Source organism: Pituophis catenifer, unplaced genomic scaffold, assembly GCF_029215685.1.
Source record: "Pituophis catenifer annectens isolate HBS135680 unplaced genomic scaffold, rPitCat1.0.hap2 SCAF_2, whole genome shotgun sequence".
In the NCBI taxonomy this organism is placed as follows: domain Eukaryota; kingdom Metazoa; phylum Chordata; class Lepidosauria; order Squamata; family Colubridae; genus Pituophis; species Pituophis catenifer.
Genome location: NW_027256882.1, coordinates 159,732,901 through 159,871,442, shown reverse-complemented (window position 1 = coordinate 159,871,442; position 138,542 = coordinate 159,732,901). Strand labels below are relative to the sequence as shown.

Genomic DNA, 138,542 nt, shown 5'->3' with positions numbered 1-138,542 from the left:
TCAGAACCTTTTAAGCTAGGAGTGGCCAAAAGTTGATAACCAAGGAATTGCCACCTTTTCATTATGATGAGTTCTGCAGGAGCTTTGGAAGTAGTAAGCCTCATTTAAACTGCTGCATACTCAACATTTTCAGGTTGCTACAGGCAGTCCTTGACTTACATCCATTCGTTTAGCGACCATTCAAAGATACAAAGGCACTGAAAAAAAGTGACACGACCAGTTTTCCCACATACGACCGTTGTTGCAGCATCCCCATGGCCACGTGATCAAAATTTCGGGCTCCTGACAATTGGCAGTTGTTCTGTCCTGGGGTCATGTGATCACCTTTTGCTTCCGACAAGCAAAGTCAACGGGGGGGGGGGGGGGAAGCCAGATTAATGACCACATGATTCACTTAACAACAAGCAGTGATTCACTTAACTGCGGCAAAAAAGATAGCAAAATAGGGAAAAACTCACTTCACAACTGCCTTGCTTAGCACAACTGCCTTGCTTAGCAATGGAAATGTTGGCCTCAATTGTGGTCATAAGTCAACCTGTACAGGTAGTCCTCGACTTAGAACAGTTTGTTTAGTGACCGTTCAAAGTTACAACGGCACTGGGAAAAAAAAGTGACTTAGGACCATTATTCACACTTATGACCCATGCAGCGTCCCCATGATCATATGATCAAAATTCAGAGGCTTGGCCAATGGTTCATATTTATGACAATTGCTGTCTACCAAGATCATGTGATCTCCTTCTGCGAACTTCTGACAAGCAAAGCCAATGGGGGGACACCAGATTCACTTAACAACCGTGTTAGTAACTTAACAACTGCAATGATTTACTTAACTGTGGAAAGATAGATCGTAAAATGAGGCAAAATTCACTTAACAAATGTCTAGCTTAACAACAGAAATGTTGAGCTCAATTATAGTCATAAGTTGAGGACTACCTGTATACATTTTTATCTGGTATATTCATGCATTAATGAAAAACTCAGACCAGAGGCTGCTTTCTGTAGATGCCTTCTTGGCATCCAACAATCAAACACAGTTCCTCTCTCCCCAGTGAGCATAATGCACTAAAAGTGACTTTTGGGGGAGTGGAGTGGGAGTTCAAGTCAGCGTTGATTCCTGGCAACTGCCTGGACAAGTTCCTGCAGCTTTCCTGGCAAGATTTTCAGAAAGGGTTTGCCAATGCTTTCTTCCTAGAGCTGCTCAGTCTTCTGGTTTCTAGCCTGATGCCTTAATCACAAAAGTGGCCCAGCAAATATATACACAAAGTCTTCAGGTCTTTCTCATACCAAGACATGTCCACCTTCTTATCCACTTAACAACAAACTTTGGTATGTTTCCTGACTGAAAATGAAGTAAAAACATTTTATATGCAGAGTACAAAAACTGACTATAGTGAGTTCATTTTGCAACAATTATAGGTTTGTAGACTTTATACAACACTGGTGGGTACAGTGGGGATTCTAAAGCCAACCCTGTCATGCAGCTGGGTTCAAAAATTCAACTTTCAAAATTCCTAAAATTCAGCTGTCTTCCTGCCACGGCTTCTCGAGAGCTGACCTTCTTCAAACCAGTACAAAGGTTTATAGACCTCCACCCAAGGGAGGGAAAAAGTGCTTAAAATTATGGTGATGCCTTCTATCAAATTACCATGAAAGTTCATATTTTTTTAAAAATGGAAATGTGAGTTACCCTGCAACATCCATAAAGGTATCTTCACTTAACAACCACAATTGGGGCCAGTATCTCTATTTCTAAATGCTGTGGTTGCTAAGTGGGAAATTATATGACCACAATGATTGTCTTACAACCTGATTTCATCTTTGGCCATTAAATGAAATATCATGTGACTGCAAATTGTGATTTTTTTTTTTCAGTTGTGAAATTTGCCCAAATAGCAATTATAACCATGGGATGCTGCAATGGTTATAATGAGAGGATTTGTTGCAAAACTTGTTGATAAGCAAGGACTATCTGTATCTACTTTCCCATAACTACAGAAAAGATTTGCTATTATCTGCTAGGACCAACCTGTCTTTTTTTTTTTCCTTCTAAAAAAAGAAAGCAGATTGGTTTGTCAGGGGAAAAAACTGCAAGTGTTGAATTTTGAAATTCTGTTTTTCTGCCCCTTGCTTTATTTACTAACAGCTAAAGACTAGGCTCTTTGAACCTTAGAAAGGGACCTGATGCCAAGAGGGTGGACTCCTTGCTATTTCTGTTATACTTTTTTAGACATAAATGCCCACTTGTTGCTTATGAAATGCTAGGCATTCTACAATTAAAATTGAAGGCTCTGAAGGTACCCGTCGTTTTCAAATTCCTGACCATGTTTACAAGTCAGACATGTGTGCCGTGCCTTCCATGTAGTTAAATCTATATTTATTTTTATGGAATGAATATACGTCATTGGAAGGTGCATAAACATTTCTGGTAAAAAGCAACAAGATAATCTGAATTGGCTTTAATACAGTAGCAGCCAGTAGGGAAATGCAACCATTTTACCATACGATGCACCAAGGGATATACTTGTTTATGCCAATTATACTGGGGAAAGTTACCCAGCTATTATTCAATAATATAAATATCGACACGGATATCTTTTAAATGTAGTCACTGATTTTTTTTTATATAAAGGTACGATTGTGGCTCAGACTGTGCTGTCTGGCTAAGTCATGGCCAACAAAAGATGTTTCAAAGATAGGTGTATCAGAAACCCAACGTTAGTCAGGAGCCTGATAATCCTATCCTGTGGTAGTCAAATCCTTATCTCCAACAGTGAGAGATGAAGTTAAGCCTTAGGAGACAGGGTTTAATTTAGATGCAGCAGACCTGATGACCTACTTCAGCAAGACTTAGCCTGCATGAGGGCAATGGAAACCGAGGTTCCATGGTAATATATTTTTTACATACTTTAAAAACAGTTAATGGCAACAAGATATGCTGGGAAACTTACCAACCTCAGTGCAGAATGAAAGTCATAATAGAAAAGTGGGCAAACACGGTCCCAATGAAAAAATTCCCAACTGTTATTCAAATGAGGAATAGGGGAATTTCAAGTTAACCCAGGGGATTAGAAGAAAAAGGAGAAATTGTAGTAGGTTCAGAAACAATATTGCACTTCTGCCTTCATCAGATGAACGTGTAGTACAATGTATGGTATGGAAAAACCATAATCCACTAATTGTCCCCAAACAATTGGCCTGAGTGTGAAATTATGAGTAACAAAAGAATACTATGAGTTTAAGCTTCAAAACCCAAACAAGACAGAACATATTTTTTAAAATATATATCTTATTGCTACTGTATTACATTCATCTTATTTAGAATGATACCTACCACAATTTGAGACACCCTTTGGATAAAGGGTAGTTTACGTATTTTAAATATAAATATGCCTATGTATTATAACATATAATACTATGCAATGTTATATATTGTCTATGTTGCACTTGGCCCTATCATGCAAGAATCTATATATATTTTCCCCCTATTGTAGTTTTTTTTTGACAGAGTTGTAAGCTGCAATAGGCATGAAGCAAGCTTATACCTACTCTGCTAGGACCCCTGCTATTATATCTCATGTTTAACAAATGCTGCGTTAAACCCAAGGAGGCCTACCTTCTCCACATAATGGACTTCAGATGTTTAGGGGAAGCCTCTAAAAGGATATCTGCCAAATTCCAGTCCCCTGCTCTTTCTGAAGAGGTGTATGAGTGTGTGTATCTCTGATAAGAGGCCTGCTTTACCACCAAAAACTGTCCTCCTGCTAGCATTTTTGTCCCGACATTAACTTATGATATAAAACCACGCACAAAACAAACATTTCAGTTGGAAGAAGGGCAGGCTGCATGTGCTTGGAATACAGGCTGTAACTCCAAAATCAGTAGCCCACACTATTAAAAAAAAAAAAAAAAAACACCACAGAGCACTACCATCATTTCTCTGCAATATGGCCTTTTTCACAATAACAAGCGGGACCCTGATAGAAAAAGAATTTGGGGGAGGAATGCAACACTCAAGAAGCAACCAACAGCTAAAGAGAAGAAATCCCTCCAGGTGGAGCACAGGAAGCCCTTCCAAGGAGGAAGTACTTGGGTTCACTGGATGCCAACTGTTCCTTCTTTGAAACACCTCATTCTCTTGAGAGGGTAACAGCTACTAGTAGGGACTGCTCCAATTTGTTCTCCTGCAGGTCAGCTCCTAACTCAGGGGTGTCAAACTCAAGGCAGCCTGTGGGGCCGTCCTAGTCTACTCAATGCAAAGAGGAAACATGCCAGCAGTTGGCCACACCCACCCAGTTGGCCACACCCATCCCTGAGGTCAATCACAGCCCTGATGCGGCCCTCAATGAAATTGAGTTTGACACCTCTGTCCTAACTTATCCATTGGCAGAAAGACTTGGCTGAAGGCCAGAAGAGAAATGCTCACAAATGGTAAAACCCTGTTTGCCAGAAATTAAGGAAAATAATGTACGGCTAAACTTACCAAACAGCCCTATAATATTATGCTATTTGTGTCTATGAGTGTGTGCATTCAAGTCAGCCTTGACTCCTGGCAACTACCTGACAAGTACCTGCGATTTTCCTGTCAAGATTTCAGAAGTGGTTTCCCTTGCCACTTTCCTAGGGCTAAGAGAAATTGACTGGTCCCAGGTCACCCAACTAGCTTCATGCCTAAAGAGGGACTAGAACTCACAGTCTCCCAGTTTCTAGCCTGATGCATTAACCACATGCCTGACTGGCTCCATGGTATTATGCACCGCTTCATTCTAAAGAAAACTAGTTTAATGGTAGAGGAGACAAAGGATTGTCTCCTCCTATTTCAAAGGCAGCTAGAACACCACACGTTGCCACAACTAGAAATATGAGAGAAAAGCACCTAAGATTTAGAGTATTTTGCCTTTAGCTTCTCCAATATATCTGCATCCAAAAAGAACAGGAATGCTCTCAAGTATCACCTATATTTCATAGGTTTGCTATTATAGAAATGGCTAGTATATATTATTATATAAAAGTAAAAAGTTTAATGCTATTACCTTATTCTATCGCACCAAAAGGAGTCGGAAGTCAACACTTTTTCTTTCTTTTCCCCCTCTACCCTACAACTTTCCCTCCCTTATTTTGCTGTTATTATTTTTTTTGTATTTTATGTTTATACTTTGATAAACCAATAAAAAATTTGAAATTATAAAGCTTGGCTGGTGTCAAAAAGATTAGGTTTGGATTGTTAGGTGCTTGGAAAGGTGAATGAATAAATATATGTAACATTATAAAAAAAATTAAAAAGGGAATAGAAAAAAAGTATCGCCTATATTTCTTATACTCACTCAGACTAAAATATCTGGTCTACATCATCTTGAAAATAATGATATAAGTCATAATAATAATATATGTACCTACCATATCAAGTACGGATGATATCTAAACACTTCTATAGTTGGTCAGCACTGACAAAAAAAACCACCTAATATATTTACGACATTTCCAAAAATAGAAGGGATATGAAAGAAAGGGAGAGGAGGGAACCCTGAATCATGCTGAGAGTTTCTTTTCCTATCTCCACTTTTCTGCCGCAAGACATTCATTACAGAACAATGGCCTTTCCTTTATTCAGCTGGGAGACAGATTAGTCTGGTGACAGGCCTTGATTTTTTTTGAAAAAAAAAAAATGTGCCTGATGACTGGGAACAAGAGAGAAATAATGCCATTTCCAAGAGAGAAATAACTTTTTAAAAGCTGCCCTTTTTTCCATGCACATAATGCTGCGGGTGAACAAGAAAAAGGAAACAGCTCTTGAAAGAATCACGGGTCACCCTCAAATGACACGCTAGAGGAGGAATATGTGAAGGGAAACGAGAAAGGTTCAGAAAATAGAGCATTGCAATGTATCAAAGAGAGCTTCTCAGCCCTGAGAACTGAAATCTGGTGGGAAAACAGCCTTGAAGTTAACACAACAGCCTAGTAATCCACTGTAGAAACACAAACCTCATCCATAAAAATCACTGCTTTGAAAGTTTAAGAGAAATGCCACTCTGCAACTCTATATTAATACAGTAAATAATAATAAAACTCCAGCCTTTCATAAAATAAAATACTCTGCAGACGAAGAATTTGCTCAGCAGATCTCATGAATCTACTTTCCCACAAACTGCCTGCATGTTGGTGCAACTCCATCACCACCCACCCAGACTAGCCCTGCCCACTTCTTCCTTCCACTTGTCTGTTCCCTTCCACATCCTAGCAACTGTCTCCATAGCAACAAAGCTGAACAAATGGGCTTGTGAAAGAAACATGCCAGCCAGATGTGGCATGCAGCAGCAAGATGATCCTGACTGCCAGTCTCAGGCTTCTTTGGAAGAAAGGAGCTAGCAGATTGTGTCAGACTGACAGACAGATGAGAGAGAGAGAGAGAGAGAGGGAGGGAGGGAGGGAGGGAGGAAAGATGGATGGATGGATGGAAGGAAGGAAGGAAGGAAAAATACATTAATTCTCCACTGCTGAATCTTCAGCTCTGTTCAAAAGCAAGGTTTTATGTTCCCTTCAATTGAGAAACATTTCTAAGAAGCAGGAGGGGTCCTGGCAACTGAGGCAAATCAGGAAGCCAAGCATAATAGTGTCAACTTGGCAAGTCATTAATTACTCATCACTGATTTCTCCACCTTTAGGTAGGTCAGCACTTTTGCATCAGTTTTTTTTTTATAGTTTCTCCTAATGCTGTTAGTCGTGAACTTGAGTTGCATGGCCGGATAGGATGGCCAAATTCAGAAGATGCTGGGACCTTTGCTGTAAATCAATAAGGAAGCGAAAAGGTTCCTGACTCACCAATTCCCCTGGAACTAATCTTGCCACCATAAAATCTAGTCCTGGTTGAAATACATTCACTCTCTTTGAACAGGCAACACTAATGAAAAGAGAACAGCCTCATGTTTTTGCAGCTGTATGTGCCACTAGATTCAAAAGTTGTACATCTCATTTGGTACTGTTACCAACTTGTTAACTCTACCATCACCAGTTCTCTCTCTCTCTCTCTCTCTCTCTCTCTCTCTCTCTCTCTCTCTCCCCCCCCCCCTTCACACATTATTAGCTTCCTAAATTACCATGCTTCCTTCTACTGTGTACACTAAGCATGCGAAAAAAACAAGCATTGTTTAAAGAGCCAGAGTGGTACAGGGAAGGTAAAATGTTGGATTAGGAATGAGGAAGCTCACCACAGGTACTTTGAGCACATATACTCAACCTACTTCCCAGGACTGCTATTGTGGGGAAAAGAAGGAAGACAGTATGTTATGTACAGTGCCCTGTATGAAGGACAGGATGAAAAATCAAGAAAGCAGACAGTAAGTACATTTTTGGGTGTCCGCCCTGTACAACAAGAGATCTTACACTTAATGAAAGTGTTGGCAACCTTCTTCTTGTATGGTTTGTTCTGTTTTATCTGAAAACCATTTTGGACCAATTGTATTCTTGTCCTGTAGTGAAACCCTGTATTGGGTATCAGATTAATATGTTACTCGAAATTCATTGCAGATTTCTTTCAAAGTTTAAAAGGAACCATTGTTGGAATATGCATGCTTCTAGAGAAAACCAAATTCTGTTTTTAAAAGTTCACAGTATCAGGAAATCTCTAATCTTGTGGTTAATTCTTCTCAGCAACACATGTCTAATGGAATTGGCCTCGCCCTTGAAAGAACCTATTGCACTTCACTCTACAAGCTTTCTACCAAACTTTTTTTAAAAAAGTCAACAGATCCAGAAGCATCCTATTCACTGTTACCTGACAGAAGCAAGCTTCTTAAAACTGCTTTTTTTCTGGATTCTGCAAAGTCTGACAATAACTTAAAAGGTTTTGATGTTCTCACTAAAACAATCATTAGAACTCTTTATAAAAAAAGTTGGGGAAAAAACCTCAGAGGCCAAAGCATCAGACTCGAGTTTCTCCTACCTATCTGTCCACTAAACCACCCAAAGAGCAGCAACATGAAACCTGCTACTTGCAAGTGAGAAGAGCTTCATTGATCAAAAGGAGCATCACCTGCTTTTCATTATGGCAAGGAATTCCAAACATCTTGAAGACATCCTACAGACTTTAGGAACAGATGGAAAAGGCAGTAGAATCCCCTTGGTGAAAAACCACTAACAAGTCAATTACAAAGGGGGTGCTGGTGGGGAGAACTGAAGGGAAGGGTGGAGAAGAAGGAAAACCTTCAAGGGAATTATTTAGCTTAGAAAAGGAAGTAACAAGGAATCTGAAAGGAGGAATTCACAAATGGGAACACTCAGCTTCAAAAGGCAAACATCAACTGTGGGCACTAAGCCCAAAATTAGTTTTGCAGGTTTGCAAGTAGGGTCCTATTTGCCAGAGAGAGGGAGAGGATGCAATTTAATTCATCCCCCAGATTCACAAAACGGAAGTTTCATATGACTAGGCAGGCTCTGCTGATTGAACAAGGTTTTCTAATGCTTAGGACTGCAGTGCCGAGTATAATGTTTTATGCTCAGATGGCTTTATAAATGTTCACTCCTCAATCCTCACGGCAACACTGTGCAAACTGAGCCTTATGTAAGCTAAAAATTGTGTTCATACTTCACCTTATGCTATATTTTTACTAGGGTTTGCTTGCATAGTTGGTTGAGTTTGTACCTACACCAAACCATGGTTTGTTGTGATATGTGAACTTAGCCATCCTCTTCTTGCCTCAAATACTAAATGGAAATTTAATGGGTTTTCACAGTTGAAAAGATGTCCAGACATAAGCCTAACATATTTACTGCAGTACGTCTCATAGAAACTAGTAGAAAATATAGGAATAGGGCATGGCTACTAATGCCTTATGACACAGTCCTAATATTCAGTAGACTTATAGGGTCATTAGAGCAGGAGAACTACACTATCTTAGAAACCAAGGTGAGGCTGCCTATTGGTGCCAGTTTTCCTCTGCAAGATAGAATTAGGATGCTGGGAGAATGAGGGCTTTCCCCCCCACCCCCGTAATTAACTTATTCTCTGAAAAGCAGTTTTTCAGTTGTGATTAGGAAGTCACAAACTCAATGGAAGATCCGTGGGGTGTCTCGGACTTGTAGCTGTGGTATTTTTGAGGAATGGGGACACTTTCAAAATGAAGCCATATAGCTAATTAAAACTACATCACTCAGCAGATTCTGGCATTCTTTTGAATACTTCAATAATTTTATTTATCAGAATGCACTGATATCAAAATATATTTAAAATAAAAGAGTATAAGGGTCACATGAGAAAATTCTGAGCAGATTCTGCCACTAATAAGTAAACTGCAACATAAGTAGAAAGTGAAAATGAATATTTTTGAATAAAACTTGGTAATTAATATTTATTTATTTATTTGTTTGTTTGTTTGTTTGTTTATTTATTTATTTATTTATTTATTTATTTTTGGTTCGATTTATATGCCGCCCTTCTCCGGAGACTCATACCTGTTTCCCCCAACATAAGACATCCCCTGATAATAAGCCCAATCGGGCTTTTGAGCGCATGGCAATAAGGCCAAGCGCTTATTTCAGGGTTCAAAAAAATATAAGACAAGGTCTTATTTTGGGGGAAACATGGTAGAATGGATGGGGAAAATACCATAGGAAACTGTTTGTTTATTTATAAAATTCATTGGCCGCCCATCTTACCATAAGGTAACTCTGGGCTTACAGATATAAAATTACATCTACATTAAAACTAGATTAAATTAAAATCAAGATTAAAATCAAAGATACGTGGGGGAGGGGGCAGAATGAGGGGAGGTGGGATCAGTTGTTACTCCATCAACCACCTCCACTGTGCTGTTCCTCCATTGAGACCGCAGGCCAACTGGCAGAGCCAGGTCTTTAGGCCCTTACAAAAGGATTGGAGGATTGGGGCCTATGATAGAACTTAGCAATAGCACTTAGACTTATATACCGCTTCACAGTGCTTTACAGCCCTCTCTAAGCGGTTTACAGAGTCAGCATATTGCCCCCAACAGTCTGGGTCCTCATTTTACCCACCTCGGAAGGATGGAAGGCTGAGTCAACCTTGAGCCAGTCAGGACCAAACTCCTGGAAGTGGGCAGAGTTAGGCTGCAATACTGCATTCTAACCACTGTGCCACCACGGCTCTTATGATAACTTCATAAGAGTTGTAAAATTATATAACCAAAATCCAATACCCATACAATTTTGTTTCTTGGAAACTGGAATTGGGGGCTCTATTTCCAGCTTTAGGTGTTTTGCCTCAGCTACCTGGCAATTACATCTCTTTATAGACTGCATGCATGATGCTGTAATCTCACTAATGCTACCCTGTTTCTTAGACAAAAAGAAAAAGAAAAAAGAATCAGTAAAAAGCAAGGCTTTGATGTGATTAACCAACCCCTGCTGGGGAAAAAAAAATCTCATTTCCCCATTGGAATTCCCTTTCAAACTTCATAAGCACTTTGTGCCTATTGTGTCTCCTCCCCCTTCCACCCCTCACTGCCATTTTGCTCTCAATCAAGGGATTGTACGGGAATGCTATTCAAGGCTGGGGGACATCTGAGTGTGGACATCTTTGGTACCCATCAGGCTTCCGTCCCCCCTTGACATTAGTTTATTTTTAGATCCTTTTAAGAAAAATATTAAATGGGTTATCTGGCACACACAAAATGAAGTTCCAATTACAAATATTGGCTTTGTGTAAAAGAATGTCTCTGGGCCCCACAAAGGCGTTCTTAGAAAATAGAAATGGTAACTGGATGCATCCTAGGGCTTTTATCTGTTACTATGCCAGGTGTCCAGGAAAACACCCAGAACCAAGATCAGATCAAACATGATCTGTGGATGGCTAAAGGGATTAATGGAGACCAATGTCAATCAACTTGTCTTCAGATAAACGGGTGTCTACAACTGGCCAGACTAATCAGGCTAAGCATTTTCTGAACTGGCAAGCTTTCCCATGGCAACCATTTTAAAATAATGGCTACAATGTACTCAAAACGCCAAATCAGCTTACAACTGTCAAAAGGTTTCCTCCTCCTACAAGATCACAAAAGCTAAAAGATGTGACCCACAAGAAGCAGAGACGCAAGAGAAAAGAAATATGCTAAAGAGAAGGAATACTGAAGAGGCTTAATAACGCCTTATTTAACTAAAAAATAGGGAAATGCAGCCAGCTTTTTAATTAGCTCTTTTTCATGCTCTGGTGTTCAGTGCAAGAGGAATTCTACTCTATTGCTTGGCATCGAGTGGCTTAGCATGGTGAAAGGTAAGAAAATATGCTTGGCTTTGGGAAGAGAACACATCATTAAAAAACATAAATAAAAATGGAGGTTATTGTGAATTAAAATACAAATACAAACAAGATAAAGAAGAAAGAAAGAAAAAAGTACAGGCAGCCCTAGTCTTACGACCACAATTGAGCCCAAAATTTCAGTTGCTGAGGCAATTGTTAAGTGAGTTTTACTCCATTTTATGATTTTTCTTTCCATGGTTGTTAAGTGAATCACTACAGTTGTTAAATTCGAAACAAGAGTTGTAAAGTGAATCTGGCTTCCCCACTGTCTTTGTCAGAAGGCCACAAAAGGTGATCACATCATCCCAGGGCACTGCAACTATCATAAATATGAATCAATTGCCAAGTATCTGAATTTTGATGACATGACCACAGGGATGCTGCAACAGTCTTGCGAAAAGCAGTCATAAGTCATTTTTTCAGTGCTCTTGTACTTACTAAATGAAGGGCTGTAAGTCGAGGACTATCTGTTGTGACTTATGACTTTTTCCAGTGCAGAAGAATACAAAAAAGGAACCTAACAAAATCCAAATCTAAGATACCTCACTACTCATCAAGGTGGTCCCCTATTTACAGTATGTGCTAATTGGGGATGGATGGATGATTGGTTTTCTAGATCAGTCCAATTTCGTTGTATACATGATGTACAATGACAATAAAGGCTTTTACTACTACCTACTACTACTACTACTAATCAATCAGTCAAACCCAGGGTGGATAAAAATCAATGATTTTTTTAAAAAAATAAAAAAAACAGATTTTTTTTATTTAAATCGGATTTTTTTGATTTAAATTGGATTTTTTTAATTTTTATCAAATTTATTTTAATAAAAAACTTTTGGGGTAAAAATCTATCGTAAGATGGTTTTCTATTTAAGATACATAAATAATTTAGTTTATTCAGCATGAAACGGAGCTTAGTTATGTAGCATGAGGCTGTATATTCTGCAACACTGGGACTATCGGTGAGTCAACAGTGGGTCAAAGGAGTAGCAGAGATGACAGTTGCTCTTTAAAAATTATGATTTAAATCGAGTTGATTTAAATCAAGCCTTTTTACTAGTGATTTAAATCATGATTTAAATTGTGATTTAAATCAACTCAATTTAAATCAAATCCACCCTGGTCAAACCTAACTGCAGTCTGGTTAAACTCTATTGTAATATACTTGGCCTTATCACCCAGCCAGATAGCAACATCTACTCAATCTTGATTTTCTTGCAAAAAAAAAAAAAAACCCACCTAAGCAAGGATAAGCATGAATAAATACATAGATATAATTTTGCTGGCAGGCTCCATTCTAGACTGGGAAATCAAACAAAAATCAATCAAAGAAGGCAATAGCAAACCCTTTTTGTTAAGAAAACTGCATGGATGCATTTCATGTTGTTACCAGGGTTCAAATTCAATTTGAAATAAATTGTATTTTTAATCTTCTAGAATTTATTAACTTGTTTCCTCCCATTTTTCTCTCTAGCCACCCCAAACATCCAATATTTGGCTTTGTTCCAATATGTACTTTATTAAGGCAGAATTAAATGGAAAGCTACAAGAATGTAAATTTGCATTACCCTCAAGGATTTCCTAATGGAAAGAGCTACATATCAAATGAAGAAAGCTGGCTGGGCATGTATGTTGGTGAGCCTATATTACATCCCAGGTCCAGCACAGGGAAACAATTAATTCAGCTTATATTCTGCTCCAATCATGTCTGCTTTTGAGCAACTTACAGAGCAGTTTGTAATTTTCTTTCTTCACAGAAAGTCCCCTAGAATATGGAGGCTTCTCCCAAGTAGACAAACAAGTTACTCTCCTTGCCTTATGCTAATTTTCCCAAAAGCTACATTCATAACTATGGTATCACCCCTACACTACAATAAAGTTACACTTAACAGTGGTAGCTACATCTTTTGTTTTCTTATTAGCATTTTCTAAGAAATGGTTTATTAAGGACAATGCATCCAACATAATACTTATGTTGAGCAGCCAACATAGCACCCTTGATTAGCGAAGTATGATTCTTTCTCTTGAAAGCTTTTTCACATCCAGTATTGCCTGACTGTATAATCATCAAAGCACTTCGATGCAAAGACAGTTTGCATAACCTTGTATAAATGCAAGAACTTTTAGTTCAAATTCAATTTTTTTCAAATTTGAAAAAAAAAATAGATGTGATAAACATCAGCATTCTTTCCAACAGACTGTCCTAAACGTAATTGCTTATGTGCCAGCAAATCGTAGCACCTAGCCGAACTTGATTATTGTTGAAAGAAATGTTGGTCCAGAGTTTGCACTTAGATGGTGGATAACCTGGGAAATCCTAAACTGGGAAGTAGGAAAAAAAATGCTTGAAGAAATCAAATTGATTCTGTGTCTCTGCCAAGAAAACTGCATAGACTGGCTCTTCAGGACTGAGTTTGAATTAGGGACATCTTTATACTCACTCAACCTTCCAAAGATCAAAATTTACCACTGTAATGAGTATACAAAATGCTTAGAAACAAAATTCAATTTTAGTATAGAAGTGAGAGACACACCAATACATCACACCCCAGTTCTTTGGTCCAAAACAAACTCCAAATCTCACAGATAGTTTGGATCTCATGGATTAGTATCTTACTTGCTCTCTAAGAAGTGCTCTAGTGACACATGACATTCAAAAGCAGAAATAAGGAAAGGGGGGGGGGGAAGACACATTTTTAAATTCTCCATTTCCCATGTAACATGTTCATAACTTATGAAATATTGTGGCAGTCCGTGACTGTAATAAAGATTGAAATTGAAATGAAATACATTCCATATTTTTTTTCCTGTGTCACAACTCCATTCACACACAGTTGGGGGAAAATAGGCAATTAAGTGGCATGGGTAAAGTGGCAACAGCACAGATATTCCATGTGGGAGTAGCCAAGAATGTAGCTGAAAGGATCGAGCAGCAAGTTTCAGCCAATGATTAAAAACAACCATAAGAAGGCAGAAGTTGCAGAGAGAAAAATACTTACTGCCTTTTCATTAGAGGCTTCCTTTAGGCAAGGACTCCTATCTGCCTAGATACTTTGAGGTATTGCAGGGATGTAGCCATGATCTGATTTTACATCCCTTCTGACAAGTATCTGGTCCTTCTTTCAGGCAAGTGACAAATGCTTGTCTCTACAGAGGCATAATAAAGGAAGTTTGGCCGTCAAAAGGGATTTTAACTTCAATTTTTTCCTAAATTCATGATGAATTTTAGTCACTTTTGAAAGACGTTAAGACCTCCATTTTTCACAAACTGATGCTAGGGGCACATGTGCATTGTACATCTATGACCCTGATCCTCATCACTGAAGAATCAGACAAACGGTAGATATTTTATGTCTAACACTGGTATTCAAAACAACTTCATACAATTAATCTTTCATGCATACTATACAGATGCCAGTCAGTATAAGGGACACAATTTCTTGCTAGTAACACAGCTGTCTTTGTTTCTGGCTAAGTAAAGTTTGGTGCTGTGTAATTCAATAACAACGCTTTGTAATTATATTGAAGGATCTCTCTCTCTCTCTTGCTCTCATTTTTGCACAAACCATATTCATTGTTGCTGCTTTTGCACCTTTGTTTACTGCAGGCTATGCAGCTTGACTACTACTCTCTGCCAAGTCACTTCATTCTATTTTATCCTTTGTTCTTTTTTTGCTATCATTTGGCCACCGCTATCCCTATCTTGCCTACAGCCTTCAATCTCTTGCCTCTTTAGCAATTTTACAAATATAACAGTAAGAGAATGGGAAATATTCCAGAAGCAACCATTCTTCTGAGCAGCTAATATCAATCCACAAAAATATGTTTTCTTTCAATCTTTCAATGTATCTATCTATCTATGGCAAAATACAGAGCTAATCACAATGCAATAATCAAGGCTTTGCATAACAAACTCATTTACTGGGGGGGGAAACCAGGTCTTCACAAACTTGCGGAGGGCTATTTCCACCAAGTCTTTTAAAGCTGCTTATCTGGAAATTGAGTCATACTTGACTAGCTCCCTTTAACTGCTAGATGATAAAGCTGCATATGTGGTGATCCATTATGAACACTATCAATGTATCTTCTGATATAGCTTCAAGAATTAAAAGCTGTTGGGCAGATCTGTGGTTTAAATTTAATCTCTGTATTAAAAATCTATCGTACTGAAGTTACCAATCTTGAACCAGCAATCTTTCCAGCTGAGATTTTTCTATACACTAGGCATTAGTAAACCAGACACAGATATGAACTACCTGCCGCTAGATATACCGTACAACAGACAGCCAAGTATGAGAAGATCCTAGATAAGCGTTTAAATCAAATGGTTAACTGTAACAACAGTGGTGCAATATACAACAAGGTGTAATTAATGATCCCCATCACATCTGGTAGAGGTCTGCATTACCCTTTCATAATGGATATTGGGGGAATCTATCCTTGGGCAATTTTTTTTCTTAAGAAGTACAGATGGTAGCAGTGGCAAAAAGTAGGAAATGGGAACAGTTGGTACAGGCAACAATCCTCTCAGTAATTGGTTGCATGGTGATTTTTAGCCCAACATCTTTAAATAAAATTCATTCCAGCTATTCCTGGCAACACCTGTTGTTTCCAGCAATCAAATTGTAACATCTGCAGGTTCCTCGTTGCTTTGTTTTAAAGAAAGATAATGTAATTATCCACTCTCATACTTAAAACTGAAATAAAGGAAGGCATGCTTTTCCAGAAGGTCTATACCAAATGAAGGTGATATATGAAATTCAAAGCCTGCTCTAGGTTCACCCACACCCGGCTGAACTGGTCCCAGTTTAGCATCTGATTCTAGCAATAGGATTCTTGCCTCTGGAAACTTAAAACAGACGTGACATGGTTTCGTCTCTAAGCTATGGTCAGGTAATCAAAATAACTCCTACCAGACTGCCACATTATTTCTGACGTTCCTTCTCCTCCACGAGGACATTTCTTCCTTCCCTTTCAGAGTTTGGTTTGCACAAACTTTTGTTTTCATTTTTTTTTTCCTTAAGCAAACTCACTGGAATCTATCTAAACCAATAGTTAAATTTAAGCTAAAAAGAAATCAGGGGTTGAGCACATGAAGGAATTTTTACAATTGTTTAGGAGATTAAATAATTTTATATAGTAATTGTGGAATTGTAATTATCAGGGCTTTGTCTCTTTTATTACAATTTGTATGTGTTGAATCAGTGTTCCTTAAAACATTTTTCTCTCAGGACCCACCCCACCTTTAAAAATTACAGAGGGCCTCAAAAGAGTTTTTTAAAAAAAGATTTATCAACATTTACTATATTAAAAATTAAAATTGACTCACTGGCTGCTATTACTGCTTCCCACAATTGTTTGACAGGATTTTAATATTGTATTATTCAACATAGGCTGCCAAATCTAATCTTCACCAGTGTTTCAGGAGTATGTGTAAACAATTCAGAACTTGCTTTACTATTCCGTATACTATTCTATCAACTTTGAAACATTGAAGAATGGTTCTCTCAAGATAAAGCAATCTGCATTCCAAAATAACAGTCTCTAAGCCAGAAATATAAAGCAGGTGACCACCTTGAAAATAGTTACGTAGCTAGCACATTCCATTCAAATTCTTTGGATAACTGTACTTGCATTCATCTAAAATGGGAAAGAAAAATATGTAAAAGATCAACTAAACATACTAACTGTATAAAATATAATGCTTCATTTCTTCTATTGTGTGTAGACAATTCGAAATAGTTCCCCCAAAGTGTAATCTTTCTGTTAAATGTCCTTATTTGACTTGAGAGTAATTTCCACAAATATTGATAGAGCTAATTCTTTGCTTACCAAGTGCCTTGTTTAGAGACTATTTAAAGTTACAACAGTATAAAAAGAGCTTTGCAATCGCCGCATTTGCAAGAACCATTATTGTCCCATAGTCACACACTGCTGGTGTGCTTCACAACTGGCTTGTAACAAGCAGAGTTAATTGTGAAGACAGAAGCAAAATTGTTCGTCAAGATCACCTGATATTTTCCTTAGCAACCGTTGCGCTTAGCAACAGAGTTGCTGTTCCCAATTGCTAAGCTAGAACTGCCTGTACTAGAAGATACTGAAATCATTGTGCTTGTACTCTTACTATTTAGTGACACGAAAAGTTATTAGATGAAGAGACAAACTTTTGGGAAAATATCTTAACAAAAACTAAAAAAGGAGGGGGGGAGGAAGGTGACTTTAAAAAGAAACATTTGCTCACCAAAATTGACACCATTAAAACTAAGAAACAAATAAAAACAAATGTGTTGCTCAATTGTTTAATAATTGATTTATCAAGAGAAACAAAATGCATTTAAACTATGTGGAGGGCTACCCACCATATCTCTATTAGCTTCACTATTCCATTTCACTCTGCACTGGAATAGCAGCTGTAACTAATGACTTTACTTAGTGTGATTTTACTGTTAAAAAGCAATGATATATAGCACTCAAATTGAGATATCTAGAATATTTAGAATATTCTGTTTCTCCCAAACAAGACACTTTATTTAAAACAGTAAGTCAATGTAAATGGAGGTGAGGCTTACTCTGAAGGCAAGTATGCTTATAAATTCTAAACAGAAATCTTTAAAATTATCAGAGTGAAAAGTTCCTTCAATTTTAATTCAGCAAAAGATGGCTACCACAGCGATCTTGATGTTTGGGGAACACTTCATTCTGCTACATAAAAGCCATACCTTCATCAGCAAAATCACTAAAGTCACAACCACAGATATGTCTGCCTTTGCAAAAAAATATCACAGCAATGTGATAAGGTTTGATTTGGGGCTATGAAGCATCTTTAATGCCTTTGGGTAGCGGAACAAGCTGAAACTACAGCTAATTCTTACATTACTGTCAAGTACAGAATGCTACCTTATCTGTTAAAGTACAAATAACAGACTATACCACAGTAGGGGCACTGGATCTACAGATCAGGTTCGCAATCTATTCTTTCCTTTCTTGGACTGCTATTCTTTTTCAAATCAATACAAACAGATAAGTGGCTAGGCTGAGCAGCCAATGTGATGCGGAGATAAGAGTACCGTATTAGGACAATATTATACAGTACTAGGACAAGATATTTAAGTCACATTCCTACCCAGACAGATATCACTTTTGACTAATTATCATCTCTTCTTCTGTCAGTTAGGCTCACTGATGAAGTAAAAACAAGTGGGCAGGTGGAAAGAGAATTACACGCTATCTTGAGCTTCTTGAAGGAAGGATGAGTTATCAATGCAGCCTTCCCAAAAAAAAACTAGTTCATTACAGCTAAAATCATAAACTGGAATATTCCGAGCTCAAACCCTGATAGCGTGGTCAAGCACCATTAATTCAAAGTCCATCTCTTGCAGTCATTTATTTCATTAATCAAATGTGTATGTTGCCATTTTTATTTCATGAGTTGGACCAAAATTGCTCAGTTCAGCCACATAAGGACTAGAACATAATTCTATTTCTACTTGAATAAGTATTTTTTTCTGAAGCTTCAAGAGAATCAAATTGCAAATAAACTGACCAACCAACCAGAGGAAATGCATGCTGAAAACCTTTGCTTTTATATTCTTCCCATCACTGAAGGGAAAGCAAAGGTAGGTAGATATAACATTGTTCCAAATAAAGATCAGAAATTCCCTAGACATAACTTGTAGCAAAAGAATCAGGCTACAGAATTATTGAAGAAAATAATTTAACTAAAATAATTTAACTAAAAAATAGAGAACCATCAGTGAAAGTCATCTTAAACCTGGAAATAGGGGACTTTTTAAAAGACTGTTTTTAAGTATCCAAGAAAAACTAATTTGGAGGAGGAGAGAACAGGCCATAAACATTTGTCATATCCCTCTGTGATAAGATCTTTTCTTTTAGAATTCTGGAGTATCTGATTTCATTAAGTTACTACATACTTGTAAGCAGAAATGATGCATCCGGAATGACATGGCACCTTCACTGCAGAGAAGCAAACTGTCCTTGAATAAGATGACATCATTAGAAGACTTAAACATCAGATGGATGCAAATGATCCAAGCCTGATCTTGTTTTTAAAAAGTTCACAGCTGTTACATCTAGTATAAAACAGGGCATATTCCAAAGCAATGTGTACTACAATGTTTTTAGTGCAGAATTTGATCTAGGCCACCAGGATTGAAATAGCTCAGTACAAAGATAATAATGATGCACTATCAAACAAATACTAACCAACTATTTTAAAAGAAGAGATCTATTATATCTCTCCACAAATAACACACTTGTTTTGTAAATTAGCATCAGAAAATATTTTAAACATTTTAGCTTTGTATTAGAATTTTTATACAAACAGGAAATATAAAATACATATATTATTTATTGATCGTACTGGCAAGAAAAAAATATAATCCAAAGCAAAAAAATTATCTGGTCAAATTATCAGTTAACTGAGTGAATAAATAGCCAATAAATGCAACCAAAGAATTGTGCTGTGTGCCAGTATTAATTTTCAATGGGGGGAAAAAAATCAAGTTCTACCACTGTGAAAGGGAAACTTGGCAATGCAGGATTTTGTACACCTCTGTCATGTCTTCTCTTTCATTTCAAGCTAAAGAGAGACAGTTACTACATTCTTTCCTTGCCTTTTTCTGCATTTCACCTAGGTCAATAACATTAAGAGGCTGTGATTAGAAATGTACACAACACTCCAATGGCGCACTCTAGGTTTGCCTAAGGGTATATAATATAGGTAGCATATTCCTGTATAAAGTATTGTTAATACGGGCAATTCTATTTTCAATATCCTCTTTGTGATTCCAAGTACAGAGTTTGCCTTCTATATAACAGCTGAGCAAGGATCAATGTTTTCAGTGAATAGTCCATCACAATTTCTGATCAGTCACTGGCAGCTGAAATCTCATTTAATGTATGGGTGATGTCCATTTTTTTTTTTTTGCATACCAAGATTGATCACTTGACTTTTATTTTCAACTGCATTTACCATTCTGAAACCCATGCATCCTATTTGAAGAGAAACTTTTAGTGATTTGCAGAATCCTTTATTTTACTATCCAGAATAATTTGGTATAATCTGTAAATATGCCCATCACATTGCTCATGGATATACAAGCAAAACACTGCTCTGGTATCCAGAGGACTCAATTTTGCACAATATCAGTGTGGGAATTGCCTATTTATTCTTATTTTACAATTCCTGGTTTTTAGTTTACTGCCAATTTATGAGAGTATCTGTCCTCTTATCCATGGCAGATGAATTTGCTCAAGAACCTTTGGTGAATGACTTGTTAAAGAGTTTTTTGAAAATCCAATTATGTAGTATTTATTGGATCATTCTTGTTCACAAGCTTTGTCCATACTATAAAAATAGTCTACAAAGTTAGAGTGGCTTACATTTGAAGAAGCCATGCTCTTTTTTAATAGAGGAAGGTCTGATCAATAACTTGTTACTAGCCCCTCAGTCATTTTTTAAAGATTGTAGTCATACTGGCTTTTTCTATATTTCCATATTCTCCTTCAGCACACCTTAAAGCTTGCGCTATCCTATGATAATTAAAGTCACCTTAATATACTTCACCATGCACTCCACAAAATCATTCTTTTTCCTTCACTGCTTCTTTGATTATTCTCCTCACTTGGATAAGATTTGCATCTTTGATCCTGCACGTTAACCGGTCTGATTCCCTTCTGGACTCCATAGATGCTGATCTAGATACCATGACCTAAGGCAGTGGTTCTCAATCTGTGGTCCACAGACCCCTGGGGGCCCATGATGTCATCACAGGGGGTCCTGCAAAGGCTTGAAGAAATGTTATGGTTTAAATCTTGAGTTAAGTCTTTGTGGTCCGTGGCTACAAAAGATATTTAAAGGGGGTCCATGGTGAAGAAAAGGTTGAGAACCATTGATCTAAGGTACCGTTATACATTCTACCTGACATTTTTTATTATAGCATTCTATCTTCAAACATTGTGGGGAAATTGGCTCTCTTTATTCCCCTATTCAACTTTTAATAGTTCCCCCATTTTCAGCAACAAAACATGACTGTGTGCCCTTTCCCAGCAAGTATCTATTTATATTCACATTTTGAAGGCTTTGGCAAAACAATTACTTTGTGACTACCTTAATAACAAAATTGTCAATGCTATTTAATGTTAAGTCCAGTATCATAGCTCCCTTGACTAGCTACTCCAAGAAATAATCATTTAGGGTTTCTAGAAATTAGATTTCCTCATGTCTGGAACAAGATTTTAAAGTCAAAGTGAGGATGACTGAAGTCTCCTAATACTATTGTAGTGAAACCTTGTTTTAACAGGTGTTAGTTGCAGTTAAAGTATGTTAAATATGAAAGCATATTGTTGTGGCAATTTATATCATTTGGGTAAGGATGTTAGTAAGAATATCATGTAAATCAACACAGATGCTGTGTTAATTGCCTCATCAAGATTACTTTAGATGCTACTGACATCCATTATTCTAAGGGCTGTCTCTGATCTGCTGCATCCAACAAAGTAAATTAGTCTGCTAAATCAGTTTCTTTTTCATATGCCTCTAATTTCATTTTTCATTCTACAGTTCAGTTTTAGTTTCTTGGTTCAAGAGGCTAGTAGTGATAGTATACTCCTATTAACTTGCTTTTTACACAGGGAATCCTCTGTTGTTCGATAGAAAAGTCTGTCTCATTTATTTCTTCTAAACTTTATGGAATTCCATGAATTCGACACACAAGGCAACTCTGTTTCCAGTATATCTTTCCTGAATGTATAGCCAGAGATAATTGTACCCTATTATGCATCAACACTCAAACTATTCTTTTGTGGTTTACAGATTTCTAGCATATACAAATGAACACATATGCAGAATTGAATTTTCTATGCCATACACCTTTTACCCTTGTGATTTTCTTGATGGATTGTATTTATTTCCTAGCTATTCCCCCCTAAACAGACACAAAGGTTTGCACTCAGGGGCAGTTTTTCCCCCAAACCAGATGTATTTCCCTTCCAATCTCCTGAGAATCCCTATAGAAACAATGTATGAATAGCAGGACCAGTCTCCTGTATTAAATTTGCTACATTTTCATTTTAACCAAACTAATTCATTTAGATTACAACAGATTACTTGTCAGGTAAAAGCCAAAGATGTCAATCACTGAATTCTTGTGTCATCATATTGTAGGTGAGGTCACACACACACAAACACACAATTTGCTGAGTCCATCAATGAAATCAAAGGACAAACTAATGTTCTTGTTAGTAATTTAAGCAAGTGCTAGCTAAAGATGGAAATCAACTAGGCTTTGGGTGGCTGGAACTTAGATACTGATTTACTGGGTGACCATGGGCTTAAACTAATTTACAGAATTATCATGAAAATAAAGTGGGGAAAGAAAGGCAACCATGAAAACTACGGTACCATGCTTGGGGGAAAAAAAACAGGTTTATATAATTTCATGTACACATTTTACATATATGTTTGCTGACTTTTTTTTTAAAAAAAGATGATCTCCACTTAATAGTAACTGAAAGAAAAACAAGGTTTAAATTTACAACCTAAGGTCTGTTCTATGCTTTAGTTTTCATTGTAGAAATGTATTTTATGAATGAATAATTGTATATTTTGGTAATAAAAGAAATTCAACTTTTTTGTAGCATTCACATCTGACCATAATACAGATGCTCCTACATTAGTAATATCTTGAAAGATAGCATTCTAAAACAGCTACTATTGTGACATCTCTGCTATTGATCAAGAGAGACTACACCTTTGGACAAATTGCAAAAGAAGTTGCTTTGTTACTTATCTGGGACAATTTAACAAATAATTTAACCCTTTTTATTAATATTATACATATGACAAATTTATAAAAATAAAATATAACTCTATATAATACCATTGTTTAAATTATGATTATACATCAAGTTACCTAAAAAGCACAATATAAATCTTACCAGCTGTATTTTTCCTTCTAAGGTTTGACTGCTGAATTTTGAAACAAAATTTTGAGCTGGGTTAAATAATTTTCAAGTAATGAAATCATTTAAAAAGTTGATTATCAAGGGAAACTAGTCCAGCAACTTCCTTTATGCAAAAATATGAATCTCTCCCACAGTTCTCCACATACAATTGCTATGAGCATGAAGAATGAAGTACTAATTTACTTTAAATCTTCCAACTCTTTTATCACCATTCCTTCAACTGCTTTACACCATCTAACAGTGATATTATTCCTGTTTCCACAATATGAACATAATGACTCCTATTATAAATTCCGGCTGATTTTCACATTTTGATTCAGTTTGAAAAATTATCAGATCTTCCAGTCTCCTGAAACCCTGAACTGAATGACTCCTAGGGGGCAGGATTTTAGACTTAAGTATGTTTTTTTAAGTGTTATTAGGCACGTGGAGAAGGGATGGAGTCAAAGTCTTTTCTAGGATCACATGGCTGCTCTCCATAGCCACAGCAGGAAAATACATTTGATTTGGTAGCAGTGCTCCTGCGTATTCCCAAAACACATTTTTCTCTTTGAATCTAAAACCTTGCAAAGTCCTAATTCTCCTCCTTCTCCTCTTAGTTTATAAAAGCTTATAAAAACTGGAATCATTAATAAGAAAATTTTGTACTTCCTGAAAATTATCAAATGTAACAATGCAGGAATAGTCAAAACTTTACTGCAAGAGGTATAAAGTTTGGAGATATACTATGGCCAAATTGGGTATCTAAATAAGCATCTGCATTTATGATTTGGTTTATATATATGAATATTTTAATGAGCAAGTTATGGTTTGTATCTTTGAATTTTTGTTCTCACCATCTTTGATTTGGAAAATCTCTGAAACTATATATACACAATCTATTTCCAAGCCTTATGTCACATCTACATTAACAATTTCATATGAAAAATCGGTTTTATCAAACATAATTACTATTTAAGGTATCCTTTTTCAAGTCTGTTTTTATATTTCATTTAATATTTTCAGAATGAAGAGAAATTGTTTAGCATTAATAAATCAGTAAAACAAAACATTTATCCCCTTAATATTTACTATGATTAATTTATATGTGCCCTCTAATTCCAAGGCCTAGCCATAAGGAGTACTAGTCAAAAGATTTTCTAGAATCTTCCAAAAAGAGAGCTTTCAGTAGTATTTAGATTTTTGTTAGGACTCCCTTAAACCCAATGTTAGGAATTAACCTCAAGGCCAAAGTCAATTGAAAATAAGCTATCCTTATTTTAAAATATCAGCGCCCATTCTTATCCCAAGGCATCACTTTTTACCTATTTTTCAGAATATCTTCTGTCACACAAGATGATCCCTGATGTATGTACAATAAACATCACTTGGAGTGGATCATGCTAAAATCCAACATTAAGGTAGTGGGCAATGCCCCACAAATGCCACCCATAACATATTTGTTCTAGTGAATCTGATGTTTTCCCCCAATTTCCACACAGAATGAAAACTGGCAATATAGTTTGCCTACAGGGGATGAAGGGGGGGGGGGAAACTGCTTTTGCAAAAGTATCTATAAAAACCTTAATCAGAACATCAACAATTCCCACAAACTTATCCATAGGCTTTTGGAGGGATACTTTTGGCTCAGTGATGCAGCCTCAGATAATGAACCTTTCCCCTGCGCCCCCACCTTCAGTTCCACATTTAGATTATTCAGTGACACTTCGAAAAATATCCCTCTCCTCTCCCCAACCAAGCCCTCGATTTTAATAATCGCAGCAAGAGATAATTACTGACTTCACCTTCAAGGTAGCTAGCTACACACTTTAAACGTCAAGGGAGGGAGGGAATTCCTATTGAGGTTAACTGCAACCTCCCATTTAGGCAAACCCTGAACTCCAGTTGACAGGCGGCACCAAAAGCCCTTCTCTCTCTCTCTCTCTCTCTCTCTCTCTCTCTCTCTCTCTCTCTCTCTCTCTCTCTCCAGCGTGGAGAGACACCCAGAAGCCCTCCGATCAGGCTCAAGAGAGGAGGGCAACCAGCTCCGAAAGCACCCTAGAGACACATCGTGTTCGATCCCGGAATCTGTTTCAAATCAGCGACTTGAGAGGACTGCGACAAAACAAGACCTCAAAGCCTGGCCCGGTGGATTCAAATGCAAAACGCCAAAGGGAAGCCCGTCTCCTTCCATCCATCCTGCAACGTAAAAGGGTGAGGCACGTTTCCCCTCCCCTCGCCCCCTCCCCAAAACCCATCCTTGCCTGAACGAGGGGCGCTTCTCCGCTCTCCTCCCAGGGGAGCATCGCCCAGCCTTCCACAAGGAAGGGCCACCCCAGGGCGGCGAGAATCACCCCCACCGGGGGAACCCTCCACCCCGCGCCTGCAGGTCTTTTTCCCAGGGAAGGGTCTCCTGCCCGCTTCTGCCCTCCCGCCCTCAACCGCGAAAAGACCCCGTGTAGCCCGGCCCCTCGCAAGGCACGCCCTCCTCTTCACGCTAGCCAGCCAGCCAGCACAGTTGAATCCAGCCACTCACCGGGTAGGGGTTCCTCCCGCCCGCCGGTCCCTCCTCCCTTCCCTCTACACAGGCCGGGGCTGCAGGGCGAAGCCCAAGATCCCCTAAAGAGGGGATGATGCGGAGGTAGCAGCTCCGTGCCTTCGGAGGGGAGGGAGTGGGAAATAGGCAGCAAAAGGGCGGCAGCGGGCGGCTCTGGCACGCAGGCGGCGGCGGCCCAGACCGGGCAGACCACCAGCCCCCAACTTCGTCGGTGATAACAATAGGACTGCCGGCGCAGCGTCGCCTTTTATAGGGAGGGGGCACGTGACGCAGCGCGCCCCGCCTCCCCCCCGCCCCCGTAACGCGGCGTGCTGCACTCGCGCGGCAGCATGGGAAACGTAGTCGCCCTCAGAAGGGCGGTGCTTGCGCAATAGAACGTTGCGGGGGGTGGGGGGTGGCTGACAGTTTGTCCAGGTAACGGCGGCATCTGAGGTGAGGATGAAAAGAACCACGTAACGCTTGGAACCCTGGGAAATGGAACCCATCGGATTCTTCTAGCGCTTGCTAAAATAACCTTGGCTGTTTTCGCTAAAAGTATTCCTTAAAAAAAAATAAAAAGCGAACAACACTGGTGATAAAAAAAAAAAAATCAGGAGAGGTTACCAGCCTGTAACTTCAAGTTGCTATCTTATTCCTGAGCGAGTCTACTTTTTAAAAACAAGATAATCTTGTATTCCAGATAGTGGAGGAGCACTTTTTCCAGAACTGCTTGAGATTAGGATGTTTGTGGGTGTGGAGAGTGGTATTTTATCACACTCTGCAGTCGTGATACATCTGCAGAGATTGTGGGGCAGTTTCTTTTTTGACTAACAAAAAAACTCAACAAACCAGAAAATAAAAACGTGAATTATCAGATAGGATTTGGATGAGAATCATTATACCAAGTAAACAACTGCAGGACTGTTTCAGGATTTAATAGCTCCACTATGCTAATTATATGTGGCTGTAATTGTAGTCTTAATTTAAAAACAAGTTTAGTTAACTTGATTTTGATTTTCAGTTATAATAGATTCAGTCAGTATGTTGCAACTAATTAGAAGTACTGTATCAGACTTGACAGGATCAATTAAGAATCTGAGCGGAAAATGTAGACACCATAAGCATAAGCCTACAAAAAAATTGTAGTGAAAGTGAAAGAGATCAGTTTTCTTATAAAACTAGATGAGATAATATATAATTTAATAATCTCAGGTACACTGATTGTACTGTTTTAAAAAATTAAATCAAAATGGCCATTGTGAAAATAAAACAGAACCTATAAAAATGTTCTGACTCTATAAAATATGCAAAGTTCTAGACCTCCAAGATGTTCCCCAAATTAAATCGAAAAATCAGAAGGCTGTATTGAACCATGAAGTCTATCATTTAGAGTCATTCTCAAGCCATTCATTGCAACAAGACCATGAAACTTGGGTGATGACAAAGTTACAGTCGTTTAAATACAGTTTCGATTTACACATTACAATGAACCAAATTTTGTTTTGTTAAGCGCTGATTACACTCTTGGCCTGATTACACAGAACACTAGCCCATAAATCATAGGTGGATTTATTGGAAGAAGCCAAGGCCAAGAATTGCATTAACTTTATGGCTTAGCTGAACATGTGAATCCAGTCACTGACACTCAAGTCCCATTACATGTTTTTTTAAAAAACATTGAATAGGCATTTACAGAAAATAGTCCTCTTGTTGAAATTATAGATATGGATTCTCTTAAATTCTAAGTGAAAGTATACCATATGGTTATTCCCTTAGATTCCAGGCTAGAAGAAAGTTGGGGAATAAACACATTTAATATCCCTATGTAGTTCCATTTTTCAATTTTGATTGATTCAATTTCAATTTCAATTTTGATTGGTTCCTTCCACTCCCTTCAAAGTTAGTCTCAACATTAGATTTAAGAATATGCATTTTCATTGTATGCAGTCAGTGCCCAGATCTTAAATACTGCAACGCTTTTGCTCACCACTGGATGGAGTGGCATGAAAGGAAAATACATTTGCCTATTGGCAAATTGAACAAGTACAAAATTCAGCTGTACCTAATGGAACAGATACTTGAAGGAGAAATACCAATCTATTTCCATATGGTAGGAAAGATCTGTTTTGGACTTAATAATCTGAGTCACAAATTGCTTTTACTTTGTAGCCAACCCTTTTGTACATTACCAGTGTAGGGTAAAATTAATGCCATCCAACAATAAGTGCATATGTACTTAAATGTGACATAAGATATTAAATGTCATATTCATGATATGTTAATAATGGCTTAATATTAAATAGCTTAGGCTAGATGACAAAGTAAGCCACAGTCTGTTTTCTTTTTTGTTTTTAAAATCATGTCCCTTTTATATTTATCTTATTAAATTTATATGACATCTGTTTCACCTAGAGGCAACTCTAGGTGGTTTACAACCAATAAAAACAACAAATAAATTAACAAATAGGAAAACTCAGGCCTTCAGAGTTATGTATCATAAACACCATTAGGGAGGAATATAAGTGTTCCGAGCATGCAAAAATGTCTGTTAAATAGTTTTTTTTTTTAAATGAACCAAAGCAAATCCTCCACAGTAGGATTTGGTTTATATCACTATTTATTGTTGTCAACATTCTCAGCATAATTTTTGTAACTTCTATGTAAATTAATTTGATTCAGCCCAAGAGTTTAGTTATGGATACATTAAGAAACTCTCTGGGAAAAAATAGTCAAAAATTAACTTTCAGAAGATTGTCAGAAAGTCTGGAAGCAGCAATATGCATCTTACAATTACGAAGAGTCTATTGTTGGGAGGTTTAATGTTTAAAGAAAATTAGATTTTGACTATAAGCTAGGGTCAAACTCTAGGTAGCACCATTAATAGAGTTCTCAATTACCAAGTATACCATCCTCTCCCAATCTATGCTTTCCAGAGATGCCAGAATACAACTCTGCTCACTCCAAATCAGCATGGCCAAATAGCCATGGGAAAGACCACTTTATATTGTTTAACTAATTACCCGCTACCAGTATGATGCACATTGACATCTGACACAAATCTCCTATTTTTGACTGAGACCCACGTCTATTAAGCAAATCAGTACTTTTTGTCAGTAGTCCTAGTAGATGTTTTACAATAGAAGAAAAATTATAGCATCTTTTTGGCAATTCAGCAAAACATTTTAGGTCTGCATATGCACTATAAAATAATGCATGTATGGCTCAACTATCTCTGGCAGTGACCTTCTGTAATATTGCTAAGATTTTAAGATGTACAGATACTTTCTTCAACCTCCTACAATTGCTCAGTCACGGAACACAAATGTAGTGTAATGACTATGCAGACATTGTCAGTAGGCAGAGCTCCTGCTGGTCTCATCTATACTTTAAATTCAGAATGTTTTCACGGTGACGAACACATTCTGGACCATAGTTATTTACTACAGTTGAATGGCTGTGTTTCCACAAATGCTGCTTGGGTTATTTTCATATTAGAGATTACTATTGTTGGCCCTTGTATCTTTTGCTTTTAATTTTGCAACAGCTGATCTATATTTCTACCTCAAGTACTCTCCTGAACAAAATGTCTTCCATGTTAATTTTTTTTTAAATCATGAAAAAATAGGTTTTTGCTAAAATTGCTAGAATTGTATTTGCCTTGCTAAAACCATTATGCATCTAAAATGAAGCATTGTTATATGAAAAGATACTTAATGCAAAACGTAATATTGTGTGTTTTGAAAATGAAATATAGAATGTTTATCACAAACTTCAACTGGTACATAACATGTTTGCTCTGCTTGTTTTTCCTCGCTTTTCTTTTCATCACTATACTCAATGGATTTCAACTTGTTTCAATGGTTTAGGTAAACCTTCGTGTTTTTAACCAGTGCACACAAAAGCTTTATTCTTCAGAAAACAGTAGTTTAAATACTTGGGAGTTACCTTTCCTCGAATTTCTAAACAGCTTAATTAAGCTTGTAGCCAAAAAGCAATATTAAAGAAATCTAAGAGTACTCTGGGGATAAAAGTGAAATGAACCAGTAAAAAACTAAGTATCAGAGCTGTGCGGTTCTTGAATTTTGATTCCACAGTCTACTCTGGAGTGCGAATGTAGTACCTATTGAAGTCAAAGGCACTTAATTCTGGAATGTATTAAATTGTAACCAAAATTTAGAAATGCTAAAGTGGTATATAATTCTTTCATTGGCTTAATAGACAGAGAGCAACATCTGGTGACTCAGTAGCTACAATCCTACCTTCTGGAAAACCAAACTTTCTGATAAAAGTTTCAGGTGGGGGAAGACCAAACCCTTTCAGCCTATTTTTCCATTTATTTTGGATTTGGGAACTGTTTGCCTCAATAATGCTTACATTTCCAAACTGCTCCAAAATTAAGTTGCAGAAAATTGCCATTTGGTCACTGAAGATTCATGATGCAATCTTATTTCTCTAGGGGCTCTCAAGAGGATTCAAGGTTTTCAACCCCCCCCCCCCTTAAAACCCTGAAGAAAAGATTTATTCTGCTGCTATGTAACTATTCTGTATAGCAGTTTGCTAATGTGGGCAGTCCCAAAGAAAACAGCTCCTCTCCACCGTTCCTACAGTCCTGGATCAAAGGATAGTTTCTGTGCTTGTCAAGAAAATACTGTTCAGAATACATTCGCAAAGCGAAAGAAAGCTATGTCCAGTTGCTCTGATTTATTTTGAAGTAAATGAAAACATGAGGAAAAATCTTCTCTGAAGAAAGGAATTTTTGACTTTGCACCTGCTTTGTACTTTGACAGTTAATGTTCCACCCATGTTAATGTAACTTCCAAAAAAACTGATGGATCAGCAAAGCAGTGACTCTGAAGGGTATTAACAAACAGCTGGGTTGCTACTAGGCAAGCAAACTGGGTTATTTATTTACTAAGCGTCTGGCAAAACAGCAACAAAAAAGGAAAATGGAACTCCTCGTCCTTTATCCATTTTTTTAAAGAGAAAAGTGTTTGGTGTTTAAAGGTCCTGGGAATGATTGCCTGTATTTATTCCTCACATAATGAACAGTCCCAGTTGAATATGGGTATAATATAATACTATGATCATGGAAGCACATTAGAGTTGAATATGTTCTTGCACCCCAGAAACTAAAAGTAAAATGTAGTAAAGTGTAAAACAGGGATGACACATTTGTCTCAATGTGTATCTTGGTTAGAGAAAACAATAAAAATACAAGGTTTTTTTCCTAAGCCATCCCCCTACCCCCCCCTATGTATTTAGCATGAAGTTCACTACAGGATGAAAGGCTGTTCACTTCAGGTTATGGAGTGTAGTTGATCATACTGGATCATACAGTGGCAGGTTGAGAGATGTTTTTTGATTTTCCAATCCAAGACTGAGAGAGAATGATTGGCCAGGCATTTCAATGCCTAAGTGAGGCTAAATTGCATGATTTCCCAACACCTACTATACACTACACTGGGTCTCATTCTCATACAGAATCTCACTATTTTCCCCCAATTGGGCAGTTAGATAAAATTTCATTCAGTCTACTGTGCAACTTCTTCTTTTTTACTGGTTACAATTATTCACAATTTCAATAAAAGGTTCCACAACCAAATTAAAAATAAAGAATTCCACAGCCATGTTTTATAGCTCATCGTTTAATTCAGTGGTTTACCAAAAACAAAAACAATATGACAAATCATTACAGTTCCAGGAAGAATGGCGAACACTCTCATACATGCTCTTAGGAGAAAAAAAAAATATCCCCAAGTGATTCAACACAGGTTTGAGAAAGGAAGAAAAAACAAGCTGTCATTTATGGAGTGTATGTACTGCTTGACAGACTGAGTACGAAGGATGATGGTCGGTTTAAAAATTATGTCAATTTGATTCTAGTTTTACAGCTTGATATAAAAAGGGTTGAGACACAGTTTCCTATGAGGTCTGAAGTGGGAAACTTTGGCTTAAGATGCAAAGCTATTTCCTCTGAAGGTGGATACACAATGGAGAAAAGGAGGGACAATAACAAGTGACCAGGTTTGCTTGTGTTCTAATAAGCGACATTTTACTGTACTCAAATCACAAAGCCAGGTTGCTGTCTTATAAACACATACCATACAACTAAGAATACTACCAGCCTTGTCATAGTGCAAGGCATGTCCTTAAAGACTGATCAAGGGACTCTATCAATCAACTGTTAACTCTATCACTATGCCTATGCACACAATCCACTAGGAATAATAAAAATCTGTAGGTCACCATTAATTTAGCTATATCACTATATCCAGTCTCCTCAAGCATCCTGACGGACCATGTGAGTTTCTGGTACAGAGTTAAAGCAAACCACAACCTAATTTAGGTTGGTGATCATCCTGGGTGATGATCACCAACCTGGTGATCATCCTGGGAAATAAGATAAAAATAATATAAATAAGAGCTCCAAGGCAGGGGTGAAATGCTCCCGGTTCGGACCGGATCGCCTGATCTGGTAGCGATGGAGGCAGGTGGTTCGGAGAACCGGTAGCAAAAATCCCTGTCCCCCCCCATGCCTAGCTGACCCGCACAATCATCAGAGGCTTTTTAAAAAAATTTTAAAAGCATTTTTTCTACAACCTCTTTGGCCGAAAAAATGCTTTTAAAAGTAAAAAAAAAAAAAAAAAAGCCTCTGATGATCCCAGCTGAGTTGCCTGATCGTCAGAGGCTTTTAAAAGAAAAAAAAGCCTCTGACGATCAGGCAACTCAGCTGGGATTGTCAAAGCTTTTTGAAAGCATGTTTTTACAACCTCTTCCCCGAAGAGGTTATAGAAAAAATGGTTTTAAAAGTTAAAAAAAAAATGGCCACGCCTACCCAGTCACATTACCCCCCACCAAGCCACACCCACAGAACTGGTTGTAACAAATTTTAGATTTCACCACTGCTCGAAGGGCAATCTGAAAAAGCTGATTTTTTTTTAATCAATGCATCAAGTATGAACTCTCAGATTACACTTAAAAATGGTAAAGCTACAGATCTCTTTTTAAAGTGTAGTTCTCTTTTCTTAACCCAATAGGTTTTTTTTTAATGAAACTTGTTTAAAATGAAAAACTTCTCAAATAATCTGGTATCACTAGGAAACAGATAACTTGGTTTCCATTTAATAAAAATGAAAGCCCTTTTCTCAAACTCTTAGCCTTAGGTTAATGTCGGCCTATATCAGCTTCCTGGCCTCTTGTCTACTGACTAGGAAGAGAACCTAGCTTATGCAAGAGCACATTACACTCTGGTATGTGAAATTTACAGCTTGCAGAGATTTTTCATTTTGCTAGGGGGACTGAAAAGGTTACGGAGAATCTGGCTTTGTTCATTAGACTTGCTGTGTACTTCTAATTTGAGGACATTATTTCCTGTAGCTAAAATAGTTTCCCCTTCTTTCCCTGCAAGACTCAAAAAAATGCATTCATTCCAAAATGTGGAGACCTTTTAGTAAGAGACTGGTTGCTGCCCTGGAAACAAACACTCAGGGACTTTGTCACCACGGAGTGCTCAAAGCTTTTCAAAAAAGCATTATAAAATTCTTGCTGTATGAGCCTATTCTTGGACAGTGAATTCCTGTAGGATTTCATTCCAAAGTCTGTATCAGTTCAACATAATCTCAAATAAATCCTTCCAATGCTTTTTTGCTGTTTTTTAAAATGGTCTTTTCTCTCTTTCTTGGGAGTTGTGTTCTTTACGAAAACAGGATATTTAGCCCTGGATATTTAGTTCATCATTTCTTTTTCTTTCTTTTTTTTGCCTCTGAATTCTCTTTAACAGGAGTGTTAGGTGAAGCCCCAAGTAGGTAGAGTTCATGAACTCCTAAATTGTACTAGTACGAGAAATCATTCACATACTTATGTATATGAGCACCTTTTGATACACAGATCTTTATCTCAAACAAGTTCTGAAAAAGTCAAAGCAGGAACAGTTTTTTTCAATCCAGAATTTGCTAAAAATAGGCTTGTCATTATCAACTGAGTGATACAGGCCTTCAAAAGTTTCCCTAGAAGGGATGCACAATTCCTAGGGTGCCCAGATATCCATTACAACAAAATGTTTCATCTATTGAAGTCCTAGGGTTGTTGTCTGCAGACAGCTTCACACAACCCTCTTTCTAGTACATACAATTACAAAGTTCCATCATTGGATAGTCTGGCAGTTTTAACTAGCAAACAAGTGTAGTAATATTACTGAACTACAAATAAGCAGCTCTGTGCTTATGACTGGTATCTACTACAAGCCAGTGGTGGTAAATTCCACATTGTTTGCCTAATAGGCGGCAACATGTTGTGGTAGCAAGATGGGTCTCTGCTGGTGTTCAGTTGCCAAAACTTATAATGAAGTTGTATATGCAGAGCAGATGCAAGAAGGTCAAGTCTTCATCTATTTTAAGATGATGTGGTAGCTATCATTGGTTTCAGCTGTAAAGAAAACACATCATCAGACTCTGGAGTAACAGGAGTAGAATCCCATTATTGTTCCTCACCCATCTTCCATCTGAAAGACAGAAGCTTTACACATAGTACATTAATCTCCATGCTGATCTGGTTTGGGTTTTGGGGGGGGGGGTGTTAGGATGGGTAGGTTTTTCAGAAAAAAATAAAGAACAGAGTAACATGCATTACTGTGCACTGAATAAATAAGTACCTTTCATTGTGTCCAAGACAAAACATGATTCATCTTGAAAGTTCTGTATCATCTAAAATAGGAATAAAATGTTAAGAGCCTGGAGAAATCAAGCCACTATTCACTGTGTCTATCTTAAGCAGCACATATATTAATGTACCTTGTCAACTGCTGACATTCATCATCCCTTGTAGATGAAATATAAGGAAAGGCAAGTATGTACCCAGAACTATACACTGACCCAAGCTTCTTTTGCAGAGAATATCCAGGGCAGGAAACCTCCATCTACCAATCATCTCAATTTCCATTGTCTACAGTTCAAGGGTTTTTTTTAAAAGAGGTGGTCTGGATTTTACTAAATTGGCACAGTTCACTTTTACTCTAGGACCATGATGATGAACCTATGGCATGTGTGCCACAGGAGGCACGCGAAGCCATGTTGCCTGGCACACCAGCTCAGCTCTAGCACACATGTGCGCACCGGCCAGCTGATTTTCAGGCCTTCTGGGTCCACCAGAAGTAGGGAAGCAGGCTGTTTCCTGCCTCCAGAGGGCTTGGGGGTGGGGTGGGGAAGGCCCGTTTTTCTTTCTGACCTGGCTCCAGATCCTCTCTATGCATCTGGGGAGGGCAAAAACAGCCTTCCCCACCTCCTCGGAGGCCCGAAACGGCCCGTTTCCCAACTTCCAGTTGGACAGGAAATGACTTTTTTGCTGTCCCCAGCCTCCAGAGCCTCTCTATAGGAGGGCCTCCAAGGAGGTAGGGAAGGCTCTTTTTGCCCTCCCCAAATGCATAGAGAGGATCTGGAGTCAGGTGAGAAAGAAAAACAGGCCTACTGGGCCATCACATCCCAGGAGTGGGGGGTGGGGGATAGGGGGGTTGCGCGCACATGCGTGGGGCGGGGCGCATAGAATTATGGGTGTGGGCAAGTGCATGCGCGAACCTCCCCCGCCCCCCCTTCCTGGCACGCGATGGCAAAAATGTTAGCCATCACTGCTCTAGGATGATCTAGGATTCCAAGCCATCTGGCTTCTTATATCTGCCATGAATTTCTTTCCTTTGATTAAATTAAAGCACAAAAAAACACAGGACTACAAAACTGTAATTTTTTAAAAATCCTAATCCTATTTTGAATATGCAATGAGAACCGTATCATAGTAAAAAAAATTGAAGGGGGAAAAGCATGTACTTAAAAAGTGAAAAGCTACAAAAAGGAGCATAAACAGAAGCAAATAATGATTAGGCAGGGAAGCATGTTTCTTGGACCAAGAAAGCAGCACTGTGTAAAATATCTGCTTATATTGCACTGTGTTTTTCTAGATACAAGAAACTACAGAACACGGGGGGCGGGGGGGAGGAGTTTGCTTTTTTCTCGCGTTCAAGTTCCCAATATTGTCCATACTTCTTTAATTCTTAACAGTCATTAAGCCAGGAAAAAAGCTTTTATTGTATTGAGCAAGCAGTGACTCACACAAATTGTAATTTGTAAAATGCTGATGTCTGGATCCATGCCTAAATTTTGCAGATCTGCATAATCCATGCATACCTAATTATCAATTAGCAAACACATGAAGTTATGTAATTTTAAAAGTTTGTGTTTTTCTACACAGTAGAGTCTAGCCTGGTGGACTGCAGGTTCTAATAAAAAGACAATGTAATCTTGCAAGCCTAGGTAGGACTGAGAATGAAAATTCAGAACATGCTTAATCCATACATCTCAGTGGAAGTGTTTGCATTACAATATTGAGCCCTGGTAGCGCAGCAGACTAAAGCACTGTTATTAACATCAACTGCCTGCAATTACTGCAAGTTCAAATCTCACCAGGCTCAAGGTTGACTCAGCCTTCCATCCTTTCTAAGGTAGGTAAAATGAGGACCCAGATTGTGGGGGCAATAAACTGACTTTGTATAAATATACAAAAGTATGAAGGCTATTGCTTAATGTATTGTAAGCCGCCCTGAGTCTTCGGAGAAGGGTGGCATATAAATCAAATTTTAAAAAAAATATTAATACAAAAGTCCAATAAATAAGAGGAAAAAATTCATATAATTTTTAAAAACCAATGTATGCAGAGGAAACTCGGCCGATTCCTCAGAGAGAAGGCAATATTAAGGACTGATTTACCAAGAACAACTGCGACCAGCCACTCCATTGCTAAGCAATGCAGTCTTAAAGTGAAAAATCATTTGACCACACTCGATGTACAACATCAACTGTGACATTGCATGACCATGACTTGTGACTTCCTACTGGCTTCTTACTGACCAGAAGCCAGCTGTAAAGGTTGCAAATAGTGATTACATGACTATGGTTGCCAGTTACCAAGTGCCCGAATTGGAATCCTGTGACTGCAGGGACACTGCAGTGGCTGAAAGTTCATGGAGAGGTCATACTTTTTTAAAGCACCATTGTAAGTTCAAATGGTTGCTGAACAAGCAGTTGGTAAGAGAGGACCACCTGCATGATTAACTTTTTACAAAGCACATGCTCTAAAAAGTCTAACTTAATCAGATAAATGGCTTAGATTCAGGTACTATTTTCCTCAATAATGTCCCAGAAGAATCAACAGACACATGAATAGTAGACTCCAAATCAACTAACTGAAATTCTAACCCTCTCAAGAGGGTCTTTGAATTCACTCAAGAGCTTAATCCATGCATTTGATTAATACCATAGTTTGTTTAAGAAAGCCCTATTTGTAATAATAAAATATGCTAAGCTACAGGTAGTCAATTAAGCTCCTGTGGACACTCTAGGCGTATCTCAGATACCTCTTTTAATGTCTACCAGGCTCCTTGGTGTACTTGTCTTGTTTCTATGAGACTTGTGTTTTTTTTTTTTTAAAGTTAAGTAAGAAGCTAGTATGTTGCACTGCTCCTCAGATCGATATGATCCATCTGACTCCATCCATCCATCCATTTAGAAGGGTCTTAAAAGACCTGGGTCTTCCTAGAGGCTCTGCAAAAGATGACCTGCGAACTTGCCGTAATATTATGTATTTTGAATTTTGTTTTCCCTAGCCTGGCTGTTTTATTATCTTGATTTTTTTTTCAAATTCTCTTTCTAAGCCAACTTGAATCACTTACAGAGCCACCCTAGAAATTGAAATGAATTATTTTTTTTATAGCTTTGAATATCACACCTGTTCACAGCAATGCTTTTAGATCTCACAAACGTCTTATTGGGAGAACAGAGATGATTCTGGTGGACTAGCTTGCCTTCTAATAAACAAGTGTTTGTGAATGGTAATCATGTGAGTTGTTTAGTGAATAGACAAATTTTTCCATGGCATCAATTTTAGTACATGTGTCCATCATGTGATGTCAAGAATCCAAATGAATACAAACTACATTGTGGCTTACTGCAATTTATAATCTGGCAAATGAAGAAAATTTCCATTTTTTAAAGAATAAGAAAATCAGAGTGAGCCTGCAACATTATTAAACTCCTAAATTTAATAAACTCCTAAGCTTCTCCTAAGTAACTTCAGACTACCACTTCACTCTTACCTCATCACTGATGAGTACATGAATCCCTGTAGGCCCTTGTTTGTAGATTTGGCTGATTTGTTGTGAGGAAATGCTGAAGAGTTGGGCTATTTTTTCTGTCAGCTCTACAGCAGTCAATTCTTCTAAGTAGATTGCATGGTAAACTGCAGAATCAATAAGAATTAATAAGTAGATATAGTTCCAAGTTGACCTTAATTACGATGGAGGGAGAAAGTGCTTTAAAAAAAGCAAATGGAAGTACTGTCTTCCTTTTATTTATCATTTCCCTCAGATTCTGCAACCAATTTTACTATAATCTTAACTCTATAGTTCAAAATAAATGTACACATTCCTAATAAATCTTTGAATATATCTCATCATTTTCAACAGACACTGTAATATCTATGATGTACAGAAGATCAAAAATTGTTATCAGATCTATATAATAGCAGTGATATTTTAAAGGCAGTGGGCTCATATTAGAATTAAGCAGATGAATGGAAGTGGGAAATTTTGGAGCAACAGAATAAAAAATGAACTACAACTAAACTGCAACACTGATCACTATAACTTATACCATCATTCCCATCACCACAGGTCCAACATCTCTCCTTGAAGTGATGATCCCACTACAAAGCACTACAGTTCCATCTGCTATATAGAATGCAGACTTTACCTTCCCAATGCCCTTACCGAAAAAAGTACCATTGGCTGCATCCCCATCTTCATGTTTCTGTTGATCTCTCAACTGTTGTGACTCTTGACAAACATAGATGGTCAACCTTGGCCGTACCATCCTATGGAGAAAAGAAGACATGAGCTCTCCGGGATCAGCAGGAATAAGAGTAATGAATCTTGATGAAAGGGGGGGGGGGATTGATGTGTCACCAATTGACTATTTATTTAGCTTCATTTGGACCTCATCTTTCACAATTTCAGAGGAAGTAATATTGTTAGTTACTGTAACTGCCAAAAGTTTAATAAGACATCATTAAAAAACTATTAACACCAATAGCAACAAAGGAAACAACATGAAGCACACCACATTCCTTACAATCAATCAATCATTCATAAATGCCAAGTGAAAGATCAGTAAGACTGGCACCAGGCAAAAGGGAGGAACAACTGTTGTGACAGCATTTTGCAGATCATCACAATTTGATTAGCTCATACATTCAAAAAATAAAATACAAGACTTTTCCTAGGATTATTTTTTGTTCAGGATACTGGTAAGACCACCGCAAATGTAGATAAATAAAAAAGAAGGTTTAGGCAAAATCAACAGATAATTTCCTACTATATTTCCCTGCCTGATCTCTTGCCCTTCATTTGCAGAATTTATCTATAGGGGCTATTAAAAGTTCATGGGGAGTCAGAAAGATAAATATTAATGTTTTAATGTATTATACATACGTTTGGCTCAGAAGATGAAATGGTCATAATTTCTTTGCTTATCAGTAAGACTAAAAATGGATGTGTATACTTTGTACGTAGACATTTTTCACTGTGGCTCACTAAACAAGCCATAATACCTGAGTTCCCACATTACTCTAAGCCAAAATCACAGAGACCACATTATGGCTTAGTTCAATCTGTAAGTCTAACCAGGTTTTTGTTTTGTTTTGTTCAGATGATGTACATGATGTAGAGAAATCTTGATTTAGCCTTATGTGCAAATGAAGTCATGTAGTCACTCAGCAGATCCAGATCATCTTGAATTATTGTGGGATAAATATTATCCAAAGATAATATTTCACTGCAGGCACTCCCTCCCTCATATAAACATTGTATGTTTAAGGGCCTTTTCTGTTCTATGCAGAAACATTTACCATGGTGATGAGATCCATGGAAGAACTCTCAACATTAAACTGGGTGGCTCTGAGGGCAAAATCCATTCTTCCCCATTTTGCATCATCTTATAATCACATTTCTGCGGCAGAGTGGCATCATTTTTTCCATTCTGCTGAAGCCCAATTGAGCTGCAGTGCTTACTACTATATTCTACTAAATTCAGTGAAGAGAAATAGAAGTAAATGGGGGAGAGGCAGGGAAAAACAAACCCAAGAAAGAAAAAGGGATACTGAAATAAGATGCAGAAAGACTGGTAGTGGACACAAAGTACTTCCACTTAGTAGAAAGGAAAAAAAGGGAAAATATTGTATACAGATGAAACAGAAAGAGGGAAGACATGCTAGTGCAAATCTTCAGCAGTAGACAGGAAATATGCATATTATGAAATGAAAGGAAAGAAAAGGCATCATAAATATTCTGTAGAGAACAAAGAAAAAAATGGAGTTAACAAGATACAAAACTTTTTATAAAAGCCTTGGTGGCGCAGCAGACTAAAGCACTGTTAAGTAACCTGCCTGCAATTACTGCAAGTTCAAATCTCACCAGGCTCAAGGTTGACCTAGCCTTCCATCCTTTCGAGGTAGGTAAAATGAGGACCCGTTTTGTGGGGACAATAAGCTGACTTTGTATAAAAAAGAACACCGCTTTTGGGGGGGGGGGGCAAAGCCCTAAGCAGCAGGTATATACAAAAGTATGAAGGCTATTGCTTAACACATTGTAAGCCGCCCTGAGTCCCCGGAAAAGGGCAGCATATAAATTGAACCAATAAATAATAAATAAATAAATAAAATAAAAAGAGTTGCAAAAATGTCTGTGTGTTCTTAACATAGTGACGCAAACCCTTAAGTACTGTACAAAGCTGGCCCATATTTAAATCGTATTGAAGGTGCTGTTAATAAGATGTATTTGTAGCATGGAATATTTCAATACAAGTAGTCTTTGCTTAAATTTTTCAAAAAAGATGTAAAAGCAGCAACTGTTCGAAGTTATGATGGTACTGAACAAGGAGATTGAAGACTGGCCTTGAAGGTGTGGCTGTTTCAGCATCCCCGCGGTCTCATGATCACCATTTGAGACCTTCACTGCCAGCTTCTGGGAAACTGGCAGGAAGTTGTGAACAATGACCACAGGAACTCATGCCTATCAATCATGTGGGATTTGCCTGACAAAGACAACCGGAACTGTCATAACTACTGTCGTAAATTGGCAGGCCAAATGAAGTTGTAGTTTACAACTGTATCACTTAATGACAGAGTTGCCTAACTCAATTACCAAGTGAGGACTAACTCTCTGTATTATTCATGTTGCTCAGTGTCACAAAAGCTGGTGGAAAACCAGCTCAGATATATCTGCAATCCCCAATTTGCATTCTGAAGTCAGTGTAATCTTGGAAGTTTGCACCACAAATTTTTTGACAGACAGATGAGAGAAGATTTAACACTGATTCATCTACAACGGTTGCCTTTTAAAAATCTGAATGACAAGCTTTTGTTTACATGCCAGAGCAGAACATTAATTTCCCTTTCACAAGTGAGGAAATGGAAGCACACATAGAGGAGCAAGTAGCCAGCAGTGTTTGTCCTTTCTTGTTTATCCAGAAGTCTATTCAAATGATATGCAATTCAACTTAACTTAGCAAAATGTTTGCTCTACAACTGAACCCATGAACCTCTCCCAAGTAGAATAAAAGTGCACTCTTTTTCAGATGCATGTGGTAACCATGGCCAAGATGGCCTTTGCGCAACTTATTGTGTGAAGCTATTGAGAGATCGAAGAGCATAGGATGGATGTCTAACAGGTTATCTACAAGAGTGACCAGATCTATCTCAGTACTAAATCCCAGCCTGAAACACAACTGAAACAGGACTAGATATTCTATTTCCTCTAGGATTCACATCGGCTGCAGACCAACCATCTTCTCAACAATAATTTGCAGAAAGGGAAGGTTGGAGACTGGTTGATAGTTAACAAAGGTATTTGGGTCCAAGGACAGCCTCTTTAGGAGGGGGTACAACACAGCCTTTTTCAAGGTTGAGGACCCCATCCTTTTCTCAAAGAGGCTGACATTACAGCATGGACCCATTTTCACAATCAAGGTGGGACTTGGATCCAGTAAACAGATGGCCAAGCTGATAACAGATTGCCCTGTTCACTTCCTTAGGAGTCACTTGCTGAAACACTCATCCTATTGTACATTTTATGGTTTTAAAAACAACGTAAGTCAAGAATTTGAGATAGATGGCCATATAGAATGGATGGATGGATGGATGAATGAATGAATGGATTTCTCCACCTCTATTCCAAAAAGAAGCTTCAAGAAGTTAATTCCCTCCTTCATTTGGAAGTTTTTTTTGTTAATCTGCTTTTAGATGCTTTTATGGCCAGTCATGCATCTGTACAGGTAGTTCTTGACTTACGACCACAATGGAGTCCAAAATTTCTGTTGTTAAGTGAGACATTTAAGTGAGTTTTGTCCCATTTTACGACATTTTTTTGCCTCCATTGTTAAGTGAATCACTGCAGTTGACAAGCTAGTAACTCATTTGTTAAGTGGTTCTGGTTTCCCCATTGACTTTGCTTTTCAGAAGATCGCAAAAGGGGATCACACAACCTTGGGACACAGCAACAGTCATAAATATGAACCAGTTGCCAAGTATCTGAATTTTGATCGCACGATCATGGGGCTGCTGCAAAGGTCATAACCAGGGTGGATTTGATTTAAATCGAGTTGATTTAAATCACAATTTAAATCATGATTTAAATCACTAGTAAAAAGGCTTGATTTAAATCAACTCGATTTAAATCATAATTTTTAAAGAGTAACTGTCATCTCTGCTACTCCTTTGACCCACTGTTGACTCACCGATAGTCCCAGTGTTGCAGAATATACAGCCTCATGCTACATAACTAAGCTCCATTTCATGCTGAATAAACTAAATTATTTATGTATCTTAAATAGAAAACTATCTTACGATAGATTTTTACCCCAAAAGTTTTTTATTAAAATAAGTTCGATAAAAAAAAAAAATCCGATTTAAATCGAAAAAATCCGATTTAAATCCAAAATATCTGAATTTTTTTGATTTTTTAAAAAAAATCATTGATTTTTATCCATCCTGGTCATAACTGTGAAAAACGGTCATAAGTGACTTTTTTTCAGTGCTGTTTTAACTTTGAACGGTTACTAAACTAACTGTTGTAAGTCGAGGACTATCTGTACTTATTTTTCTATGGCTTTCTTTCACTTTGATTTATATAACAAAAACAATTACATTTGAAACATGTACATAGAGCAGCAACTGAGTTTGCTGCAAGATTTAAAGAAGACTGTGAGGCATGAGTCAAGAGGTCTCCAGGTTTTCTTGCTCCCATTGGACTACTTTATAAGTCGGATCTATCTCCTCTCTTACTTTATCACAGCAGTGGGGAATACCTATTTTCTCTGCACCTTTCCTTGATCTTCCCAAAACTTTTACAGTGTGTTCTTGATTGCATCCTTCGCCCTCATTTTCTTGTCTCTTCCCCATTATTCATCTCCTTCATGTGCTTTGCACACATTCCCTTAACAGCAAGAGGCAGTGAGCTTTCTGATGCAGAAGCAAGCAGTGCATCAATCCAGTGAAAAGCGTATCCATGGGGGGGGACGGGACAACAGCTTCATCCTTCCAGTTCTCTTGTTTTTTGGAGCATTTGCTGCATGAAACCAACAAAGCCTACAGCATTTTCCTCACTCCACCCCCACCCCCCATAGCCAGTCCTATCTGAACAATCAGAACTGGTACATTAACTTGGTGGTATGGTGTGATATTAGGACCTTTTTTTTTTTTTTTTGCCAGAAGCTGCTATTCACCTGGGAATATCTGTTTATTCTTCACCTGAAGGACAACTAACAATCCAAGAAACCTGCATAGTATTAAAGCCTGTTCTAGTTGCACCTCAAATGTGGCTGGCAGGGAGTAGTGGGGGATATCCAAAATGTATTTTAAAAAGAAGGGAAATTAAGAAGCAAGCCCTTCTTTAATGAGAAAGGCATATATGTTCACATTTGCCCATAGTTGGCTACCCAAAGGAAGAAAATAAAAAGCTACATAACTGAATTCTAAAATGCTCCCCAAAAGGCATATATTTGTGATTTTCTCTAATTTGCACTTCCGGCTGTATTGCACATCCTGTAATTAGTTTATTATTGTTATTTATCAAGTTTATTTAGTATCCTAGTCCGATTTGTGTTCTCTCTTGTTTCACAGAGGGACTCTCTAGAACAGATGTTCTTCTGGAGTAATTATATAAATATTGATTATAAATAAGCTAAATGTCACAGTCAAGTGCCAAAAAGCGATTAAAAGACAACTGGGGGAAAAAGGCATGTTTGTTTCAGGACTGCCCAGCACACATAAAGCCTCAACAGTGTAAAGTCCGTTTGGCTGATACACACCGTCCTTTCAACGCGTTGAAGAGTCTGATGCCATCTGCAGGACCGCATATTTGTATGACATCTTCTCTGGTTAATTTCAGTAAGTCTGCCCCTAAGATTTTTTTTTGAAAGTGAAAAGGGATAAGAATTATTATTGTTGTTGTTGTTATGTTATTTGTTGACATTTATAGTCCATTCAGTAAACTCTGGGCTGTGCACAAAATTTTTAAAAAAGGCATAAAAACAGCTAAAGATCAATAGGCAGTCTAGACTAAAATACTCTAAAAAATGAAATTCACAAAACAAAACAAGAGGTCATGAAACAAATAACAATTATCAACCCCAAGCCTTGGACCAAAGTCAAATTTTCAAAGTTTTCCAGAATCCTAGGAGAGAGGGAACTTTATCTATGGATGCTTTTCCAGAGAGTGGGAGCCACAACAGAGAAGATCACACAGGACAGTAATATTTACTTGGCTAGTGAGATGGGCGGCATGTAAATTTAATAAATAGTGAAGGAGACATAGAGTGCACCGACTCTGCTGGAAAATACTGGGTTGGAAGAAATGATTAGAGACAAGCACTCTTTGATATCCAAGCTCTATGTCATAGAGGGTTTTATGGGTAATAACCAGCACCTTGAACTGCCAACTGAGAAGCCAACTGGCAGCCAATGTGGCTTGCGCAGAAGCATTAACACATGGACACACTGAGACGCATCCACTACTGCTCACACCATTGCATTTTGAGCCAGATGCACCTTTTGTGTGGTCTTTAAGGGTAGCCCTTGTTGAGAGCATTGCAATAATCCAATTTGAAGAAACCAGGGCAGGATTGACTATCTAAAACTGCAATTGGTTTAAAAACCGGTTCTGTGAGCGCTTGCTTTGCACGCGCACGCTTCACACACGTGCGCACCTAAAGTGCTTGCGCGCAGCAATCAAAATATAACAATCTGAAGCTGCTGGTTACCTTCTAAAGCAGCCCCGGTAAGTAGAACAGCGGAGGCGTGGAAATCAACTGTGCCGCAAGAATCAGCTGAGCCAGAAAGAAGGAAATATAGGACAGGATAGAGAAGGGGTGGGTGGGCGGGGTGAGCTGATCGTCGGAACTACTGATTCGTCTGAACCAGTCCGAACCGGCAGCAGCTCACCACTGCTAAAGGGTCTCCTTATCGAGGAAAGAGTGCAATCGATGCATAAGATGAAAGTAATTTTAAGTTTTAACACAGCATAACAGGTTATTTCACCCAATTTTCTTCATTAATGGGGGCAACTTAACAACCCACAGTGCAAACCTCATTTCTGTTCCCCTTATTTCCAACAAGTGCTTATTTTTCTCAATTCATTTAGTCATTGCTTTTCCGCTCAAACAAAGGTCAAAATGAATGTACTGAGTTGCAGGCTACTTCAGTTTTGTTTAAACCCCTGCCATCTCTCCCTCCCACAGCCCCATGAAAAATGTGGCCCTGCCCCCTTCAGCAATCTCCCTATTTCAGCTCCTCACCATCTACAGCACTTAAGAAAATAACAACAGGTCCTAATGTACAAAAAGGACTTCTGCTTCAGAGCCCAGTGCATCCAAATATTAACTAAAAAGATACATGATGTGCAAGAGGGAGATTATTACCTAGGTCATAAATGATCTATCACTGCTTTTTTGGCATGGGGATGAAAGAGAAGAGACCCAGGTCCTTTGGCTGTTTCAGATATGAAGAGATAAGGTATAATTTTTAAAATCTGAGCAGACTAAGTGTGTGTGTGTGTGTGGGGGGGGGGGTTATAAGGTTTCATGTAAGCCTTCTCCCTCCAATCATTTAAACATTATCTGCTCAGAACTTGCAGCTCATTTGTACTGCCATAACCAAAAACAGACCGAGTTACAAAATGGTACTCCTGTGTCATTTTCACAGGGAATGTGGGATAATTCTCAAGGTGGAGAATTATTCAGATGCATTAGCCTGAAGAGGTGTAGAAAGGAATTCAGAGACGACATCACAAAGGGAGAGGGTTAAGAGAAGGTGGCAGGGAAATAAAAGGATACAAATTCGGAAGGCCTCTCCTGGTTATCAAAGAAGGAAAAACAACTTTGGTTTTACCTGAGAAGTTTGTGAAAAGCCGTGAGAAAGCTGAGAAGCGATTCCGGTGCAGCCACTGCTGAGCTTCCTGAGGTGTGGATGTTGGCAAGAGGTTCTAGGGGAAAAAGAAACTCAATTGCTTCTCTACAAGAAGAACTAGATAACTATTACAGCATTTAAATTTTGAAACTGGGAATTCATATGCAATTTCCTCCCAGCATCTCCAAATATAACCTGAGGCCTCCAACTAAATCTGCAGTGTTTTTGCTACATTTAAAGCCTTGGAGTAATACCAATTTGCAACTTCTGTTGGCCAGTTTGAATAGCAGGTTGAGGGTAGCCCTCCAAAAATGGATGGAAGCAGGACCTATTCCAGGAAGGAGGTTCATGAGTTTAAAAAGGCAAAATAGGTGCCATGAGCATCTGCACAGTTTAAGGCATCCATTTTCCCCTTAAATCTTCCCACATTTTGGCTCTACCCATGTAGGAATGGCGGGTGGGCTCCATGGTAACCTCAGGCTAAGCATTTGTCCACCTTGATGGCAAGACTCACTGTGAATCACGTTGCAGCATTTTGCATCAGGAAGAGATAATTCAGGGAAAAGAACCCTTTGGTCAGCTAGATCAGACCATCCCATGCCCACCTGTAGTCAGCAGTGGGGTAGAGAAGAGAAAGAAGCGGGAAATGTGAATTAAAACGTACATCTGTAATTGGAGCTGGAGGTTCAGGTTGGTGGTTTGGAGACCCGTTCCTAGTTTTAGAAAAACAAAACAGAAAAGGCATCTGAATTTTGCTTTTCTCTTCTTGGCATCTTATTTAAATATTCCATATCCTGCCAAAAGATTGACGGGAGTTTAACAAAATCATAGTTAAAAAGAACAACTAAAAAACCATGGCCTTTCCATGGCCTTTCCTTTAAGCAACACTGAGGTTCAAGCATTTATCAGAATTAATTTTAATAACAATTATTAAGATGGAAAGTAATGGTAGCCTACACAATCATTAAAGGTTGTGCGAATGTAACACTTCACATTTTTTTGTGTTTTGGTTTTGAAGTAGATCTTTCAGGCTATTTAGTTCAACTCCCTGCTGGATGCAGGAAATCTTAAACTGAAAGATTCCCTGAATAGCCATTAAGTCTTGGCTCAAAAACCTCCAGCCAACAAGGAAAGCTAGACTTTTGCTCAAAAGCAGAAAGAGCAACCACTTTCATTTCTTCTTTTTTTATATAAAGACAGAGTAAAAAGCTCTTTTGTGTTTGCTGCTTCTGCTGCTGCTGAAGATTAACACCCTTCTCATCTTCTACCTGTTTAGTCAGGCTGCCTCAGATACATCTGGGAAAAGAATTTTAATAATGAACAGGTTAGTTTCAGCAGCGCCTCTATCCTTGCAAGCTAATACACCTTCTTCCCACAAATAGTTTTTTTCTAAGTGAAAAATATCCATTCTCTTGAACATTCACTCTTTTTGCCCCATGCTTTTTTTTTCCCCGGGAGGGAGGGCTGTACTAATGCAAAAGCATGAGAAGATGACCAGGGTCTCAAAAAGTTGCTAAACCCTATAGAAAAATTTTTGGTTTAAAGAAACCAATGAATAGAGAGGCCTTTGAAAAAATATATACAGGGAAAAGGCATATACTTACCCTTCACTAATAGAGAAACTGCTGTGAGAGCTGCTAAAACCAGGTGATGGCACATTGTTGACATACGTGATTTCAGGCCATGGAGAGCACTGGTAGAAAAAAAATATACCCTTCTAATATGAATATTCCACGATGTTTCTGTCACAGATTTTCTAGTGATGAATATGAATGGAACCTGCCTTCCCTGCCCTTTGCTTCTATGGCTTTTCACTTTCCCAGCTCTTGATAAAGGGGGAAAAAAAGGACATCCGATTTATCTGAGGAAAACTATACATTTATTTGAATCTTTTTGTTCATTCTAAGCTAGCGGCACAAGCTCTAATTTAAAGCTTTCCTTTTGGAAATGCTACAGCAAACAAAGATTATTTTGAGGTTAAAGGTACAATTGAGCTTTTTCAAAAGGAATCCCTAAAGTTGGCTACGCAGTCTTTGTGTGCTCCATGTTGCTTTTAAGCAAGATTGCTTCTCAAGAGAAACTATGAAAAATTGTTTATTTTCATAAAATTTGTATATTAGTGTATTTGAAAAAAGCATCTTTTTGCACCAATCCTCATGCTGGTTGGAAGGGCTGAAGTAATGCTGAATGCATAAGGTATGGATTTTAACCAAATTGTGACTTAGATTAAGTTATTTTGCTATTTATGAATACAGCAGTTGCACCAGTGATTTACAATTTGGGAATCTGATACCATGATGTAGTAATACAGAATGAATGGCTGCCAGCAATCTTGCTTGAAAACAACATGGAGCACACAAAGACTGAATAGCCTACTTTAGGGATTCTTTTATTATTATTGATTGTCATGCATCTATAGAATATAGCATATAACAGGCCTGAGGAGATATTAACAGCATGGCACAATAACCTTCTCTGTGTGAAAGAGCATACTCCTCAGCTGCTTATCTGTGTTGCAACAACTACTTGATCCTGGAACAGTAAACACAATCAGATTTGCTTAATACTTGAATGGAAGATCCCAGGAAATCCCAAATCCCAGGGCTTTTGGCTAGACTAGGGAAATTAAAAAAAAACCAAAAACCAGAAAGTGACAATGGCAGATTAATGTGTATGGTTGCTAAGAAAATCATATGGATACATCTGTAAAATCACTAGGAGCCAAGCTTGATTCCTAGAAAGACATTATTAGTTTTCAGTCATTGGCATTATTTTCTTTACTGTATAACACAGGTATCTGCTTACTATAGCCCTCAAATTCTAATTTAACTGACCTTTCATCCTTTCCAAACATCTTATCTTCAAAATAAATACAACTATGCTTACTGTGTAAGGGTGTTATAATTCAACAGTGTCTAAGGGCACTAGACTGGGAAAGCCTGATTTATAATGTTACCAGTATTTGATCTAAATAGTATTTGGTTATTAATACAGCACTGTGAGCATATGACCATCTTTCTTGAACCCTAGCCAAAGTGTTTTGTTCACAGATTTCTTCTTTTACCTCTGTAAGTATTGTTGTTTCATATGAAGGTTGGTATTTTTCCTTCTCATGAGGAGTTCGCTTTTCCATTTTCTCCCTGTCGGTCTTTTGTTTTCTATCTGCTCCTTTGGGCTGGAAATTAAACAAGTTTATTAAACTAATATGTAAGATATAGGAAAAGATGAAGCAAATGTTTTCCGCTGGTTGAGGACATCAAAGTGTCCATTTGTGATACACAAACAGAAACGTATTTATATAAATACACCATGACATTTGGCAGCAATAAGGAGTTGTCATTCCTCTGCCATTAACTGCTGCATTGCTGTCTCTGTAGGTTTTGACCTTGAGGGATGCAATATTCAGTTTGGTCATTGTGTTTGTAGACTTTAGCTACTGTGTTAAGACAGAACGTTGGCCAAGGTGTATTATCATGTAGTCCATACTTAAATTATGGTGTTATTTTAATATATTATTTCCTATATTGTATTGTTCACATATCATTCTCATTCTCTTTAATTCTCTCTCCCTCTCCCTCCCTCTCATGCCATATACTAAATAAATAAATAAATAAATAAATAAATAAATAAATAAATAAATAAATAAATAAATAAATAAATAAAAACAAACTGCTGTATTTGAGAGGCAGTAGAAAGCCAAGCCAAGCCAAGCAATGCTCTCCCGGGCTTATTCAAGATCCTGCTTTCATCTCACAATCAGCACTGACAAAAGTTAAGATTCGTATCATTGGATAAACCATCATGTGGTTTATTTGATATTGGCTCAGCCACTTTGGTTTGTAAATCAAGTTTATAACTTACTCCAAAGTGTAAAGCCAGGGAAGAACTAGCAGGACTGGCTATATAATGCTTGGTTTTTGCCAGGGTAGAATTCCGCCCAAGTGCCTGTTAAGTTATTCAGAAAATAATCAGGATGTTTTCATCTAGAAGAGGCTAACAAAGCTCTTCTTTATTTTTATTTTTATTTTTATTTATTTATTTATTTATTATGCTGTCCATTTCCCCTATAAGGCAACTCTGGGCAGCTTGTGTATATTATACATGTAGGTTCTGCTGCAAAAATGGCTTCTTTGGTTCCCCCCACCCTCTCGTGCTGAAAAAGGCTGTGAACTCTGTTCCGAGTTAAACAAGTATTTCAATGGTATAGATATAAGAAAGCTGACGTGTCTGTTTAATATAAAAAAATTCCATTAATCCCCACCAAGATATAGCACTGTCCAGAAGAGATGGTAACATTCACTTCCCCTATTGGGTGTAAAAGTTCACTCTGGAAATTAATGCAAACATGAAAAACCAGTTCCACTGCCTCCCTCCGCTTTCTGAAGTCCTGTACTGTAGATGTTTATCTATGCAAGCGTTGTGGAAACTGTTGAATAGTTGTAACAGAAGTGCTCACCTTCTACAAGTTTATGCACAAGGACTTTTTTTTTTTAACATCCCAAGAAGTGTGGTTACTATCTGCAGGATCATCAGGTTAAATTAAAAGTGACCACAGAGGAAAAATTTGCTTAACCAGGCCTGGCCCAGATGCACACAAACTAATGGAATGTTGTTTTTAGAGCAAAAGAATACGAATCCTTTGCCCACTGGGAATTTTATCTTCAGGTATACACTAATTTCTAATTTTAAAAAATTCTTGGTAGTAGGTGGTAGAATAAAAGTGGTGAAGGTGGGAGATCGCTTACCACTTCACGAAACCCTTTGCTCTCAAATTTCTGTGTTGTGTAAAACTGCCTCAGCAAATGTGACTTCCCCACTGCCTAAGGTGATTTAGCACACAAAACCTGTGTTCTGAATTAGATTAAAACCATCATACTTCCCCATTTTACGATTCTTACCAAATTAAGAATGCCAAGTTCTATTGTAGAATGTAATCCAATACTGCACACACATATAATTCAGCCTTGTATCTCATTACATTTACATCTAAAAACTAGGAATATCAGAATTCTAGCTTCTCGCTCATAAGCACTTAGGCTGACCCATACTGCTTCGCTATTGCTGATAAAAGAGTGAATAGGAAGATTCAGTAATTTCAGTGATTCTAAGAGTGATGCTGATTAGATTGGAAACTGCTGGTATGGCTTCCCTTGATGATAAAAGTTGAAAAGGTAAAAGTAAATGCGAAGGTATCCACAATGAGAGTAAGAGCAGTCCTGAGGAAAGTGCCATTTAAAAGAAGGAATTCCAAAATTAAAGCTAGAAGGCGGCAAATCCTTTCTATATTGTTGCCAAGAAACTGTGTAGACATGACTGAAACATGTCTATGGAAATTCTCAGTCATCCAGGTCATGGTTGTCCCAAAGGTGCTTTTTTTCAAGAGGCAACTGGATTTCTGGTTTTTCTTTGAAGACATTTCACTTCTCATCTCTCCAGAGCTGAAGAAGCTTCTTGGATGAGAAGTGAAAAGTTTTCAAAGAAAAATCAGAAAGTCCAATTGCTTCTTGAAAAAAGTGGCTTTGGGATAACTGAAACATTTATAAATTTGGTTGTCATATGATAAGAGCACCACATTGAAAAGCACAGCTTGAGTTACGGAGGAAGAACCCTGAATTTTGTCAAGGAGACCCAAAATGGCATGATGGGATCCCAACAAAACCACAAGGACCTCTGGTCACTGATGGTGCCATCATACTGAAAGGACTACTTTTTACAAGGACACATGCAATAGGAACATGGAATGTTAAAACCACAAATCAAGAGAAAATTGAAACTGTCAAAGCAATATTAAAGCATAATAAATAAAGCATAATAAGATAAGATGGCCAGAAGTTCTTTACAGGCCTTTCTGAGATGTCGTAACGTTGTATCTTTGAACAGTTATTAAATGACGTAAGTCAAGTACCTGTACTATTAATAGATATTTAGAACGCAAAAGTTGTAAAAATAGAAGAACTTGCAGATATAGGACTATCTGGATAGGATAAATGTACTAGTTTTATTAACATATATAAAAGGATATAAACGAGAAGAAAAAAGAAATTAGAAAACCAACAGATTAAAAAAAATACCAAAAGCATGTTTCATATAAGAAACCATTCACCCTAATTTTAAAATCCTTTATTAAATCTTAACAGAGGCTTTCCAATACAAAGTCAGAGAATTAATTAAAACCAAATGGGCACACTTTGACAATCTAATGTGATAAATCTGAAATCTTTCCAACATCAAACGGTAATTTAAGCAGTTACTCTTCAGTGTTGTAACTTTAACAACAGTAACGTAAGTAAGTTTTGATTAAGATCTTCTAATGAAGAATGGAGCCATATATAAAGAAAGAAATGCCAAATAAATAGGCAGGTTTAAGAAAAGGCAGAAGGATGTGAGATCAGATAGCCATCATAAAATGGACAATACAGCAAGCAGGAGAATTTAACAAAGTTTCCCCTTTGCTTAACTTTAAACTACAGAAAGGCATTTGAACATTAAATCATGCCAGAATAGTGGACTAAATTAAGGATAAAGGGGTGCCAGGACACTGGGTTGAATTACAATAAACAAGAGGTTACTGTAATAATTGAATTGAGAAAAACAGCAGTTCAGAATAGGGAAGAGAGTGAGAAAAGGGGGGGCATATTACTCACATATATATTTAGTGAAAAACTTGAGCTAATAATAAATATTAAAGAAAAGATAATGTCAGTCAGCAAGTTTAGAGAACTCACAGTTGACAGCAAAGAAGGAAAGGCAGTAGTTTTGTTTCCTTGGCCTCAACAACTAGGATGGACAGTGTTCTACAGAATTAAAAAAGATTAATCTCATTGGGAGTGTGGGCAGAAGCAATAAAAAAACTAAAAAAAAAAGATCATGAAAGGTAAGAATATTTCTATGATAAGAAATATCAGAATAGTTAAGGCAATGATATTTCCTTTAGAAATATATGTGTGAGAAAAATGGACATATGAGTGGGTAGTAGAAAAAAGATAAGACATCTTTAAATTATGGATGTGGAAATAATCACTAACAGGACCATCGACTACAAGAATAAGCAATCAATCATTGTTGGGCAAAATAAACAATTGCTCTTGAAGCAATGATCGGTAAATAGAAACATACATACTTTGGGCATGTGATGGCGAGCAATGAACTAGACAAAAATATTTCTATCCAAGATTGAGGGCAACAGAAGAAAACAATTGCTAAGTCAGTTAATTGATCTACCTGTCTAACCAGATAGCCCTGCCATCTTTATTATTCACAGCAAAATCTTAACTTAAGACCCCAAAGGCCTGAGCAAGAACATGTAGATCAGAAATGCCACAATTCTGTTTTGCCTTCTTATGAAATCATTTAACACCCACAAGCTTTAAAAAAAAAAAAAAAAAAAAGCAGCAGGATGCTAAGAAAATCAGGATCTGTGCTCTCCAGCTCTCGTTCTTGCATTATGTATCTTAAAACATAGGTAATACCTTGAAAACTTTGATCTGGCAACTGGCAGAATGCAAATGCTCCGTGTATTCCCCATTTTCGTTTTCTTTGAAGGTGTCGATCTGGACTCTGAAGGGCACACCTTTCTCGCCACCATGCTTCCTCATAGTGAACTCTGTACTGATGCAATGTACCTGTAAAAAGAGAGCCAAAAATATGCTCCGAACTGCAACAGTGCAATAGTGATGCTCGTACAACACAGAGTAATAATTAAACTTTCGGTGTATGTCCAAGTCAGTTCTAACAAAGCCTGAGATTCTATCTGCATAGCAAACCAAGATTGCAGACACATAAAGGAGTTATGCAAAATGTTAATAGTTGCCTTCTCTCTTTAAACCAACCTGGCAACATACTAGACCTGACCAACAAAAACATTAAAAAAATTGTGTTTAATACACCATATTTGATATCTAGGCAGAAACCATATTGCATGTCCCTCAAAGAGAATGAACAACAATGGATGAGAACAGGAATCAGACCTGGGATACATCAAAACATGTCATTTATTTCTCTTCTAAAACTGAAGCGCAGCCCAAGTTATTTTTTTTAGCAGACTCTGCAGTAAGAAAGCACAGGTAGTCCTCGACTTAAGACAGTTCATTTACTGACCATTTGAAGTTAACAATGGTATCTAAAAAGTGATTTATGACACTTTTTCACACTGACAGCCATTGCAGCATCCCCCTGGTCACATGATCAAAATTCAGATGCTTGGCAACTGACTCACATTTATGATGAGTCCCAGGGTGACCTGATCACCTTTTCTGACTTTCTGACAAAGTCAATGGGGAAAACAGATTCCTTTAATAACTCTGCTACTAATTTAACAACTGAAGTGATTCACTTAACAACTGAGGCAAGAAAGGTTGTAAAATGGGCCAAAACTCACTTAACAATTGTCTCACTTAGTAACAGAAATTTTGGACTCAATTGTGGTCATATGTTGAGGACTACCTGTACTTCAATCGGGTTTATCCAATTTGAAACTCATAATCTCTTAAAAAGTCTGGAAGACATCAGACTGAGACGTATTTCCTTTCCTCAACCTTACAGACATAATGACTTCTATCAATGCTAGCACCAAGTTAATGCTAACAATGGTATGAAGCCATGACTGGAACCCGGACAGAGCACTATTTTCACTGGGAAAAGAAGAGAAATTGAGCAAAAAAAGAAAGAAGCAGGAGAAAGGAAGATAAGAGTTATTTTACTATTTTACTTAAGTGACTTAAACATTGTGCTAAACTAAGCCATAATCATGATTTTTAGTTTCTGGCTTAATGGAATGTTCCAATTCACTATTGTGGCTAAGATATGTGTGTGGTTCAGATCACATTAATACACCTTGGTTTAAAATTCTGGCTCTGTATATATGTATGAACTAAGTTAATATTTTAACCGTGATAAAAGAAATAAGGAAAAGGAATGCATACACACAATCCACAACACTGAAAATATTGTTTTAAAGTCCAAGGAAAATAAACTGGGTTATTTTGTTCTTGCTTTGTTTAGAAGCTTCTAATCTTTTCTAAACAAATAATAATTCTAAACAGTATGTATAAAGCTTTATTTTGTAAAAATGGTATGCATTTTTGTTGGAATGGAAAGTGAAACATTTTTTCCCTCACATAAGGATATGTCAACAGTGTAAAATAAAGAAAGCACAAATCACTTAGGACACTGGAAGGCATTTTTGTGAGTGTGTGAAATCTACACTTCTCTTTTTACTTTTCCCTTAGTTATTTTTACCCTTGAGAACCACAAGGGGCCTATGACAAGAAGTTCTAAGATGAAAAAAGAGACAGAAGTAGCAGCAAAAGGAACACTGCATAATTTCAGGAATATGATCAAGGGAGTTGCTCTGGGGACACATTATTAGGAGTGGGAGTTTGCATGAGGAGTATTAACTTCTGATTCAGAAATAAATTCATTTCACAGTTCACGTGTGAACTTTGCAGGAAAGTTCAACAATTCATAGCTTTGAGATTCCATGCTACTAATAACTACCTATGTCAACAAGGTGTAAAGCTAAAGGAGTCTGCATTATTCCTTAGAGTTTAAAGATCAGCAATAGATCAGATATTATATACCATATGTCAGTTCTAAATTTCTCAATTGCCTAAATGTCTGTCCTTCTGAAAAGGTCTGATGTTTTCTTCTCCCTTTCTAATATTTGTCCTGTAAATTGGATTAAATTACAGTAGCTAGGCTCCTCTCTCAAAACGTCATAAAATGAATGGTCACTTTTACCAGGTTTGAAAGCTGGGTAACATTATTGTTTAATTTATGAACTTCTCATCAACATTTACTGAAGCTCCAAGAATTTCCAGAGACCTTCACTATTTGTGGTGAAGAAGTTGATCTTAAAACAAAAGCAATGCTGTCTTGAATTGAAACATGGTAACTATGAATCTTAAATTATATTTAGTCATTCATTGTTCAAAATTACATCAAAGCAAAGAAGGATGGGAGAAGGTCAATAGACAGGCTGCATTTACACATTGCATTATAGTGAGTTTGGCTTGTGTTTCCGCAGTTGTATCCCCAGAATAAATATTCTACAAATTCTAATTAAACAACAATAGCATAGCAGAATCTCTAACTTAAACACATATGTTTAAATACAATAATAGAAAATCCAACCCCAAAAGTGGGAAAAATAAGAGACTGTGAATTTATTATTGTGATGGGATATATAGAAGGTTACATGGTAACTAGGATACAATATTTCAGTCAAAGCACAAATCAAATTTAATCACACATGCTCTGTAGCACATTTCTAAGTTCTGTTCTCTTGTACTCCAAGCATCAATACTTTAAGGTAACTATTCAAAGCTTCTCATGTTCCTTCACTATGTATGCTTAAAGAGATGCTGTCACATTATATGCATGGTAGAAGAACATGTTATTCTTATTAAAAATACATAAATTTACAAGAATAAGGCAATCAATACTTTACTTGCTGTATGTTATCTATCTATCTATCTATCTATCTATCTATCTATCTATCTATCTATCTATCTATCTATCTCAATCAACCAAACAACCAAACAACCAACCAATCAATAAATATTTATATGGCTATCCATCTCACAAAACATGATTTACCTGAATAAATACAGAAGTTCTCTTTGAAGGATCCCAAAGAAACTCTACTGTATTCAACTGTGTTGGATTTGCTCTGGGATCTATTATACCCACAGACATTGGAATATCTAAAGACAACAAAAATTAGCCACACTTTAGCACAGAAGATAATACTTAACAGGTCCATTCTAGTCCAAGTAAAATAATATAACAACTACAATCAAAACATGAACTGCACCCATAAGCAACAATCTTGCTGAATAGGAAACTACCAATGATGCCATGTTTTTCCAAAAAGAAGGTTGGATCTTATTTTCTTTAGACCCCCCCCCCCCCCAAAATGGCTAGGCATTCTTTTATTGACTCACCTCGCGGCGGTGGCACCAACAGGCCCGCCCAGCAGAAGTGAGCTGCTGGCCCACTTCTTCTGCAGCCGCTTGCCACCACTCACACGCATTGCCCCGGCCTCCATTTTGCCTTCAGGTGCCTGCTGGTGAAACGGAGGCCAGGGCGATGCGTGCGAGTGATGGCAAGCGGCCACAGAAGAAGGCGAGGCAGGTGTCGGGGTGTGCGAGACCTGGTAAGTAGGGCAGCTCCATCCCCCATCCCCACCCTAGCTTATTTTTTACCTGTGTGCCTCACCCCACCCCCTGCACCCCATGGTGGGTAGGGTCTTAATTAGGGCTAATTTTGTGGGTGGGGTTTAATTTGATCGCATGAACTCAAAAACGTGATAGTGCTTCTTTTCAAGGTGGGTCGTCTTTTTGGAGAAACACGGTATTCATGTACAAGTAAAGCAATTAAGAATGCTGGAATTAGCAAGTTTGACAGAATGCAGGCCAAGGGACAAACTAAAGGCAAAATAGTTTACCAACCTAATTGTACGTATGATTTAATTGAAATATAGGCATCATCTCCTTGGCCATTTGTGCCTCAGTTCAAGTGAAGACTTTTGTGATTGACCAAAGTTATAAGAGAACCAGTTTGTTGGTTAAGGTATCAGGCTAGAAATTGGAAGACCATGAGTTTTAGACCTGCCTTAGGCATGAAGCCAGCTGGATCACCTTGGGCCAGTTATTTTCTCTCAGCCCTAGGAAAGAAACAAGGGCAAACCACTTCCAAGAAATCTTGCCAAGAAAACTGCAGGGACTAGTTCAGGTAGCTGCCAAGAATGAAAACTGAAGGCACAAAAATTTATGATATAGGATAACTATAGCATAAATTAATGGTAAGAGAAAAAAAGGGTTTATAAGTTGGGAAATAACCTGAAAAAATGTACATGTGTGCAAAGACTGTATCAATATATGAGATGTTCCAAGCCAAGTTAAGAAGGAATAGAAAATTCTTCAAATCATTTGACTATAAATCCTTGTATTTTAAATGGCCATGATCTGCTTCCTCCAACTTATCAAGGCTTTCTCGCATTTCAATTCTCTGATTTCTATCTATAAATAAGAACTAGTATTTTTCTTTCTTTCTTAATGGAGAGCTAGCAAAGATTCAGCATTTCTAGTATATAGAGGACTTGTAAGGATATTTTCGTCAAGTCACTCTCAAATAAAAACAAAAGCAATTGATTACACATAACACAACTGTGTAGAAATAGGAGACAGAGTGAAGCTCTTTTAAGAATTTTACACAGGTCTTAACTTTCACTAGAAACACTGGAATCCTTTATTCAGAAATTCAACCCATTTTGTTTCTAGGTCAAAAAACCAGGATTGCTGCTATAATTCCTTACCTATATAGAACATTCTGATTGTTGTATATAGGTAAGGAATTAATTAATTAATTAGGGGAATACACAAATGAAGTGCTTTCCTAATTTAAAGCAGCTTTCAACTGATTAATAGTATAGGAATATGAAGCCAGAAAAACCTAAAAAGATCTCTGATTCTGTGAGGAGGGGATTTTAGCCACAAGTGCCTAAACAATGCAATCCAAGCAACAATGCGGCCTGAACAGAGCACAGCATTGTGACATAAAATTGTTTAGAGGGCAAATCACGCAAGGTAGTTTGTCCAAGCAATCAAAAATAAATCTTCCATGGGAAAATAATATAGGTTCAAGTGATGTAAACCAAGGAGGAAAGCTACTTTCCCAAAGCAATAATGGAAAGTAAGCTGTTAAAGAAAATGCTTTCCAAAATCTGTAACATAAAAGCAGTCCAGATTTATCGAAAAAAACTCACCAATATCCAGTATCCTGTCCCCTGGCCTGTTCCACCTCCAGCCCTCCAACTGTTGATGCTCTGTGTACTGCAGCCGCCGATCATGGAACACCACTCTAAATATACTCTAAGAAACAAAAGAACTTCCCTTTGAGCATAATTAACAGGTTGAAATGCAAGTAGGGTTGAAAGAAAATCAATCAATGATTGGTGACAAGATGATTCTTGGAAGCATTTTCCAAAAATATGCCCTCACAAGATCTCTCTACCATAATACTCATGACTTATATGGATGGAAAATATTTAGCTTAACACTAACACCAATCGTCAATTCAGATTCATGTTTCTATTTATGGCAAGAGACACATAAAAGCCAAGATTCACTTCCACACAGCATTGCATTCTAAAGCAGAATACTACAGCAATGTGTGAAAAGGTTCCAAATTTCTGCAAGGATTAGTTCAAATATGATTATAAATCAACTGCTAAACTTGAGTCAAGCGAATGCATGAACAGGTTCCGGTAAAAAGTTTTTGCTTCTGAGTGGATGTTCTATCCAAGACATTTGAATTACAATTTACAGGTAGTCCTCAGGTTACAACCACTCAAAACTGGCCGTTCAAAATTATGACAGAATTATAACAGGAGAAGCCTGTTCCTAGTGCATGCATGCGCAGAGCTGCCAGAAAGCACAAACAGTTAAAACAAAAGGGACTCGGGAGTAAGGCCTGGAAATGATTGGCCCCTCCCATAAGGCTTAAAAAGAGAAGCAAAGGCACATGGGCCCTTTGCAGGAAAGCAATGTTGTTAATACTGTTCCCAGTCAGCATCTGTTTGTTTTTTTTTTTAAATAAGTTTATTTCCATTTTTTAAAAACCAATTCTTTACATATGTATATACAAAGTTATTGCAACAAACGTACACACATTTGCACCTATACAGTTTAAATCACTGGTAAGATTATGAATGTTGGAACCTATGATATATTTGGGTGAAAGAAAAGAGAGGGAAATGAAATGGCATCTGTGTTTGATTCTGGAATCTGTGTGGCTTTGCCAAATAGGTCTTTGGCAGAGTGTCAAGGGAGATAAAGGTGGGTGATTATCCCGAAGGCTTCTCTCAAAGGACTTTTTGCAACTAATTGGGACTCAGCTGTGAATGAACATAATTCACAGCTGTTGCAATAAAAATACGTGTGTTTTAATGACTCAGGAAGCCTAGGTCACAACACTTACAATCAGTCCTCAGAATTCTAGCTGTGGCAGCGTCCTGCAGTTATGTGATAGCAATCTGGGCACTCGGTGCCTGGCTCACAATTAAAACATTGCCACAAGCCACGGTCATGTGTAGGCCATTTCTGATGTTCTCTGTCAGTTCACACAAGCAAAGTCAATGGGGATGCCAGCAGGAAGTTGCCAGTTACTCCCACTCCAGCTGTCCTTTTGCCTGTAGTGTCTGGCACAGCAACCCCTGCTCCCCCATAGCAGCTGCATACAGCACCGCATCCCCACCTACACTCGATAGCACCTGCTCGCAGTATCCCTCCTACCAGTGGTGGGTTCCTCCCGGTTCGGCCTGGTTCTGCCAAGCCAGTAGCGGTGACGATATGACATCACAGAACTGGTTCTGGGGCCCCCAGCCCCCCCGTTATTCTTACCTTTTATTTGGCCCCACCCCCAATCTATTGCTGCCTCCTGAGTCCCAGCTGTTGGCTAGAGGGGAAAAAAACTGTTTAAACTCTTGCCGCGGGGCTTCAAAGGGCTGCCCTACAGCTTATCAGTGTTAAAAGAAAACAAATGAGTAGACCGGTGCCTGCAAAAATAAATGGATAGACCAGTGCCTGCAAAAATACATGAGTAGATCAGTGCCTGCAAAAATAAATGGGTAGACCAGTGCCTGCAAAAAATAAATGGGTAGATCGGTACAGCTCTGCAAGCAGTTAAAAGCCTGGTAGACCAGTACCTCTGCTAAATCCTAAATAATTGTCACATGACCATCAAGCCACGCCCACAAAATAAGCCACACCCACAGAACCAGTAGTAAAAAATTTTAGAACCCACCCCTGCCTCCTACCCACCTATAGCTTTTTCATCATGCCTGGGACTTCCACCTCTTCCTGCTTGACAACACTCATAGTCCTGTGATTATGATAGTAACTGGGACTGTCAGGAGACTGCCATCACTAAGCAATACAGTCATGTGACATTGCCTTTATGACTGCATTGCTTAGCAAAAGAAATTCTGGTGCAAATCGCCAGAATTGTAACCCAAGGACTATATGTACGTTCATGATTATTTGCCCCAATTTAGTATTCCCATGGAGAGATGTGTATCATGTGATCTATTTGGATGTGCCTTGTAATTCAGCACCAGCTATGACAACAAAATAAGATTTTCAGTAAGGTTATTCTTACAGGGAACATCCCCAAGGCACGGAATACTTCCATGATTTCTAAGCACTCCAGAGGCCAAAGGGCTAGAAACTATCATAGTATTTAGAGGAGGGAAACTATCATTATTATTCAATAGTAGATGATATAATGAATCCATATTCTATAGCAGGGTCCAAAATATGATAATTCAAAAAGGTTAAGATTTCCAGGTTTTTAAAAATGCGGTATTAGAAGAATCAACTGTTAGCAACAGACTCATTATCTGTAACGTAAGTAATATATTTGGGTGAAATACACATACACACAAGAAAAAAAATGCTACATGTAGTACTTATCCGTTACCACCTATTTTAGCTACTGTTGAATTAATCCTTGTGTGTATGCCTTCAAGTCAGTATTGACTCCTGGCAACAATCTGCACAAAATCCTTGCAATTTTCTTGACAATATTTTTGGAAGTAGTTTGTCTGTGCCTTCTTCCTAGGACTGACAGAGAGTGACTGCCCCAAAATCAACCAGCTGGTTTTGGGCCTAAGGCAGGACTGAACCTGGTTTCTAGTCTGACACTTTTATCTACTAAACAAAATTGGCTTTGTTTAATTTACGTAAGGCGTTACAAAACACGATTCTTTGAATAAAATATTTTTCATGGCAGTAACATTTTATATGTCCACAGATTTTTAAATTAATAAACATATTCAAATATAAACTATAGTCAGAGCGCAAAAGACAGTTACTTATATAATTTAAAACAAAGCCATGGTTACCTAAGTATTTAAAAAATTGTTTACAGCTCACTGAAAATATTCATATAGATTCCATGTTTTGCCCAGAATATCATTCTATTTTAGAAAAATCTCCAGGTTAATGTTATAAATTCCATAACATGGAATAACCAATAACCAGGCTGGCATTAATAAAAATACAGAGACCATATTACACTTAGGTTGAAAAGTATTGAACTGGCTGTCTGTTGCTACCCAGAAAAAAATATATAATGAGGTGGATATTATTTTTAAAGCCTTATGTAGATTAGGTACAAGCTGTCTGAGGAATCTTTTTTTCTATAATAACCTTATAGTAACTTTCCTCTGCAGTTGTTGCAAGCTGATTTGGAGGTCCTGGGGTCAGGCCTTCTCTGTTGCCACTTCAGTTCTTTCAAGTGTACTTCCCAAAAGGTTCAGGGACCTATTATCTTCATTAGCTTTTTAAAAACCCTTATAACACATTTTACTTATAATTATTTTTACTAGAATGATAAATTTACATTGCTATTTTAACTGTTTTAATACATTGATTTTAAATCTGTTTTAATTCTTGACCGCCAAGAGACTTCAAAGGTCAGAAATTTACTTAGTTAAATAAATACTTTTGCTATCTAAGGTAGTGTATGTTTTAGCTCAAAGAACCTGAATCTAAAACTACGGGGGTTGCAATGGAGAGATTTTCCTACTTCGTGTATTACTTCAGTTTGTCTTCCAACAGTAGATAAAAAAGAACATTGGTTCCTGCCATTTCTGCTGTCTAAACATTGCTAAATTTTCCTGCATATCTATGAGTAAACATAAAGAAGGCTTACAACTGAAGTTATTCTTCTATCTCACTTTGATGCTGAATCTTCTACTGCCTCCTGAGCTTCATGCAAAGCAAAAATAGTGAGATAGTGAAAAAAAAGTGCCCCACTTTTATTTTATGCTATTTTGCCATCCCTCTTAAAAATAATCTCTTACTATACTTACTATATTACTAAACTGTGGCAAGCCACACATTCACAATCTTGATTCAAGATCATCTGACAATCTTTTTAACTGATATGTCTTTGGAAGATTCAGTGAAATCTAACATTCTAAGAGATACAAATTTTCTCTGCCTTATTAACTTTGTGATAATAGTAGTAATAATAATAATAATAATAATAATAATAATAATAATAATAATAATAATAATAATAATAATAATTATTATTATTATTTTATTTCTATACCGCCCTTCTCCCGAAGGACTCAGGGCGGTGTACAGCCTATTTAAAAACACAAGACAAAACAACGATTAAAATTTAAAATGATTAAATAGATTTGGCTCAATTAAAACCCCAGAAATTTAAAATACCCCAATTTAAAATTATTATGTTGATAGCTTGATAGTGATATTTATGCTTTGAGTAACAAGGGCTTCTCATTCATCAGTGCCCTACACACATAATTTATCACCCGCTAATCTTTCATTTTACTGCTCAGTAAATTGCCATTTCTAACATCACCACCAGGATTTGTGGGAATGGTGTAAATGACCGCATCACTTTGCATGATTTACTATCATTTATTACCTGGCAAACATGTTTATGGAAATCTGATTAAGTTTTCTCTCACATATTTTGGGAAAAGACAGATTATTACATACCTTTACAAGCTTCCCATTTAGTTCAGGCAATTCTCCCATTTTCCTGTTATCCAGCATTCTGATTTCATAAGACTGACCTGAAAAAGAAAATATATTTGCAGTTATGCTTTAAACAAAAAAAGGATTGGCTGTCTCAGTCAGTAAGAAAAAGTAAGCAACTGACAGTCCCCAAACTGAGGTAATATAGGAAGAAATGAAAAAGGGCCATTTTGTGTGAAAGTATATCTGCATCACTCCTTTTAGAATAATCTACATTTCGTTAGGTCTGAACTTGATTAAACCAGAAATGACTTGAAATATGGTGGTCAGTTATGTTACACTGAACTGTATTAAACTATGAGAAATGTAAAAACAGGGATATCAACTAATCTTTTACCTCTCCAGTTACACTGATCCAATTACAAGATACTATAGATTGATGCAGCTGAGTTCCAAGTCATGTTAACTGAATGACACTTCTAATAACGTCTCTATACAGCTAATATGCCAATGACATTTTTCACCTACCAGAATTATCACCAATCTTTTTCAAATTAGCTGCATGAATATGTGAGGACTGTCAAAAGTTAGATGAATACACAACATATCACATAAATTAAGGTTTATCAAAGTTGAGATTCATTTGACAGTAACCAAGGCTAAACTGACAGAGAGATTATAAATTGCACATTGTTAGGCAATTGCACTGCTTTGTCAGGTATTTCCAAGCCCATGAATCACATCAAGTACCCATGCCAGAGATTCTTGTATTTCCAACTATTTTTTAAGCTTTAATGTAAAATGTTACTGAACAACAGCATATAAGAATTTCAATTCAATTAAAAAAAACCCTACTGTTTGTTGTTTGCCGTTCTTGTTGGAATTTTAGCTTTTATTACCGTTACTTTCAGCAGGCAACTTAAACTGATATGAACCCAGAATCAGGGGTGAAATGCTCCCGGTTTGTACCAGTTCAGCCGAACGGGTAGCGATGGCGGCTGCTGGTTCGGAGAACCGGTAGCGATGGTGGCGTGAGGCTCCGCCCACCCACCCAGTCATCATTTCCTGGTTTTAACCAGGAAGTAACCTGCTTTTTACCATCTGCGCATGCGCAGAAGGGTTTGTGCATGCGCAGAGGGTCCAAGCGCGCATGTGACACGCGCGAGCACTTCCAAACTGGTTGGGAAGTTAAGTAGATTTCACTCCTGCCCAGAACTATAAAGCAGCCTTTTGCCCACCTCGTATTCTAGCAAAAGAGAAATGTAGCTTACCTTGATTGAGATAGGTGAGTGTTTCATCATGAAGTTTTACAGCAGGAGAAGTGGCAGCACACAATACATACTGAAAGGGCAGAATTTTGTTCTCATTGTCAGTAGGCAAGCTGGATTCTTCTTGCTTAAAGATGGGCAAGGCAAGGACATCGCTACAAAACAAATGTGTGGTCAGATTAATTATTTTTGTTTGTTTTACTGAAAGCCTTTAAAATTACAGTGAATCTCTTAAGTTGACAATTAAACAAATTATTTAGCACATAAAAATAAGTATTTCTTAAGCAGAGTAAGAGAACAAAAGGAATACTGTATGCTGTTCTAAGTTTACCATGCAGAACTTCCCTATCAAATAAATCCTTTCAGGAAGGATATATGGGTTTTAAAATAAAAATAATATTAGTTGGAAATCCAGAAACTATACTTGCTTTAGAATTGCTAAATTGAAGGATGAGCATATTACTAGCCAATGTTAAGGCTAAACCTATCTTAGACTTCAAAGAAAAGGCTCTCTGGCTGAGATGTTTGAGTTTCTTAAACAACTTTGAAAGCACTCTTATCCACTCTTCCCCAAGTTGATACACTACTTCTACATCAACTTTCAATTTCTATAACCTCCAGCCAGCATTTTTGGGAGCCTAAGTCCAATATATTTAGACTCTAGATATATTGGATTAAGGCTCCCAAAAATGCAGTTCCCAAACTTTTCTATATTCCGCACCCATAGAACGCTTCTGATATAGTTTCGCACCTCTTACAAAAGTAAATAATTATATGCATATAATTATGCATATAACTATAATTTTGAAACTTCTAAACCCAAGTTTTCACACCCCCAGAATATTGTCTCGCACCCCCGGTTAAGAACCCCTGATTTAGAGAAAACAGAAGCAATAGTAGGTAGGTTGGCAAACTACCATCCCCACAAAAGGCAAATGTGGTTTTATAAAATGGCATAGCACTTTTGGATCCAGAGCAGATATTCAAACAAGGACTAATTTTTTTAACCCATGAGGTTTTAATGCTACAAGACATGTTGAGACTTCATTTCAAATAAACAATAGATTTGACAACCTCTCAGTATAAAGTCATTAGTCAAAAGATGTTTTTTTCATAACCCAACTAAATGTTGCATATCCATGGACATTTATGTCTTTATTCTGAGTAAGGCATAGCAACTTCTGTGACCTAAGAATGATGCCCCAAGGTTGATGCTGCTAAAAACATAATATAAAATCCTTCCTACCTTTCAGGAAATTAATGCGGATTACTAGGAATTTGTTAAGGCTCATTATTTCTTCACCATAGTAACTATGGGTGCTTGTGTTCCAAACGTACTTTGAAGCAGTCCCATCCACAATTTCCCTACTTCTAATAGTGAAAAGAAATCTCTATTTTTCTCTGCCATCTGCCTTTTGCATCCCAGCATAATATTACAAGTTGTTCCAAGCATCAGCATCCACTACAAAAAGGGATCAAGAAAGCAGAACCATTTTCACAAATACACGTATGAACAATTAGAATTCAAAAGTACTTATGTTTATATGGATGATCACTTTATACTGAAACAATGAATTGGAAAAAAAGCAAGCACATGTGCATATTTAGGGTAAAAACTTCTGGGATAACTTCCCACACAAGCTAGAAATCAACACACAGGAAAAACAGGGCATCCACCTACTGGGAAGCTATGAGGGATGAGGTTGAAGGGAAAAATTAAAAACGAATGAAATTAATTCTTCCCCCCCCCCCTGCTCTTTATTCCTTCTCAGAGTCAAATGCAATAAAGTTCTAAAAACTGGGTGGTAGAAAGTCACAAAAGACTTACCTAGAAACATTATCATTTACTTTTGTAGGAGAGGCAATTTTGGATATATCTAGTGCTTCCTAGGATCTAAACCTTCATTAAGAGTTAGTTTATTTCTCACACAACACTCTCTTTCCTTGCTGGCATGCAAGAAGCCTTGGCTCAGTACACACAAAGGCAAGATACCTCCTCTCTGGGCTTTGCCATTCAAGCCAAATACAAACACATAAAAATCTGATACTCTCTCAAATGCTATCCCTGGGACAGAAGACTTTTGAGGGACAGGATCTCCTGGAAGAAACATAGTTCCCTCTACTATTCTTCTGGTAGGACCTACTTTTGTAGGTCTAATTCAGGGGTCAGCAACCTGCGGCTCTGGAGCTGCATGTGGCTCTTTCACTCCTCTGCTGCGGCTCCCTGTCACTCAAAGTATGTGTCACAACCGCCGATGTGTGACACCTGCTGGCATGTGATTTACTGAGCTTTTCAACCCCTGGTAGGCCAACCATGGATAAATCCAAGAAAAAAAAAATCCAGAAGAAAACAGAATGTTTAATTCAACTACATATGCTAGTTTTGTGGCCGCTCAAGAAATAGTCAGGCACGGGAAGGGTTTTGTGGCTCCCGATGTTTTCTTTTCTGTGGGAAACAGGTCCAAATGGCTCTTTGAGTGTTTAAGGTTGCAGACCCCTGGTCTAATTTCTAAGTTATATGTGTAGGTGCATATTTTCCCATTAACCATGATTGAATGGTATACATATCTGCTACGTTACTGTTTAAAATGCCCAGATGTTTGAAGTTTGAGATGGCATGTTAGGCTAAACTATAATTTATTCATAGTTTACAAATAAATCACAGTGACTGTATTAACTCTACAAGCAAACCCATTAAGTAAATATGTTCCCCAAGACATAATGGTTGGACCACACAACGTTAAGTGATCAGAGTCTATATTTAATCTTTTAAGCATAGTAAAGCTCACTTCAGTTAGGACAGTGATACTAAGTAGTTAAGACCCTACCATGCAAATACAATAATCTAGTCTCTTTTTCTTCTTTCTGGGAACTGGAGTACTTCTTTATTTAGTTTTAATTATGTTAAGCCTTACAACTTTTTGAAACAATCACAAATCAAAGTTTGAGGGTGCATTTGAAGAAACCTTGGAAGTTGTCAAAACAGGATTCAACGTCAACTGTGAGGCTACTTGTCACCTGATCTAATCCAAAGCTAACAAACCACATGTCTCAACCTTTTCACATGGAGCTTTAAGGATTGAATCTTGGCTGTTGCCTGTATCTCCCCATCTCTTGTAAAGTACATCAACTTTCCTATCTTAAAAGGAATGCTGTTTCAAAAAGAAATATTGATTTTCTTGAAGAATGAAATGACATATCCAATAATCACAACCTACCATTCTTTCAATAACAAAAATGATACAGTAAACTGCATGACACTTATTTCTGGATGTAGTTGAATTTACATTGGACATCAACCACATCATAGAGTCATGATGCCTTTCTACGAATATCAATAATTAAGTTAGCAGGAGGTCAGTACTATATTACAGCTCTGCTTTGTGCACATCTTAATTTCATTTTTAAGAATAAATTAGGAATTGTAACTAAATTATTTGTACAAAATATATACACCTTATATTCTATTATATTGCTATGGCCAAACATGTAGGTATTCCTACTAGGTAAATCTCTGCTACTCTCAATTTTTTCCTTCATCCCAGATAAATATTACTTTAAAATATGAATTAAAAATTAATCTGGTCAGCAATAATCAAGGTAATACCAGTAAATGGTATCAAAAGTTCTAAATGCAAAACCAGTTTCTATATAGTTCTTTTCCCAGCCCAGCCCCTGCATGGCAAGCAGCAGAATAATTTGCAGAAACTGTAAAATTTCCATGATTATGCAAAACAAGAAGTCATGTAGCATGTTTTCACATAATTTATCGGAATCACCAAAATAAACTTTTCTTACTATTTTTTAAACATATTAATAAGTTAGTGAAGATCAGACAGATGACTGGTTATGGCTAGGACAAGAATTATGATGGACAGGATATATATGTTTCAAAGCAATAAGGAATCCCACTTGCTGTAAAATAAAATGAATGACATAAAAGTTACTTCCAAGATAATAAAACTTTCTGGAAATAAGGTTCAGACTAAGTACATGTTTTTTTTCCTTGATATGAAGCAAAATTTTCTGAATAGACGACCTTATTTCATCAAACCTGCTTTCTTATCTCTTACTATCCTAATGAACTTTTCTGGAGCCTGACCATGAAGTTCTACAAGCATCTTCTCTCAAATGTCCCATTACTTTAATGGTATTATTCTCAGGACAATGCATATTGCATTGCCTTTAAGGTCATTATAATGAAATATATGAAGATAAGTCCTTTCATTGTAACATTATTCTTTGCTACTGTCCCATGATAGTAATGTGTTAGTACATTATATATAATATGTAAATATAAACTGGATTCTTCAAGTGGGGTTCAATCTATTGTATTTTGTATTGTGTATCTAAATTAATATGTTGTCAACTCATTCAGTCTAAATTACGGATTAGAGCTAGTTCTACAGAGTTCATAATTTTCTCTCACCATTATAGGTTTCAGTCTCTTTTCATAATTTTGAATTCTTGCTGTGTTTTTAAATTCATAGAATCTTAAGTAGACTAAACAGGTAGCCCTCGACTTACGACCACAACCGAGTCCAAAATTTCTGTTGCTAAGAGAGACAGTTAAGTGAATTTTGCCCCATTTTATGACTTTTCTTGCCACAGTTGTTAAGTGAATCACTGCAATTGTTAAGTTAGTAGCATGGTTGTTAAGTGAAACCGACTTCCCCATTTTGATAATGTGATCACAGGGATGCTGTAATAGTCATAAGTATAAAAAATGGTCATAAGTCACTTTTTTTCAGTGATGTTGTAACTTCCACCAGTCACTAAATGAACTGTTGTAAGTCAAGGACTATCTGTATCAACATATGAAATTACCTTCCTTTTGCTATAGCTGTCTCCAACCATGAAAAGCATTTGAAGTAGCAGGTAAGGGTGCAAATGTTGGTTTTGTTATTTCCTTTATACAATTCCATAGTTTTATCAAGCTTTGTCTGTTGAATCTTTCTAGTATCTATGAAGTTCATTGACTGAACCAGCTCCTTCCAAAATGGCCATTCTGCTGTGTAGAAAATTTACCAACTCTGTTAACCAAGCTAAGCAGCTTGCTACGATATTTTATAATAAAATCCAAAATCTGGAAGGCAAGGCCACCTCTTGCTTTAGCAGGGATGTCAAACTCACAGTGTCACGTTTTTGTCACGTGATGTATCATGACTTTTCCCTTCGCTAAAATGGGGGTGAGAGTGGCCAGTGCGTGACGCATCTGGCCCACGAGTTTGACACCTCTGGTTTAGAGTCTTACAGAATTATTTTATTTAGAACGTTCCCCACTCCATATGAATTTACTGACACTGTCTTGCCATTCTTATAAAATTCTCTCAGAAATTCTGATTAGGACATTTGAAATAGATCTTGGGTAAAACATTCATTTGAATAATTGCAATTGATTTTAACCAAGACAGTTTTAGGTTCTTCCACATCTTTTTTTTAATCTTTTGCCATAATCTGACAGAGTTATTCTGACAAGTTTCTTGATTTTTTCCTATTAAGTACAAACTAAGTTATTTTGTTGAATGGGCTAACAACCGGATTTTTTTTTTTTGCAGAAAATTCTTTCTTGCATTAAAAATATTTAAATTATTTTTGTTTACTGAATAGCAATTTTATATTCCAAATATCCTATTTATGGATTATGTTCATTAGCTGCTTTCTTTCCTATTTGTGGTTCTGTAAGAATTAATATTACATTAAATCCATGGACAGAAATATAAGCTTAAATATTTCTATAAATATTTAAGCTTATATTTCTGTCCGTGGATTTTGAGGCTTGTTATTTGTTTGTCACCTCAGATCCTTTTTTCTGCCAGTATTTCTAATGCAAAATCAAAGAAGTGAATGGACTTCTTTGCCTTGTTCCTGTACTGACTTAAAAAAATCTGCTGAGGATACTCCATTAGCTATAAACTTTGCTTTTTGCCATTAATATATACTTTTAACTGAACGGAGAAATTTTCTCTGGGATCCATTTTATTCAGAACCCGCTGGCATTGACAGCAAATTATTAAAGGCTTTTTTCTGCATCTAAGAAAATTAGGGCAGATTTCTTTTTTATTTCATAGGTTCTGTGGTATTGATTATGGCTCTTCTGTTGTCCTTTATATTTTTCTTTAGGAACGAAACAAATTTGGTCACTCTGTATATACATTTCCTGATATACATTTCTTCAGTCTATCACTTAATATTGTAGGGAAAAACTTATAACCTAATCTTGTATGTAACAATAAAATTGGTCTACTGAATGATTGTGGTTTCTCAGGGTAATTTCCTTCTTTATAAATCAGAACTATATGAGCTCCCACCACCTCCATGTTGGAGGTATTAGCTTTGTTTCTTTAATTTTATTATATTTGCAAATATTCTGATAGCTCAGTATTATAAAGAATTCAAACAAGAACTATCAGCCCATGTGAGTCTGGTGTTTTTCCCAATTTGTTTCATTGCAGTTTTTGTTTTTTGAACAGCTATAGTGTAGTTAATATTTGCCTACATTGGTCATTGTATTATTTGATGAACAACTTCTTGATATACTGTATTTATTTATAGCAATTCCATCAATACTGCTCTTAGAGCACAATTCTTCAAAGAAAGCTGCTAATTGAGGGTGAGGGTTAGAATAGCTGAAGATGTTACCTAACCTGGTAACGAAACGTTTGGAAACCAATCCACAAGCTTGGAGAACAAACCCTCACACTCATTCTACACCCGAGTTACAGATATTTGCCACTATTGCAAAGCTGCTAATTCTCCTGTTACGTCTGATCTTTAGTGTAACAATTTGGATCCTTTTTTAATTACTAATATTCTTTGAGTTTCTTTTTTTAGTTAATAAGCTAATAATTTCCCAGATTTTATTTACATGTTCAAAATTCTTCTATTTGGCAAATTTTATCTTCTTCTGTAACTCTTTGTTTCTATTAGATTTAATTGCAGCCTAGTTTCTTACAGTTCTTTCATTTTGTCTGTTGGTTTTAATGTTTTTGTTATAATTCTCTTATTCTTGTAGAACAATAACCATTTTGAAATTTATTAGCTGCCTTCTAGATTTGACCAAAATTGCTGATTATTTCTTCCATAGCTACTGTATGCATAATGTGGCATTGAGATACAGAGTAGTACTTAACAGTTTGTGCACCTGTTTGAATTTTTAATGTTTCTGCATAAACATGACCTAAAGGTGATTTATTTTCCACAAAGGTCCTACATTAGTTAAACAGAAAATCCAATGAAACCAATGAGTCAAAACACTTAAAAATATGTAGCCTTGGATCATTTTCCTCAATAAAGAAATAAACCTTTTTGACTCATTTGTTTTTATTCAGTTCAAGCTTATTTAGTTTTAGGATTTATGTCAAGAACAGATCATGTTTTAGATTATATTTATGCACAAATATTGAGAATTCAAAAGGGTATATAAACTTTTGAGTACTACTGCATTTGATTTTAACATTTTTGTTACCCTAATACATTTGTTGAAGAAAAAAAAATGAGCATAGAACAGGGGTGTCAAACTCAATTTCATTGGCCGCATCAGGGTTGTGTTTGACCTCGGGGGTGAGTGGGGGGTAGCCAGCTCGACATCCCTCGTGTTGGGGGAACCTGTGATGGATCATGCGAGGCTGGGGGAATTCTGCAGGCCCCTGCAGGAGCTCCATTTTCACTGGCAAAGCCGGTCCTTCGTTGTTTCCAGGGCAGCCCTGCGGACCAGATCTAAGCACCCCACGGGCCAGATTCGGCCTATGGGCCTTGAGTTTGACACCCCTGGCAAAGAAGAAAAAAACCTCTGTTTGCATGTCCTATGGATGCTTACTTATCTTTTTGAAGTTAGTATGGAGAAAATAAACCTAACAAACAAAAATGAAGTTACACCCTTTTCTTCCCTGTTTTTGGACATGATCAAGATCAACCCCAGTTCATCTTTTTGCTTAATCCCATCAGACCTAATCTGACCCTTTCTGTCCCCTGCAATCCCATCAAAATAAAGAACAAAAGCTTCCTCACCAGCTCATGTACAGCACAAGGGCAGCCCTTAAAAGGAAACTACAACATAGCAATCATTCCATCTTCAATCAACCAATGACTTCAAAATTCCATCTCCTTCACAATGAACTTTTGCTGCCCTCCTGAAAGGCCCATTTTGCCAAACAACAGAACTCATCCCAAATACATTAACAAAAATCTGCCTAGCTACTCCAAATTAGCTTGCAAGTCACATCCCTGGATCTCCCACCTTGTAGCCCTATAAACATCTTTGTTTTTCCATTGTGCAGGTCTCTCTTTCTTGTAAAGCAGGCATCCAATGATTGTTGCAATAAACATGGATCTTCTCAATGCTGTACTCCTTCTTCAGACTGAATCCATAACAGTTTAGCTTTTCCAAGGGAATACATTTTGAAAGACTTTCCTTTACACTTATTAATCTAAAAACCAACTTGTAAAAGCAAATTCTTACATGGACATATACTGTAATAAAATCAGACTTTTTCAAAGTCTATGTCCTTCTTGGCAGTGTCATATATATCACATGGCATAAACCAGTTACACAGGAACTTTTTATGGTATTTTGGAAGCAGCCTGATTTCTGCTGTAAAACTACAGATATGCAAGTCCAGGATGGTATCTGTAGATACCACAATGCTTACACCTTCCTTAGTTCTTAGGAAACCCCCTTTTTTTAGGTTATGTGAGTGGAACTTTAATCTTTATTTTTCCTGGATTCAGTAAAAGTACATGGCATGAATTATCTAATCAACCAGGGTAGATAATGACAACAACCTAAGACTTGACCTTGGAGAAATGCAAAAAACTGAGATGGAATGTCAGGCTTACAGAGTTCTAAATCTACAGTTTATTTTTTGTGGGACAATAATGGATTTATTTAAATAAAAAGTTTTGCTTAATGCAAAATCATAGTTTGAAAAAGGCACAAACATGTTCAATTAAATCTAGGAATAAACACGGAACCTCCATTCCCGTTCACTAATTGAATTATATTTTTAGAACAATAAAACAAAATTTGAAATAATGGCTTGTCGTCTTATTGACTTTAGAATTATAAACCAGGATTGTTACTGACCTAAAATAAATGGTTTATTCAACCAAACAAACCATATTATGGCTCAGCACAACATATGCATCCAACCAAGAGATAGTTGAATTCACAACAGTTTTATTACCAACACACCAACAATCAAAGGAACATTAAGCTTTTGATTCGGTGCAATAAATTAGCACACCATTCAATATTAACACTATGTTTATTATGTTTTTTCTCTTATATTTACAGTTAATGGTTTCACTTCTTTTTTCACTGTTAACATTTTTATATTAACATTCTAGTTCACTTTGAGATTGTTTTATCAGTGGAAAGGAAACAAATCCTATAAATATGAATTAAGTGGATAAAAAAACCCTGATTTATGTAGCTAAATGTGGATATTAGTTCATAATAAAAAAACAGCTGACATGCTCTCCCTTCTTTAAATAGTTTTGCTCAAACTGATAGCCTGCAGGACTGCAGATTTCCTCTATTTACAAAAAAGTTAGGAAGCCATATACTAAATTAAATAAGAACTCCTTTAGTTACAAAACATTTTAAGTTCGATATTTATGCAATGAAAGTATGTAGGAAAGAGCAGGTTTACTTTGTTATGTGCTCCATAAAACTTTCACTAGTACATACTTTTAAAGCAAGGGTTTGTTCTATGCAATATATTACGAGTGCATTAAGACATCTTGAGAAAAGAAGTACAAGATAACCATTCAAAATTAAGAGCAAATATTTCTTTTTCAACCAGATTTATTGCCAATATGTTTAATTACTTCAAATATGAGGCTGAACTTGAATCAAGACTAAAGTTTCCAAGTTTATTCATCATATAACATGGTAATTTTTTCATCTAGAATATCGTATTACAAATCTATACATACTACAACAGGGGTCCCCAATCCCCGGTCCAGTAATGGACCACAGCCCATTTGGAACTCCATTTGCCCACCACTTGCACAAATGAAACTGCATACACGCGCACCTGCTACTTGCACAGAACCATTTCTTCTAATACCTCCGCCCCCACCTGTCCACAAAGCTGGAAAGATTGGGGACCACTTTACTACAAGAAGCCCTATCGTGCTACAAACATTTTGGCAGGGTCAACTTTGAGGCACATCCGTGAATGCAATGTGCAACTCACCCACCATTTTAAAGGGCATGCAACTAATCACTTTCCACACATCTACCAATCACTACATGGCGTCAACAGGGAATGCCATGGGTTCTACACCTTATAACCAACTAGATCAGATACTTCACACTTTGTATAGCCAAGTGTGAGGTATCTGATCCAGCTGGTTATAGGATGCAGAACCCATGGCATTCCCTGTTGGCGCCATGTAGTGATTGGTGGATATTAGAGCGCATTTGCTCTAACCACACCTCCTCCACGTGACATCACTCAGAACATTCCCAGCTCAATCTTTTTTGGGTGTAGCATTTCCACATCGTTAAAAGCTCTCTGGGGGAAAAAAAATGGGCAAAAGCACCTCCATGACTTACCTCATACTATACGCACCAGCACCTAGCTCTTGGCCAATGCCAGAAAGGCTGGCATCAAAATCCTGAACTAGGCCTGACTCGATGACTTCATCCGCTAAGGGCAGCTTCAGAGCCCAAGCCATTTTTGAAGAGGTGTCAGCAGCTGGCTAGCTAAGGATAGAGAAGCAACTGTTCCAGAATCTCCCAAGGCACGCTAGGATGCCGCCGTCGGGGCTCCGGCCACCATGCCCACTCCAGAACCACCTCTTTAAGACAAACAAACAAATAAACAAACAAACAAAAACAGTTAAGATACAGAAGGCATGGGAAACCATTCTCTTCCTTCACCAACACATGCAGTTCCCCTTAGGTGCAGCTGCCCCTTATGGCGGTGTTTGCAAACAAGCCCTACTAACACCCCCTTTACTCCGCACAAACTCTTTTTTTTTTTTTTAAGTTTTTGCAAGGGCTCAGTAAGGACGGTGAGCCAGGTTTGCTCTCCAATCGCCCTCCTCCAGATTTCCGCTCCTCTTGGATTACAAAGCGGCCGCAGCCCTCCGTAAAAGAGAGAAACCCCCCCACCCCAAGTAAGCAAAGGCACCGGGACCTCTTTTGACAACTCTCCGTCCCAAGTCGGCCACCCCGGCGGATCTTGTTCGGTTCTACTCAAAGAAGAGCCACGCACAAAACGAGGAGGGCGTCCCTCGATCACACGTCCCACCCAGCCACCCACCCACGTCTCTACAGCCAGCCCGGTGATCTGGATTACCAGCCATGCCGGCACTCCCCCCCCCAAAAAAGACCCCTTCCTACTCCCGAGGCCCCAAAACCACCCACGCTTCCGGGCAGCACCATTGCTATCCATCCGACCCTTGCCTTTGCATGCACCTATTCTGCCCAGGCTCCTCTAGCGTTGCAGCCCAGCAAAAAAAAAAAAAAAAAAAAAAAAACCGAGCACAGCAAGATCCCTCTCTAAAGGAGCGCGGGAACGGCTTCCCTCCAGCCCGGCAGCCCCCAAAGCAAACTAGGCACCTTCTCTCCCCCAGCCCCGAGATCCACTCAACATGGAGGCAGACGGGAAAGAAAAAAAAAAAAAAAGATGAAGACGCCGCTACATGCAGCAGCCCAGCCGGGCTACCGCGCCGGTCCCCGCCCCCTCCCTCGGCTGCCGAAGCCAATCGGGGCTCTCCTTCCCGCCCCTTCTTCCGCTTGTCCAATCGAATCGTGAGAGTGAAGCTCCGTTCCATTTCCCCCCACCTTGCTTTCCAGGCCGAGTCAGAGCCTTGCGGGGATGAAGTAAAGAGAAGGGGGCGGGGCTTGCGGAGGTTCCTTAGGTGCTGGTTTTAGAAGCGTGGGCAGAGTAGATGGAAGGTTGGGGGGGGGGGGATAGGCGAGGTTGATGGGGCTGTGGCATCCTGCATTAGGCGAAAGTCAGTCAAAGCAGTCGGACGGAAAGGGTTCTTTGGGAATAGTTCCCTAAATTTAGCATACGAATATGGCGCCTCAAGTATAGTGGATCTTAAGCAGTGGTGGGATTCCACCAGTTCGCACCACTTCGGGAGAACCGGTTGTTAACTTTCTGAGCAGTTTGGCAAACTGGTTGTTGGAAGAAATCATTAGGGCAGAGGACCGGTGGTTAAATTACTTGAATCCCACCACTGATCTTAAGTATGTTTAATTACACCATCCAAACAAAACTCGAAAGGCAAGTTTGGTGTAGCGGTTAAAGGCGCTTGCTTAGAAACCAGGAGGCTTGAGTTCTACTTCTGCCCAAGCAGTCAGCATCCGGGAGATGGTAGAGGACAGGAAGGCCTGGAGAAAAGTTGTCCATGGGGTCGCTATGGGTTGGACACGACTTCGCAACTAACAACATTTTTTTTTTTTAATTTGATTTATATGCCGCCCTTCTCCGAAGACTTAGGGCGGCTTACAATGTGCTCAGCAATAGCCTTCATCCTTTTGTATATTTATACAAAGTCAGCTTATTGCCCCCACAAACTGGGTCCTCATTAGGAAGGAGACAGTGGCAAACTACTTTTGAAATCTCGCCTAGGAAACTGCAGCGACTTGACTAGGCACCCGCCAGGAATCAAGATTGAAGAGACCATTTCCAAGAATAAAAGCTCATCCTTAGCCTTAAGGCTTACAATTTTAGGCATATTTATTTTAGACTAGAGAGGAAGTCCTATTTAAATTATGGAGGGAGTTTGTTTGTTTTGCAAGCAGTACCCATGGGTCATGTCCATTCATGTGTATCTTGCTTGTTTGGCATAATCATTGGTTGATTTGATTTGCGATTGAATATTCATTCTGAATTTAAAAAAAAAAAGTGAGGAAAAAGGCATATGCTTTTTTTGGTGAGGTGCAGTTTTCAGAAAGTCATGCCATGATTTTTGTTGCTTTTAAAATTGTTGAAGAGCCCTTCCCCATTTATGCCTAAGCAAAGCATTTATGCTCTGATAAAATCTCTTCTTCCATGACGGTGCCTTTGTCCCACCCCCATCCTATAGAAGGAAACAGCCTTAGGCTGTGTTTAGCTGTACTGGTGTAAGATTGCATTTTTTATGCTTGTTTTGACAACATCCAACAGCACTCTCCAGACGTATGAAATCTGTTAGATTTTGTCACCTATTATTTGGGAAGGAGGTTTCTTAAATCTTCTCTTAAAGAAGTGGATATATATCAGCAATGGGACAGTTGGTTTCACAACAGCATAACTTTCAACTGACTAAAGGATGGTTAGAAATTCAGCTCAGATGTAGGTGTGCGAGCCAACCACAGATAAAATTCGGAAATGTTTATTGAAAAGTGTTGCTTTTGTGCTGCTCTTATGTATAGGAAAGTTCTCTCTAAACACACCCCTGGACATGCTCAGAACTTTCCTAACAGCACTGCTGCTTTCAAGTGTTCAAAGCGTTTTGCACACATCAGAGAACGTTTGTCCTTGCAACAATTCTTTTGAGTCAGAGAACCAAAACTGAGAGGATTGCTTGCTTGAGGGCATGGAGTTTATGGCAAGACACAGTTCTCAATTTTATGTTACACCAATTATACTATTATATCGATAACGTCAGTGAGATGAAATTAGAGATAAGTGGCTTGTTTCCAAATGTGGATCTTTCTTTGATGGTTTGGCATCTCCGTCATCAATCTTAAGCTTGTTCTTCCATGGTCATTGACACAATGCTGCCACCACCAGGTTGTAGTGTGGTCCCATCTTCATTAGTCCTTGGTGAAGGCAAAAGGAGATATATATATATGTACGGTATTGGGAAAAACATTGAGAACTGGGTTGCAAACAGTTCCAAATCAGATACGATCAGCAGAAATGTGGCACTTATAATCCTTTATTCTTCCCCAGTTGTGAGAATACATGGTGCTTTGTGCAATGTTTCGGGAGGAACTGCAATCTTCCCTTCTTCCCTTTTCCCTCAATACAGCTCATTTATTAGCCTTCTCTGGGGTTTTTATTTGTCAAGTAGTTACCCCTATGTCACCCATATTGATTATGCCAAATATAATCAATAATAAGAGCATCAGAAAAGCAACATACAAAATAGCACGTGGAAAAAATACATTATTGGATCAGAGCAAATAATACTATTTTTTAATAGTGACTAGCAAAAAGAGTAGTCTGCAGGCATTAATATCTAATACAGGCAGTCCTTGACTTACAAAGTTCATTTAGTGACCATTTGAAGTTACAACAGCACTGAAAAAAGCATTTAAAAGATTTTCTGTTAGGTTCCCCAACCTAATCTTTCATATTTACAACCGTTGCAGCATCCCTATGGTCAGTGATCAAAATTCAGACACTTGGCAACTGAATCATATTTATGATGAGTTGCATTGTCCCGGAATCACACAATCCCCCTTTGCAACCTTCTGACAAGCAAAGTCAATGGGGAAGCCAGATTCACTTAACCACCGTGTTGCTAATTTAACAATTTAACAAGCAGTGATTCATTTAACAAATGTGGCAAGAAAGGTTGTAAAATGCGGTGAAACTCACTTAACAAATGTCTCACTTAGCAACAGAAATTTTGGGCTCGATTGTGGTCGTAAGTCGAGGACTACCTGTATTTGTAGCTCTCTACTAAATATAGACTAATCTACTCAAATGTACTGTATAGCTGATGCCCTATATATAATTTATCCAATCTTGTAAAAAAAATGCAAGAGATTAGATATGGTGTGAGTAAGAATAACTTTTCTGCTTTATTCTCTTCTTCCCATTCCTAGAATCCTCTTTGGGGAACCTAACCTAACAACTTTTAAGTATTTCTTTTTCCTTTTCTGCCATCTACCCGACCCGTAGCTTCTGTTAGAATAGCAATTGAACTTTCTTTTATATTTCTTTCCTATATTGAACTTTGTTTCTGCTGGTTTCATTTTGTTATTGCTTTTAAGATACAATGCTTGGCTATTTTTTATTAATTGCTAATTAATCAGAGAGCATCCTGTGAAAAGGCTTGAGTGTTTTTTCCTCTAACGCAAAAGTCTCCATAAACATTTCTTGTAGTAGCAGTGAATGCTTCCTATTAATTATAAAAATGTACTTTTTTGATGACCTCAAACGTATTGCTATTTAGTTGTAAATATTGGAATTACTATTACAAAGAAAAGAAAGGGAAAAATGCTTTTTTTCCTATACCACTCACAGGAACCGGATTAAAGACTGTAGTTGTAGAGAATTGCAGAGATGACCTTGGAGAAGGCATGCAAGTCAGTTAGCAAAACATGAACTCAGACCAGAAAACAAGATAGAGTGAAGAAACGTAAAGTGACCCTGCTTTGACTCATTTTGATATAAAGCTGAGGGAAGGGAAAACCTTCACAGGGTTTCAAGATTCTGGCCTTGGTCAATGAAATAGAATTCTAGTATTTTTTTTTGTGCAGCACATTTCCTGACCTGACGTATTTTGGGGGTGGATAGTAATCTGTCATCTCTCTTTTACCCACCCCATTATAAATCTCCAAAGATTTGATAGCTCAATCTGAAACATGTCAATTTAAAAATGACCAATACTGAATCCAGCGGAATTTATTCCCAGGGAACTTTGGGGTGGCTGAGCAGAACAACTTCATCTCAAAGTATCTTAAGTATAAAATGTATGAGTTTGAGATCCATAGATGCAATCCTTTTCCCACTGCCTAGCCCTAGCTCAGATGTCAGCAACCTGTGGCTCCAGAGCCACATGCGGCTCTTTGGGCCCTCTGCTGTGGCTTCCTGTCAGGTGATTCCACCACTGGCTGGCTCCACCCCTCACCCTCTCCTCCCAGTCGCTCCTCGCCTGGCCTGAGAAGATAAGGATGGATGGCGGGGGATGGAGAAGCGGCCGGGACAGAGACAGAGAGACACAGAAAGAAGGGGGAAGAGAGGGAGAGAGAGGAGGGAGGGGGAGGGAGAAAGAGTTGTCAAAAGGGTTTTGTGGTTCCCGGTGTTTTTTAACAACCGGTTCTCTGCCCTGACTGACTGGGTAGTCGTGGCTAGGTGGGGGGCATGTGTGTGTGTGTGTCGTGTGACTGGTAGAAGTGAGTGATGTTGAGTTGGCCACGCCCACTCAGGTTTTGTGGCTCCCAGTATTTTCTGTGGGAAATGGGCCCAAATGGCTCTTTGAGTGTAAGGTTGCAGACCCCTGCCCTAGCTGATCCCCATAGTGGGTGAATCATAAAGAAATGGATCACCAAATTTCTGCTGCCATTAGTGACAAGTCTACGGTGTGGCTGTTGGAAGACCAGCTTGTTTATTGCCTGGAAGAGACTGTAATACTGCTGTCTCTTTGCTATTGACAATGGGAACCCAGCGACCTGCATCACATCATTGGTATGTGGGGAAATGGGAGAGAGAAAGATGAAGAAATTTACTTATGGCATGCATGTCTGCGAAGGGATCTTTGTATGCTTCTTTTTGGTTCCTTGATCATCTGTTATATACTCTCACTGTATAAAATGGCTGCAGTTCTATAACAGCGATGGCGAACCTTTTCAGCATCAAGTGCTGAAAAGAGAGCGTGCCCGCACACTTGTCGAGGCCGCAACCCGGAAGAGGAACTGCCCAGGGCGCATGCGCACACCTGAAAATGAACTTCCTGTTTCAGCCAGCTACTCTTCTGGGTTTCTGGTGCTTATGAAGACATGATGATCAGCTGGCTGCTGTATATGCTTATGCAGGAAAATGGAAGACCAACTCTTCTAGTTTCCGGCACTGCCGCATGCAAAATGGCCAGCTGATCGTCGTGCGCGCATGCGCGCCAGAAACCCGAAAGAGGAATGGGTGACGCCACACATGCCAGGCGACATGGATCCGTGTGTCACTTCAGGCACGCGTGCCATAGGTTCGCCATCACGGTTGGATAGTCTCCAGGCAGATGGCTCAAAGCCTCGGGATTTTTCTGAATTTTCTTTCAGAACCTGACGAGTTCAGATCCTGATAGCGGCAATGCAGCCCTGGAAATCTGTTCCTATCAATCATCCCGAGAGCTTCACAGCACAGCTCTTTCCAACGTTGACAATATCAAAAAAGACCAAACGGAAGTTTGGCTGAGGCAGTTGTGAATCCAACCATTGTCCCAGTGTGCATTCAGGGTCGTCATACATTACGCCAGTCTTGGTGTTGGCATGAGGAAGTGAGGGAGGGAACAATTACCTTCTACTATCAGACAATGCAATTTTCTGAGCGGGGGAACAAGAATGGAGGTTTGCCAAATACTGCAGACCAAGAATGGACAGCCTCCTGAAGTGCCTCCTGAAATCAAGAGAAAGTTAGGGTGAACAGCATCAAGGAGGACCCTCCATAATGTATCTACTGACACAAAGTTTGTTAATGTATGTATACATTCTGTTTCCAAGATTCTATTATTTTTTTTTCCTTGCAAAGAATCTGACTAAAAAAGAAGTTGTGAGAATCTAGCTTTCTTGGAGAGAGGGCTTGACACATTCCTCTGAAAGAACAGATTTTATTTTCTTCCAATTTCCAACCAGAAAAATGGGATAGTCTAGACTAGTATTTATGCCTTGTAAAAGATGCATACCTTGTAGTAGCGTATTTCCCCGAAAATAAGACCCTTCTTATATTTTTTTGAACCCTGAAATAAGCGCTTGGCTTATTATCATGCGCTCAAAAGCCCAATGGGGCTTATTATCAGGGGATATCTTATTTTGGGGGAAACAGGATATATGCAACTTCTACCAATCTTTACATCAATGCAATAATCTGTGGGCTAGGAACTATTACAGAAGGATAATGGGTGGGCTGTATCAGGTGAAGAGGGAGAAATATTACATTTGTATTATGCTTATATTATGCTTTGTTTGGCATTTGAAATGTTTAAAAGACAAGCATGATTGAGATGCAAACTTAAAAGTGCCTCCCCTCAACATTCCTTTAAAGTGCAAATTCTCTTCACTTTTTCCTTCTTCCATCTTACTCTTTACCACCACATCATAATCCCATAATTTATTTATTGGCAACCCACACATTTTTATATGCAATTTTAGGAAGGGAAATCCTTGTAGATACAAATGTAGAAAAATGATTGCAGAGGTGAAATAAAGATGGTGGTTTGTCAACATATGCTTAGATAGTAATTGAAAGACTGCATATTGATTAAATTCATTGAAACAGATCCAGTTCTATATTTTTTCCTAGAATGTCCTTCCACACTATAAAGCTGCCATGCAATTTATACATACCAAAGAAATTTAAAACTTGGTCAAGATGTGTTAGAGGTAAAAATTTCAAAAATCTGCAGGAGGTAAACGAATTTGAAAAAAAAATTAAATCCCGCTTTCAAAATTTGATTTTGACAATCCTTTTTAATATAAACTTAAAATATTACTTTTAAGGCAATCAAAACCGCAGCTTGCTGAATGCAACTTTTTACATCCCTTCCTTCACCTTAATATTCCCAAATTGAGTGATTTAAATTAAAAACAAAAACAAAAAACAGGTGTTTTGCAAAAAAAAATATTTTTTTTTTTGGAAGAGTGAAGTGGAGAACACATATCCCTTTCAGAAAAAAAAAGAACTTCGGTTCTGGTAGGAAAAAACATGACTTTATTTAATGCAATGTTGAATAAAAGAATCATTTTTGTTTTTTCTTTAACAGACCTCCCCAGACACTTACTTTTTACATGCACAATAAGTAATAATACAATTTTTGCATTATCTGTAATGCCACATCAATTGTGCATGTATTGGAAGGGCTTAGTGTCATGAATTACTCCTCAGCAGTCTTCTTTCTTGATGCAAGATCACTACTAAAAGAGAGAAAATGATTGTTTCTCCCTAAGAAATGAGCTCTGTGCTAGTGTGCTATTCCATTCATGTATTTTTTAAAAGTTAAACGTGTTGAATTGTCTCAAAAACGTTGGGGAGGCAGGAAGAGAAACCAGACTGAGGGATTCAACAGGGCAAGTTTAACTCAGGTTTTAAACGCTGTTTTAATTTTTGTCGATACCTGTGTAGAGAATTGGGAATATGACCTTGAAAGAAATAAGTAAAAACTCTTGCCTTAGCAGAGGGGGCTGAAATATCTTTTAAGATCTGAGAAGTATTAGGAAGTAGCCTCTGATGTACTGGAACATACAGTAGTGGCCAAAATTGTGGAAACCTTTTGGGAATAGTGTATTTTTGAGGTTTGATGGTTAATAACACCACTTTTTTTTTTTTTGGAGTTTCAAGGTAATCATATTCCACTGCTGGAATGGCCTGGGAATAGCCCAGACCTTAACCCAATTGAAAATCTATGGAGCCGACTAAAGAAACTTGTTAGTCAGAAGCGACCCAGCAATAAAACTCAGTTAATAAAAGCTATCACTCAATCTTGGTTTAACATTAGAACAGCTACAGAACTAAAAGACTTGGTTCACTCCATGGGAAGATGTTGTAAGGCTGTAATTCTGCTAAAGGTTACCCAACTATTAACTGACATGGTGATAATTTTTGTACATCTCATTTTTTCTATGGTGATAATTTTTGTATATCTCATTTTTTCTACGTGTTTCACGTTTCTTCTTTAAACTGTAAGTGCTATTCTAATATCAAATCCTTCATAAAAGTTATTGCATTACATTCTTGATTAATTTATCTTTCCACTGATATAATTTTATGGTACTACTCCAAAAAAAGTGACGTTATTAGCTAGTTTTAGAAAATACACTTCTACTGGAGCGTGGGGCCAGCAGTCAGGAATGGGTTAACCCTGTCATCTGTCCCGGACTGAGTCTGCAATCTGTTAAACTCCTCCTTTTCCTCCTGCTTCCCAGATTTCAGACTCAGTCGATCTGTTTGGACAGACTTCGCTGAGCTGTCCCTTTCTGACTGCTTTTGCAGGGTTTTTGCTCCAATCTGTTTTTGAAAAATATTTGTTTCCAGCTTTTCAGCTTCTGGAAGGCTCCCAGGGATCTGGTTGAGCTCCTCTTTCCAGCACGAAGGGCTCACACCTGATCCTGCTGAGGACTGCCTGGGGGCCCAATCCACCCAACCGGTTCAGGCTGCCCAAGTTATTTCTCAGGACCTGGTTGCCTCCCAGCTTCCTTCAGAGGCCCCCATTCCACTGGCAGGGGTCCCACCGCAGGGGGCTGGGGTTCCCCCCCACTACTCCTGACTTGGCTACCCCTATTCAGGCTGCTGTCCAGCGGGGCATCGCTGAGGAGATGCAGCGCAGAACTAGTTGACGGGTAACAGAGCAGTCCAGGGCTCAAGGGGATCTTCTACTTTCGCAAGGCTCAGTGAACCTGGACCACGACTATGCTAGGACTTCTTCTAGTCAGGTTTCTGCTGCTGGGGATGGCCTTGGGGAACCGGGGTTGTCGGGTGATGAGGATCTGGCCCCAGATCAGCCATCATTTGTCGGTCTGTTCAAGCCTCAGGTCTTCAGATCTCTCCTTCACAAGGCCAAACTCACCACCTGACTGGGCCTTCCTCATCCTAAACAGGGTCCACCTGGTGAAGCCATGGGCCCCTCCGTTTCCTTGTTTGAGGAGCCAGTGTTCGAGGTGGAGGAAATTCCTGGCCCAAAGATGTTCAAGGACGTTGTCATGTGGCAGTGATCAGCCTGTGTCTGGCCCTAATCCTAATGCATTGGACAGACGTCTGTATAATATGGCTTCTGACATCTCTTCTATTCTGCAGGTTCCTGAAGTGGACCCCCCCCCCCCAGTGGTTGCTCTCGCAACCCCAGCTGTTCTCACAGGTCCCCCTGAGGAGGGTCTTCGTCCCAAGGACAAGAGGTTAGAACACTCTCTCACCAAAGCCCATCAGGCAGCGGCTTGGGCTATTAAGGCTTCTTCAGCCGCTTCCTTCTTTAATAGGGCCACTCTCATGTGGATTAAACAACTGGAGGACTGCTTGCCGGTATCTGATACCAGGGCTTACCAGGATGTGAATAAAATCGTGGCTGCCCTGGAATACTTGGTGGACGCCACTTTGAATGCCTCCAGGTTCGCCGCCAAGGCTATCGGCTCTAACATTACTCTAACAAAGGCCGTCTCCTTTGGCTTCACCAATGGCAAGTGGATGCCAAAAATAAATGGCGGTTGCCAGATTCTCCGTACTAGGGGGACAGGCTCTTCGGAGCTCCTCTAGAACCCCTTCTCATTGAATCCAAAGATAAACGTAAGATTCTCCCATCCTTGCCCAGGAGGGGGGAATCCCGCCCGTCTTCTTCCTTTCGACTCTTTAGAGGTTCAACCTTCGGCTTTTCCGGCTCCAGGGCTCAGAGATATTTCTCCCCCCGCCAGGACAGATCCCACGATAGGCAGGGCGGATTCAGGCAAAGAGGCCAGACCCATAGACCCTTTCGTGGGGGGCGGGGTCATCCCTTTCGCAGGTCCCGTTGACTGCTTGTCCGACCCTCCCATCGGAGGCCGCCTGGCTCTTTTTGTCAGCCAGTGGGAGGCATCTTCCTCGGAGGCTTGGGTCAGGGAGATGTGTTGTGGCCCCGCCCTCTGAGCCTATCCCATCGGAGGAAGAAAGCTCCAAGCATGAGGAAGAGGAGTCAGCCAGGCCTCCCTCTCCAGGCCCCTCCCCTCTGGCACTGTCTCAGGTGCCGGCCGAGGGAGAGGAGATTAGCCGGGAAACAGGTGTCTCGGATGAGAGTGAAGGAGAGACATCATTCCTGGACGCACACCACCGAAGGCGTGATAAACGATTGCAGCAGCTCAGGAGGCGTGCTAGGGATTAGAACTGAGTCACTGGACCACACCCCAGAGACTATATAATAGAGGGTGGTGGCCAGTGATCCCTGTGACGAACAAAAATAAACCTTGGATAGTCACTAAAGCATCGTCCGAAACTGCTGAGAGGAATATTATTTTTGGTTGGACTCTTGTACGCTGAGTATATTATCTTTCTGTTTCTGTGGAAATAAAAGCACTTGGCAGACGGTGTGTATATCGCTGCCAAGTTGGAGATAAAGACTTGGGTGTGTGCCAAGTGCTTCCTTAACCCTCGGCTGGTTGTGTTTGTGTGTGTGTGTGGACGGGGACAGATCAGAGATGGTCAGGTCGGGCCTCTCCCTGGAATTCTCTGTTTCTGCCATGCAGCTCGTCACTACCAGTACAGGGCTCTCCCTTTCGGCCTCTCCTCGGCTCCCTGGGTGTTTACCAAATTGATGGCGGCGCTAGCGGGCCACCTCCGGACTCTGCCGATAAGGATTCAGATCTATCTGGACGACCTCCTTATCCAGTCCAGTTTGGAGCGACTAGCGCAACAGGACCTGGAGACCACCATTTGGGTCCTGTGCAGCCACGGGTTTTCCATCAACATGGCCAAAAGCCACCTGGTTCCGACGACCTGCATTCAGCACCTCGGGGCGGTGATAGATACGGTCCAGAGCAAGGTCTATCTTTCCCAGAAGCGCCTGACCAGCCTGCGGTCACTGGTCGGGATGGTGACATTGGGCCGGCCTGTTCCGGTCCGGTTGCTTTCACAGCTCCTCAGAAAGATGGTGTCGTGCATCGGCATCGTTCCGTGGGCATGTTTCCATTGCAGGGCTCTGCAATGGCTCCTTCTTCTGTATCAACGAGTTCACAGGAGCTCCTCCACTCACATGATTCGGCTTCCCCCCAAAGTCTGCCTCTTTCTTCGCTGGTGGTCCTCCCTGGCCCTAAGCAAGGGGCGGGGTTTCAAGGAGCCTCACTGTCTGGTCCTAACAACAGATGCCAGCCTTTACGGCTAGGGAGCCCACCTGGGCTCGGACTTTGCCCAGGGTCAGTGGTCTCAAACCGACTTGGCCAACAGCATAAACTAGCTGGAGCTAGGGGCCATCCACCTGGCCCTGAGGGCATTCCAGGGCATGGTACAGGACCATCACATTCTAGTCATAATGGACGTGGCTGCAAAGGCTCATGTGAACCGCCTGGGGGGTATCCACTCCTGGTGTCTGATGCGGGAAGCCGAGCGCCTGGGCCTCTGGGTGGAGAGACACTTGAGATCCATCTGTGCCGCCCACATCTCCGGGACAGCGAACGTGCAGATGGATCTGTTCAGCAGGGCCATGGTGGACGAAGGGGAGTGGTGCCTGCATCCCTCCATCTTCCAGGACATCGCCTCTTGGTTCGGCACTCCAGCAGTCAATCTCTTCGCCTCCAACACCAACAACCAGACGGACAGGTTCTTCTCATGGTTCCCGACACTGGGGGCGGAGGGCGTGGATGCCCTGCGGACCTCTTGGCCTCGGGGCCTCCTTTACACCTTTCCATCTCTGGCAGTGATCTCCAGGGTCATCTGCAGGATGCTGGGCGAGACGGCGGATCTTGATCGTCCCACATTGGCTGCGTCGCCCCTGGTTTGCGGACCTGGTGGCCTTGTTGGTGTCCCCCCCTCGGCGGCTTCCCTGGGACTGGCTGACCCTCAGTCAGAGCTCGTTGCTCCTCCCAGACATCGGCTGGCTCAAGCTAATCGCCTGGAGGTTGAGCGGCAGATCTTACGGGGCTGCAACCTTTCTCCCGGAGTCATAACTACATTACAAGCATTGCATTGGGCCTCCACCAACCGTATTTACGACTCGACCTGGTCCTCCTCCTGTGGCTGGTGTGACAGATGGAACCTGGTCCCCACTGAGGTGTCCACGGAATATGTCCTGGAGTTCCTGCAGGCTGGCCTGGTGTCAGGTTTGTCGCCCAACACCCTGCGGAGACAGATAGCTACCCTCTCTTCCGTTTTATCTTGTGGGTTCTCGGGGTCCCTCTCCAGGCTTCCGCTTATCCGGCAATTCCTTGGGGGGGTCACAAACCTCCGCCCCCCCATCATTCATAGATACCCCACCTGGGACCTTCCTAAAGTACTCAATGTGCTCACTTGGGGCCCCTTTGAGCCCCTGCAGGAGGTGGGTCTCCATTTCCTTCCCTATAAGGTGGCGTTTTTGGTCGCCATCACTTCGGCCCGCTGGATCTTGGAGTTGGCCGCTCTCTCTACGAGGGCTGACCTCTGTATATTTCACATTGACCGAGTGATCCTGCGGTTGGACACTACGTTCATCCCAAAGGTCAATATCCCATTCCACAGGTCCCAGGAATTGGTACTTCCCAATTTTTGTACAAATCCAGCCCATCGTTTAGAATGTATCTGGCATACCTTGGTACATCCGTCGGGCTCTCTGTATTTACCTTAAACGGACCGCCTCTATCAGGCGTTCTGAGAGTCTCTTCGTGTCCTTCCAGCCGGCGTCCTTAAAACGTAAGGTCACTTCCTCCACCATTGGTCGCTGGCTTCGGGCAACTATTGACCCAGGCTACAGGGTTCAGGCTCGGACAGTCCCTCGAGGGATTACGGCCCACTCGACTCGCAGCGCTTCAGCCTCTGTGGCTTGGTCCACTCAGGCCTCCTTAGAGGATGTGTCGGGCGGCCACCTGGTCGTCTCCTTCCCCGTTCATCCGCCATTATAAGTTGGACATCTATGCGGAGGCGGCATATGGCCGCTGGGTTTTACAACAGGTCCATTCGGAGGGACAGCTTCAGTCTGGTCGGTCCCCACCCAATAGGAGGTCTGCTTTGGCATGTCCCATTCCTGACCTGCTGGCCTCACGCTCCAGTAGAAAGGGCGTTGCCTTAGCTGAACGCCCGTTCTTCTGAGCACAGGGCCAGCAGTCAGCTCCGCTTTTTCCTTTCTGGCCCTTGCCGTGGGGGGGTGGGGGTGGGACGTATGGCTAATGATGTATTTTCAGCTCAGCTCACCAGTTTGCAGCATCTCCTTCGTGGGAAATCTGGGAAGCAGGAGGAAGAGGAGGAGCTTAACAGATTGCAGACTCAGTCCAGGACAGATGACAGAGTTAACCCATTCCTGATTGCTGGCCCCTCTGCTCAGCAGAACGGGCATTCAGGTAAGACAATGCCCCTTTTCTCAAAATGTTTCCACAATTTTGGCCACTACTGTAAGTACAATGGGTACTGTACTGTAGTACTGTACTGTAGTATGGTGGGGAGGAAGGTACAACACAATTGGACTTGCAAATTTATTTTTATAGTAGCCAATCTCAATAAAGTTAATTCTGGTTTTCCTATAGAGTTGATTTCCCCATCTGGTCTACCAAGTGAGGCTGACATAACCCCATTTCAAGGACACAGCCATATTCCTCCCACCTTCTTTAATCAATAGCTTTACTGTATAGAAGATAGCATTTTTACGTTCTTTTCAATGGAGCCCTTCCATGAAGCAAGAACTTCAAGTACTGCTAGAAGAAGGCCAGGTACCTGCCGTGGTTCCCACCTGTCCTAGTCCTCTAAGCTCTGATTTGTTCCAAATCAGAACCATCTGCTCAAGGGGTTGAACAGCCAACAACCTTGCTGGATTTTGGAAAGCCATCATCAGAGGGTTTCTTCACTGCAAAGAAGGGGCTCAGTGGTAGAATACTAGCCTTATACAGGTAATCCTTGATTTACCACAGTTCGTTTAGTGACCGCTCAGTTACAGCGGCACTGAAAAAAATGACTTATGATCATTTTTCAGTTATGACCTTTCCAGCATCCCCATGATCATGTGATCAAAATTGAGATGCTTGGCAACTGGTTCATAAGCTATGACCGCTGCTATGTTCCCACGGTCATGTGATCCCCTTTTGCGTCCTTCTAGATAAGCCAAATCAATGGGGAAGCCAGATTCACCTAACAACTGTGTACTAACTTAATAACGGCAGTGATCCACTTAAAAGCTGTGGCAAGAAAGTCCATAAAATGGGACAAAACTCACTTAACAACTGTCTCGCTTAGCAACAGAAATTTTGGGCTCAATTGTGATCCTAAGTCGAGAACCACCTATAGGCAGGAGGGTTCCCAGCTGAATCCCTGGTACAGATAGTCCTCATTTAGACATGACTGGAACCACCAACTCTATTGTTGAGCAAAACACTTGCTTAAGTGAAATCATGACTGTTGTAAAGGGGGTAAGTGTAAAAGTAGAGTTGTAAAGCTGATTTTTCATCACTGTTGTAAGTGCAAACAGCCACTAAACGAGGACTACCTATATTGCCAGGTAGCATTGGACAAACTGCTTAAAAACTCTAGGTTGAGTTAAAGCTAGGCAAAGCTGACATTAATACAACAGATGGACCAGTGTAAGGCAGTTTTCTGTGTTCCTCTCTTGTCCCTGCTTGGCTAGATCCTCCTTGCCCCTGCAGTAAGCTAGGCCCAGGACTACTTATTACTTGTAGTAGTGCTCTGCTGGCATGAGATTGCCAAGAGACATACAATATCCCAAGATATAAACAATTGCACCTGCCTCCTTTTTCTTCTCCTCAGCAGTCTCCTGGAAGGGATTCTTTAACTGGCAAATCAGTCTTAAAATAAAAGAATCAACAGGGAACCAGGATATTAAACTTCAAGATTTTGGTAGGTGAAAAAAAAACCTTTCAGTTTAATAGTGCTCTGTCATCACAGTAATATCCATATAGAAAGGGAGATATAAATTATGCCACAGTTCTGCTTGGATACGATTAGCAGATTTTGTTGCTGGATAGGAAATCGCTATGAAAAGTGGCTCAAATAAAACAGGGTTTTCCCCATCGTTCCTGGTGGATGCTATGCTGGTGGCAATCCTAATGCCACCTTCAAAAAAAGAAAAAAATGCACACAAACTAGGCGAGGAGAACCTTTTTCCTTTTAACTGACCATGATTTGTCTGACACAGAAGGAAGTTAAACGCCAATGGACTCCTAAGCCTTCACAGCTCGGTGCAACGTCAGAGAGGAAGGAAGCAGCAGGCTGGGGCACAATAAAACACGAGGAGATCTCCCCTCTTTCACTTCAGTCATCACTATAAACAGGTGGCAGGGGCAGGGGAGACTTAGCCACAAAGTGCTCACGGCAGCCAGGTAGGGAAAGGGAGATTCTCACTTTGAGCTCCAGCCCTCAAGGGATCTGAAAGACGTTGAGTTTGCTGGTGTTTTTGAGTGTCTGTCGCCGGTTGCAGAACCAAACCCGGACCACTTCCCGGTCATAATTGAGCTCCTTGGCGATCTCGGTGATTTCATGGCCGGTAGGGAGGGTGTTTTTCTCAAAATAGGCGTTGAGGGCCTCAATGGCCTGCGGGGTGAAAGAAGTGCGGCGTTTCCGCTTCTTGGAAGGCTCCCCACCCACAAACTCCATCAGGTTCTGCTGGCCTTCCTGATTCCGAAGCTCAGCTTCACTCAGCCACTTCTCCAGCACGGGCTTTAGCTTCTGGGCGCTCTTGGGGGTGATGTCCAATTTTTCGAATCTGCAAAATCAGCAGGAACCATTGAGGAAGGCAAGGTGGACTTCTTGTCACTACTGTTTGCTACCCAGCCCTAAGGAAATAAATATCTCAATGTTCAGGTTTGATTCATTAGTCATTTAAGGCAGGGCAGAGGTCAAAATGAGTGGGCTCCACATGATCCCTTAGAAGTAACTTCCATCATAACGACAATCTACTTAATTCAGGATTAGAAATTGATATGGAACCCTTCTGTGATGGAACGTGCACCTGGAGGAGCAGAGGGGGAGGGATTTGGCAACATGGAGCCTTCCCAGAAAGGGGCCCAGAATAAGAGGCCACACAGTTCCGAGATGGATGTGGGAAGGGCGAACAGTTTCAAGTAGCCACCTTAGAATCTGTCAAGAAATATCTAGTAGTCAGAAAGTTATAGCTTTAGTTTGGCAAGGTTCTGTCCATCGGGTATAAGCAAGTAACGGATTGAACTCAATTGGACCTCACTGTCTCATCTCTGAGCTTGGGCCAGGGATGAAATCCAGCAGGCTCTGAGAGGTTCTGGAGAACCGGTAGCGGAAATTTTGAGCAGTTTGGGGAACTGGTAGCAGAAATTTGAGTAGTTCGGAGAACCGGCAAAAACCACCTCTGGCTGGCCCCAGAGTGGGGTGGGAATAGAGATTTTGCAATATACTTCCCCCCAGAAGTGGGTAGGAATTGGGATTTTGCAGTATCCTTCCTCTGGAATGGGCCAAGAATGGAGATTTTGCAGTATCCTTCCCTTGCCACGCCCACCAATCCACACCATGCCCACCAAGCCACGCCCACAGAACAGGTAGTTAAAAAAATGGATTTCACCACTGGCTTGAGCCCAACACATATTTAGGGCTATGGTATTCTGTTTGGGCTGCAATTATTTAGATATCCACTAGATGATAATCAAGATATACAAACAATTCTATCTCTTTTGCTGCCATGTAGTGGTCATCTGGATTTTGCATCCTAGATACGATAGCCCCATCTTATGGCTTTGATGATATTGAGCTATATAAAGAACTGGGAAGGAGGAAGGCCTAGTGTTGATTTAAAAGAAGACTGGGCAAACTGTTTTTCTATTGGGGGTTGCATTCCACCCAGAGTCATCTGCACAGGGAAACAGACTCGCTTACCTGCATATAGCAGACTGGCTGTATGCAGGTCCTTCAGTGGCAGTTAATGCCTGTCCCACCTGGGTTTGGGTGAGACCCAGAGAGAGACGTCGAATCTTAAAGTTCTTGGCAAACTCTCTGATCTCCTCCAGGTTTATGCCATCTTCATCATTTCCACTACTTGAAGGTTGAGGCTCTGGTAGGAGAAAGAATGAAAAAGACACCCTTGTTCCATTTTGCACTTTCTGACTAAATTGCACTATAAATCCTTTTCTCCTGCAGCCACATGCATCTTTCATGCCACTGGGCAGGAAGTAGTTTTTATTTCACAGCAGTTGAGTTGCGATCTGAAAATGGGGGACATTTCCATCAATCCCTTTAAATCTCACGCTGGTCTCCTTGGATTAGGTGCTGGTGATTCTCCTTCCTGACTGAATGGTTGGTTCCAGTCAGTGGAAGACGTTCAGCCTACAATTACTCTATGACAGGGTGCCACAGGGCTTGGCTCTTTCCCACTTTTTATTTAATATCTATATGAAGCTGCTGAGGGGTGCCCAGATATCTTACCGAGCAGGTTGCCTTCATAAATAATGAGTAAAGCAATAAAACCTGGCTCTGGGAGAGAGAATCTGCAAGATGTTAGATTTTGGTATTCACTCTGTCGGTCAGTGTCATTACAACCTATATTGTTTATTAATGTTGTGTTGTTGTAATCCTCCGTTTTTCTGTGTATGCTGCTGTTTTTTTTTAAAAAAAATGTTTTTATTATTAAAATATAAACAAAAATATAAAGACAATACAAAGACAAACAAAACCCCACCACCTACAAACCCACACAACATTCTACATATATGCTTTTTGTCATCAACAGAATATATAATATATTTCTTTACGTATTAATAAGAAAATAGTATTAAACTCATAATTCAAATGGTTTAAACTAAGAATAATCCTGCATCTTCTCTGTATTCATCTCCTACTATTAATCTTTCACCCTATTTACTTTCATCTACAGTTGTACTGATTTTCCTTTCCAGCCATTGGTGCCACACGAGATAACAGTCACTTTCTCCCTTATCCTGGAGTTCCAGCGTCAATCTATCCATTTCGGCACATGCTGTTTGTTATTAGAAGTAGAGTGACACATTTTTAAAAAAAGTAATACTGTACGTGGGGGTTTTTTTTTTGGTTTGGATTAACACTTGCGAGCGTCCCCACCATCCGCCTTTTTCTGAACAGCTGTGGGGTGTATAACAATGCCTCTTTAATACAGAAATCAGGCAAACCCCCCCCTTCATAGTGTTCTGCCATAAATGTTCCACGCATGTGATCATGAACCAGCCTCCATTACTGGCAGCTTCTTTCTCTGCCTGCTACAAGAATCACAGGGATACCAACATGCTTACTTGAAACCAGCTGGCTGACAGTTGGTGTCTCTGAGCAGGTGATGGGGACAGGAGTGGAAGCTAGTTTGGATGCTGGGGGAGGACTTGCAATGACCACAGTTGGCTGTGAGAGAGCTGGGGCAGGCTGAATCGGCTGGACCTGACAACGGAGCAGAAAAAAAGCAATATTCAGACCAAAACAGTTTAATACTGCTTTTGTTGATTTAGCTTGGCTGCCAATTTTCTACAGGTAGCCCTTGACTTACAACAGTTCATTAAGTGACCATTCAACATTACAACGGCACTGGAAAAAAAAAAAAAGAGACTTATGACTGTTTTTCCCACAACCATTGCAGCATCCCCATAGTGACATGATCAAAATTCAGAGACTCATATTTATGACGGCTGCAGTGTCCTGGGGTCATGTGATCACTTTTTGTGTGTCTTCTGATAAGCCAAGCCAATGGGGAAGCCGGTTTCACTTAACAACCGTGCGACTAACTTAACAACTGCGGTGATGCCCTTAACGACTGTGACAAAAAAAAAAAAAGCTTGCAAAATGGAGCAAAAGTCACTTAACAACTGTCTCACTTAGCAACAGAAATGTTGGGCTCAGTTGTGATCTTAAATCAAGGACTACCTGTATTTATTTTGCATCGTTTGTAGTTTTATAGTGCGAGTTTTTCAAATTGTTGCGAGTCGCCCAGAGATGCCTGTTAGAGATGAATTGAGAGATGAACGAATAAATAAAGAAATGAAATGAAATGAACTACGAATGAAAAATGGACTAATGAGCCATTATGCCAGTTGCAATCAGGGTCAAAGGAGGTGCATTAGCCAATGAGAATTTTGCCAGGTAGGAAATACATTTACCTTTGTTTATTTTATATGATTTATACTGTTTGAATAAAGTTAACATATCTTGACTCTCAAGTGCATGCTACAAGAGCTCTTGGTTCAAGTGTCAGTGCCAGCCTTCTCACTTCCCAATTGAAATACCAGCCATCAGATCAGCCAATTAGATTCTAGCTCAGCTGCAGGACACTCCTGTCAGCCTTATAAAGTAATGGTCCATAGGTATCAGCTAGTTTTTGCTAGGCATCACTAACTTCAGCTACAAAAGGAGTAGGATCAGGTTTTCCAGAGCTTGGTGCTGGAAATCAAAATGGATTGGAGGGAGGACATTTTAGGTCTGCTGGCTCTCAAAACACTACTTCTGTTTTCATCTCAATCCAGGATGATATTATTTCAACCAGGCCTGCATATGGGCCTTAGTTGCTAACCTGAGCACCAGTGTTGCTATATCTAGCATATAAATCCCACTGATCACCCTGACACCGATATAACATATGTCATGCCACAAGCAACGCTTGACAAGAGGAATATTTTACACATTCAGCTACCAAGTCATCAAGGGTCAGGGCCAAGCGAAGATGTTTTGCAGCCTGAGGCAAAACAGGAAATGCTATTCCTGCTTCCAGCCAATTTTGTGACACCTCAGGCTTGATTAACTAATTTGACAGGTGAGATGCAAACTCCCACTGGCCTGCCTCCTCTTCCTCAGCAGTAAAAATAATAAAGTGCCTCGTACTGTGCCTTGCTTTTTAATATATTTTAATTTTTCATAACGGTTGTTTTATATTTTTATAAGGATTGTATTTATAGAATTGCTATTCTTATTGAGGTATGCCACCCAGATTGGCTTTTTGTGAGATAGGCGGCTGTATAAATGTGATCGATAAACTGGTTTATTAATCTAAAGCATATGAAGAATGGCTGAAGGAATTGGGTATGTCTAGTTTAATGAAAAGAAAGACTAGGAGTGACATGATAGCAGGGTTCCAATATCTAAGGGGCTGCCACAAAGAACAGCGGGTCAAGCTATTCTCCAAAGCACCTGAGGGCAGGACAAGAAGCAATGGGTGGAAACTAATCAAGGAGAGAACCAACCTAGAACTAAGGAAAACTTTCCTGGCAGAACAATTAACCAATGGAACGGCTTGCCTCCAGAACTTGTGGGTGCTCCAACACTGGAGATTTTTAAGAAGAGACTGGACAACCATTTGTCTGAAATGGTATAGGGTTTCCTGCTTGAGCAGGGGGTTGGACTGTTATTCTATTATTTATTTATTTTATTTATTTATTTATTTATTTATTTATTTTATTTCATTTCTATACCGCCCTACTCCCGAAGGACTCAGGGCGGTGCACAGCCAAACAATAAAACACATCCATACAAAATTTAAAAGTAGAATAAAATCAAATTAAATAATTTTGGCTCCGACAAATTTAAAACCCCGAACTATTTAAAACCAATTTTAAAATTGAAAGTATAAAATACTAAAAGATATTTAAAAATTAAAAATCTTTTATGAAAGAGGGAGAAAATTAGGCCAGGCCCGCCTGGTGAAATAATAAGGTCTTTAAAGCACGGCGGAAGGTGCGCAGATCCGGGATCCTCCGTATCTCTGGGGGGAGCTCGTTCCAGATAGTATTAAATAAATAATTTGAAGCTCTTTCATGACTTCTCCTAGTTCAACAATCTATCAAAAGCAGTAGGCTCCCCATTTCTATTTAATCCACATTCCCCCTCTCCCCCCCCCCACACACACTCTATAGGTGCCTCTTTGGGCATCTTGGTAATTTTGCTGTTAAGATCCTCTGGTGATTTTCTCAGCAGCTTTGCTTGTTGCACTCACCTCGCTCTTGGCAGGAGATTCTGGGGGGGTTGATTTCCTGATAGTGGTTGCTGTCTGGATGGTGCTAGCCAAGGTGGCGATGATCTGGCCTTGGGCATTTAAAAGCAGCTGGGGTGTTACCGCCTGGACTTGTAGATTTTGTGCCGGCAACGTAGCAGGGGCAGGAGTTGCCGTTGCAATTCCGGTTGGGTTCACTACCCATGGAAGAGTTCCAATAACCTGGAGGACAAAGGCAAGGGAAAGCACCAAGGTTGCAGTGTGTTAATCTTCTGACATTTTCCTATCAAAACCACATGGATTTAGTTTTGCCATTAAGATTTCTGTAGCAGAGCCAAGATAGTATAAAGTTTAGGGTGTAGGACTGGGACCAGGCAGAGTCCCATTTGAATCCATCCATGACTATGAAAATTCACTGGATGACTTTGGCTTAATAATTATCTCTATGCCCAATCTATATCAAAACAGGAGAAGAAAATGCTTTCTAATGCGCCTTAAGCTTTGGAGGAAAGGCAGGCCGTATAACATTAATGAATAAACTGCACAGATGTTTTGTTTGGCAACTAAAAAAAAAACACCATTCTTGTGTCCTTTAAGCATGGCCTACAGAATCCATTAATTCTGTTTCCAGAATGGAAACAGCACTTACTTGCCCTTGAGCATTAGTCAGGATTTGTCCAGTTATTCCTTGCACACTAGGAATGGTGTTTGCAATGACAGGCGTGGCAGCTAGTGAGCTAAGCAGCTGGGTTGGGGCTCCAAGAGAAGCTGCACTGATCTGTAAGAGATACCAAAACGAAACAATAAATGAAAACGAAGATCAAAGGTTAGGATTCTTCATCTGCATGCAAAGTGAGATCTTCTCTGCCTCAACTGCCTCCATACTTTCTTCCACAAGGCAGAATTACATATGCATTTGTCACTCTCTGAAGATATGAAGTGTTTATTATATCAAGGAGCCTGATCACTCCTGAGGAGGTCAGTTTGCCCTGTTCCATGATCTAAATAATAAAATTACCTTTGAAAATATGCAATCTGACTAACCTCGTTCCAAGTTAATACATGGATAATGATTGCCATTTTTGGCACCAGTCTTCAAATATGGCTAAGGAGTGATTTGTTACTGCAAAGGTCAATGCTTCCTTCAATAAGAAAAGAGTGGCTGGATTCTTGTTTTTCTTATTTTTAGCATTTCTCTCACTTTGTTGCAGCATCTGCTTGTTTTGCACTGCACACTATAGTCGACACGGCAAAGCTATCAATTCATGATGTAACGAGAGTTTTTGTTTTTCAGCCACCATGTTGTAGAGTCTGACGCTGATTAGAGCTGAGGTAACCCAAGCTGACTTCGAAACTGAAGGGAGGACTAGAGCCTTGGGCTTGGGAACCTGGACTATAACCTAGTCTTTAACCACTACGATATACCATACCCACGTTTCCCTGAAAATAACTTTTCCTCCAAAAGACGCATTAGGGCTTATTTTCCGGTTAGGGCTTATTTTCAGGGACATATGATACTAAATGCATCCGTCTGGCTGACAATCTTAACTGGGGCTTATTTTTTGACTAGGGCTTATATTATGAGCATCCTGAAAAATCATGCCAGGACTTATTTTTTGGTTAGGTCTTATTTTCGGGGAAACACTGTATTTTTTCATATCCTCATTTGAAATGAAGACTGAATATAGATTGTGGTTCAGATTTTACCCCGTTTCCCCCAAAATAAGACATCCCCTGATAATAAGCCCAATCGGGCTTTTGAGCGCACGGCAATAAGGCCAAGCGCTTATTTCAGGGTTCAAAAAAACTATAAGACAGAGTCTTATTTTTGGGGAAACACGGTATACCAGGGACATTTTTATGTATCAAAGAAATAGATTTCTCATTATCAGCGCAGAGGCTTATTCTATGCAGTTACTAGATTTGTTGAACTTATTCAGTACTGAATTCATCACAGAAATGTACATGAGATTTTCTTCTTTGGCAAAATCAGAAAGGATCAAAGTGATGTGGAAGGTCTTGAGTTGGGTCAGAAATGTATTTATAGAAGGTTTGTCTGCTCCCAACCCTGCTTCCCTGTAGCTCAAAAGTCTTCTTCAAGGAAAGGGGTTTTCTAATGTCTTACTATTCCTGCAAATCCTGCCGGCTGAACCGTGATCTGTGTTGGAGTTTCCAGTGGCTTGGCGGCAGGTGGATTGGCTGTTGTGGTTGGCTGTGACAAAAGAGTTGTCTGAGCTGCTGGTTGGAACACAGTCTGTGTTTGGATGGATGGCCGGGGCTGGGCTGTTGGCTGTGCCTGGAAAGGTTGGGCTGGCTGCAAAGGGGCTTGTACTGCTGTGTTCAGCACTGCAGTGGCTGCGAGAGCAAGACAGAAAGAGATGTGTTAAATATTGGGTTGTCGCAAAATGTACTTTTTGAAGGGGAGGGACAGTCTCCAGGTTTGTCACATAAGTTCTAGGTTTGACCCATGGGAAAGCAATGGGAAGAATTACTTCTCAGCATGTATGGGATCTAATGAGCCAAGAACTAAACCTTGAAGATAAAATGGGGGAAAGGATACAGGTAGTCCTCAACCTACTACCACAATTGAGCCGAGAATTTCTGTTGCTAAGTGAAACATTTCCTAAGTGAGTTTTGCCCCCATTTTACAATTTTTCTTGCCACAGTTGTTAAAGCGAATCCCTGCAGTTGATAAATTAGTAACCCGGTTGTTAAGTGAAACTGGTTTCCCCATTGATTTTGCTTGTCAGAAGGTCGCAAGAGGTGAACCGCTGGACACTGCAACCGTCATAAATATGAGTCAGTTGCCAAGCAGCTGAATTTTGATCACATGACCATGGGGAGGCTGCAATGGTCGTAAGCATGAAAAACAGTCATAAATCATTTTTTTCAGTGAGGTTACTTTGAACGGTCACTAAATGAACTGTTGTAAGTCGAGGACTACCTGTATTTCATATTCAGAGGAACTATTGTACCAGCTGGAGTTAAAAGATACACCACACACAAAGCAATTATATTGAAACAGACAGGGAAGGTTTTGAGTTCCGTGGAATTCTCTCTACTCATGCTAGAAATTATCTCTCTAATGCAAGATGAAATCAGGGGCCACCTAAACAAGTAGACAACAGCTTGGTGGGCTGGGCTCCATCATTGCCGGAACAGCTGTTGCAACTCAGAGTAACCACAGCTACCCGGATACTTTGCATCACTGGCTCCTTGTGTGAATTAACTGCTAGCAAGAAGTAGCGCCTGGGGAATTAATCCTAGCTCTACATTTTTAATTAAGCATTGCTGTCCTACCAGTCTTCAGAAAATGAAAGTTATTTGCAGAGAATACTGACTGGAACCATGGTTTCCTTTATAAATAACAGGCCCCTGAAACCAAACCGCACTGTATTTTCTGCTGTCACACAGACTAGGAATTTAGTGACATCATTTAGCCAAGAAACTGCTGGTCTGCAAGGGAACATCCTGGGGGCTTTGATGCAGGCATAAAACTTAGAAAGACCTCCCCATTCATTTCAGAGGGGGAAGCAGATCCTTTCCATCAATGGATTTGGTTCCTGCACTCAAGTTAATGGGGGAAGTCTGATGCATGCCGTTTTGGACCAGAACACCTTGGCCTTTGACCTAGAGCAAAAGAGCTATCCCTCTCTCCCTTCCTGAAATTTAAAAAGATTATCAGCCTCCCAACATGCTCCCTCCCAGATTAAGGCTGATTCTGGTTAAGGCCCAAGTGCCGCAGACTCTTGCTCCCCCTATGTGACCTTCCAAGAAACAATGGTTACCTTGCAAATTGGCTATAGGTGATTTGAAAATTCCCCCAGTAGGAGAGGCAGCCGTCAGTCCTGGGAGGGCAGCCACCGTTGCTGCAGGAAATGTCCACACAGCCAGCCCCTGCTGACTTGCCACTTGACCTGCAATACTGATGGGGATAAGAAGAGGTTGAGTAACTGCCCCTGCTGGAACCATTACGCCTGTCACAACTGTTGCTAAGTTTTCCTGAGTCAAGACCTGCAAAAGCAAACGAGATGTAAAAAAGAAAAAAGGGAAAACAAAATCAACGCCACTGCAGACAGCATCAGTGCAGCAGTCACGTCAGCCGGTCCACCGGAGGCCCAGCCCAGCCAGGAGATGCCTGACTGAGATGTGCCGGGTGCGGCTTGGCCCCCACCCCGTGGCCAGCAGCTGGGTGACCCAGCTCTGTAACACTCCAATGGGGGGGCTGGTTCAAAGTCAACCATGAAAGAACCTGGGACATATCTTTTTTTTTTTTTTAATTCCCAGCCCTGATCGATTAGTCTCTGCTGTCTGTTCGCCCAATCCCTTTTTGACTCGAAATGCAAAGTCCAAAGCATAGCACAGTAAACCCTAGTTATCTAATTTATTAGTTATCAGGCCAGTTTTAGCCAAGGATATGTCCTTCAGAAAACTGGCACTACTGTACTGCACCCTGGGGTGCATGGTCATCCCACAGGTCAGTGTAGACCAGGGGAGTCAAACTCAAGGCCCAGAGGTTGGATTTGGCCCATGGGGTACTTAGATCTGGTCCGTGAGGTCACCCTGGACATAGCGAAGGACCGCCCCCCCCCAAAGCTCCATTTTCATTGGCAGAGGCCTGCAGGAGGCCATCGTGGCCAAAAATGGAGTTCAGGAGCCTGTTTTTGCTGGCAGAGCACTTGGGCCACCACAGGCGCCCCAACACGAGTGACGTCAAGCTGGCCATACTCACCCTGGCCACGCCCACCCCAGCCCCCCAAGGTCAAACACAACCCTGATGCGGCCCTCAATGAAATTGAGTTTGATACCCCTTGTGTAGACTAAGAGGGAGGCGGAAATAATTTCCTTGCAATGTTCACAAGCTATCTAAAATACATGCTGTAAACAGTACTGGCTTTGTTTGCCATAACGGTGGGCAGCAGATCTTCCTGCTGGGAAATCATTTCATCACTTCAGCTACTTCTCTTTCTTTCTTTCTTTCTTTCTTTCTTTCTTTCTTTCTTTCTTTCCTTTTTTTCTTTCTTTCCTTTTTCTTCCTTCCTTCCTTCCTTCCTTCCTTCCTTCCTTCCTTCCTTCCTGAACTACAAATCCCAGCAGCCTTGGCCAATGATAAGAAAAGCTGGGTATTGTTGTTTAGCAATTTCTCGAAGGCCAAATGTTCTAGGATGTATTCCAATCTGCTATTTCAGAGCAAAGCTGATAAGCTTATTTGACAATGAAAATACAATTTTTCTTTGCAGCTGCCAACCGCAGTTTGAAGTATTTTGACAAGAAGAGGCACGAGGAAGGAGAAATCTCCCCATCCTGGCAAGCAATGATAGGTGATTTTAATGTATCGCCTGTGAAACTGTGTGTATCACCTGAATGGGGAAACATTCATTCGCCAATGCCTGTCCTCATTCTTAATCCCACTGTTGTTATCTTATACATTATTTTCTAAACAGGTGAGATTTTCCAGAGTAGGGAAAAAGATTACTTTGTATAAAATAACAGTGCTTGCATCACAATTAAATGAATCAGAATTCAAAGGCATTTTATCCATTCCTTTACGTTCCAAAGCCCTACGAATAATATCAAAACCCCCAACAGGTAATGATTTTGTTCTCCATGTGACAAGGATAAGATGCAGGACAGTGAAGGAAAAAAAAAATCAAAAGATACCATAGAAAATGAGTTTTATTCTCTTTGTGGGTCTCAATATGTTCAACCTTTCAGCCCTTTTCTGGGATAAATTTGTTCTTCTGGAGAACCACAAAATAAGTGAAGAAACTCCACATCCCATTCCAAGAGCTAAAAAAGGGCATTACCTCATGTATTTGACACTCTTAAATATGTTATTTTGGAGAATGAAACTAATAGTCTACAGCACATTTGGATAGTTTCCTCTTTTGTGTTTTTTTTTATATCACTGAACTAAGGCGGTTTTCTTATTTCTAAACTGTGAGGCAATTTACACTAATTTTCTTAAACAGCTGCTCTATGAGAGCTTGTATGGAATAAAAGGTATGCAGGCTTTATAGAAGATAAACAAGGCAAATCTCTCTTTAACTCCTTAGTTTTGTTGGGTGGGGCTCTCATATAAGGGATTAATGATATGTCAAGTTGCATTTGTGTATCTTGCAGCACTCTTAAAAAAAACCCACCCAAATGCCTGCCAAGAAAACACTGGAAGGGTGCATTTGATTTCTACAAAGCTTTGTCAACTGCATCCTTTAAAAAAAATGAGACCACATTCCAGAGTACCAAAGCTATCTGTAACAGGGCTCTCCAACCTTGGCAACTTTAAGATTTGTGGACTTCAACTCCCAGAATTCCTCAGCCAGCATGTCTGGCTGAAGTATTTTTGGAGTTGAAGTCTACAAGTCTTGATTGGAGACCCTTGATCTATAACATCAAAAAGTATCTTAAATGTGAGAACCTCTAAGTTCCATAACACTGTGGGATTTTAGTAAAGATTCTCCTTCTGCCTAAGTATCCTGTCCATATTCAGCTGCTCCACAGGGCACTGGGAATTCCCAACTCCACTAGAGAAATTGACTGCATTACAGTATTTCCTTCGTTCATTGAACAAGAGGTTCCCTCCTGTTTATATTAAAACTACTGTAGTAGGGTAGTTACCTGTGGTGCCGCTTGTACTGTGACAGGAGTTAAAGTTGGTGTTGGTTGGCTTGTCACTTGGCTAAATGGCACAATTCCTGGGATAGGCACAGGTGTTATTTCAGGCAATGCCTTGACTTCACCTTAAAAAAGAGAAAACATGTTACTCTGTTAACCTCTTCAACTATCATCCTGGATATTGTATATCAAACCAAGTTACTTTCATTGAATGAAGAGGACATCCTGAACATGGATCAATAGACTGCATGCATCTCAAATTGGCATGCAATTGCGCGGCCCTGCTGCGAACTGGTAGTAAAGGTAAGTAGAACCCACTCCTGATAGAAATTAACCAAGGAGAGAAGCAATCTAGAATTAAGGAGAAAATTCCAAACAGTGAGAACAATTAACCAGAGGAACGACTTGCCTTCGGAAGTTGTGGGTGCCTCGTCACTGGAGGATTTTAAGAAGAGATTGGATAGCCATTTATCAAAAATAGTATTATACCGCGTTTCCCCGAAAATAAGGCCCTGTCTTATATTTTTTTGAACCCTGAAATAAGCGCTTGGCCTTATTGCCATGCGCTCAAAAGCCCGATTGGGCTTATTATCAGGGGATGTCTTATTTTGGGGGAAACAGGGTATTGGTAATAGTATAGTATAGTATAGTATAGTATAGTATAGTATAGTATAGTATAGTATAGTATAGTATAGTATAGTATAGTATAGTATAGTATGAAGAGCATGGGGTTGGATGACCTCCAAGGTTCCCCCCAATTCTGTTACTGTCACTGTATTGTCTGCTGGCAAGTAGTATCTGGATCAGAGATCCATAGAATGCTTATGTAGGAAAGCACGAGCATGATTTAGGCAAAGCTGGCCTTTGGTTGCTGTTATGGCATGCTGGCCAAAATGTTTCAAAATTACTACTATTAATAAAGAATGCTATTATGACTAAGGCTGATCATTTAGTCTAGCCTACAGGTGTCAAACTCGCTGCATCACGTTGTCGTCACGTGATGTATTGTGACACTTTTTCCCTTCAGGGAGCTGGTGTGGGTGTGGCTGCCAGTCTGACACCCCTGGTCTAGCTTTTCTTTCTCTAATTACATGTATTATGCAACCATTTTGATTTATCTACCCTAATGATGCTGAGGAAGCTACTGAAGTCCTAATTATTTTCCCAGGCATTAGGGCAGAATTATAGTTGAACCCCTGCTGGATATTTTTTTTAAAATTGCTGCTTTATGTTTATTTTCAATGTCACTTTGGGGCTGTTCATGATTCCTTCTTGGGTTTTGTATTTTTTTTTTTTTTTTAATAGTATGTTGGTCAGAGATGTTGGGAATTTGGCAGTCTCTAAACTGTATGCATGTGTATTTGTATGTATCAATAAATGGATACATAAATTTTGTTGTTTAGCCGGTTTTGAAGGAATATTATGAATGAAAGTTTACTGTGCATTTGTTGATTTAGAGAACGCATATAGCTAAGTGGGTAGGCTTGAAATATATTTTATATAAACATGAAGTTAATAGAGGGTTAACGAGTAAAATAATAGAAATAAAATCTTAAGTACGGTAGGTTTAGAGAGAAGGCTTAATAAAAAATTTGACAGTTTCATGGAAAAGTTTGGAAATTATAATGGTATAGCTGTGAACTAGATTTATTTGGATTTTATTTTCTAATCTCATACCTTTAATTTCTTTTTCTTCTTCTTTTTTTCTTTTCACAACCCTGTAATCCTTTTTATTGGGGTGGAGTTGGGGTGACTGAACGGAGCTGAGTGTTTACTGGCCAGATGCCCTTCCTAATGTCTCTGTGGAGTTTGCAGCAGATATTTTCTCTTTGTGCCCTGATAGAAAAGCATCTGTTGCTGCCTAGAATTGAACTCTCAACCGCCTGAGTGTGAGGCAGCTGTCTTCATCTCTAGGCCACCACACCACACTACCTTTTTTTCTTATTATTACTAGATTTTTTGTGCTTTTTATAGCATTGCATGCTCCAAAAAGGAACAGTATGATGGGTACACATGTGCAAGAGTATATATAATTAGCAAGGGTGATGTGAAACGATCCTTCGAGAAGGAAATTCTTACTACAAGAACTACTTGAACAAGAAAAGTGACAGACAGAAAAAGGACTATGTGACCAATAGAAGAGAATATCTTGTTTTCTGTAGGTATCATGATTTACTGATCATTTGCAAGCAAGCAACCAAGTTTAGAGAGCACAAAAACCAACTCTGACTTACAGATATTCTCTTCAATTGGAACCACATATGGGCATCAAACATTTCAGAAAGCATGTATAACAGAGGCACTGATGATGTTACCTAATTGGGTAATGAAATGTCTGTAAGCAAGCAACCAGGCTCCTAGAGTGTCAAGGACTCCACAAATAAAATTACATCAACCATTCCTTCCTTACTCTCTATTTCCTATCTTGATTTTCCTCTGGAAAAAGTTTTACCTGTTAAAAAGGATTTTTAACGCTCACATTTCTCACAGTTATTTGTGATCATGATTTTTTCCCATTGCAAACCGGATAGGTTCTGAACTAGATGGGTTGCTTAAAATAAATCTGATGATGTTTCTCCTTCAGAGAGTGTTAAATGGTTTTTAAGAACATGCAATATTTACACACAAAAATGGAACAGAGAATTTCCAAGGGGACTCTTCTTAAGGCCAGCAGCAGATTAAGGAACATAACACTTGTCAGAGCCACAGATCCCAACACTACATGCAAGCCCAATACCCAGGAAGTTGACATCTCACCATCCATCTCATATCCATCTGACTTCAAAAGTAGAAACCAGAATTCAGCCCAGTAACTGAACACTTTGAATAGAATATTTGTAGTCAAGAAATCATGTCATGAGATAAACACACCATCCTCCCAGGGGTGAAATCCAGCCAATTCTATCCAGCTCGGGTGAACCGGTAGCGATGGCTGTGGGAGGCTCCGCCCACCCGCGCAGACGTCATGACGGCGCTTTTTTGCGATGATTTTAAGCCTCTGCGCATGCACATTTGCAAACCGGTAGGGAAGGTAATTTAATTTCACCCCTGCATCCTCCACTACCATTTTCTAATCCAAGTAACTTCTTGTTGCCAAAAATGTCACTCGACTGATCCTGCCTCACTGCCAACCAGCTGTCTTCTTCATTTGCCCACCTGTCATTTCTTCAACCTCTCTGCTCTGTTGTTGCTTGGTCCACTGCCTATAAATTGTTATTTGAGGTTTGAAATTTGGACCATCCAATACTGCAGCTATCTGGCTCAATCCATTATTATTTTCTCCATGCTTAATATGTGGAAAGGCCCAGAAATGGGATACCTGACAACAGGCTTTAGGTACACCATTCTCTATTCATCTTATCTGTATTTTTTTCCTGCCTCTCATGATGAATCTCCAGATTGTTCCAGTCATATAATTTAAGGTTGGGGAAGAAGATATCTTGATGTCTCACATTTATAGCCCTTCTGCATTTTCTCATTATTTCTGTCTTATTGCAAAAGAAGAGCTGCAGAATGTTTGCTGATGGCTAGCTCCAGAGCCCTCTATATGGAAGCATCCCTTGGCTATTGGAGAAGAATAAAATGGGGAATTTCAGTAGGTGGAAGCAGGACCTAAGGAGACCTCCATGGTTCAGTTTATGTGTTTTTGAGGTCTACAGATTCTCCCTATTCCAACATATCATTTTAGCAACCAAAGAGAAGGAGGGTGTTTTTTTTCTGAATACAGATACCTATAAATGACCTTTGTTAAACTTTGTGAGAGCCTCATACAGTCTTGTTCTATGTTTCTTATGAAATTGTCCCATATGGCTTCTATCTTTACTTTTCTGATTTTCTGATTGGGTAACAAGGTGGGGATGGAGAAGACCAAATAAATGGAAACATATGAAGTGCCACTTACCGCTTGATTCCCTGCATGCCTTCTCTGGGTTTTGTTGTACCCTTTCCTGTCCTGTTTTACTTGATTCTGGAGGGCAGTTTGCAGAATCCTCTCCTCCAGCTGCTGCATCTGTTGCTTTCAGCGTTTTCCCTTCATTTTTTATTGAGACTGGAGCATCTACTCCCACTTCTAGTACCCTAATTGTCTCATGTCCTGACATCACAATCACCTGAGAAAAGATAGCAAAGCATATGGGGACATAAGGGCTCCAAATCATCAACACAATAGGCAAAGGGAAGTAACTAGGGAGATATGCATTGGATTCTTAAACAGGGAAGCCAGGAGCAGCCTGACTATGCAGACCAAAACTCCCCCAAAGAAGTTTTGGAAAACTTTCTGCCTGAAAACCAGGCTGCAGATCTTGGTTGACAGTGCTGTCAGACTGGATATAAGGTGGATAAATGAGGGGTTATTATTAACACCCCTCCGTCTATTATTTTCTTTTTCTGTATTACTTTTTCCTTCCCGGTTTTAAATATTTTTTAAAATAATTTTTATATAACAGTTTTAGATAATGACTGTTTTATGTATCTACTGTATTATTGGACTGTTGTACACTGTCCACAGCCACACACCATGAGATGGTGGCTATGTAAATTTGAGAAAGAAAGAAAGAAAAAAAGAAAGAAAGAAAGAAAGAAAGAAGGAAGGAAGGAAGGAAGGAAGGAAGGAAGGAAGGAGAGAGAGAGAGAGAGAGAGAGAGAGAGAGAGAGAGAGAGAGACAGAGACAGAGACAGAGACAGAGACACAGACAGAGACACAGACAGACAGACAGACAGACATACCTGTTCATTAACAGTCAGGGAAGCTTCCTGTGAGGGCACAGTTTCAGTCTCCATAATTCAGTGCTGAAAAATGGGTGCTACCACTGATGGGTCGCATACTGAAAAGCAACAGAATAGTATATTTGTATGTCAGACTCTCCTTTAGCTCATCTTATTCTCCATGTTTATGAATTTATCTAGCCTTGTCAAAGCATTTTTAAAATCCTTTTATCTGGCTCCTTCATCACCCTCTGATTCTGCTCATCATTTCTGTTTATTTATTTATTTATTTATTTTATCATATTTGTATACCGCCCTACTCCCGGAGGACTCAGGGCGGTGAACAGCCAAGATAAAAATACAAATAACATACAAAAGTTAAAAGCTATTAAAAATAGATTAAATAATTTGGGCTCAAAAAACAAATTTAAGACATCCAATTTATATAAAACATTTAAAACCCAATTTAAAAGGGAGAGTTAGGCCAGACCAGCCTGTTGGAATAAAAACGTTTTTAGGGTGCGGCGGAAGATGCGTAAGTCTTGGATCCTCCATATCTCCGGGGGGAGCTCGTTCCAGATGGCAGGTGCCCCCACAGAGAAGGCTCTCCCCCTGGGGGCCGCCAGTCGACATTGTTTGGCCGATGGCACCCTGAGGAGCCCCTCTCTATGGGAGCGAACTGGTCGGTGAGAGGCTACTGATGGCAGAAGGCGGTCTCGTAAGTACCCTGGTCCTGAGCCATGGAGCGCTCTAAAGGTGGTAACCAAAACCTTGAAGCGCACCCGGAAGACCACGGGGAGCCAGTGCAGCTCGCGCAGGAGGGGGGTCACATGGGAGCGCTACGTCGCTCCCATCACCACCCGGGCGGCCGCATTCTGGACCAGTTGGAGCCTCCGGGTGCTCCTCAAGGGGAGCCCCATGTAGAGAGCATTGCAGTAGTCCAGGAGTGAGGTGACAAGGGCATGAGTGACCGTGCGTAACGAGTCCCGATCCAGAAAGGGACGCAACTGGCAAATCAGGTGAACCTGATAAAAAGTCCTCCTGGCCACGGCCGCCATATGCTCTTCTAAAGACAGCTGTGAGTCCAGGAGGACGCCCAAGTTGCGAACCCCATCCGTGGGGGCCAACGACTCACCCCCAATAGTCAGTGATGGCGCTAACTGACTATATCGGGACGTCGGAAATCACAGCCACTCGGTCTTGGATGGGTTGAGCCCGAGTCTGTTCCTCCCCATCCAGATCTGTACGGCCTCCAGGCACCGGGACATCATTGGGGTGGTCTGGGGTGGAGATGTACAGCTGGGTGTCATCAGCGTTCTGATCCTGGCATCCTGATGTAGTTCTTCTTGACATGCTCATCCCACAAGGTTGTGTTATCTGCTTGTATCTTAGCCCACTTGGTAGACCAAATTAACTCCACAGGAAGACAAAAACTGTACTGCATTGCAATAGGCAATAATAACATAAAACTCTGATTGTGCTTCCCTACCCTTCATTCTTACATGCCAGTAAATCAGGGAAGTGTTTATCTGAGCCACTTCCTAATATTATCTTGCTTCTTGCTTTTTGTAAGGTGTTTGATAGCTTTCAACCAAAGCTAAATATAGGCAATATGAAATAGTTGTGTATTTATTGAAGAATGATATGGCAAGCTCCTGACTTCTGCTTATATATGATACAGAAAGTGACTGTTCACCCCGCCCCTTTTCCCAAGTAGCACTTGAGATCCCATTGGTCCAAGATCTACGAATTGAATATGTAATTCTAATAAGACATTGAAGAGAAGTATGCCAACTGTTGGTTACTATAAGCCCAAGAGCTCACCCTGTAGAGTGCTGCTATGCTATGACTCAGCAATATATTCAAAGAAGGATAGTGGCAATCATGAGAGACTATGAACTATAGAGTCCTATAAAGACAGAAAGAATGATCTGGGCATATTCAATTTTGTGAAAGAGATTTAAAATAGCACCAGTGAAATCCCTCAGCGAATGTCACACCCCAAAAAATTGATCAAGGCTGTTTTTTTGTCACTCCAGAGTGCAGAATGTGAATTAATAAATTTAAATGCTGGAAAGTAAACAATAAAACTAGGGCTTTCGTTCATGTCAGAAAAAGTGTTTTTGTGCATATAGGAGCATGAATGAAGCTCTGACTGCAACTCATCAAAGCAGCCAAATCTGTTTCCAGGATCATATAAAGGCAATGTAAGCTTCTCTTTAAGAGCCACTGTATCAGTGATGGCTAACCTTTTTGCCATCATGTGCCAGGAGCGGGGGAGGAGGGGGGGTCACGCGCACGCATGCCCACACCCATAATTCTATGTGCCCTGCGCATGCGTACATGACCCCCCTGCTTCCTCCCTGCTCCTGGCATTTGATGGCACGGTGGGCCCGGTAGGCCCATTTTTTGCTCTTCCCCAGGCTCCAGAGCCTTTCTAGGAGCTTGGGGAGGGCAAAAACGGCCTTCCCCACCCCCCCCCCGGAGGCCCTCCAGAGGCCGGAAACATCCTGTTTCCCTACTTCCAGTGAGCCCAGAAGGCCCGAACGCTCGCGTGCCCACCGATATGGCTACACGTGCCACCTGTGGCACATGTGCCATAGGTTCGCCATTACAGCACTATATGATCCTGAGTTGCAGGCAGGCATTTGTTAACGCTCTTGCACATTCTAAAGGACATCTCCAGAGAGGTTGTGTATTTCCCAACCTGGACAACTTTGAGATGTGTGGACTTCATCTCCCAGAATTCTTAGCAATGGCCATGTTGGCTAGGGAATTCTAGTTGAAGTCCACACGTTACAAAATTGTCCAGGTTTGCAATGTAGCTACACTGCAAAAATTCAGGACAACTCTACCTGACAAAAGATTTTGATGCCAGCTCTTAATTGTCAAGATATGCCTTGTTTCATCTTTCAAATTTTCCCTGGCACTGTGACAATTGTAGATTGCCAAATAATTATTTGCATTTCAGCTGCTAACTTTAATTAACCTGGGTAAGCTTGGTTCGTGTTTAGAAGGAAGCAGTTAAGGTGAAAGATTATTTGTGTGCATCATGGTTAGAGGTGGATAGAGCTTGAATCCCATTAAGTGGTGGGATTCAAATAATTTAACAACCGGTTCTCTGCCCTAATGACTGGCTGGGTAGGTGTGGCCGGGTGCGCATGTGACTGGGTGGGCATGGCCAACTTGATGTCACTCATCACACCCAGCCCTGCCTCCCGGCCACTTGCCTCAAAGGCCTCAACGAGGTACAATTCCCCTCTCTATTTATTTACTACTACTGAACATACAAACCGGCCTGAAAAACGGCTTGAAAACAGCCCAAAAAATGGGCAAGGGCAGGGCCAGCCAGTGGTAGGATTAGCCAGTTCGCCAAACTGGGCAAAATTTTAACAACCGGTTCGCACAAACCAATCCAAATTGGCTGAATCCCACCTCTGCCCGTTCTATTGAAAATAGAGGGGAAGAGTTTAAAGAGATTCTTCTTCTTAGCAAATTTTTATTTTATTTAAAAAAAAGGTTAAAATACAAAACTCCAAGAAATTTAAATTTAAATTTTAAAAAACAAAGAAAAGATACAACGCATACAAGGCATTAAAAAAAAAGAGAAAAAAACCCAACATATATACACATATAATTCCCCCTGGTTGAATACTCATTAATACATTGCTACAATATTAGTTCCCACCTCTTGTGAAACAGCCCCCCCCATTTTTAAAAAACAAATAAATCTATATGCAAACTATTGACCTGTCATCTACATTAAAGACAAAATAGTTAACAGGGAGAACAATAAGAATGAAAAGGACAAGATTAGAGTTTCAAAACTTTCTGTTAACAAAATGTTACTGTAATCAACTCATAGAAAATTTACCATGGCATATCCCAAATCTTCCCAAAAGTGAAAAGTACCATAATTCATCCTGGATCAAATATCCACATTTGTTTTTTGATACTTTTTCTTATCAATTGTTGTCTAATTAAATATAATACATTCAATCTCTACAACAAAGTCCAGATAAAAGTGGCTTGCAATTAAGAGTAATAAATCCATTCCCTAATCGCTCCTGTCCTCTTAAGAAAAACCAATTTGCCACTTCTCCATGTCAGGCTTCTGCTATGGTAAATAAATACAGATTTAAAGTTCAGAGAGATGTATGGAATCAATTTAATTCCGTGTCTGTACAGTTGATATCTCTTTGATCTACACTACAGCTTTCAAATCAAATTCCTCCAAAGCTAAATGCCTCCGGATATTTTCCATGATCATTATCATGTCATCAAACTTTTTAAAAAAGTTTTCAATTAAAAGCTGCATGTTGCCAAAAGATCTTTTCTCAGATTTCAGCCACTGCTTATCTGTACTCTGAAATATTGTTGTTCGATGAAGCTCAACCAGAGAATAAGCAGCCTGAAGCAGAAGGAAACAGGAAAGGTATTTTCTGGATATTTCAATTGGAGATTAAAATAAAAATTAAAAAGAAATAAACTCCAAGTATTTTTCAAATTAAAAAGATGCAAAAAACCATGTGGTGAGAGTCCAATGTAAATCCAATGAAAGCACTTCACTGTCCACAAACATGTCCTGTTTCCATACAGAAAATGAAAGTTATAAATCAAAGAAAAGAAGAAAGCAACTGAAGTCCAGCAGGGGGTTGAAATAAATCAGCATTCAGCCAGCTGGTCTACTTTTAAAGATAAAAAGCAAAGTAAAAATTCAAAAAGCCCATGTATGCTTATAAAAACCTGAAATGCCAATAGGAAGATAAATGCTCACAACTTTCTGACTGCTACCAAAGGTACTTGATGTCAGACCTGGAAGCCATCTTTTACCTTTAAGCCTTCAGGCCTACCACAAATTCTACTGTGGGAAAATGGGAGGGGGGATTGTATGGAGTGAAGATGATATGTAGTCAAAATAACATTCTTTCCAGAAAGTCAAGACCGCTTTGCCCTGCAGTTGTGCTGAGAAGACTGGAGAGGTATCTTCTGTTCTGGAGGGTACCTGATTGATTTGGGTGATGGACAAGGACTTTAACTTTCTTTTGGGTGAGGAAAACCTGGAAGCTCTCAGATTCGGGTTTTCCCAAATGTGCCAATATGACATCTCTAATAAAAATTAGCTTTGAGGTAATTCAAGCCTCGGAGTTTGATTTCGTTGGGGGTGTTACTTGGAACCCTGACACTTGAATCTTCAAGACTCCCCTTCTCAAATGGGTCCACGGCTGTCTAAAAGTCATCTCGGATCATTCCTAAGTGCTCCCATTCAAATCCAGGGAGCAGCACTATCAGAGAGCCAGTTTAGGCAGCAAAATCGGCAGATTGTCAGCAAGAGAGAAATATCCCCTTACTGTTCAGCAACCATCTTGGGGAGGAGAGTTTAAAGAGATTTTTCTTGTGTCTTAGCTCAGGAAATAAGACAGGGACACAAAAGTCCTTTGCACCATATAGGGCCAAGTTTGGGCCTACAAATTATCTAGAAATGAAATGAAACAGTTTGAAAGCGCTTTGTAGGTCACATAACTCAAGCGCTTCATAATACAGGTAATCCAGAATGGGAGCATCCATAAGAGATGCATATTGGCCATCTACTTAAGACCTCTACAGAAGATAAACTTGATCCCTTGTGCAGCCATTGTAGAGTTAAATTAATTCAGGTTAAGTTATGTGAATACATCCTGTAAGGACAATCTCTTCCCCCCACCCCCCTCTCCCTCTCCAACTTGACTCCTGGCAACTGCCTGGACTAGTCCCTGCAGTTTTCTTGGCAAGGTTTTTCAGAAATGGCCTGCCACTGTCTGCTTTTTAGGGCAGAGAGAGACTAGCCCAAGGTCACCCAGATGGCTTCATGTCTAAGGCAGAACTATTCTCCCTGTTTCTAACTTTTAATCAAACTGGCTATTTTACGGTTGGCTTGCTAACCTTGAATTAGCCTTGGATCATCTATCACACCTTTAATCAGTTTATTAGCTAAATTACCACTAGGAACTTAGCCAATGCTTTGCTAAAATCAAAATACATTACATCCACAATATTACCATAATGCATTATATAATAACTTGATTGAAAACACATTTGGCAGGAATTATTCTAGCCAGAAGTGCATTGTTTTCTATTAATTCTATGAAATCTTGTTACTATAATCTGTTTTGGTAAGTTCCCATACTGTATTGGAGTCACTTTAACTGATTTATAGTTTTATCTTTCTTTTTCTGTTAGATACTTTACTGCTCTTCTGAGTCCTTTCTTCCCAGTTCTATGGCATCTTACCCATTCCTCAGAACATTTCAGAAATAATAACTGATTTTCTGAGAACACATTAGCAAGTTGCTTTAATAATTGTCTGATGCAGAAGTCTTGAATTCCTGATAAACACCTTATCATTTTTGAACCATAGCCCTGATCATAAACCAGCCATGGCACTTATTAATCAATATAATTTTCCTTTTGTCTTAAGAAGAACCATGTTTACCTTTTCCATTTTATTCTTTAACATTTACAACATCCTCATTGAGTGGATGACCTATGAATTCAATTCCTTTCTTCAAATACTCAAAATATTTTTTGGGGGTTATGGTTCATGTTCCCCAGTCCTGCCTTGTTTTTAACTTTCTTTCCTTCTGTCTCTGTAGATGTGAACCAATTGTCCATACTCGCCTTCCTGTTTCTTAAACATGTTCTTTTAACAATTCTGATGTCCACAAAGCATTTTTGTGTAATTTTTCCTTGTACTGCAGTTGCTTATTAGTGACCATGCTTGGATAAGTTGCTTTTCAGGAAGCCTAATCTATTTTAAGGCTTTTTTCCTCTGAATATATCCAGCTACTGAACTCTATCTAGCCTTTTTTCCTGATTTATTCAAGCCAATTTCCTGATATCCAAAGTACGTATTTAATTACGCTTATTTCTACTATCTAAAAACAAGTAAGCCAAAGCCACTGCTTCTTAACTTTAGCAATTTTATAATATATGGACTTTAATTCTCAGAATTCCCCAGCTGGCATGCCGGCTGGGAAATTATGGAAGTTGAAGTCAGCATATCTTAAAGTTGTCGAGGTTGAATAACATTGATATAAACTGATCTTCAAATCCTTCTGCAGTATTTTAAACTCTTCAAGTTACTGTGTGGAAGACAACTCAATATCTCCTTTCTCATCATCTACCTTTCTTCCAAAGGCTCTCTATATTGGATTATTTTTATTCATGTCAGGCTCTGTATCTGTTTACTTGTTTTGGACCGAGAGCTCCATTGCAAATGTTTTCATAACCTCACATAGTCCCTGTACTGCCTTGTGGAAAGGTAATTGTCTTTATAAAAGACTTGATTCATTTTTTATAAGGGATATATCTATAATGCACTTATCTAGTTTGTCTGGATGGCATTCAACTTCTTGATGCATGGAGTTGAATTTTTTTTTTATACAGTTACACGGCAGGTCAAAAATTCCAATCTCCGAGCTTCACAGTTCTCGAGAAAATTTGAAGCTGTGATGCTAACGTAGGTTTATGAGAGCACAGCTACCATCCCAAAAGACTTCCAGCTTCGGTTTCTCCCATTTTCCAAAACCCCCGAGACTTGTGTTGTGTTAGGTCATTCTTCAGACAGTGATTGATTTGTGGTCATTTCCCAAGTTAATTTAATGTTAGTATTATTTTTTCTGTTCAACTAAGATGCTATTTTCATTGCTTCCCAAGCACATCTACTTCCATCTACTTATGCTATACGTGCAGAAAATCTGCCACTGTCTGCAGTTTGAAATCTTATAATGCAGAAACGAAAACATCCTACTGTCTTTAAAAAAAAAACCTGGGATATAGCCGAGAGCTTTATGTATAACTTGAATCTATTAAAACCACAGAGCCCCTCCAGATTCACTTAGGCCAACCTACAATCCCCCAAGGCAAACTATCTATCTATATATATATAAAAAATCACATGCCAGCTCTGTAGCTCATCTTTGCTGTCCCTTTTCCTATGTTCCATTTCTGAAACATCTTGCTCTTATCTGCCTTTGATATCTCTTTGGTGTCATCTTCCTTAAGTGGATTTCAGATGAAGAGGAAGAATGGGAAAAGATTAATGCACAGAGATAATTATCCTGTAAGCTCTGCTTTACAAGAAAGGAGAATTCAAACCATTAGTTAATTTAGAACAATGTCCTTATTTTAATTCGATTTACTACACAGATACTGGTAGGCAGACCTACACACTTACACCTACATATAATTTTACCAATTTGGGCCACCTCACCTATGAAAAATTATCATGCATGCAATCATTTATTTGTCCTCCAAAGTCAAAGAAACTAAAATTACAAAACAAAAAAGAGTAATAATATCAAATAAATGCCTGATGGTTTCAAAGGTGTGGAAGCTGCAGCATTGTGGGTGCTGTGCCTGCAAGAGATTTCTTTGATACACAAGGTCAATGAATCAGGATCATCAGTTATGTGGCCGCATAGATGATTTATTCAAGCCTATACACAAGAAGATGAGTTTACTCAGAAACTGAATGAAGAACTTGCCCACTTAGAATATTCAAATAGGAATAAGTTTTAGAAGAGCAGGCAAAGCTTGAAAGTGTGTGGAGTTAAATGTGTCATCAGCTTAGAGTTGTTGCATTCCCAAAAGTGCTCCAAATCCAACTCTTCCTGCATTCCATTGACCCTTATCTGGCACCAATTTATTGTTGAACTTTAATTGATCAGATTCTTGGGTATAGTCTTGAATAAATCCTCTATGCTGCAACCTAACTGGTGGTCCAGATTCTTTGTACCTGATATAGAATGCTCTATTAATGCATTTCCACTGTGCTTATAATGGAAAGTCCTGAACTGCATTCTTTTATTGGCTTGCCTAACACTGTCTTGGCAAATAATGATGGAATTGATTTGTAGTATAGGTAGCACCTCAACTTACAACCCAACAGTTGAGCCCAAAATTTATGTTGCCAAGTGAGAAATTTGTTAGGTGAGTTTTGCCCCATTTCACGATTTTTCTTGCCACATTCATTCAGTGAATCACTGTAGTTGTTAAATTAGTTAAACTTAAACACGGTTGTTAAGGGAATCTGGCAGCTTCCCCATTGACTTTGCTTGTCAGAGGGTCGCAAAAGAGGATCACATGACTCCAGGACACTGTAACCATCATAAATGTGAGTCAGCTGTCAAGCATCCGAATGTAAATCACATGACCATGGGGATGCTGCAATGGTCGTTAAGTGTGAAAAATGGTCAGAAGTCACTATTTCCAGTGCCGTTTTAACGTCAAACGGTCACTAAATGAACTTGTTAAGTCGAGGACTACCTGTCTATCAAGGTATATGAAGTCTTGAAGGTAGACCTACATTATTCAGGTAGTCCTTGACTTACAACAGTTCATTTAGTGACTGTTCGAAGTTAAAACGGCACTGAAAATAGTGACTTCTGATCACTTTTCACACAACCATTGCAGCATCCCCATGGTCCTGTGATTTACATTCGGATGTTTGACAACGGACTCATATTTATGACGGTTACAGTGTCCTGGAGTCATGTGATCCCCTTTTGTGACCTTCTGAGAAGCAAAATCAATGGGGAAGCCAGATTCACTTAACAACCCTGTTACTAATTTAACAACTGCAGTGATTCACTTAACAAATGCGGCAAGCATTTTAGAAATGGCTAGAGAAAAGGAGGAATGTAGGGATAGAGAATTAGAAACAAAGTTAAGAAAAGGGGAGAAAAATAAATAAAATAATATAAGAAATATTAGACAGGAATAAATTGGATTTGAATAGATACGAAAGGAATATGTATGTAACTGGAGTGTGATTGAATGTACAAAAAGTATATATGGAATATGCATGATGTTATATTGTAATATACATGAAAGAGAAAGTGTTAGAAAAGTATGTACCAGACAAATTGCACCAAGTCTAATGTTTTTAAATTGTATATTTAATAAAATATTTACTAAAAAAAATGTAGCAAGAAAAGTTGTAAAATGGGGCAAAACTCACTTAACAAGTTTCTCACTTAGCAACATAAATTTTTTATGTACATTACCTGTACATATAATGACAATTTGATATTACTAGGTAGCAGCACCAAAAAACCTAAGCCTAAGCCGTGTCAGACAAGATTAGCTTCAATGGGAGATCAGAAAAGCTGAGGGCTATCGCTAGACTGGCAAAGCAGAAAAATAAACATGCTGGAAGAAGACAACTCTATTTCTATATTGCTGCCCTAGAAAACTACAAGTAATTATGCAACTGGTCACTTAGTGACTGTTCGAAAAAAGGACTTATGACCCAAAGTATGAAGGCTATTGCTTAACGCATTGTAAGCCGCCCTGAGTCTCCGGAGAAGGACGGCATATAAATCAAACCAATAAATAAATAAACAAATAAACAAACAAACAAACAAACAAACAAACAAATAAATAAATAAATAAATAAATTCAAAATTCCGACAGTTGGGCCCCCTCCATGGTCATGTGACTGAACAGTGAGTGCTTGGCAAAACATTTACAGCCATTTCCCCGTGGTCATATTTTGTGATGGTTTTGTCAAAACCTGGCAGTAACTTCAGATGTTCATCAAAATCACACTCTCAGCAAACCATTCACTTAACAACCAGAGCATTCGCTTAACTAACCTGGGGTTCACTTTAAGACTGCTGCATTTGCTTAACAACTGCTGCAAAAATGGGATCAGTTATGACCGTCACGACATACCATCCTAATGGGCAGGCTCGGTTATAGTCATATGTCAATAACTATCTGTGTAAGGATATATTTTTGTAATTAAACATCAGAAGTTCAATCCAAATTGAGGGATTCTTTAAAAATCTGGGGATGATGGATTCCAGTCCATTCTGTTCAGTATGAACAGAAGAAACTGCAGCCCACAGTATCTCTTGAATCTAGAAATAATTCACTTTGTTTACTTCGTTTCTTTCTTCTGAAGATAAGAAGTCCATCAAGTGAATGGACTAGAAGTCCTTTCGACTGAGGAAGATGAGGCAGCTTTTAAGGCTTGTCTCACACTATAAAAAGCTTGTAACTGCTCACCAGGTGCCATGTCTTGTACTATTGAACATCAGCTAAGCAGGATTTGCAACCACCTATGTGGTACTCAGAGCCATTCCAGAATTTGCCTCCAAAGTGCAATCTTTAATATGATAAGGAGGGGGATCATTAAATATACGAGGAAGAGATAAATTAATTACTGCACATGCAATTTCATTAACTAACAAATGAAATCAAAAGCACTGGTGACATGCATCTACTTCCAGCAACTCTAGAGTGAAGTCTAGATATATTTAGCACTGCCTGGTGATCCATTCAATTGCTTCAGTACAGATCAGTCAGAACTATGATTTGGTTAAGAGTGCCATTAATTCTGCAGCTCCAAGTTCCTTCCAGAGCAGAAATGATTGCATTGGAAACATGGATGGGGCAGGGGGAGGGAGGCAGAGCCCAGGAGGGAATAAAAGCATACGTCTGTCTCCTTACAATAAGAGTCCCTCAGAAACTGATGAGCAGGTAGCCTCCCCTAGACGCTGGGAGAATCAACCGAGAGGAAAGCAGTGAAAGGACTTCAATCATTCTGCTGTTAAGGTCAATAAGCATTCAGATATGTCCTCATTTCCTCTCCACAGAGGGAAAAAATTGTTGGAAGGTGTGAAGGCCTCAAGGGAGTTACAGTATATGTGTGCATAAGTGCGTGTGTAGTTTCCACATGAAACTTTCAGGTGGCGGTGGTAGGGTTTGAAGATCACCTATCCCTGCCTTACAAAAAGGTTCATTACATAAAGCTGTGGTAACAAGTCAAATCGAAGTGTTATTTTTAGACTCTCTTTGCATGCAAAAATGATGAAAAGTCTGAAGCCAGCCGTGGTAGGATAACATTCAAGTCAAGGTATTTATCATTTGCAAAGAAACTCAGATCTTCTCAGGTCCTCCCAGTGGGACAGAGTCAAGCAGAGAGCTATTTTTTTCCGATGCCGTGCAGAGACCAATTAGCAAGAGAGGCTATTAAAATAGACATTTCATAATGTCAAGCTCTGTGCATGTTCTGTAGCTCACAAGTGGGCTGGATTTCATTTAGCCAACATTCCACTAACATGTAGTAGCATTTTCATTTGCTTCTCCATACATTTCTGCAATTAATGGGACAAACAATTTTGCCCAGATGGCAATGTTATGTGTGCACTGCAAAAACAACAACAAAAACCACAGCCATTTCACAGCAGATGGTGACAAAAGAATTGAAAATGTGCAAAACTAAGAGAGAGAGGGAGAGGATGGATTTGCAACACTCCAAATCTCACGGTGAACATAATTACCAAGTTTAATTACAAGTGCTGATGAATCAGACATGACAGTCCCAGATAGCATCCCAGGGAGAATCTTATCTTTATTCTACCATAGGTAAGAAATATATCATTGGAAAACTGTCCTAGTGTCCTAGTTCTCTAATCCTAAAAGAACTGGCCTGTAGGCAGATTGCAGATTATCCCTATACAGAAATGGTTCTCCAACTTGAAAGCGCATGAAGCAGGAGGATTGGATGGTGACTTTGGTTGCACATTTATTTACACATTATGTTGTCAGAAACAAGGCAAAACACCAAGCAATACAGAGCCCAAAGACTCTAAAGCGTATTTCTTGTGAAAACAAGCTATTGATGTGGGGAATGTGCTCTGTAGGGGAGGTACAGAAAGGATCTCTTTTCAAGTTATAGTAAATTGCAAGTGAGGGTATTTTTAGACAGCCAGTTTAGTCTAGCAATTTAGACACCGGACTAGAAAGCAAGAGACAATGAGTTCAAGTCCCATCTTGGCCATGAAAACCAGCTGGGTGATATTCGGCCAGTCACTCTCTCTCAGCCCAACTCACCTCACAGGATTGTGGTTGTTGTGGGGAAAACAGGAGGAAGAAGCTGTACTGGAGATGTTCGCTGCCTTGAGCTATTTGTAAAAATAATAAAGATAGGAAAGAAATAACAAACGTTCCTTGCATTTCCACCCCCCCCCTTAGCTTTTCTGTGCAACAGGAAAAGCCATAGTTAGCTGATAGTATCCAAGCACATCTAGGAAATCTGTAAGCTTCTAATATCCACACTTTTTTTTCTAGAGGGCCAAGAATGATGTCTACAGCATTTATATTTAAATTGGGTGAAGTCCCAATTTCATGTTGGGTAAAGTCCCAACTTCAAGACTATATTCATTCATTCATTCATTCATTGGTTCGATTTATATGCCGCCCTTCTCCGGAGACTCAGGGTGGCTTACAATGCGTTAAGCAATAGCCTTCATACTTTTGTATATACCTGCTTAGTAGGGCTTTCGGCCCCCCCAAGCAGTGTTTTTTTTTATACAAAGTCAGCTTATTGCCTCCACAATCCGGGTCCTCATTTTACCTACCTCGAAAGGATGGAAGGTTGAGTCAACCTTGAGCCTGGTGAGATTTGAACTTGCAGTAATTGCAGGCAGCTGGTGCAACTTAATAGCACTTTAGTCTGCTGCGCCACCAAGGCTCTTGGTGTCCACATACATGTAGACAAAACTGTATTACAACTACATTTAAATATTTGTTTTCCTCCCACTCCCACTCCAGCATCTTGGACTCTTATGGGGACTCTCCACAGAAAAGCGTTTGGCGCTTGATACCTTTCAAATGATATTGACCATAATTTCTGTGCCTCCTCCAAACTGGATGATAATATTTATAGTCCCAATGGAACTAAAAGACCTGCAGCTGGGAAAACCACCACAGAGCCTCTTAATTCTTCAGCTGTCCTCATCCTTGTTTCACTGCTTGTTCACTTGAGACCAGAAACACTCACAGAACAAGGGCAAAAGAGTATACTTGCTTAACATACCTCCTCAATATGGTTAGACAAGTGAAAAGTAGTGACAATGTAGAGAAACAGAGAGACAACACGGATGGCATTTTTCTCAAGAAGGCTATGCAGTTTCTCCCGGATAAGACAAAAAAAAAATCCTTTGTGGGTATTGACTGCAAATTATTGGCAGAAGGGCTGCAACCTTTAAACAGCTTGATTAGTTTTATGTGATAATCAGTGGCTTTAATATTTAATCAGAAAAGCCGAGATCAGAAAGCTGACATATCCATTTCTCAAATTCTCCATCTGCAAGTGCCCTAAATCTTGCCTTTCTTGTATTTTAAAATATTGGTAGGTACTTCCCGGCAGGCTTTTGGGAGATAGCTGGGAGGATTATTTTAAACCTACATTTATCCTGTAAGCGTGCTCTGTACAGCATACCGAGATAGTGTACATTTCATGCTTGGAATCCAGAATGCAGGTGGAAAAAAAAAACAAGAAACAAGGGGGAAAAAAATTCAAGCTTGTTATAAGTGGTTTTAAAAATCATGAAAACAATGAGAAATTTAGTGACTCCTGCTGATGCAGCTTTTGGAACACATCTGGCTACCCTCAATATCCCAAATTTCCGTAATTATTTAAGGTGACTCATTCTTATCCCTGAAAAGACTACGCTGGGATATCCAGCTTAGAAAAGCTTTTACTGGTGGAGTCTCTAAAAATACATTTACAAAATAAATAGACACCAGAGAATTTGCTTAAAACTGTTAGGAGGGCATGGGGTGGGCAGGAGGAATATCATCCCAAACTATAAAATAAGATGTCATCTCATCTAGAGGCTTAGTTCAATTACGCTGTTCCTAAAAGAAAACCAAGTTACTAATGACAGCCACACACTGAACTATACATCTAAGCCAGTGGTGGGTTGCCCCCGGTTCACACCGGTTCTATAGAACCGGTAGTAAAACCGGTGGGAGGCTCCGCCCACAGACCCCGACGTCATCAAAATGCTTCTGCGCATGCGCGCGCACGTGCGGCCCAGCTGCGAACTGGTAGTAAAGGTAAGTAGAACCCACCCCTGATTTAAGCTAGATAATTTAAGCTGCAGTCAGCAAAACAATCCTAAATAAAAATAAGATGCAGCATCTTACTGGTCTCCTAGTGCAGCATGATCTATGGCAATAACCCAATATGTTCGCACTGAAAATGCAAAGAATTTTCAACATTTACAGTAGGCAAATGGTTCCAATTTGCAGGTATGTCATGAGCTAGACGAAAACACATCCCTGTTTCAAACTCTGGCTTCAAAGCAACATTATCTGTACAAATGATGTGGCGGTTTCACATACATAACACTAAGCAACAGTTTTCTTAACCATAATTTGCATATTAAATTAGAATTAACTGGATTCACCTACAGTATAAGCCATTGTAGATTTCTTTGCATAAAACATTAAACTAAAATCAAACCGATCATGTTATGTATTGCATACTGCGTGTTAGGAAATGATTTTACCTAACTTGTTGGGTTGGCAATATATAAACCATAAATATAGCTTTAAGACTGCTGTGTTGCTGTATTGCATCATACTGTGTCCTGATTGGTTAGCTCTGTAGCCAATGTCCTTAAGAGGGAGCTAGAAACATGGTTTGTTTCTCTTTACTTCTTTTTGATGCTCTTTGCTGTGTTTGCTACTGTTTGCAACTGTTTATCGTGTATGACTACAACGACTGGTAAGAAGACTTTATTACTGGATTATCCCTGGACTATTGTTTTACTATCTACTGCTTTATACGTGTATGACCTGGACTGTTTATTGGACTGTGCCTTATTACTATTTCCTGAAAGTAAACACAACTCAGTGTATCTCTGTGTTGACTGTGTTATTTCCTAACTACTCTCAATCGCTTTTCATGTGCACACCCTTGCTACTCAAGGGTTGCTCTTTTTTTTTTTAAATTTGATTTATATGCTGCCCTTCTCCGGAGACTCAGGGTGGCTTACAATGCATTAAGCAATAGCCTTCATACTTTTGTATATTTATACAAAGTCAGCTTATTGCCCCCACAAACTGGGTCCTCATTTTACCTACCTTAGAAAGGATGGAAGGCTGAGTCAACCTTGAGCCTGGTGAGATTTGAACTTACAGTAATTGCAGACAGCTGGTGTTAATCACAATGCTTTTAGTCTGCTGAGCCACCAGGCTCTGCAAATTCCTTAACACTGTGTCAAGATAACGATTGTTTCTAATTATCTTATTACTGTTTTTGAGTTCTTAAGATCCAGGGCCATGCAGTCCAACTGCCAAAACCTGAACCTAGTGTATCAGGTGGAATTAAGTGATTCCACTTAATTTAAAATTGAAACACCATCCTGTTATCAAAGATAGAGGTAGGAGATTCCAATTAAAGTTAAATATACTTATGCAGTATAAAATTATTGCTTTATTCTACATGGCAATGGGGAAAGAATAATGTTCTATATAAGAGGCAAAATTATTCTGCCAGAAATAATGAAATATTATGAATGCTACATCTGGAGATTGTCATAAGCATGACTCACATTTAGTAAAGAACAGAAGAAATTTCCTACACCAAAAGAAAACTGCCATTTTATTGTGTACATTTATTTAATAGGATGTAACACTGCATCCCTTTGATGTAAAGCATAAAGAACATCATCTACTTTAGTAGCTATTTGCTACTTTGCTTCCTTCTGGTTCAACAAATAGCAAAAATTACCATTTCAGAAGTTTCCTGTAATTATTGTTTCACAGGGAAGACAATGTTGTCTTGTATTTTTTTTCCTAACCCAACAGACTATTTAAAAAATAGATGGAGGGGCAATGCCCTGTCTGCCAGCAGGGCAATTTTCACAACACAGAACAGATTAAGACCAAATTTGATGTTTGTGTGCGTGTGTCGGGGGTCAGATTTAAAAATGGATCAGATCTGGTCAAGAGCTACCAAGGAGAGGAAAAAAAATAATAAATTTCTCTAGTGCCTCTCTATAGGAGAGGCAACTGGATGGTATCTTGGAATGCTGATGATTGTCTCATTCTAGGCTTTTCTCCTAGTCATGTGACCCAGAGTTCTGATGCTATTAAGCAGGGGTGTCAAACTCAAGGCCCGTTGGCTGGATCCGGCCCACTGGGTGCTTAGGTCTGGCCTCGGTACCTCTGTGTGGCCCTCCAGCACTCCGTTTTTGCTGGCAGAGGGTTGCAGGAGGCCGTCACAGCCAAAAACGGAGTTCGGGAGCCAGTTTTCCCTGGCAAAGCGCTTGGGCCGCCACAGGTGCTCCCGACACAAGTGACGTCAAGCTGGCCATGCCTACACTGGCCACGCCTACACCGCCCCTCCTCCTGACGTCAAACACAACCCTGATGCAGCCCTCAATGAAATCAAGTTTGACACTCCTGCTAATAAGGGATCATAATGAATTCCAGAATCCAGGATCTGCTGGCTTTCCTTTCCTTGTGTTTGAACAGTACTGTATTATATTATATACCTGTTGTACAACAGAGAAATGTGATAATTTACCTGCCTTCACGTACTATAATAAAAACCAAAGGCTCTTTCCTGGCATTTTCGATTTGAAGAGAAACCTGCCCTACCAAAGAGAAGAGCAATATATAAATGTAAGGTTTTGTTGTTTTTTTTTAAAGAAACTTTAGCTGCTTTGTTTAGATTATTTCAGATAAAACATTGGCTCGCTTTTGCAATGAATTTGGCAAGAGGAATAAAAAGATTAAAGCTATTTCCTGAACTCTCAGCACACGGGAAGAGGTATATTTTTGCCTGCAGTGCAAAATAAAACAACATATTAATACAACATTGAATTAAATGTTCTCAATGTATTGACATTCCATGTTAGGGAAAAGAGAAGGTGGTATCTAGTAATACTATAGTTTGCTATTGCTGACTAACAGAATTTCAATGTTTGTAGGTAAATCTATTAAACATTTGTTGGTGGAGTCCTTTTTGGGTGCTTGGTCCCTTGGTGCTCTCTGAGCTTGTTTTCTTGCAAATGTTTTCTTGTAAATGTTTCATTACACAACTACCCAATGTCTGTAAGAAAACAACCAAGTCCTTGGTGCAGAAAGCACCAAGGACTCCACAATTCAACTCTGAGCTGCAAGTATTATCTTTTATTGATAAATATTTGTTTCCTCCACTTTAAATAAATGAAATATGATGCATTTAATAATAGTTTGAACATAGATTTTCAAAAAGGCAGGCACAGGGCCAATAGCTTGCCCTCCTATCCTAATATCTAAAGCGGTGAATTAAAAAATGGAGTAGACATAAATTTTTAAAATAAGGTGTAGTGCAATGGATGCATATATTACCCATTTATTTTATTTTATAATTTTGTAAACTGCCCCTGGTCATATATCAGGCAGTGAACATCGAAACAGAAGTAAAATAATCCTTGGTATATAAATCGCAACAAACAAACAAATAAATAAACAAACAAACAAACAAACAAACAAACAAATAAATAATATCTAATAACTTCAACAGATTCATAATAGAAAGCTGCCTATGATGGATGGCCACAATCAGCTGGGTTGAAGGCTTGCTTGGAAAACAGTTTTCAAATGCAGGAAAGGATGGGGCCAAGTATTTTGGGGGATGACATCTTCCAAAGCTTAGAGCTGTTTTAAATTAACCCAAGTGAAATGAGTTCATTTTTAGACAAGTTATCCTAAGCAAATCTATCAAGTTATCCTAAGCAAATAAAATAAAATACAAGACCATTTGCAACCTCTCCAGCTTTGCACCTCCAGACAAACATAATAAACTACAAATGGAATAGCAGTACAGGTGCTGAAAGTACTGTCAGATCCATGATTTTTTTGTTTCTCACAAGTTCCCCCATTTTGGCATTACTTAGCTGTTTTAAAGAATGTAGTATCTTCATATGAATGGAACCTGCAGAAGAATTCATCCCAAATGAAAATGTATAACAATATTACTATTATTTGATTGGTTAATGATGTTGTTTACTTGTTAATAATGTGGTTAGTGTGGAAGTTTTTAACTGGCTGATTATTACAGTACCATGATTTTAAATCATCAAGTGTCCCCAGCTGTGTGGGACAAACAAACAAATTAGTAAGATTCCTTCCATCTCTCTCTTACTTATACAAGGAGCTCATGGCCAGCTACAAGGCTAACTTCATCTCATGGCTCATCCATCTCTTAATCCATCTCTTCATATCAATCCAGGGAGCATGAGGGAAGTCAGAATGAGAAAGGGTGTCCAATCTCACATGGCTGTGGGGATCTGAACTGAAGTCTCCTGTGCAAAGGATCTGGATTGCATATAAATTCCAGTTCATAATGTTTATTGCTGAAGCCAACACATAAGAATTTAGTTAACTAACATACAATACTAAATTGGCACCAGATAAGGTCAACGGAATTCAAGAGGGGTTGGACCTAGATCGTTTATGAAAATGTAAGGACTCTGGGCTAATGACTCACTTAACTCCACCCTTCCAACTCTGTCTGCTTTTCTATATGAAGTCACCTTAATTTTAGAATCATAGCCTGTACATTGCCTTACACCAGAAGTCCCCAACCTTTCCAGTTCTAGGGACTGGTGCAGGAAGTAGCCCTGGGGATGTGGGGGGGGGGGGGTGTAGGGGGAAAAATGGTTCTGTGTAAGCATCGTGCATGTGCTCACCCACTGTTTGTGCAAATAGAGTTTTGCCCACTCGCCCACCGCTTGTGTGACCCAGTTCCCAATAGGGGTTGGGGACACCGCCTTACACAATAGCATTTACATGTATACTTATTATAATATTACATCAATACTTCATTCTGGAGTCTCTAGGAGACCAGAAATGTACTGTCTTTCACCAGCTATCTGAGCATGTGTGAACATCTATTGCACAAACAGTGCCTCTCAAATCACGCCAAGAGGACTGTGGACAGAATAATTCAGCAGGCACTAAAGCAATGCTGCCACATCTCTTCATTTCCTGCTCAACAGGATTATTTTTAGAACAGTTATCACATAAAATTTGAAAATGATTAGCTCTAATTATCACATTTTGTTGCTATGTTGGTCCATGACCAAAATAAAGATTTTGGTGTGATATATTTGTTAGGAATGGTTCATGGGTGAAGACAAGAAACTGTCATCCTCAGCAATAACTCAGCGATTCATCCAAATTCCTTATATAGGACACTCCCAGCTATACCAGTGATCTTATTTTACAGCATTTTCTATGGATAATGTTTTAGATAGCAGAGGTACCTGTCAAAATGTATGTTAAACCCATGCTCACTCAACAATCCTTTTCAAGCACATTCTTCTTTACAATCCTCTAGTTCTTACTAAGAGGATAGTGTCTTCCTTGTACTTCTTGAGATTATAGGCAGGCACTCACAAAATTGTAAATAGCATTTCAGAGGGAAGGTTATTGGAGGTTTTTTCTCCACATCTGGATTACTATGCAACACAAGTTTTAGAATGAAGGACAGTATGGATAGAAGCAATATGGTTCATATGGCTTTTACCACATTTAAGAGCCGGATCTTTAGTTTGTTGTTAAATCTGTAAAATGTAGAGGAAGCAGGGAGGGAAAGGGTGTTGAGAAGCTGTTGTGGAATTTGTGTCCTTTGGCCTTGATCTCCTCATTCCTTAATTTCAGATTTCACAGGATTTAAGCAACATTTTCAAGGCTAACCATTATGTGACTGAGTGAAAGATCTATGGCTTTCAAAGATGTTTAGGCATTTGTGGGCGAAGGGCTAAATATGGGAGCAGACATATCTGATTATTTGCTCCAAATGTATACCATCTGATAAAAGCTACTACTTACTGTTTTAGCAACAGATTGGAGAGAAAAGGAAATAAAATATGGAGCAGTTACCCTTTCTTTTTTGCCCAGTGCTACAATTGAAAAACATCACCAGATGTCACTTTTCAATCCCCCCCTACACACACTCTCACTCTCTCTCTCCTGCCGCCCTGATCCTTTGAAGGCTACAATCGCATAGCTAAATCCCCCATTGCAGTCGATGGAGCTTCCCGAGTAGACAGATGCACGATTGCTCTGTTACAGCTAATAAAACAATTGGAGCTGGATTCGGAATCTATAAATAGCCCGAAGGAAAGCGCTCAGACTTTTTCCTAAACTAGAAGCAGGACGACACCGTTGCTTTTCCAACTCTTTTTGGTCTCCTTGTTTATATATACCCCGTAATAACCACCAATCCGTCTGCAGAGGAACCTCCAAGGGCGCACAGAAGATCCCTTGCGTCGGATTTTCAAAATACGAGCCACAATAAAAGGGATCGCCTTTGCCTTTTACACACGGCGTAGGTCTCGGTTTTGCTGGCAGCTTTTCGCCTTTCTCGAATTTTCTCATTATTTATGTATTTAGGGCCGAGCTCCGGCACTGAACAGAAGCTCCATGGCTGCGCTCGGGCTCCAACGAGTTTCTTCTTTCCCGCGTAGTTCGCTCCGAGCACTCGCGAACTTTCCCTGAATTTCTCCTTTCTTTTTCGCTGCCCGCTCCTCCACCCCATCCGCAGCCCAGCTCATCCTGGCTCTCCCTTCTTGCTCGGAGAGGAAGTCCCGTTCTTTTTCACCTGCCTCAACGTCAGTGCACGCCTTCGGGCTGCGAAACCCCCGTTTCGCACCTCCTTACCCCGCCCGCCGGCTTTGCCCAGGTCAAGTCCTCGCCCGCCACCGCCTCCTTTGCCCACCCATCCCCCGGCATCGTCCCCGATGCTCAACTCTTCCAACTCCCAGGGGAAGCTGGAAAGGCGCGCCCTCCAGGCGACGACAGCCCTTCATCCCGCGCTTCAGCCTTCCTCTGGATGGCATGAAGGATCTTCCCTCAAGTGGTTTCCCCCGACCCAGATCCTGACAGGGAACGCGATCCCAGTTCCCACTCCCCACCGAAAGCTTTTTCCCGCACGCCTTCCCATTCGCCCCAACGAGATACCCCGAGATGGGTTGCTTTTCCCGACAGAAAACCCAGAAACACCGCCTTTTCCATGCCTCCCCACCCCACTCCCCCCACATCGCACCCACAGCTTCCCCTGCAGCCCGCTGCTGCCATCCCCCGGGACTAACCCCGTCCCTTTCCCTGATTTCCCCACTAGCCTGATTCCCAAGACTTCCTCCACCACCTCCCCTCTCTTAAGCAGCCCGTCCCGGTCCCGACATCCAAGAGGACGGATCGTCCTCCAAAGCTCCATTTCAAACCACCACCACCCATTTATTCGGGAGGGGAAGACTCCCCGCTCCGACCCCCAAGACCCACTTCTGTTTGAGCACCAACTTCCCGACCGTCTCCCAAATATCCCGTTCGATCGATCGGACTCCCTTGGCTTAAGTCCCTCCATTATTTTGATTGAGCCCCCTCCCCGATCGGAAACCCCCCCCAAAAAATCTTTCCACAGACCACATACAACGTGGTCCCAACCCCGTCCTCCCCGTCCCCTTGCGCCCCGTTCCCTGTTTTCTCCCCTCTCTCTTTATCATAAATATATAAATTATGCTAATTAAGACCATTGCATATTCACCGAACCGGGTCCCCCCCGCCCCCCGATCCACGCCATACCGGCCCGCCGCACCCCCACTCACCGCTGTGCAGCCGGGAGAGAACGCTTGCCCCCAGCCCGGGCTGGGGCTCCGCCGAGGCGATCTCCCCCCTCCCCACACTTTTTCTTTTTTTTTCCTGGGGAATGATTAAAAATTCATCTCACAGCAGCTGGAGCGAAGGTTGCTGCAAGCACACACAAAAAAGGGGGGGCAGTGCTTGTCGTCCCCCCCCCAGGCCCAGCCGGCCTCAAATCCTGCTGGAGCCGCAGCCCCCGAAGGTTTGCATCAGGGATGCCCCCCTCCCCATCTCCAGGTACAGCCAGCGAAGCTCTTACCCCGCCTGGGGGGGGCTGGAAGGCAGGGGCAGATTTTGATACTCGGGATTTTTTAGCTGCTGCGTCATGAACATAATTTATGCAAAGGCCTTTGCCGCATCCTGCATACCCCCGAGGTTGCCACTAGGTGGAGCAGAGAGGCCCCCTCCCCTTTCCAGCCGGCTTCCCCTCCCGCCCGTCCCATTTCCCCACCCACAACTCTCAATGCGAGGAAGGCTTCTTGTGCATATATAATATATTCTTTCTCTTTTCCTTTTTTTTCCCCTCTCCCGTTCTCATCAAGTCAGAGAAAGGGGGTGGGGGTGGGGGAAAGCTGCCCAAACTGAAGGTATTTCAGTAGTATGTGTTTTTGATGCTGTCTAAATCTCTTCTCAGCTTCAGACTGAAATGTACTATAAAGGCAGGTCTGATTTTCCCAATCCTGCCAAATGCTTTTGGAGGAGGTCTGGGTGATTTTTTTTTTTAAAATTCAGCTAGATTACTGCAGTCAGCCTGACAAAGGACAGGTAAACAAACTGCAATGACCTAGAGAATTAAAGCAGAAATCCAGTGGTGCTGTACAGTATCCTAGTCTAAAAGTAACTCCCATTCTGCGGGAGGGTTTTTTTTTTTAAAAAAATAAGCATGCAGATAGTATGCTGCCAGTATTCTTTCTCCAGCAAAGGTTTGTGCTGTAGCTTAAGCAAAAAATCAGTTCTTCCATGCCTGAGCATTTCCACTGCTACAGATAGACTATATGGTTGATTTACATTGGGAGATGGAAATTCAGTACAAAAAAATACCTATAGGTTCAGCAAAAGAGAAGAGGAAAAAAGAAAGGAAAGGAAAGAAGGAAGGAAGAGGAAAGGAAGGAAAGAGAGAGAGAGAAAGAAAGAAAGAAAAAGACCAATACAGAACTGTACTGCAGTTTGCTTGATAAGAAAAATAAATAATTCTGGTGTCTCCAAGGAAACAATAAACTAATCTCTCTTTTTCAATGGCAAATTGTCGTTTACCTGACGTGTCAGCCCTTCAAGGTAGGCCAAGTCAAGAGACAGATTTGGCGGTGATTCCAAGAATGTGCTTTACAGGTAGTCCTTGATTTACAACTACATTTGAGCCCAAAATTTCTGGTGTTAAGCAAAACAATTGTTAAGTGAATTTTGCCCCATTTATGACTTTTCTTGCCACAATTGTTAAGTGAATCTGGCTTTCCCATTGACTTTTTCTTGTCAGAAGGTTGCCAAAGTGATTGATTACATGACCCTGGAAACACTACAACCATCCTAAATATGAGTCATTTGCTAAGCGCCCGAATTTTGATGACTTGACCGTGGAGATGTTACAATGGTTGTAAGTATGAAAAATGGTCATTTTTCAGTGCCTTTGTAATTTTGAATGGTTACTAAATGTACTGTTGTAAATCAGGGACTACCAGTATAACAGTAGGGTAGAATAACAGAAGTTGGAAAGTCCTTCAGAGATTTCCTCTGCCCCACTTTATATTGAACAAAATCAAGGTAGGGTTATTTTGAGTTTCATTCTCGTGCTTTCCTCTTTCTCAGAATAAAGTCATATTTTCTCCAAATTCCTTCTTAAGGGTTGGCTCCTTTCTTCCTCATTCCCAAGGTCTACATTCCTTCACCCTTCTACCCACAGAGACCACAATTCAGGTTATTTTTTTTACACTGCTTATCTATCTATCATTCTGTGATTCTAAAGGACTTAAATCATAAACTTTATTTTGGAATTTAGTGGCAAGGAAAGATGATTGCCCCAACTTTGCAAATCAGCAAGAGACAATATATGATAACTTGCAGTACAAAACTTGGTTAGGATTTTGTATTCTGAATATGACCCAGAAAGAGGTCATTGTGGGAGGGCTAGTTTAACGGAGAACCATTCAAGCTTTCTACAAAATATTTCATTCAGGATAGAGAAAATATCACATGAATAAAAGTATTTGCATGTGCAAGTAGTCCTTGACTTATGACTTACAAGCACTCCTTTAGTGACCGTTCAAAGGCACAGTGGGGCTGAAAAAAGTGACTTTTGACCAGTCCTTGCATTTATGACTATTGCAACATCCTCACGGTCATGTGATCAAAATTTGGGCCCTTGGCACCTGGCATGCATTTATGATGGTGGCAGCATCCCAAGATCATGTGACGATCTTCCTAGCCAGCTTCAGACAAGCAAAGTCAATGCGGGAAGCCTGATTCACTTAACAGGCACATGGTTATCTTTAACAATTACAGTGATTCACTTAGCTATCATTGGGGCGGAAAGGTTGTAAAATTGAGCCCAAGTCACTTAACAACCACCTTGCTGAGCAATGGAAATTCTGGTCCAATCATGGTCATAAGTTAAGGATATCTATAATTTAAGTTATCATTTCCTATCCAGCTAGATCTTTGATTCACCTAATTCAGTACTGTACTATAACTGCTTAGTGACAATGTCCAACCTGAGGCTAAATGTGGGACTTTTGCAAAACACTAAGTTGCAGGCTGCATTCTGTCATTTCTTTGATGTACGTTGGTCAACCTCTAAAAATTATAATGTACTTTGACATGTGAGAGTACAAATCATCGTTTACTTCTTTGAGCCCAAAGAGTCTGTTTTGCATTGGATAAACACACCAGATCAAAGCTGCGCTCTGAGTAAATGAATGAAGAAAGGACATGAGCATTTAATGGAAACAAATTAGAGTAATAACAGAGCTGAATTTATAGCTTCCAGAAATTTAGTCCTGTTTGCCATATATAGCCAGCTACTGCTTTTCTAAACATGAAACCAAACCACATTTGCGATCAAAGCAAATGTTTAGGGAAAAAAAAGGTTGTCTGCATCCAGATCCATGAAGCATATGAACATTAATATTATGCATGTTCTTTTTCTGTAATGTATACCCAAGTAACATTGTCAACATTTTCAGTAACAACTGAATCCATTATGGTAAAATGTGTCTGCTCTGGTACAGCTGGTTTTCAGACATCATATTGCAATTCAGCTAAGAACTTAGTTTGCATAGGCTGCCTGGTGATTATGAATATTTAAATACATCCATCTCACTGAATTTAGGCTCATTTACATACATTGGCATACTATTAATATAATACATTCAGGAAGGTAGAGCACATTAATTTTTTAGCTCAATCAAGAGATCAACAGAAATTCTTTCTAAAGCAACATTTTACAAAGGGGGGGGCAAAATATACTTTAAAAAATAAAACCTCTTTATAGATGTTAACAAATGCACTACGTAGAAATCTTCATAGATTTTTATTCCTTTTGCAATAAATCTGTATTTATTGAGGTTATTGTAGTTAGAGATTGCTCCTTTATCATGGTCAAAACTTCCATTTATACATTCTCTCTGCATTCTCTGACAGGTATTCTTTAACGGCTCCATTTAAAAAATAACCTATATGCCCATTTTGAAACTTCCTGATGCTATTACTAATCTACACTTACCTATGTTCAATAGTAAAGCTAAATTTCCCCTAAAATGACTTTTCATTTAGATATTGCATAAGTACTAAAAAGAGCAAAAAAATGCCAAAGTTGAATTATACATCTTTTTCAAGGTGATAAATGGTGCTTAACATAAAGCTATAAGGGACTATAAACCTACCAGTAGTCTAAACGTATGTAGTATATGTATATGTGTATGTGAAATATCTATCAATTGATATATATCTCTAGAGATATAGAGATATATAGAATAGAATAGAATTTTAATTGGCCAAGTGTGATTGGACACAGAAGGAATTTGTCTTGGTGCATATGTTCTCAGTGTACATAAAAGATACGTTCATCAAGAATCATAAGGTACAACACTTAATGATAGTCATAAGTTACAAATCAGGAAACAATATCAATATAAATCGTAAGGATACCAGCAACAAGATTTGATAATAAAGATTAGATAATCATGCTGCAGCGTGATTCTATTTGTTGTTGAATTTCATTTTTTCTCATTAATCTATACTCAGTACCCCATAATGACAAAGTGAAAACAGAATTTTAGTATTTTGGCATAGGTCAGTGATGGCGAACCTTTTCGGCACCGAGTGCCTAAACTGAAACGAATGGGCGTGCATGTGCAAGCGCACCAGAACCCCAGAAGCTCAAAGACAAGTTGGCCACTGCGCATGTGCGCACCGGCCTCCTGGTCTTCGGGTTTCCAGGGCTCCGGCAGGCGTGATTGCCAGCACACATGCGCACGCCGGAAACTAGAAGAGCAGAGGATTCTGTGTGCCACCTCTTGGCACGCATGCCAAAGGTTCGTCATCACGGCTATATAACTTCAACTCTTGTAGACTCATGAATGTGCAGAACAAACTGTTAGGCGCAAAGCTCAAATAATTCATGAGTAGAAAAATATTCTTATTTTAAAAAGTGGGAAAGAGTCCTGGATAAATTTAGAGTAAAGCCAGGCTCGCTGCAAATTCATTATGGCTGCTCACTTAAAAGGAGAAACAGTTTGAAAGCAAGAACTAAGCTGTCAGAGATAACAATTGTCTCAATCTCAGGATTTTCCTGGGTAGAGAGAAATGGATTCCAGATGAGCTTCTCTTCCCATTGAAACCATCTGCATTTCCCTAGCATTTTCTTTTTTTCTCTTTATGCACAAAAAGTTGAAGGAAAGGCAGAAAAGATCTCCAATATTTTTTGCTAGGTTAGAGGTGATGCTGAAGATATATCCTGAATGTTTATCCCTTACCAGTCCTATTTGATAAAGAGAAAAGAAACTGCTTTTACTTCCTCGAAAGAGAGGAATATTTTGAAAGATTCTTATGGCTGATAGGGGATTCTTATACTTAACAGAATAACAGAGTTGGAAGGGATCTTGTAGCAGTGGTGGATTTCAAATGTTTTTACTACCGGTTCTGTGGTTGTGGCTTGGGCGTGGCAGGGGAAGGATTCTGTAAAATCTCCATTCTCACCCCACTCCAGAGGAAGGATACTATAAAATCTCCATTCCCTCCCCAATCCAGGGGAATGTTACTGCAAAATCCCCATTTTCTCCCGATCAGCTGGGATTTGGGAGGCAGAGAATAGATGGGGGCGGGGCCAGTCAGAGGTGGTATTTACTGGTTCTCTGAACTACTCAAAAGTTCCACTACTGGTTCTCCAGAACTGGCCAGAACCTGCTGAAACCCACCTCTGCCTTGTAGGTCATCTAGTCAAACCACCCCCCAAGTAAATACTTAATTAGGCACTTAAATCAGTTAGCTGATTGAGGTGTGTGAATATCCAGTTTTTCCACTGTGAAAATCTCTTATCTCCTTGTCTTCCAGTTTTTCAAGTTAAATGGGACCCAAAGAAAAAACTTTTTCCATTTCACTCCTAAATTAGAAATTGTGGGCAGAAGCTTTCAAAGGGAGGCAATAATGTATAAGAGAAAAGAACATCACTTCTTGTAACATCCTCCGTACACTATAGTCTTCCTCAATCTGGTGTACATCAAATGTTTTATATACTGTATCGATGAAAGCCAAGCTGTTGTAAAATTACAAGAGCGCTTTCATGTATTTTGCACTGAGGAGAGGTTTCCGTCTAGACATTCTGCCATAAAGCCCACATCGGTGGAGGGCTGCACTGATTATTGTCCTTCTGGAAATCTGTCCCATCTCCACACAGGATCTTTGAAGCTCAGTCAGAGTGACATCAGGTTCTTGGTCATCTCTCTTACTAAGGCCCTTCTCTCCCATTTTGTTTGAGCACTTGGAGGAGTTCTGGTTGTGCCAAACGTCTTCCATTTGAGAATTATGGAGGCCACTGTGCTTTTAGGAACCTTCAGTGCAGAAGAAATCTTACTGTAGCCTTCCCCAGATCTGTGTCTTGCAATAATCCTGTCTCTGAGCCCTGCAGGCAGTTCCTTTGACCTCGTGGCTTTTGCTCTGCTACAGTATGCATTGCCAGCTGTGAGGCCTTCTATAGAGAGGTGTGTGCCTTTCCAAATCATGTCCAATCAATTTAATTTACCACAGCTAGATTCCAATCAAGGTGTGGAAACATGGCAGCAACGATCAAGAGAAATGGGATGCACCTTAGCTAAATTACAAGTGTTGTTGCAAATTGAATACCTATGCCCGTGATGGCGAACCTATGGCATACGTGCCAGAGGTGGCACACAGAGCCCTCTGTGGGCACGCGTGCCGTCGTCAGCTACTGTTCTGGTTTCCGGCATGTGTGCCAGCAAGCTGATTTTTGTGTGTGCCAGAGCCATGGAAACCCGAAGACCAGGTGGCTGGCCTGCACATGTGTAGTATCCAACTGGTCTTTGAGCTTCTGGGGTTGTGGTGTGCTCACGCATGCACGGACATACAGTCTGGTTTACGTACTTGGTGCCGAAAAGGTTACCATCACTGTTATATAGCAAGGAAATAGAGAGTGTTGATCAGAAAGCTTAAGACTGTCTAAAGCAGAGGAGGAAGCCTTTGGTTCTCTAGATCAGGGGTCTCCAACCTTGGTAACTTTACGACTTGTGGACTTCAACTCCCAGAATTCTGGGAGTTGAAGTCCACAAGTCGTAAAGTTGCCAAGGTTGGAGACCCCTGATCTAGATCAGGGCTGGGCAATTAATTTTTCCAAGAAACTGGGACTGGGCTAAACCAATACATTTGTTTACATTTGATTTCTAATTTCTGATTGACCTCACATGGGCCAGACAGAGACAACTGAAGGGCCGGATGTAACCTGGGGACGTAAAATGCCCATGTCTGCTCTAGATGTTACTAAAGAAGACTTACCACTAACCATGCTGGGTTCTGCAATTTCAGTGTTTTCTATGATTACCAGCAGTGTTTTTAAAGTGTGGTTCAACGGTTCCCAAAACCATCTCAGGTGTCTACAAACATTTTTTTTGCCAGATATTAAAGATATTTGTAAAAATGTTGAACACCATCAACATTAACAAAATCACCACCAGTCAATTGCAAAAGGCAGTTTTATTTGGAATAGCTTACATCTTGCAACAATACCTTTAATGCTATCAAAGAACATCTGC

At 39.7% G+C, this 138,542-nt stretch overlaps 2 protein-coding genes across 3 annotated transcripts; both read right to left on the bottom strand.

Moving 5' to 3' along the window:
- Positions 1–32,515: 32,515 nt before the first annotated feature.
- TFCP2 (transcription factor CP2) lies at positions 32,516–76,716 on the bottom strand. The gene is made up of 16 exons (XM_070937902.1): positions 76,628–76,716; positions 75,617–75,861; positions 65,056–65,207; positions 63,806–63,882; positions 59,035–59,140; positions 56,865–56,971; positions 53,738–53,890; positions 49,333–49,443; positions 47,873–47,961; positions 46,933–46,981; positions 46,251–46,344; positions 44,174–44,264; positions 38,581–38,684; positions 37,909–38,051; positions 34,423–34,474; positions 32,516–34,196 (listed from the first exon to the last, which is right to left on the bottom strand). The coding sequence occupies exons 2-16, from the start codon at positions 75,736–75,738 to the stop codon at positions 34,159–34,161; spliced, it is 1,488 nt and encodes a 495-aa protein (XP_070794003.1). The 5' UTR covers positions 75,739–75,861; positions 76,628–76,716; the 3' UTR covers positions 32,516–34,158.
- A 7,085-nt stretch (positions 76,717–83,801) lies between these two features.
- On the bottom strand, positions 83,802–131,551 carry POU6F1 (POU class 6 homeobox 1). 2 transcript variants are annotated; one of them, XM_070937901.1, is made up of 12 exons: positions 131,253–131,551; positions 108,832–108,929; positions 108,008–108,215; positions 104,110–104,231; positions 101,280–101,505; positions 99,617–99,846; positions 98,141–98,269; positions 97,495–97,713; positions 94,817–94,955; positions 93,432–93,606; positions 91,932–92,292; positions 83,802–83,857 (listed from the first exon to the last, which is right to left on the bottom strand). In XM_070937901.1, the coding sequence occupies exons 2-11, from the start codon at positions 108,883–108,885 to the stop codon at positions 91,947–91,949; spliced, it is 1,848 nt and encodes a 615-aa protein (XP_070794002.1). In that variant the 5' UTR covers positions 108,886–108,929; positions 131,253–131,551; the 3' UTR covers positions 83,802–83,857; positions 91,932–91,946. The 2 variants fall into 2 exon arrangements, with proteins under 2 accessions (XP_070794002.1, XP_070794001.1); XM_070937900.1 differs by lacking the exon at positions 83,802–83,857 and having other exon boundaries at positions 91,468–92,292.
- Between the last annotated feature and the right edge of the window lie 6,991 nt (positions 131,552–138,542).

Excerpts from the sequence above, each read along its gene's own strand:
- POU6F1 (XM_070937901.1), bottom strand. The coding sequence starts at position 108,885 with ATGGAGACTGAAACTGTGCCCTCACAGGAAGCTTCCCTGACTGTTAAT. Across the intron at positions 98,270-99,616 it reads CGGCAGGATTTGCAGGAATA|ATCAGTGCAGCTTCTCTTGG; the intron begins GTAAGACATTAG and ends TATCTCTTACAG. Across the intron at positions 92,293-93,431 it reads AGCCAGTCTGCTATATGCAG|ATTCGAAAAATTGGACATCA; the intron begins GTAAGCGAGTCT and ends CTGATTTTGCAG.
- TFCP2 (XM_070937902.1), bottom strand. The coding sequence starts at position 75,738 with ATGGCTTGGGCTCTGAAGCTGCCCTTAGCGGATGAAGTCATCGAGTCA. Across the intron at positions 65,208-75,616 it reads GCTGGTGCGTATAGTATGAG|CGATGTCCTTGCCTTGCCCA; the intron begins GTAAGTCATGGA and ends TTTGTTTTGTAG. Across the intron at positions 63,883-65,055 it reads ACTCACCTATCTCAATCAAG|GTCAGTCTTATGAAATCAGA; the intron begins GTAAGCTACATT and ends TTTCTTTTTCAG.